A 144,179-nucleotide genomic window follows, 5' to 3' on the forward strand; every position below is an offset into this window, starting at 1 on the left:
GAATATATCCAAGAACCTTACGTTCCAACAAAGTTAAAAAAGCAACCCCAACTATAACAAAAATAACTAATAAAATAAAAATAATAAATAAACCAAAAACCTCCTTAAACATAAATACTATCTATAGAATAAATCTATATTCAAAGTTTCTAAATCCATTGCACTTATCTGCCAAAATAGTAAAAAATTAATAATAATCATAAAACAAGTTATAAATTCCAAGAAACAAGTTATGGAGAACTGTATCATACTTAATTTACCATTGCACATGCATCAATCCAAACATTATATCATGGCAGCTCTGTTTGTTATATGTCGAAAGAAATTTTGTTGCCCATAATACTTATACCGCCATTTTTGCATACTTTTAAATTCAATTATTTAACGATAGTGTATCAATTGCTACGTTATTTTGTATTAATGGTACTGATGATACAGAAATCATATTTCAGTAAGAGAAATCTGATGATTCGCCATGAGATTACCTGACATTTGCCTTACATTTGGAAAGACCGTCAGAAATAATCCAAGTATTCAGAGCAGATGGGCTCTAACCCACATTCAAGTGCAGCCTCAGGGCAAGAGTGTCGCACAATTTTTGCAATAAACCACACCAGCAGACTTTCTCCCTGTTCACGTTAAGTCTTACTTGATGCAGTCAGCATGAAACACAAAATTCCACCTGGCAGAAATATTGGTAACAAATGTAAATCAGTCTTCACCATTCAAATGACCCGAAATTATAATTCCGAGAAAAATAATTTTAGCATATTGTCATTTTCAATTAAGGTGAGTACTGTAAATCACTGCTCAGAGAACTGAATTCTGTGAAAAAAACACAACTTATATACTCTTCAATCATACATTTATTTTATAAATTTAGTGCACTGAACACAGAATATATTCATAAATATAATTTCGTTCCAATCCACAGTAACTTTCAATCTTAGAGAATTTTTTATGTAAAACGTACCTTCAATACCAATAAAATAAAAATTATTGGTATTAGTTAATCATAATTACACACTTTTACATAAAGTTTTTTTTTTTTTTTCGTTTGACGACTGTTGAGCATTTGAAGAAAAACATATTTTCTTTTTTGTTATTTAAATATTCCACAAATGAACAAGAAATATTTTCATCGCAAATGAAAACATGTCACGTTTAAATTTTCTTGATAGGATATACAAACAGTAAACTCCCAATTACCTGAGGTAATAAAGGTCATAAGTTACACGAATTTTCGAGATAAAAAGAAGATAATTCTGGGAAGATGCGTTAAAACACATCCATTTAATTCAATGCTTCATGAAAAAACCAGACTTTTTCGGAAATTATTACACAGGTGACAGTAATTATTTTCTGTTCATTTTTTTACACCATATATTTTCAGGTTCAAAGGCTGTTATTCTTTTCTTCAGTTTTACGATTTGAAGGGACACCCCAATTATTACAATTCCATACAAATCCTCCAGTTCCGCCTTGTTTTCCTTGATATCGTCGAGAATTTATACCCCTATTCCAAAATCCACCATCAGATTAGTATATGATTATTAACTTTCCAACCTCGGAATTACAATGAATATGGAATTATAAGTAAATTGTTACAATGAATATGCAATTATAAATAAATTGTTATAGAAACCTGTCATGAGCTGAACACAGAAGGCGCATCATATCCTCACAAGAGCAGTTTGCATTCCAAGCTAAAAAAAAATGCATTAATAACCCGAAAATTGAATAATTTGCTCACAAATAATTGGGTGATTCCCGTAGCAATATCACAATTAATAACTTGAAAAGAGTATTACTCAAAGCAGATACGCATTAAAAATTCACACGTCATTTTGGAATCAAGAAAAACACATTCATAAATGCATTATGTAAACTTCAAATCAACTTAGAGCACATGTAATATAAAATTAGAAGTATTACATTTAATCATTATGCAGTAAAATATAAATTCTTCATCAACTAACTTTTATAATACTTGTGTTATCATTCTTTCTTTGGCAATGTAAAGAAATATATACTTTGGTAGCCAGTTACCACAGCTGGAAGAGCAACTGCCTATGGACTGGAAGGTCCGAAATTCAAATCGTGGGTTGTTGTGGGATTTTTGTCATTGCCAAAACTTCCAGAATGACACTCAGTCTCATGTTTGAGTACAGGATCTATCATGGGGGTAAAAATGGTCAGTGTGATGCCAGTACCACCATCCCATTCTAATGCTGAGGTTCTTAAAATATGCTGCTCTACCTCCACATCCCCATGCACCTTCATAGCGTCTAAAGGGACACATATACCTTACTTTACTTATTACATTCAAAATTAAGTATTGTAAGACATCAACACAACGTTATCTATAATAATTAACGAGAGTTAGCCTTCTCTAATAAATATCTACTTTGATATATCTTTAACTACAGCAGTCTTGGTCATCTTCTTGGCATGTACCATAGAATGTTTCATCAACTTCCATCGCTGAGCAAATCTCTTTCCGCAAAGTTCACAAGCGTGAGGTTTCTCTCCAGTGTGTACCACCATATGTACATTTAAGTCTCCTCTTTTAATAAATCCTTTCCCACATACACCACACACGTGCGGTTTTAAACCCGTGTGTATTAATTTGTGAGTTTTTAGGTCGCCATGTTGGTAAAAGCCTTGCCCACAAGTCTCGCATATGTGCCTCTTTTTTTCTCCCGTGTGTATGTATTCATGTGCCTTCAAATTGTGTAGTGACGTGTAAGCTTTACCACATACTCCACATACATGTGGTTTTTCCCCGGTATGAACTATAGTGTGCGTCTTTAGATTACTGAGCTGCGTGAAACCCTTTCCGCACTCGGAACACACGTGAGGTTTAATTCCCGTATGAACCAACATGTGCTGCTTTAAATTGCTCCTCAAAAGAAATCCTTTGCCACAGACGTCACACACGTGTGGTTTGTCACTGTGGTGAGACAGTGGAATTGCTGATGGTCCAGGGCTTGGAGACTCTGTGGCCTGAGTAGTTTGATCAAATCTAGAAACGAAGTAAATATTTCACTTTTACATTAATCAACACTTTCATGATATTATCAATAAAACACATGCAAATAATGTTCTTACGTTACACAGAGTGAACAGAACTGTACTGTATCGTTTTTTGATCCGAATAAAAGTAACTTTTCGTTCTGCAAAGGAATTCAAAATGTTACATTTGTTCGGATCAAATTCCTGCACATTTCAAGGACAAAATTAAAATTATTTCAATCATTTGCTAACATAATACACTGCTCTCTGAAACTGACAGAACATATTGGTAATTAAGTCAATTGGCTTTCCCAAAATAAAATATGAAATGTTTCACATAAAGTAATTTTTTTCACGAAAAGGAACCAAAAATAAGCAAAATTGTATTAAACTTATTTGTTTGAAATATCTCAAAGAATAATCCACTGAAATTAATGATATTACTTACGGTTCATGCGTACGTTTTACATACACATACATACATACATACTTTTATTTAATTTTTAGTTCGTTAATTAATGATGCTATATGAAGGGTTCAGAACCATAGTGGCCCAAGCGCCATTTACTAAAACCGTAGAAAACAATGGTTAAAATGAAGTTATTACCATAATTCAATGGAAACGTATAGCAAGTAATATAAAGTATACACATTAAAACTAAATGATATGTCAATCTTCATTAAACTATAGTATTCACTTAACTTTAACCCTTCCTTTCTCCGTGTTTAATAAATGGCACTTGGCCCACTATGGCTCTGAACACTTCATATCAACTACTTGGCTATTGAACACAATGAAATTGGTGCCAGTGGGACAAGGCCTAGAATTCACCATAGATTACCTGACATGCTCCTTACAGTTAGGGAAAATATTGGAAAAAATTATCTCAAGCGGGAATTGAACCCACAACTCCGGATCAGTTACCAAATGAGCCTGCCACCTGTACTATACGAGTAACGCGCGCGCGCGAGCGCGTGTTTTTAATTGGTTACTTTACTATGCTTTATCAAGTGCTATGGTTATCTAGCATCTGAGTGAAATGAAGGTGATAATGCCAAGGAAATAAGTTCAGGGTCCAGCGCCGAAAATTACCCAGCATTTGCTCTTAATGTGTTGAGGGAAAACCCCGGAAAACCTCAACCAGGTAACTTGTCCCAAGTAGGGTTTGAACCCAGACCCGTTCATTTCACAGTCTGGCATGCTGTTACTCCACGCCAGTGGACTCACACAGTTATTAATTAACCTTGATTCATTCTTTATTTTATACTTCACACAAGAATCTGCTAACTAGTTTGAGAGAAAATTAAACCTATTTTGTTACCCAAAATCATATCGTTTTTATTTCTTCTGCTAACAGTACACAGACCTACTTTCGTAAGAGTGCTAAAAAAATTTAATTACAGTACAACCTCGATTATCCATTATAATGAAGGGGACAAGAGGAACAGTTAATCGAAAAAAACTTATAATCCGTTCTATTTGTTCTCACGTTATTTTTATGTTCTTTTAAATAAGTCTGTCACTTTTTTCTGAACTTCACTGCCAGCAATTTTTTTCCGATCTCCGTTATAATTCTCCAAAGTAAAAGAATGTGCGGTAATGAAGTGTCATCATATTGCTCCAAAAAACTCATGAGAGTATCAGCTGATTCAAGTGCAATTTGCATTGGAACAAGCGATTCAGGCACTATTTCTTCTTCTCCTCCACTGTCGTCATTGTCACATTTGTAACCTCACATGCAGGGTCAGCAATAATGTTATCATCACTTTTTATTTCGTGTCTGGGAAGCACAAAATCTATATCCTGTCACTGATTAATGTTTTCTTCAACCATATCAAGAACTGGTTATTTTGCTTCACCAACTTTTTAATGTTTCCATTAATATTCTTCCACTGTTGGCATTATCTTCAAACCCTTGAACTTCATCTACAAGTTCCTTAATGCCAAAGTCATTTCCCTTGTATTGGAATGTGAGGTGAGTGAGGATGTGAACTGCTTGAATGGTAACAGAGTGCGCTAAAGGAAATAGTAGTTGTACATGCTTCAATTTGAACTCCTTCCCCCCGGCGTGGCTAATACCACGTTTACCATTCTATGAATGGGTTATTTATGAAAGGGCCTAAGTCTTGAATACTAAATTGTTAGCAGTTTAAGAAAAACTGCTTACTGGCCGAAATTTTTAAATTAAGGCTGAAATAAAAATTGTATCATAAATTCTACTAAGCATTATAGAGTGTGAAACTTAGTCCTCTTCATATCTAAATCGATGTACCTACACCCAAAGAGCAGTATTACATTACAAACCCATTTTCACAAAATTAGTGACTTAGGCACTTTCATAAATAACCCATTCATATAGTAGTCTCGTCTCTTGCTAGACCCTTGATATTCAAACGTGCAGATAGAAATTTAGTGGGGTTTTCGTGATTAATTAGAGAGGAAAATGCAGGAATACCTTCAGATAATCCAAAGATCGGTTAATTGGGAGAGAGATAATCGAGATTCTACTGTACACTAGCATGCTAAAATCTACTATATTTAGGATAAAAACGAAAGAACATAACACTAACTTTGGTATTCCAACATTGGTACGATGATTGCTGATATTGTGACTAGCTGCTTCAGCTTTCATTTCACCTTTTGAATTTATAAATTGAAAAGTATTATCACTTCTATTGCTTTGACTCGATATTTCATCAGCTTCCTCCTAAAAGAAAAATGTAATAAATAACTTACAAGCTATAATGCGTACTTTCTAGATTGGATGTATTGTTAAATTATACAACAAACTTTAGATTTAACATCTTAAAACAATTATGTTACTGGTTATACGAAATGTTATAATTTCTTATGCATGGCAAATTTTAAAATATAATTCCTTTAGCAGAAAAGTTAGGTGCACGGTATGTTTGGAAAATCTCGTCCAAGAACAGAACTTGCATGAGAGAAGACATAATTCCACTTAGTTCAAATATAGAAATCAACACTCCATGATCACTTGTTATAGGGATATCGTGTTAGTCTCGGTCAAATAGTGTGCATTGTCGAAAAACATGAGAAATTGTTAATAATATATGGCATTATTTGTCTATTGCAGTGTGCAGGACATCTGTCTACATAGTCTCACAGTGATACTGAAATGGCTAAATTAAATGCTTGTCACAGTACTCTGCTATACACCACTTCATCATGATGCTACTGCTTAAAATGAACTTGTGTTAAAAACTGCAAATGCTTTAATACAAATTGCGAGTTAGTGGGTAGGTTCCTTATTCTCATTCTATATTATATCTTTTTCCATTATATCACATCTTATTCTTCTTGGATGATATTTTTCAAACATTCTATACCATGTAAGTTTCATTCAGTTCTGCTTTTAAATACGTAATTATTCTTAAAAAATTTATTTAAGAAAACGTTTTTATGAAACGAAGACAGACCAAATATATTTAGAACAAGAAATAAAAAATAACAGGATGTCTCGTGTTCATTTCTTATAAATATGTGTTATATTTTGTAATTTCTAAGATCATTATTTTTCACTACAGTGTAACTGCTGCAGTTCAGAATATAGTACGATCATGTTAAATGTAAATTGTGTATTGTAAATAAAATATTTCAAGAGATGTAGTGCATAGGTTTTACTGGACTTTCTAAAAAAATTATAGGTAATATAAAAAATGCTCTAATTTTCAGATATCTAAGGAATGAAGTACAAGGATACCTAAGGAATGAAGTGAAATTTTGTACCTCTACCTACGTCGATTTTCACACAATTATCGCAAATACTATCTCTTGCAATGATATACTACATACTATAAATTAATTTCTTACTTCAAAATTTATCCTGATATATTGACTTATTTTTTTATGTAATTAATTTTTCAATAATTCGTACAATTTAAAGTGCAACTAATGCAACTTAACTCCTTATTAAAATTTTCGCAAATCGAAGCACAATTGTAATTTCCAACTTTTACACACTGAAAGGACTAAAGTCACCCATTTTTATGCTTACTATTTGCTTATAAAGAGACATAGTACCGGTATATTAAATTCTAATTAAAATTAGAACTAGAGTACCAATATTATAAGAGAAACTAATTATGTAAGGAAATATTTATTTTTGTCGTAATTCATACAGTGGTCACAAATGACATTGAGAACTCAATTAATAGTGAACATGGTCATGTTCAAAAACTGATAAAGTATTCCTTTAAATTTAGTTCTCTTTTCCTACTTTAGGCTAACTCAAAACTGTGTTACTTGTGACAATGTCAAGTAGAATATCACAATCAAATTATGTGTTAATGTAAATTAAGTTGTGAACCATTGTTAGTGATATGAATGTGATGGCAGTTACGGTTTTAATTCTGTTAATTTTAGTGGGACATGATTTCATGTGTTAAAATATTGACATTGCTTGTAGCAACTATTAACTTGCAACAATACCTCAATAATCATGGAAGACAAGCTTTTAAATTAAGGATACCAGAATTTTTGCCTGAAATCCAGGGACACTAGTCAGCATCTACGATCATTACAATACTGTTACTGTTATTGTTTGTGCTCGTATTGTTGTTCTCGCTATTATTATTATTATTAATTATTATTATTATTATTATTATTATTATCAAATTACATTAAATTACAATAAGATTGAAACACAACAATATAGCTGTTGTAACATAATATCACATACATTTTTCTGATAAGTGAATCCTTTTTAATAATTATGTCTTGTCTAGAAGCAAGCTTTGTTGTAAATTCCTGACGCGTCATGGGAAAGTTTGTGATGACAATCAACATGGATTCGATTGTTTTTACACATATTCATAGCTGAGAAAACCAATTGCTTCCAATTTCGTCCAGGAACACGTGAACTTTGGTTCACAGAACTTCTTCACTAGGCCAGATGTGCAGTCCATGGACTTGAAACTCTGATGGTGTTAGGGTACGGAATGCAAAACTACATTCTTGTAGTGCAACTGTCATGTAAGTCTTATCTGGAATAACACTTTTGAAATAAGTGGACAATTTAGAGCGCAGCTTTTTATATATATTTTATATCTTTTTGTTGCCACGTATTCGATAATAGAATTCTTCTGCCACTGATGACATTTTTAACATTACATACACAAAGGTTACACAGTAGAAAACTCGCCTTGTTTAGTGTGCGTAATAATGATATAAATCACTCTTAATGTCTCTGATGTTAACAATTTAATAATAATGCAACAAAATCACGTTTGAATGCAAGAATACTTTGGAAGTTTATTTAAAACTGGGGACATTCTGGGGACAGATTTCAGCCGGGGACAAAAGTATGAATTCGGGGAAGTCCCTAGGAAATAGAGACGTCTGATAACCTTACTTTAAGTGTCACTGCAAGAATAATCAATCATAACTATTGGTCGACATGATCACTGAATGGGTTCTTTACATCCAAAGCCACCTTTAGAGGACACACCATGTTCAAGCCTTGCATTTTATCTTCCGCATCATGCAATTTTATCTTGCAACTCGCAATATTTTCCTTCAAGTGAATTGAGTAACTTTACCTTTGTAAGTAACATTGCCATCTGTTATGGTATTGAGTATCAGAGCTAAGAATACGTCATCAAGTATGATAATAGCGTAATAAGTAAAAAAAAAAAAAAAAAATCATGAAAATGTAGCCATCAATGCCAGGCTGGTTTAAACTGCTAGTGTGAATGAGATCATACATATTGTTCATGAAAAGTATATTGATTTTAGGTCCATAGGTGACTGTCGTCAAAAACACCATTTTATTAATAAAGAAGTGCTTCATCTTCCAATAGAATGTTGTGTGCAGCCCATACGCACATAAATCAATATTGATAGCTTAAAACAGTCTGCACTACATGAGAAGTGGTTGAGTACAATTCAAGACTGTCACGTACTTGTGCAACTCTCATTTTTTGTGATCAACATGATCTTCCCAATGTTTCCTACTGCTGGTGTTCACACACGCCATGGATTACTTGCAATGATGTAAGCTATAGTCATTATACTCCATTTTTGGAATATAATAATTCGGTCAGCATGAACATTAACACTTGAATGATAATGTTCAGAAGCGTGAACCACACAATGTTTGTGTTCATCACAAGCTTCACTGTGACAGATACCCAGAGTTAATAATACAGAGTGGGTACTAAATCCCTCCTGCGAACACCAAGACGTGATAATAGTACATTATGCAACGAGCCTATAATGGTAGTAATTAAGACGCGAGTATGTTTGTTTATGAAACGAGCACCAGCGAGTTTCATAATTTTCATACGAGCATCTTAATTACCATTATAGGCAAGTTTCATACGACTTTTTATGCTCGACCATATTTCAAACTTGAAATTATTCATAAGTATTCATGTTATGGTTATGTAAGTGAGGAGCGGAACTGACCTGAATTGTGAGATGTGCGCAGACGCGAAAGTATTGATTTTTTCCGAGGCACGAATGTCATTGACCTTGATAAAATCTAGAGAATAACATGAAGATTAGTCTTTCTATAACCTGGAAATTGATTTAGAATTGAAAAAACAAGATAACGAATTGAATTTATTTGAATATTATTTACAATTAACGCTAATTATTATAGTAACAGAATATAATCTTCTGCGATAGCATTGGATTTCCAGCCTCCATGACTTTTTGCTAATTGTCTTTCGATTGCATATCCGAGAATAATAGATACTTGCGGTTTTATAATGGTACAATGGTGATTTCTCATTGGCTGAACAACTGAATTTTAATGAATAGGTGTACTTTAATGAGGTGCATTAAAGGGCTACTATCAGGTGTATAATTACTACATTTCGGCATGGTCGAGCATAAAATATATAAACGTAGCGGTCATGAAATTGAAGATACGAAATATCATACTAGTATTAATATTTATGAAGACAATGAGATCAATGTCCAGCAGGTGAGTATCATCCAGAGCAGAATGCAACAGAATGATCTAGTGAAACATGCAACAACACAGGTACTCTACATGCAAAAATGAAATGCAATATGGTAAGCTATCAAAATGCTCACCCTTCATCTCCAGATATGTTCTGAACCCACACATAATGCTTGGTGGGACGAAAGAGGAATTTTGAAGATCAGTAATGTCAATAAAGACATTGGGATGTAAAACTAAAGCTTAAGCTGTGGAAATGGCAATGTTACTTACAAAAGTAAAAATTGCTCGATTTACTTGAAGAAAAAATGTTGCAAATTGAGAGGTAAAATCCTACATTACTTGCACATGAAATGACATGGTTCATTATGTCATGATGTCTGTAGGCGGTATTTAGTATCAATTCGCAATATTTCTAAGGCATGTATTTATGATTATTACTGACTTATCACATCAAACACATTAAAATATCATCATTAATATAACAAATGAGAAACTTATTTCTCCATTAGATTAAAAAATTAACATCACAGTATATATTATCTTGCATATGTTTTCTATTACTTATTAGGATAATTATTTTTATTTTTGGAATAAATATTTTCACTTCACTTCACGACCAAATTTGTAATGCAATTGAGTTTAACTAATAACATACGTCCATCAGAAAATCAGAACAGTATTAATATCCCTTTCGCCAACTTCAATGTTTACGCCATAATTTGTAGAGCCTATACTATATTTCACTGCACAGTCTGACAAGCGGACTAAAGCAGAGTCCTGACATTTTATAATTCCACACCGATTTTAATCCGTTTTATTTAGAAGTTATTTTTCCTTCCTTGTTATATCAACGTTAAAAACATGCAATGCAATGTTTAATTTATAGCTTGGCACGTGCATTGCTGCAAATTTTTTATCTGGTATTTATTTCTTATAACTTAAGAAGAACTATTACATTCATGGTCGGCCTGGGTAGCGTAGTCAGTATAGCGCTGGTCTTCTGTGCTCGGGGTTGTGGGTTCGATCCCGGCCCAGGTCGATGGCATTTAAGTGTGCTTAAATATGACAGGCTCATGTCAGTAGATTTACTGGCATGTAAAAGAACTCCTGTGGGACAAAATTCCGGCACACTGGCGACACTGATATAACCTCGGCAGTTGCGAGCGTCGTTAAATAAACCATATTAATTCATATTATGAAATTACAATATAATTAAGAGGTTCAATTATGAAAAATTGACACTGGAAAAATTGGTTCTGATTAATTTTCTCTGCCATATTCCGCAGTTTACAGATGTCAATTCCCATTTTTTTTACAACAAGGGTTGTAAATACTGCCCATAATTTTATCCAGGTAAACCGCTAATTAGAATTCAATTTATATTAGCTGACTTGCTCACTTTGGACATCGTAAAAATTAATGTACTTATTTTTGCTCCACTCTAAAGTAAAAGCGAATCAAGTCCTCATTTTACTCTACACATCAGCATATTTTGGTTTCCATATTTTCTTTTCGCAATGTTTTATTCTTTGCAACATTCACTAGTCCATTCAAATAAGTTACAGTCGCAAGTTAGTCAAACTGCGTCCAATGCCATGGTAATATGACCATTCTTCATTTGAATACAGTCGCCAGTTAGTCAAACTGCATCCACAGCCATGGTAATATGACCATTCTTCATTTGAACAATGTTGAAAAATTAGTGACAAAAATGCTGTAACTCACCATCACTTGTGACCATTGTACTAGGTAACTCCCCATACCCATGCACCTCAACTCTATGTTCATTACATAACGAGCTAAAACTGTACTGGTACTTGAAATTTATACGTAGAGTAGTGTTTCCTTCCTACCCCACCTTCAATCCACAGATTCACTGATTGTGAACATGCAATACATGCATATGATCCCACTGCCTCATTTCCAATAAACAGATGCTAGAAGCTATCAATAATTACTGAACTTAAATTTATAATCTACAGAAAGAAGAAAATCAAATGCAGACATATTATTCCATGTCACCAGGTTTCTCTCTGAACTGTTAAATATAAATCTTAGAAACTACAAAAATAAAATAAAAATTCAATTACAAACCTGGGTGAACTAGGCCTAATGCTGGTCTCTGGTTGGGAACCAAGGAATTTATTTAATCTCGTCTAGATCAGTCTAGATGATGGAGCATTAATATTTTAAATTTTGGGCCCTCTGCTGGGAACAGAAATCAACACTGATAATAATGTTCTAGGAAAAAATTAAAGTTATTCAACAGAAATCTGACTCAACCAAACAATTAAGCACAGCAACATACACGGTTTTCTTTTTAATTCCAAATGCTTTGAACACAAAAATCCAAAATAACCAATAATTAATTGATGTATTACTATTATAACATAATGCACTGTTGTGTCAATAATTGTGGCTAAAATTCAAGATAGCTGTGATGGTCACATGAAACAGGACTTAAGACTCACACAAAATACCAAATCCATATGCTAAACATTCAGTGAGTTATTTCACAGCAATAAGACAAGAGCATTAACAACCATGCAAATGGTAATTGCGATATATTTAATTAGCTAAGCGAGGCTGATGCAGGAATATTAGATTGTTTAACAGCTGACAGTGGTTATTACAAAGGTAATCATCCTCGGTGGTCTAGCAATATCATAGTTTTCACTGGATCCAATGTTCACAGGTTCATATGTAGTATTGGACAGTGACAAAAATCTTCAGTACTGCTTCCTTTCATTCAATTGGGAAATACAGCCACGCACCCAGTGTCATTGGTTTATAACATTAAAGAGAATTCTGTTTCTGAATGAAGAAGTTTTCTGGCAAATTTATCAGTAGCCATTTCTCGTTCAAATATTACACTTTGCATTGGAAGTTGTTTCTTCATTCTCCCAGTGTTCGAATAAGAAAAACGGAAATCAGACATAGCATTATAACAAAGGTTCTAAAGATTTCTACAATATGTTACAAATTTTCGGGAAATGAGAAAGTGTGCTAATGTTGTTAGGCATTCTTGAAGCCAATAGGGTGGGTGACATACCCCTTTATCTAAAAGTTACGAAGTTCAGTAAGAGCAGTTTCAGATAACAACCACACACTGGTATTCATTCATCACCAACTGATTGAGGTTGTGTGCACCTCTCTCTCAAAAAAATACTTTCAGAAAGGTGACACATGCTTCCCATTATTCAATTTAAGTACCATTCAGCAGGGTGCGAATGATATTACCACAGATAGTTTACTCTAATTATTATTCAAAAGACATATCTAAATAGAATCATTTAATACAGAGCAAACAGGGATGCCAGGTTTCCCGTATTTTATGGGTTCTCCTGTATTTTACCCACCAGTCTCCCGTCTCACATATTTGATAATATTTTCTCCCATAATTTCTTCTTCTTCTTCTTCCCATCACGTATTAAGTCTGGTGGCCTGTTACAGTCTCACTCCATCGTTTCAGCAGACTTTATTTATTTATCTATTTATTTATTTAAGTGGTAAATATGAATAGTGCTATAACTGCTATGAAAGTTACTCTAATTACTAATTTTTAAGTGTAATCTACAATGACAAATTCTCATTAATTTTCAACCTGTTTTGTTAAGGAAAATTTCAATTGTAAAAGTTTCTGAATGAATACAAAGCAAGTGGTAAGTATTAATAGTGCTATGAGATTCATTTTAAATTACTTTTGAGTACAGTTATACTGTATTTAACATTCTCTTAAAGGTAAAACATGTCGATAATGTCTTGAAGGAACGATTTTGGCAATTATTTCCAAAATATCCCGTATTTTCACTTTGAAAAAATGGCAACCCTAGAACCAAATAAGATGAATTTTCATTTTATACATTGCACACAAACAACATTCTCTATATCCCAAAATTAATACGTCTGAACTTCTCTTAAAATTTACATGGTTTAAGTAGGCTTTTAGTAGCAATTTGCTACAGGAGTAACATTTGCTACATAAAATAGCTATATCTACAAAAACTGCATTTAAAATGAGTGAATGTTAAAATATACTACTCTGCTTTGATACACTCATTAGTAACAAATGGATTTATGATAAGAGATGCTAATTCTATAGCAATGAGAAGTTCTTTGCTAAAGGTAATGAATATGTGTGGCTTAACCTGGAAATTATTTAGACTAAGTACTGTATTTTTCCACATTGTCCCACACCATGGCATCATGGTCTAAGGCATCTTTTCTAGGACTCGTGTTACGAAATGCACGCTGGTTCGAATCCTCATGGGGGAAGACATTTTTTCACGAAATTTCGGCCAGTGTATGGGACCAGTGCTCACCCAGCATTGTCATGTACTTGAGGAGCTACAATAGGAAGCGAAATCCGGTTGCAAAAGCCAGCTCTAATGGCTTGGGGGATCATCGTGCTAACCACATGATACCTCCATTCTGGTTGGAAGATCATCAACCTCTGTTTCGGCATGTGAACGTGAGGCCAGAAGCCGCCTGGTTGGTCTGGGCCCTTCAAGGGCTGTGGTGCCACGGATTATTATTATTATTATTATTATTATTATTATTATTATTATTATTATTACTATTTTCCCAAATTAAATTATAAATTCCTTTGTCCAATGGCAAGACCATTAACTTTGCCGTTAATCACTCTGACTCTACAAGTGTGCTCACAGATGTTGCTAGTGCCAAGAAGAATAGATCACTTAGTTCGTCAGAGACTATCCAGAGTTCACCACAGGCAGTGGGTCTATGTTGTACTCGTAATGAATGATAATCAGTCTGCGGATTTTGCATATTTGCATCCTCATCTATAAGCAATGCACTGAAGCTGTAGTTCATTTTACAGTCATAGGCCTTGCTGTCAGAGTACTAGGGGAAAGAAACTACGTAACACCACACAATAATGACGATAAGCAATGGTGGGACCAGTAGGGGAAACAAATCTGCCACCCAGAAAACTACCAGCAAGCACTGTCTTTGTCCATCATAAATTGCATTTGCAGCAGCCGGGATTCGAACTTGAGTTTCCAGCGTGGAAAAGTATGATCGGGGAAAAAAAAAAAAAAAAATTGTAGAAAATTGTAAAAATTGTAGAAAATTACTAAATTGTAAAACTATAAAAATTTGTAAAAATTGTAATTGTAATATTGTAAAATGTTGACATGTTCCACATCTTAAAGCTTCATTGCTCATGTAAGATCTATGGAATAAAATAAATGAATGAATGAATGAATGAAACTTGCTGGCACTTCTGATGTGCCGTGTCTCTGACTCAAGAGCTAAGGTTAGTCTCCCATCCGGGCAGCCCTGGTTGAATTCCTGGCCAGGTCGTGATGTAATTTGTGGTGGACAAAGCAGACTTGACAGAGAATTTTCTATAATTTCACCAACACACTCCATCTCCCACTCAGTTGATCTATAACTTGCAGCAGTTAAAAACAGTCAGTCTTGAGGGTAGTATGTGTTTCCAATGCTGATACAGGAAAAAGTTTGGGGCTCTGAACCCCGAGAATCATCAGGTACTCATTCAAGAATAGGACCTGGTTCTCTCAGGGCTTAGGCAGGATGGTCCACCTGTCAGCATTGGATTCATGAATGCCACCCCTACTACCTGTCAGACTTGGAAAATCATCACTTGCACAGGACGCACAATGGGCCAATACAAGTCTAAGTGCAAGGATCCGCCCTAGGTCCAGACCTCAAATAACCAAGCCAAGCCACTTCTGATCCAACTCCCTTTGCAATATAGCACAAGTGAAATGTGTAGGGGCTCAAATGTGCTGCAGCCACATTATTCTCATTTTCACAAGGGGTATACATTCTCGAACAGTGGTTCCAAAAACACCTGATAAAATCCGCCAATGATATGGGGTGGTAACAAGATCCAATTACACTGTTGTTAACAATACCCACTCAAATGTCTATACTGAAGTGCTTCTGATAACTATGAACAAAACTGGCATGTGAGTTTTCTCTGGATCACACATAAGTACTGTAACTACTGAAAATACCTTCCTGCTTGAAGACGACCTTATCTGTGAACAGAATCACTGTGGGAAATGCAGGTTCTGTCATGCAAGGATTAAAAAATAATTCGGTAAATTCCACACAACAAAGGTAAATAATTTGATTATGGTAAGGGTGACAGTCTTCACATTATGTACTATAAGGCATTCCAATCATGACATCGATATCAATAATTGTCTTATTTTTTTATACTTTGTATGCCTCATTTATTTTTGACCTGCTGTTCACATTTTATTATGCTTTTTTCTTTCTTTCTCTATGTTATATATTATGTCTGATTTCTTCTTACTTGTTGTTTACATTTTATTATTATTATCTTATTCAGTTTTGTGTGTAAAATTGTAGTGTACTTTGTAAATTTGTAGTGTTTTTGTAACGCAGTTTTTACTCCTGGTTGAGTGTTAGAGAAGGCCGTATGGCCTTAACTCTGCCAGGTTAAATAAATCATTATTATTATTAATATTATTATTATTATTATTATTATTATTATTATTATTATTATTATTATTATTATTGATATCCTGCTCGCATATGAAAATGCACGTACTTATTAGTTGACGGATTATTTTGGAAATGACACAATTTAAATTCTTTTCCAAGTTCACTTATCCATATGGAGCAACCTCGACCTCTTTCTTTCGGCTTATCTAACACATTAGTTTCGAGGAATACAAACTTGATGTTGCTCTGCTGGATTATAATAATGCGTCAGCTGTTTAAAAGACTGTTAGCACTCAACTGCACCACAGCGAATATATACGCAAAAATGCTTATCTATCCAGATACATGACATTCGAATATTTCTGTAACATATATCTGCACATTAATAAAGTGTGAAAAAGAAACTAAATAATCTGTTAACAAATTACATACGGCATAACTAAACAACAAATTCGCAGTTATAATAATTTTAAAAATATAAAAGTCTAACATTTACAACTACAACAGTACTTACCTCGTGCTTTACAGTGAGAATAACTTCTGGTTCTAGTGGTAATTCATTTTTAATATTATCTCCCATTATAGTCACATAACATATATGCATTGATGTACTATCATTATTAATTGGCCTGCGAAATTAAAGAGACATTGAAAATATATATTAATATATAAAAGATGCACTGAAGTAAGTAGAATCAAAAATTTGAATAGCAAAAAGTTGATTAGTCATTGGATACTGAACTTATCCAATTTTGCAGTGTAGGCTTTCACGGCCAGAGTCTATAGATCTAGATTCATTTTCCGGGCTGAGAGGCCGTGATCTATTGGTTGATTTTATACCAGACGTTTCGTCTGCAACTGCGGCAGACATCTTCAGTTGAGTGATATCCGAGGTCGCAAGACTCTTCTCGGCGTACCTGAGGCAACTGATCCTGTGGCTGGTTGTGCGGGCATATTTATAGTGCGACTAGCGGGTCGAGGCCTGTTGTCGCTGTGGTCCGCTCCGCTTTGTTCGCTGCTCCTGTTCTGGGTTCCGTCCTTTTGTTGTAGTGGCTTCTTATCTGTTCTGTTTAGGACCGGGTACCAACACTTGTTTAGCTTTACGCCTTCTTCCTTGCGATTGAAGTTGTTGTTATGTTTATATATTTCGATCGCCTCTCTATGTAGACGCGGGAAGAAGTGCGTCGTCGTGCTCAAGATGTCCGTGTCCTTGAATCGTATGTTGTGATCGCCCTCTTGATGGGCATGTGCTGCCACAACAGGCCTCGGCCCGCTAGTTGCACTATAAATATGCCCGCACAACCAGCCACAGGCTCAGTTGCCTCAGGTACGCCGAGAAGAGTCTTGCGACCTCGGATACCACTCCACTGAAGATGTCTGCCGCAGTTGCAGACGAAACGTCTGGTATAAAACCAACCAATAGACCACGGCCTCTCAGCCCGGAAAATGAATCTATATCTTTATCCAATTTTGTTAAGAATTAGACAACCAGGTTCAAAAATACATACACCAACTGCTGTAAAATAAAAAGATACGGATTTCACTCAGGAAATTAAGACTTGCTTCATTGGCAGTCGGTCACACTTAACCCAAATAATTTATTTCCTACTTTTTCGACAAATAGCAACCCACTCATAATTTTCCTATTCTTAAATTTAAATTATATTTTCGGAATTAAAAGAAATTTCAAATTTGAATTTCTTATACTTGGACACATTTAACAGTATACGATGTACAAACTCGTTTCAGAAAAGTGCTGCTCATTTTAAATATTGGTCAAAAAGGAATGTTAAATTGGAACAAATTCAAGCACATTTTGTTTCTAAGCAAGGTGTCCTTACCACTAAAAATCCAACATCACCTCAAATTTCTCTTTTAACAAAATTTCGCTATTATCTAATTACCGGGACACGCTTCTAATAATTATCTCAGTACAGTACAAGAAATTATTTTCTTTGCTCATTTTTCTATCTTAATTTCCAGTTCAAACTAGTCCAAGTCCTCAGCAATAATTTTATCGTTAGGTTAATCTCCAAATTACTTATGTTCCTTTTTTTTTAAATTTTATTGCATTTCTCCTCTTCATTTGCCTCCATTTTTTCAATTTGCTTCCTAAGAAGTTATATCGTTGAAATCCACACATAATCATTTCTTTCCTTGAATCAATTTATGTTCTAAAATTGTTTTTTTTCATTACTACATTAGCAAACTTCATCTAATATGACTTCACTATAGATATTGGCACTTCTTTTTTTTTTTTCAACAATTCTGATAGGGCCTAGTTCATTTCATTTTACTGACCTCTATTGTAAATATCACAACAATAATATTCCCACTTTTTTTTTTTCAAAGTATCACATAGACGTCAGAGAGGAATAGTCAAGGCAGTGGTACAGTAACCAAACTTTTTCAAATAGCTTGAAAAATCTGAAACTTCCTCTCAGTTAAACATTTTCTCCAAATACATAGTACAAATATAACATACGTATATATAAACACACGGGTGTCCAATTTATCATGACCATCCAAAATAACTTTATATGCAAGCACCAAATGAAAAATTGCTTCATGCAAAAAAGGTGTACAACTGAAAGGGGGAAATAATACTGATGGGGAGGCAACCTTGTAGCGTTATTTATTAATGAGTTTCGAGTACTAACTTCTTTTTTAAATGACACATTGTGTTTATTATTCAATATTTCAATTAAGCTCGCCAATGGGTATCTGCAATGTAAAAAAATGTTATGTTTTATTTAACGACGCTCGCAACTGCAGACGTTATATCAGCGTCGCCGGATGTGCCGGAATTTTGTCCCGCAGGAGTTCTTTTACATGCCAGTAAATCTACTGACATGAGCCTGTCGCATTTAAGCACACTTAAATGCCATCGACCTGGCCCGGGATCGAACCCACTACCTTGGGCATAGAAAGCCAGCGCTATACCAACTTGCCAACCAGATCGACTCTGCAATGTACTACATATTGTTTGCACCAACTTAAAATTAAACCACTTCCTTTGTACTATGCACAGGAATCATGCCGTCAAGACCCTGGATATCTCCAATATAGCCCTACTATTTATTGTTTACCCAACCACTTCCTCTGTACGTACTATACACTGGTACTTATCATTAGGGCATCAAATAACGTTCCATTTATTAACATTCTGTTTATTAGAATGGCCCAATGTGATACATTTTTGAATAGGTCTTGACGAGCTTACCGGAAATATTGAATAATAAATACAAAGTTCCATTTAAAGAAACGATGTTAGTACTCGTATCTCATAAATAAATAAGGTTACAAGGTTGTCTCCAAATCAGTAAGTATTATTTCCCCCTTTCAGTTGTAGTACACATTTTGTATGAAGCAGTTTCTGATTTGGTGCTTCAGTACAAAATTATTTCAGGTGGTCAAGATAAATGGGACACCCTGTATATTATATATATATATATATATATAAAGCTATAAAATTATGAAGTTCCTAAAACAAACAGATTTGGCAGAAGAAGCATTCCTAGAAACATATAAATTGTGTTGTTTTGTTTCAACAATTCCAATGAGTACATCTACAGTAGAGTGTACCTTCCCTTGCTTGTAATATATAAGGACATTTGTTCGTAACACCCAATGTGAGAATAGACTTTCCACACTTTCCCTGGAAACAATTTCGATTTCGCAACAGACTGGCGAGGATGTGCAGAGTCATATTGATAGAATTCGAGTTTACATGAATCACAATCCAAACTGAACTCCCGTCTATATGGACGAACTCAATAAGGTACTGGTACATTATTTAAATTTACTTGAAAGTAAAAGTTGTAACTTTGATTCTCAAGCAAAATTCTCCTGCAGATATGAATTAAGTTAATAAATCATGTTCAAAACATGACACCAGGTTAGGGTATGCATTAGACAAGAAGAGTCTGAATAATTAAGTAAAAATAAGAATAGTATTTTTATGTAAACCGTTGTTTCATTTTGCAAGCATCCATGTGACAAGATATATGCTACATTGCAGACAAACTTCCGGTATGGCCTCTTGTACCTTCAGGTGGAGATTATTTACGATCAGAAAGTCAGGACAGATAAGAAATAAATGTTTTGTTTATGACAGAATTATACAGCTCATATTTTCCTTGATTCAGAAGAAACGGTTCCACTTCTGACTTGAACTCATACAACATAATACGTTTCCCTTATAATTAACCAAAGAATTCTGTATGGAACAGAATGATCTTGTGATAACCACTCAGATAATTCCAAAGAAATGCCAACGTGCGGGTATGTTAGGCACCTGATTTCACATTATTTACAACGTTAATAGTAACATTAGATGCATTATTGAGCTCTTTGTTGAAGTTTTTAAGCTCAAAGCATCCCTGTGAATGATGAAATGAATGACACGACAGAGAAACATCAGTTGGGTCATCACACTACAATGACAAGAAAGGAAAGCTCTTATAAGGAAACATTCTCATGGGGGAAGATAAAAAAGTTATTTTCTTTTCTTACACCATGTTAATAAAGTCAAAACAAGTGCTTGTACAAATTTTGGCCACTCGAGCACAATTACGAGCGCCATAAAAAATAAGTTTCCCTGGGACCGTTTACAGGAAGAAAACAAAATTTCATAGGAAAAATTTATTTGAATAGAAACAACAACTCTTGAGCTATCTTTCACCATATTCCTCACTGGAATTGAGACATTTGTCATACCATGGGATTGACAGAGAGGTGCAGATAGATGTCACACACTGGCTTCGATCCCAGGCGGCAGACACAGGGATAAAAAAGTTGATCCAAGGTATGAAAAATATGTCAATTCTGGTGGGGAATATGTTGAAGAATAGCTCAACAATTATTATATCTGTTCCAATAAATTTTTCCATGAAATTATGTTGTCTTTCTGTAGCCTAAACAGCCCAGAGAAACTTATTTTTTTACGGCCATCGTAATTGCGCTCGAGTGGCCAAAATTTGTTTAAGCACTTGTTTTGACAATGTTAACATGATGGAAGAAAAAAATATAACTTTTTTTATCTGCCCCCATGAGAATGTTTGCGTGTTAGACTTCCAACAGTTGCTTCTTCAAATTATATGCTATGTCATGAACTCGCCAACTTCGGAGTGTTATCTGCTAGTGGAATTTTGGCAAACATTTGACGACTCTTATCTCCGGGTTATAGACCCTATGCAATCAGTATGCTCAATACAAGGGATCCATTAATCATATATGATTTCATTTTTTTTTTCCCTGTTCAAAAAGGCCATTTCATAGAACGTTTCGATTATAATTATCTTCAAGCTACAAGCTTGATGGAAACTGGCAGCAATATCTATTTTCAAGCTTTTCTGTGAATTAAGATTAATAAAAAAATCTTTAGACTTGTCTTTAAGAGATGTGTGACGTAGTAACATGACATTGCAGGCTAACAGGACTAACTGCATTGTTACTTAAAACAGCATAGCATGCATTGAACTAAACGTCATTTTTACATTAAAATTGAAACTATACCTGATTAAATCTTCAGCATACAGACACTTTCGGAGCAGGCATTTTCAACACACACAGACATCCGAGTAATGCACCAAGTACTTAAGTGGGAAAGCACGCCATATTCGTAGACAGTCAACAATGGAAAATGAGTAAAGTCTTCTAGTTCTCAGTATTGCCATGAATGGAAATTTACACTAACAAAATATAGCATCTGTATGTAAATAAAACACTCGACACATTAAAGTGACAATTTCATTGTTAATTTTTCTGTTTCCTTAACTCGTCCAAACCCCCACCAGAAATGTTCTACACCCCACTAGGAGCGCGTCCCCCAGCTTGGGAAGCTAGATATCTGATTTTTTTTAGGTCTGTACGATTAATTTTGTATGTGATATGAAAAAAGAAATTTAGTTTTATTTTGATGCACAATAAATGAGTTTGTATATTTCTTATACCTTAAATAATAAAAAGGGCAAATTTGGGTGCGTTTGTCGAATGCGCATTATCATGCTTACGAAAAGTCACCTTTCAGTGCCAATAATTTATTTTGTGTGCACAAGGATGGAATTTTGAAGTAAGAGGCAAATGAAGGAATCCGTGTTCTGAAATTTATCCTTTATAATCAATCAATAAACATAATACATAAGTTATACAAAATTAATTGTACCCTATATCGAAGTCAACAAAAATTTAAAAATTAAATTGTTGTACATATAGCTACTCTCCTCGTAATTATTATACATGAGATTATATTGTTAACCTACCTACCATTTGCGGAAACTCAATTTAAACTATAACAGGTTACATTTTTCGCATTTATTTATCCACTATATTAGGAATTTGAACAACGTGAGTTACATTTGTCAAAAATGTAGGTATGTGGAGGAAAATCATTGTTTCACTGCCTACTGTGTGATTAAACATACGTAACACACACTGGAGCCATATACAAATCAGGATCAGGAACTGACGTTTAGTAATATGGCTAGGCCCGGACATAGAGACCCCAGTCAGTTAACAAAGTCGAACCCCCTTTCTGTTAATTTAGCAAAAAACAAACTTTACTTTTAATTTTTATTTATTTAATGTATTTTGACTTTAAACGTACCAATAAATACTACTATTAATTATTATTATCGGCTAAACTAGCGCTGAAGTAGTTCCCTTCGTACTCCACTTATACACCTTGCATAACTTATACGAACAGGTTAGGTTTGGTTAGTTTAGGCTTTTGTTATGTCTTGCATATACGATCAACTGCATCTTCACAAAAAAAAAAAAATCCTTATAAATTCAATGATTTTCACTTCCGAAGTCACCGGAACTATCTAAGCGTTAGTTTCACCTTATTATCTTTCAAGTTAGACCATTCACCTTATCATTATCATTATTTTCCCTGGCTGGGGTGCTTTCCGAGGTTGGGGACCTAGGCAAATGTTCACTGCTGAATATGATTTACCAGTATGTTATTTCATGAGTTTTTATGATTCTAAATTAAATAATATTGTATAATTGGGCTACTATTGCCTACTTTCCCTGCAATGCTAAAATATTCAGCATACCGATTTGGCCTCGACTGTCTCAATGTTCAAGAAAAAATAAATAAATAAAATAAGCTCAGCCTACCTAGTTTAAATCTGTTTATGTTACAGAAGGTGAAATGAGGAAGGAAGAGTGACTTTTCCTTTGGAATTACCAATTACTTCAGAAAAAAAAAAAAAAAAAAAAGCACTCAGAAATATTTCTTGCCGAAATAGAAACGAAATTCAAGCCTATCAAAAAGTGGCGAGTGATTTGGAAGAAAATGAGTTCCTCCCCACCAACTGTAAGTTGAATGTCAAGTAATCCCATGGCAAATTCGCAGACCTATCTCGCTATCACATATTCCATTAACGTCCAATAACATCAATGTCGCGACAGTGTTAAATGGATCGATGGACAAAACACACCAATTTCCTTCAAGTTGTAGAAACTAACTGTATAGAGTAATAAAAAAAGAACAATACATAGGCAACTGCGTTAAATATAACTACTATCCGGATAAGAAAAAAATCCAGGTAATATGGAGGGTGAGAGTGCTATGTGGTTTCTGATTTTGTAATTTTAAAGGGACAAAGGTCGGCCCAAGTAATTTAGAAAGATAATTACTCATATGTACATAAATGAACGAATTTTTATTCATAATACAATACAGTATGTAACTGACTTTAAGAGACATTTTTATTGTTCAGTACTGTACGTGTACTGTACATACTACGCGACCAAGGCAGGACCCGTCGTGGCAGAATGAGGAACTCCGTGCTCACTGCGTATGTTTACTGCTGGAGTATCGTCACATCCAACGCCTAGTGTTTCAATCTGGTCGTAATGCCGCATGTAGGAAGACGTGTGTTTCGTAGCCAAGCGCGGAGCGTTGTAATGCCATAAAGTTTTGTGATGAAGAAAAGACAACTGGTTTATTCCTACCTCTGTCGAAGGCAACAGAGCGTGCTGCAGCTATTGTGAAGACAAAATAAATAAGGAAACAATTAGTAGTCCACATCTGTGGAGTAACGGTTAGCGCATCTGGCCGCGAAACCAGGGTTCGATTCCCGGTCGGGGCAAGTTACCTGGTTGAGGTTTTTCCGGGGTTTTCCCTCGACCCAATATGAGCAAATGCTGGGTAACTATCGGTGCTGGACCCCAGACTGATTTCACCGGCATTATCAACTTTATCTCATTCAGATGCTAAATAACCTAATCTTGATAAAGTGTTGTAAAATAACCTAATAAAAACAATTAGTAGGATTAGAAAGGAAGGTAAAGAATGAGAAATGCTAAGATAAGAAATGCATATCAAATGCAATACCATATAAAATACGGTAGCTACTTAGTTTACGTTACTTTCGATTCATGTTCTCTCCTTTACGAACACCGATGTTGTGGTCTGTTTTCTGAATAGATTTCTATGTGTTTAAGCATATGATAAATAAAACTAAACAAACTATAAATTATACACTTATACGAACATATAATATATAAAGCGTATTAATAATAACGAAACAAGAGAACAGTTCAGCATGTGCTTCATTTTGCATCTGATGCGGACTTTACAGCATGACCTGTGTTGTGAAGCGAATCGCAGCGCCACCAAACAAAACGGTTCCCGCCTTGGTCACGTAGTACATACATATATACATATACAGTACGTAATTTAAAAAAAAAAAGTGATCCAGTTAACACAAGGCCAGATAATCGGGACTCTACTGTATATGGAATGCATGGTATTAATGATCTGACATACCAAAGTGGGGACATAAAATTAGCTACTAATGCTTATTTGGATGATAAACAGAATAATGAAATAATTAATTTATTGCTTAAAAATGTGAAACTTCACAACATGTACGCCTAAATCAATTGATCTGCTTTGTAAATAAAGTCAGACTATCTCTCCTGGAATTCAATGTGGTCTGTGGCAAGTTAGTTGAAGCTTGGTAATGACAACAGTTGCTTTTAATTCGAACACTTTGCAAGTAAATAATGCCAGCCTTCTTTCACTATATTTGCGTAAGTTTCTTCATTCTTTTCAAGGTATAGAAGTACTGTTCTGCTTCTCCTGTGGTCACTGGAATGTTCACTATGACATGACAATGCTGGTAAAACATTCACAAACATGTTTTCATAAATACAGTTTAGTAAATATTATGTGCCTGATACATTAGCAAAATTCGTCCAGTTGTACAACTCATTAAATTCATGACAATTTCTGAGAGCTCAGTTGAAACAAGTCCACATCTGATTTGAATTCAATTTTAAGGAAAAGAGAAAAGAACAATGCAACATTCCAGTGAAATCTTTCAGAAACATATAGTAGAGGGAGTGCCCAAAAAATTGAGAAGAGGGTATGCAAAAGCGACAGTCAAAGAACAAGTCCATTTCATAAGCAGTGACAACTTCCTACTCAGCCTGCTAGACCTATTCTGCAAGGCTCGTCAATGCTACTACACATCTCAAAACATCTTAACATTCTGTAGTCTTATCAAAAATTTCAAACACTTTTACCAATACTGCCGACTGTGGAAAGCAAAAATTAATGAAAGCTACGGATCCAAAATAATAATAAAAATATCTTCCAATTTGTTTACAGAGATGATTCTGCCTCAAAATCTTCATTTACGAGCCACAGGTGGATATGAGGAATAAGGTTATTGAACTTTATGGGTGGATTTGCAGCCCCAGAAATACCACAGAAATAGGAGAAGCTGTTCTAAAGCAGATCATCTCTCACCACCTGTGACGTTCCTTGGTAGTCATGGCTGTATATAGTTGATATCTAATGATATAACTGAGGCTCACATGGAATCCTGTGACACATTTTTAATTAAATTAAATAATTAGAGGTCCGAGGATTAGCAGGATGAAAGGGACCTGTTGATGGAATAAATGCTCTAAAGTTGAGGAAAAAACATTTTTCTCTGATCCTGTCTACCTCAAGCATCACTACAGCAAGTCCCATGGGCAAAACCAGAGTTTTGGAGTAAGTCCACACACTAGACCGAGTCTGATTTACTGGATGAAGTGAGTCCTGTATGCTTAAAAAGGCCCCCAAAAATGCTAGGTAAATTCTGAAGCAGTCAACTGAAAACCTTAATTCTGTACTGAGTCCAAAACCTTAAGTTTGAATTTTAATGCTGAGACATATAATAACATGGATAACGTTTCAAAAACCAATTTTGTAAATATTATACAGTCTAAAAATACTTTCTAAATAGTGACCATACAGGCCTACATGCAGTCCAACATTCTGTTATATTGCTGTGTAATTATAACTGCCTGCTATGAAATATGCATCAGTATAAATCCTATTTCCAGACCCAGATAAAGGTGAGGGTTAGGACATTCAGTTCAAGTAACAAGCTATGAATCACATATTTGAATAGAGTGCAATAACGTTAACATCTACGATTCTTTTCAAAAATAAATACACTTTCACTAGAAGTTCTGTTACTTCAGGGCGCACTTCAGACATACAATATATACTTTTCTAATGTGCAGTAGCTTCGTTGCATTGGTTGAAGATGGACGTTCCTATTCCAGCTCCCGCCGCGTGAAGTGCGGTCAGTGATAAAGTTTTTGAATGCACAGGGCATAGCGCCGATTGAAATTGATCGTCAGTTGTGCCAGGTCTCTGGGCAAGCAGATGGTGCATTGCTGCTGTAGACATTTTTCAGCAGAACGCCAAAATGTACATGATGAGCGCAGTGGGAGGCCAACCATCATCACAGACGACCTTGTGGAGCAACGCATCATCTGCTTGCTCATGAAGTTAGGACCATAGACCTGGCACGGCTGACAATCAATTTCAATCGACGCTATGCCCTGTGCATTCAAAAACTTTATCACTGACCGCACTTCAGACGGCGGGAACTGGAATAGGAATGTCCATCTTCAACCAATGCAACGAAGCTATTGAGAGCACTCGGGAAGTTCTGCTAGCGTATGCATCATGCCAGGACATTACTCTTTCCCGTACACGCAGTCACTTCGCTCAACATATGGTTTGCTAGCTGTGGGACGAGTGGGAAAGTTACTTTATGGACGCGCCTCGTATTATTATTATTATTATTATTATTATTATTATTATCATCATTATTATTACCGGTATTATTACTGTTTATGGACTTTCAAATTATACAATTTTCGTAATAGTAAATTCTGTTAAAAGAATATCTTTATATAAGAGTAAAATGTGAGGGTAGACTGAAGTACGATTAAATGGGAGTATTTGAGTCAGTGTCTCAACTACGGTACAATTAAAAAATAATTTAACTGCGTGTTGCAACATCACTTTAAGTATTTGATTCAATTCTTCCATGACAAAGAGTAGCCATAAGTAAGGCAAAGGTTCTTTTGAACATACAGGAACTTCCCCCCGCCCTCTTATCATGCAAATGAGGTTGCAGGTTTTCAGAAAACAATGAAACTCCATAATCCAAGTTTGGGATTTGAAACATCCATGCTGATGGTTAGCTGCAGCTTTTGGCCAATAGGAAAAAATTATTAAATCTGTAATGCCATACACCATAAAGCCATTTAGATAATGGCACACAAGAGAAACACGAGGAATCTTTGGATAGATAAAAGTTGAAATTCTTGTGACCTGCATACCTTTACTAATTGCAGAAGAAACTTTTCCATTATTTATTAAATCTCATTGGTTCTGCTTACTATGTATTACATATTTATGTATATTTTTTTTATTATTCCTCATCGCAAAGCTAAAATTGCTTACCTAAGATCCATGCAATGCAATACAATAAATAAAATGAACGTGAAAAGGCAAATTGGTAGAATGTATCAGGATGTACCGTACAATTAATAATGTACAGTTATAATGTCCAATGCAGAAAAATGTATAAACGCCCATGGCTTGAGATACTTAATTGGCACTTCCCCATGTGATGGATAAGGGAATGGCTTTTCCTGTAAGGAGAAGGTTAGTAATTGCTAGATGTGGCGATTTGTATGTGATAAATTCCCTGGTATGGAACTCACATCAATTATTTTTATTTCTTCAGTGGAGTTACTTGGAATTATTGCAGTATTTTATATTACAATTAAGAACAATTTTCCAAGTTTCTAAAATGGCAATTTTCCAAATATGTACATTCACTGAAACAAATAACTTATATGCGTACCCCTGAAACAATTCGATAAAATCCAGTACCAGTTCAGTATTGTGGCACCACTTCTAGTAACAAAATATAACAATGCATATCACCTCTTGCACGGAGATTTACTATCAACATACAAAATAAAAAAGAGAGAACAAAATAACCCTCCTTTAATTACGAGATTGAATTCATTATGGTCTAGGGCGCAAAAACAAGGCAGAATCCTTTACAATGGTCATAAAATCCGACATTTATCGTATTTTTAATATTGTGTCACTTAATCTAAAGCATACATTTGTCGAAAGATTGTCATAGTTATACAATAGTGAAATAAAGAAGACGAATAAAACAGTGCTGCATAAATGGTAACAAGCAAGTAATGGATGTCCAGGTACTGAACTAATACCGAAAATTTGTACATACAGTTGCTTGAAGACACACACAAACATTTAAAATCGGGCAAACAAAAGCGACACAGGCTATACATACGAGGCGTGTTCTTAAAGTAAGTTCCAAAAGGGTGTAGAAAGTAAACGGGAAAATATTTATAAACCATTTTTGTAGCATTGTATTCCCCACACTTCAATTATTTCTCACCATAATCTCCACCATTATTGAGGCATTTATCGAGTCGTGGCACAAGTCTTTCTATCCCCTCATTGTAGAATTCACCTGCCTGCGAACCACTCCGCAACATTTGTGGAAAATTCAAGGAAAGCGAAGAAATTGTGAACCTCCTGTCCTCATGAATTTTTTCATCGACAGCACGCACCAAATCGTCATTGATCAAAGATGGCCGACCGGTATGCACAGAGATGCGGCCCTCGTTGAACTTTCTAACCCATCTCCTGACCATTCCATCACTAATGGCAACATCACCATACACCTCACAAAGTTGATGATGAATGTCAGCTGGTTTGATGTTTCTCGCATTCAAAAAACGGATAACAGACCGCATCTCACAGTCAGCGGGGTGCTCGATCACTTTAATCATTTCAACTGATCACAACTAACCACACACACGGACTGAAGCTCTGAAACTGCATGCACTGCTTGCCTGAGGACTGAAGAAGAAAACACGTATGCGCAAAATAACGATTGCAGCGATGCGACAGCTATAATTAAAAATGGAACTTACTTTAAGAACACGCCTCGTATTTCTTGTTCCAAGCACAACATTCATACACAGGCCACCGACATAGTTCAGTCAGCTGAGTGCATGCCTGTCGATTTGAAGTTGCGCTCTGGCATGGGTTTGATTTCCGCTTGGGCTGATTACCTGGTTGGTTTTTCTGAGGTCTTCCCCAACCGAAAGGCGAATGTCAGGTAATCTATGCCAAATCCTCGGCCTCATCTCACCAAATACCATCTCACTATCACCAATCCATCGGCGCTAAATAATTAATACAATGTTGTTAAATAAACTAAAAAAACCATTCATACAACTTTGTCAACAATGTGTTTAGCAGTATGTCTCGTAAGTTGATGTTTCAAACCAAATGTTTTACCACAAAGATTACAAGAAAACGGTTTCTCCCCTGTGTGTATTATCACATGCCTATTAAGTGCACCTATATTACCAAACTTTTTACCACACTCCTCACAAGCATGTGGTTTTTCACCGGTATGTATAACTGTATGAATTTTTAAACCTGCCAGTTGGTTAAACCCTTTGCCGCACTCACCACACTCATACGGTTTTTTTTCAGAGTGGATAACAGCATGATTGATAAGGTTCCACCTACGAGCAAAAGTCTTTCCACATACGTCACATTCGAAAGGTCTCTCTTTGCTGTGCACAACCATGTGAATATTCAGATCTCCTCTTTTGATGAAACCTTTGCCACACTCACTGCAGACGTGAGGCTTATAGCCCGTATGTATTAACTTATGAGTTTTGAGGTCACCGTGTTGGTAAAATCCCTGACCACAAGTCTCACATATATGTCTCTTTTTCTCTCCGGTATGTACATATTCATGCGCCTTTAGATTATGCAATGAAGTATATGCTTTACCGCACACTCCACAGACATGAGGCTTCTCGCCAGTGTGAACAATTGAGTGAGTTTTCAGATTGCTGAGTTGCGTGAAACCCTTTCCACATTCCGAACACACGTGAGGTTTAATTCCAGTATGCACCAGCATGTGCTGTTTAAGATTGCTTCGCAACATGAATCCCTTGCCACACACATCACATTCGTGAGGTTTGTCATTTGGATGATGTCCCTCAACTTGCGATGAAAGAGAAGATCCTGCGTTGTCAACTGACTGAGAGAAACTGGAAAGACTGGAGCACCATTTCAATATTACCATGAGCAGTTACACAAACAAAAGAAAAGTTGGCACATTTCAGCAATAAGCAAATAGTTACACAGAAAAACTATAGAACATATTCATATGAGTACGACATTGAAATTATTCTCTACTTGAAACAGGACCCTGGGAAAGTCAAGCAGCGAAGATAATAAAATCTCTCGATTATTGCTGTTTAGTCTACAGGTTTCAACCTTAAGACATCAATTAGGCATCACTCGTGAGGCAACTAAGCCAGGAGATAATTATATCTCTATTTTGAGATTTTAGTGGAAGCGTAAGTTTTCAGCATCTCTGATGCCACAAAAGAGATTCTGGGCACGCTATATGTCAGCCAGTCCATTCGAGTACACCAATTTCTCATATCAGACGGATTTTGTTCTTATTTAGTAACCACGAGTCAATTTATTCGAAAATGTAGGCCTACATGAAATAAAATTTTTAATTAAATGTTCACTAGTCTGTATTCCAAATCGAAAACACAGAAGAATGTTCATGAACTCGAAATTCGTTCAAAAGATTTTTTTGTTATTTTTCATGTATTAGATCAGGGCTGGGCACCAAGAGCGAATTCTACCCTCTCACGGGGAGCCATATGACTTCTCTTTAACCCCTTTCTTTCCCGCCAAACACTGTGCAGCATTGATGCTGTGACGGGATGGATGAATATTAAGCGTCCCCGTTTAGAGTTTGGATTCACTCCCGGTGCCCAGCCCTGCATCAGATGAACGAATACATTAAAGTAGCTGCCTAATATCTTCTAATTCTTCTGCAGTATCTTTCAGGTAACTTTATTATACGCAGAAAAAATTTCATTATCGCTGCGAATTCTCACAGTCCAGCAAGTCCCGAAGTCCAGTAGACACTCCCACTCCACTTATTGAAGACAACCTCATAAATACAAATATTACGTGCTGAATGGCCCAAATCCTAAAATATTTTAATTATCAGCTTTCAAATGGTGACTTTTGTAAAAATTTTTATAATTTTTTTTCATGTAAATTTGTATAAAAGTAATTACATATGTTTACTTAAATAGTAAAATGTATACATGAAATGTATACATGGAAGAGGGGTCCAAAGGCTAGCATTGCTGCTTTGTGAAGTTCAAAAAGATTCTTTTCTTGTTAATATTATGACTCAGCTACTTGGTGTCATCTGTCGATTCAGCCATGTTCCAACGACATCCCATTAGCGTGTCCTTTCGCACCCCCAAAAGTATACTACACCTCCTCAGACTGTTGTCATCTGTACACCAGTCAATAATACATCATGTTGACACTGGTTAATGCTGTTATAATGATGATAAAGAATATTGAAATGGTGAGTGATGATATATCATTGAAGGGAAACAGAAGAATCCTGAGAAAAACTTTCAGGAACTATGGTTTTGTTCACCACATATCCTGTACAACTGCGCCATCACTAGGATTCGAACCTGAGTCCGCAGTCTTTGTAAGGCAATTCTCTGCCAACTGAGCTACCAAGAAAAGTACGTAACTTTAACTTAAAAAAATAGAACTCCTAATTTAAAATTGTTGCACAGGAAATAAAGTTCGTTTAAGATTTAGTTCCTTATTGAACAGCATTTTTAATTATTGCTCACATTACCCAGCATCAGTGAGAAAATATGAGGAAACTGAACCAATTTTAGAATCAGACTAGCAAGGAAAATTATTAAGTACAGTAAAATGAGGTGAATAGGAACGAATTTTTACTATTTTTTATTTCTTTGTGACAAATAATAAATATAACAATGAGTGTTTATGTTTTTATTCATAACGAGTGAACAAATAAACACTCTTATTATTATATTTACGTTTTGACACAAAGAAATAAAGTAAAAATTCGTCCCTATTCACCCCATTTTCCGGTACTTGAAAAAAATTGTCCCTAAATCATCTTTATTCACCATAAATCTCGCATTATTTTAACTAAGCGACATATGGAAAATCATGACATATTACATTGTTAATTTTCGAATTAATTAATGGGTTATTAGATTGTAGATAAAACGCAAACAGCAATCCAGGCTCCAACTATGCAGGGATCGTGTCATCAGTGATATGCAGTGAAGTATCAGTATTTCGACACATCACAAGCTATGAATGTAAAATATTACCGAAAACAAGCAGTTAAAGTACCGGTATCATTCATTCACCCAAATTAAGAAATAAGTTGCTGAAACTGTCTTCTTGTTCAAAATATTTGTCACAACTGCCTCAGAAATAACACATAAATACTGCAGTTTTCTTTGAGAATTGGAGGTGATGTTTTTCAGGATGACATTTTTTAATATTCTTCCCGAACATGTGGATTATTTTTCTACACACTATTATGCCAATTTCCCCACAGATAAAAGTCACAAAAGTTAGACCGTGGGATCGACTAAGTACACGATAATAGAACACATACCTACAAAGAAATAAAATGAAGGATAGCCTTCAGGAAAACATCTCCTCGATTTCCCAATAAAATTTTTAATACAAAAAGACAGTTTCTGCAACTCCTTTCTTAATTTGAGTGAGTGAATAATGTTTCAACTGCTTAGAGTAAGTGAGATATAAGGCTGTGATTGTCACTGTGCAGACGAACTCACATGAGTGGAGGCTCGGCATTATCTTGCCCAATAACAATTCATGACCCCCTTATATCAACTCTTGGTCATGAATTGCGATTGAGGTAACGGCAAGCCTCCTCAAATGTGAGTTTGCCTACGCAGTGTCAAACACAAACTTATTTATCTCCCACTACAATCTTACACAATCATTTGGAAACATTGGAAATTATATATTGCTACTGAATGCCTGACACTGTAGGCAGTATGCAAAGCTCTTCTCCCTTGTGAATTGCCTCAGTATTCGGTTTAACGAATGGTCGATCTGTTTCGCTCTCTTTGTAGGTAGACATCTCTAAGAAATAAAAGGCAGATCACTTTGAGCCATCCAGGATTACAATTGGGTATCATCAAAAGCAACAACATGAAGTGTAAAACTACAACTATTAGAATTTCGAAAATACTATCTTCTTAAAAATTACATTGTTAAAAATAACAATCTATACTCTTGAAAATGAATTCTTAATGAAATAATAATGCATCTGCTTAGAGCAACTAAAAAGCATTATATATGAACAACTATCACTTCTACCATTTTCTCCAAAATCTTTGAAAATGTAATGTATAAGAGATTATATCATCATCTTGAAAGATACAACATTTTAGTTCCAGAACAGTTTGGATTTAGTAAAAATAAATCCACGGAAAATGCAACAACCGACAAAATTCTGGAGGTAATCAATAAAAAAATTCCAAGTTGAGGGATTTTCTATGGTTTATCCAAAGCATTTGACTGTATAAATCATAAAATGCTGCTAGACAAGTTAGATTATTATGGAATTAAAGGTGTTGCACACCAATGGTTTCACTCATATCTCATAGGTAGGAAACAAAAAGTCGAAATCAATACCACTGTGAAATCTGCCTCGACATGTGGAACTATTAATAACGAAAATCCACGAGGATCAATTTTAATCCCCTAACTTACTTTTTCTAGTGTTCATAAATAATCCAGCCCCTTAATATGTAGGTTATTCCACATTATTTGCAGATGACACAAATATAGTAATTACAGCCAATAACTCCAACACATTCCAATCTTCAACAGAGGTAATTCTCCTCAAAATATGTCATAATTTGAAATTTCAAAATTGTTCCCAGTCGCTTAACTCTTGATGTCCCAATGTCACCTACAGGTGACGCTCCCTAACAACTGTCCAAAATTACCAGTAAATATATTCAAACATAAACCGCCGTCGACAATGCCTTATTAGACATCTGGTAACTGAATTTCAACCATTTTTGGGGACTAGCTCGTAAATCTGCAGCAGTAGAGAAGAAAACATCAGCGTGGATGCAGAAGAATCTCAACTTTGTGCGCACTTCACATAATGGCTTGTGAAAATAGTACTAAGAGTTAAATAGTTTTATTTTAGTTTCCATATATACATTACTAAACTATTGATATTTTATATGCAATTTTCAAAAACAAGTAAAAAAGTTGCATATAGTGTATATAGGGACTACAAAGTGACATGTCACCTCCAGGTGACATTGGTCAGATACATTAAACGTCCGATCTCATGATATTAGTATAGTTATGTTACTTATTTTTCTTCTATAGTCTGACTGTGTATGAAATACTGGAGATGATGGACGAAGATACAGTTGGAGCTTCGTCTGTTATTGATATTACCATATTTCCACCGGCTGATGGACCAGTTATCGATGAGGAAAGTGGTGACGAAACAACCAGTGACATCAACCATCTTCCAGAAAGAATACTCAGACCTACATTTGAAGTCAACGTTACTTCTGCCAATGACGTACTAATAGATAATGATGAAGGAAGTAACCCGAGACTATCAACAATTGACTAGATAACAATGTCCAATTCTTATATTGAGGAAGTAAACACTGAAGTTTCAACAGATAAAAACAAACTACCGAAATCAGATATGAATATACATGGAAGAAATAATTATGGTCTACGAAAGAACACAGTGTTATTCTAACATTTCTCGCGATGAAAGACAATCTATTTCTAGTATTAGACTTCAGCCGAGAAAAAAAATAATCTACTTCTAATATTTCTTTTCGTAATCTAACAAAGAGTGGTCTGACAAAGAAGAAATATTTACTTGTAAATCTGGAAGAGGCGACGTAGATGAAACATTTACAGATTATAATGAATCAAAACTTACTCTTGTCTAATGTTTCGAGCTCCTGTTCAGTGAAGAAATACTCGCTGTCATGTGTAAAATGTCAAAATTGTATGCCCTCCAAAGGAATCATTCTATTGAATTGAACAAAAATGATATAAAAAGTTTACATTGCCATTCTCTTACTGACGGGCTACATGTCTCCCCAAAGCATAACAATGTTTTACGAAACAAAATCAGATGTACACAATGAACTTGTATCCCATACCATGAGGAGAAGTAAGTTTACAGAAATCCATAAGTATTTACATCTTTCGGACAATTTCAATCTTCCTCCTAATGATGAATTTGGTAAAGTCCGAAGATACTTCGAGATTCTAAATGGCAATTTTGGCCAACAGTTTGAAAAGATATGGTGGAGTCACAAATCTATTCATGAAACAATGGCTCCCTATTATGGGAGACATAGTGACAATCAGCATATTCATATTGGATATAAAATATGGTCAGCAGCTACACATCTTGGCTACCTCGCTAAGCACATGAAAAAGCGCAATCGTTGTGCAATATCTTTCGCTGTGACACAGGATGATGCTGTTGTTCGATGGCATGATAATAATATTGTCACTCTTGCTTCAAACTGACACAATGTGACTCCAATTTTGAAAGCAGATCGAGTCAGTGCTATTGCAGGGAAACGAAGCAAAATTCAAGTGGATTGCCCTTCCGTTATTGAATAGTACATCAAATACATTGGAAGGAGTAGATAGATTTGACGAAAATGTTCATTCTTTGAAAGTAAGCTTTCATGGAACGAAATGGTGGTACCCAATTTTGCATTTGATCTCGATGCAGCCTGTCATAATGCGTGGTTAGTATCAAGAAGAGATGCAATATAAAAAGACTTGACATATTGTGAATTCCGGCAATATATCGTGCAAGTATGTTGTGGTCTTTATGGGAAAGCTCCATACAGACATTCAGCCAGCGATTCAGTCCCATCCAGTAGTATTATTACATATATGCTATCTTAAATATTATCCACTGAATAAAATATGATATTGCAGTCATTAAATGTGACAATAAGATTTATTGCCCAATGTCACCTACAGGTGACACCCCTACAGTCCGTTTGTAAATATGATTTTCCATGAGTTCTCAATAAACTATACTTCTATAGGCTATAATAAACATTATTTAATCATTTATAAACAATTTGTACATCTGTAATCAGTTTGGGCTAAGACGGGTTAAGGTATATCTTTGGATAGGACTTTTAAAAAGAAACAACTTTTACAAAAACTATTTTTTGTAACTTTCATTCTTTATTCACAATCGAAGAAAAAAGAAAACTAAATCGTAAACAAGGTATTTCTATTTTGGTTATGAGTCATGCAGTGATAACAGAAGTCTCCACTGTTCACAGTATATATATATATATATATATATATATATATATATATATGGGTCACTGCCATTCATTCAGTAGTCTGCTTCTGAGTCAAAGCATATGGCAAAGTAGCATACCACCACAATTACTCAGAACTAGTAGAGTACAGGTACTGCAGTGTAGAAAGCAAGTCAATTGAAATTTGATAAGTCAATTTCGACCGTATTTTATTTTATGTTGTAACAGTCAACCCTTCTTTTTTTCAACCATCAACAGTCTTCTACATATGGTTGTGTGTGTTTTTTTTTTGGAAAAGCCTTTTACAAAGAAGAATCATTCGACATGCTGATGATAGAGAATGCACAGCAGCCACGCATGTTAACGCAGAGAGATATCCACAATGCGTCAATCACTCTTACAATGTTTTCCAACGTCTTGCAAATCGTGTGCGCACAACGGGGCTGGTGCAGCTGAAACACAACAAGGGTTATTATATCAGACGACCTGTAAGGGATGAAAAAGCTGCTGACGTCCTTGTTACGGTGGTGGTTATCCCATGATTCTGCAAACACTGCCTGTTACTCTAGATTGTACCACAGTACAGTGTGAAGAATTCTCAATGAGAATCATTTCCATCCATACCATATCCATCTGCATCAAGAAATTGGGGGAAATGACTTCCAGGATAGCCATGATTTCTGCCACTGGTTCGTAAATAAGCATGGTGTTTTGCAATGCAGCATTCTGTGAACTGACGAGCCACTTTCAAAAGTAATGGGGAGGTAACATTCATAATGATCTGCGGTTAATCCATACCGACTACTTTAACAGAATAACCACATGTTGTACCAACTGCTTGGTGTGCACCTTCCACTCTAAGATTAACAATGTGGCTCCAACATGATGGATGTCCAGCTCACTTTTCACTCATGCCTCGACAAATTGCCGACCAGTTATTCTCCAGATGGTAGATTGGACAAAGAGGACTGGTGGCTTGGCAGGCCCACTCTCCTGACTTCTCTCCAAGTGACTTCTTTCTGTGTGTCTGAATTAACTAAATTGTCTACCAGGTGCGTCCAACAACAAGGGAAGCCATGAAAGGAAGAATTAAAGCAGCCTGTGGGGCTCTTAGCAGTGCTAAATCCTGCAAGCAACCCAGGACATGAGGAGATCACGGTATTATTTGGCAATGGGTAGTGGACATTTTCAGCAGTTATGAAGAGTGTCATGTGAGAATGATTTTTTCCAATATCACAATAATTTATTTTTCTTTATCATAGCATGTCTCATAACCAAAATGAAGATACCGTATTTACAATTATTTTTTTCTTTTTTCTTTGATTGTGAATAAATAATGAAAGATACAAAAAAGTTTTAGTAAAAGTTGTTTCTTTTTAAAAGTTCTATCCAAAGATACCTTATAATATCTAAGTATCAATTTGAAAATTCGAAGTTGACTCCAGTTATCTCTATCTCTGGTTTGTTCCGAAAAATGGAAGTATTACCAATTGATTCTGTATTTATGTTCTGGTTATGGATTTTATTTCACGAACACCAAGTATCATGTCGCTTTTGAAGAAAAAAAAAAGGTACTTTGAAGCAGCCGGTATATAGTAATATTTTACATTAACTTATGGTGTGTCAAATTAACGATACTGTGCCGCATATCACTGAAAATACACACAATGTATAACTGAAGCCTGCAAGCACCTCAGCCTAGAGAGAGCCAGTTTGATGCACTGCAGTATCTATAATCTATTCACTCAGTGAAGGTAAAGGTAAGCATTAGTAACAGTAGGGATGTCATTCCTACGAGCATGCCACTTATATCTCAAAGAAACTACTCTTGGTATTTGTTTCTATTAGAGTCTGAGTAAACTTCAGGGCGATGCGACCCTAATTGTACGAACATGTTGATGCCTAGCTTTAAGTCTAGCCATCTTCACTATCAGTGTTTTGAAACACAAAGAAGCTTGATGTGCACAAGGTAGAGATTGATTATAGCTAAGGTTCTTTAATTGCACCTAGCAGCCGAAAATGATTTCTCACTCTGTTAAACATTATCATGTCGTAGCTCCTACAATTGTCAATAAATTGCTCTGTAATTTTTTTGGTTAATAGGAGGTCAATGTCTAAGGAAAACATAAAAAAAAACTCGAAATCAAAATCTTTTCTTAAAAGTAAGAAAAAAAATACTAACTTCGAAGTGATCTATTCAAAACAGACATTTACATCTTCAAAAGTTGATAAGCAGCGAACTTTTTTATTTTTCATATTAGATGTGAGTCAAAGCAAGAGAAATGTTGAGAAAGAATGACAATTACTTTTGAAAGTTATCACTGCTCAAAATCTTTAATGGCTTCTGAGTTACAGCAAATTAAGAGTCAAGACTCGACCAAATGTGTGTAGTTTAAAATAAAACACAAAGTTGTATACCGGTAATTTAAAAACCACGAATACTTCAGTTAACTTACAAATAATTAATAAAAGTCGTCCCTATTAATTACAAAAGACGCCACTGATATCTGGTCAACGGACCACCCACAATCACCTCTCCAACGTTACTGTACAACAAACCAAGACTTGTGCTGCAAGCTGGAAAGAATGACGGACATCATTCACGGAGCTTACTGCTCGCTGATGAATCAACATGTGTGGTGTCATATAATTCTATTGATTCATTTCCCCAACAAAACTCTCTGCTACTGTCCCAGCCAGTCTTCCATGCTCAACGTGTTCGTACTCTAAAAATTAAATAAATGAAGAAAATTCATAACCTCAATGGAAATCAAACCCGCGACCTTCTGGATTACAGCATAATGACACTTTCATGTGCCTCCATTCACCCATTACCTCTTAATATTACATTATTTTCCTTGTATGATATGATCTTTTAACAAAACTTCAGATATTCAAAATAATATGTATTTCCATGTCTTATATTTGTGAGTGTGACAGTATTTGTGTTTTTGTTCTTGTGGAAATTGGGGGAAGGAAGTAATACGTGTAGGCCTAAATCGGACCACTGGCATTCTTTTGGAAATTCAGAATATTAATCCTCTCAATATCTGAATGAAAGATAAACATGAGCTCTGAATGATAGATTTTGTCAATTGCAACATATAATACGGTATGTCTATTTTTTCAATGAGTTATGCAATATATACGAGTAGAATTTCCAACCACAATATTTTATGTTTCATTCTTTAATATAATAACAATAAAAGAAGCAACTTCAACAAGAATTATTACTAATGTCTAAAATGTAACTGTTACACTTATTTACTTGATGCTTAGCAACACCACAGGTCATGCTCATCCTGTTTACGCTGAATTGTTAAGAAAGACGAGCATAAAGAACACGCATTTAAGACGCAGAAATTATGTTACATTTATATAATTTCTTTAAAATTGACCAACGGCCATGTTGAGCAGATGTCAAACTCTAGGTTACCTAGACGAGCAATGTATGGACACCCAGGTGCAACAAGACGAAGAGGAAGGCCCACGCTTAGGTGGTTGCAAGATGTGGAGGATAATTTAAGGAAGCTTGGAGTTAGGAGGTGGCGGAGACTGGCACAGGACAGAATGGCTACAAATATTGGAGGAGGTCTGGGCCCTTAATTGGCTGTAGCGCCAGTTATGAATGAACGAATGAATAATTTACCAACTGACTACAGACTAACAAGGAGAGTTTGTCTTATCAGTCTGAGATTTGCACTGAAAACTTTTGGTGGAGGTACATGAAATAATACAAGGACAGCTCTCCCTCTCATAGATTCAACAATATATGGCCTACCTCTAATAGAAACATCAACAACCAAATTTCTTGGTTTGCATATTAATAATACAATAAATTGGAAAATCATATGAAAGAAATAACCCCCAAACTTAGCTCAGCATGCTTCACAATTAGGTCGTTACAACAATTTCTAAACAGCAGTATCTTAAAGACAATATATCTTGCCTATTTTCATTCCATTATGTCCTACGGAATAATATTTTGGGGAAATTCTGCAGATAGTAAAAATATATTCTTATTACAAAAAAGAGCCATTAGAATAATAGTTGGAGCAAAGGCTAGAGAATCATGTAGATTATTTTTTAAAAAATTAGAATTCTAACCTTAACAAATCAATACATATACTCTATAATAAATTTCCTCTTATGTAATAAAGAAAATTTTCCAACTAATTCAGCCATACATAGTATAAATACCCGCAGAAAGAATGATTTTCATACGCCATCATCAAATTTATCATGCTATCAATGGGGAGTATGTTACATGGCGATAGAAATGTTCAATAGTCTTCCTGAAGACATTAAGAATCATAGCCAAAACCCTGCATTATTTAAGGTAAAACTAAAAAATTACTTAATATCTCACACTTTTTATTCTGTATATGAATTCTTGACATTTCACAGTACTGTGTAAATATTTTAGTACTATTAAATGGTAAACATATTACATTGTATAAAATATTATTGTTATTAAGGTATTAATTCTGTACATATTTCATATTTGCATTTTATATGTATTGCATTTATATTTAAACGTAAGAATTGGACATGTTCTTTATCCTATGCTATAAAGCAAATGTAAGAATACTATGGAACGAATAAATCTATCTACCTATCTACCTACCTACCTATCCGTCCGTCCGTCCGTCCGTCCGTCCGTCCATCCATCCATCCATCCATCCACCCACCCACCCACCCACCCACCCACCCACCCACCCACCCACCCATCTATCTATCTATCTATCTATCTATCTATCTATCTATCTATCTATCTATCTATCTATCTATCTATCTATCTATCTATCTATCTATCTATCTAAATTGCTAATAAAAGCATGAAATATATCAGATTTCCATTGCACTTCAGCCTGTGTTGCATGCACCACTGTCAACATAGTTAACAGTAGCTACAGCAGGCCACTTGTGCTGCTTCTCTTCCAGCTTCGTTTTCACAGCTGGATTCATTGTTCTGGAGGTAATGTGTGAGATATATGTGAAAACACTTGCGAAGTTTGAGAGTTGTATTAGAGCAATCAAGTGAATCAGAATTCGAATCTGGCATTAATAAAGTACGTTTAGTGTTAAAGAAGGTTTTACTTGTGATACTGTATTTACTGAAGCATGGAAGTGAGAAGGATGGTACTAAATCATAGCTAGATATTCCGACAAGCATGGAATCTCTCAACAACAATAACGCAGATGTTAGTGGAGATTTATGGTATTTTCAATGTAATAAAATTTTATTGCTTTTTTTTTTTTTGTCTTAAAACTTAAGTCTTAATTATAAAGGTCTTTAGTTCCACAATAATATAATATTTCATATATATTTGAAAGAAATAATTTTAAATTGAAAATAAAAAACTGGTTCAATTTCACACATCCCCTCTATTAAAGAACAAGTGTCCAAATTTTGCATGTTTTTAATTGATTTTACGACAATTTATCAACTGCTATGGTTATCTAGCATCTGAATAAAATGAAGGCGATTATGCCTTTGGGTTCAGTGCCAAAGTTACTCAACATTTCCAAGATTTGAATCCAGGATCGCTTGTTTCATGGTCAGACATGCTAACTGTTACTCTACAGCAGTGGACAATTTTTCATTTTTAGTTGGTTATTTTACGACGCTGTATCAACTGCTCTGGTTATCTAGCATCTGAATAAGATGAAGGTAATAATACTAGCAAGATGAGTCCGGGGTCCAGTGCCGAAAGTTACTCGGCATTTGCTATTAATGGGTTGAGGGAAAACCCCATGAAAAACCCCAACCAGGTACGGTAACTTGTCCTAACCAGGATTTGTACCTGGACCAGCTCGTTTCGTGGTCAGGCAGGTTAACCATTACTCCACAGAGGTAGACACAATTTTGCATCTTAGTAGAAACTTTAGACCATATAACGTAACCTTTAAAATATTCAAATCCTACTTATTTTAGGTTTTGAAATGGAATTGTTTTCTCTCATGTTAAACAGATCTTCGTAACTATTAATGCAACCAACAACAGCCAACAAAAGTATTCTCTCTTAGTACTTCGTAAGATAAACACAATTTACGATGGACAAACAAAACTCCTAAAAACTATTTCTTTAAATATGTTTGCTTAATGATTCAGATGAGTCAACTCACCTCTGTTTGTTTCTAATTTGTGATGCAGAGTTCTGCACAATTTCTGCTGAAATTTCACCTTCAGACTCCATCTTAGGTGTCATGTGTTCGTTGGTATGTTTGCAGTTAATGGTTAAGGGATTTAAACAATAGTCTATTTCTTCCTGCAACACCATGAAATACAGTTTGCAATTAAAAACCCTTTTTGATTATAAATATAGTGTTCAAAATGTAAGTTATAACATATTAGCTCAGGTGAAGATGAAATGAGACTCCAAAGACTGTCAATTCTGTCTATCAGTACCAGTACTCCAAGATAATCTAGACTGACAATCACCCAATGGAAACAGTTCAACTTCAGTTTGATACCGTGTTCACAGTGTCTGTTGCAGTAGCGAATATATTCTTACTTATGATTTGAAGTGCGAAATGAAACAAAGATCGATGAAAGAGTTTCCTTTTACAATACATTTACAAAATGTTTCCACGGAGAGAGTGTTGAAAAAAATCTTGCAGAATTTATTTTCAATTCAACAATGCCATGTAACTCAACAACTCACAATTTAGAACATTTCTTATGGAGTCAATTTGAAACCACAAAAATTCCGGAAGTGACAGGATCTAAAGAAAGAAAAAAACCGTTCCATATTAGCTATTGACTCGAAACTAACCCTGAAGTAATTCCACTATTGGCTACTCATGTAGTATAGCAATACAAACTGTCCACATAGCCACACTTTTCCAGAGGTAAAAGTCGGTATAACTGTGGTGGTGAATACACCACGTCATTCTAATGCCAAAGACATGAAAGCATGGAGCTCTACCTCCATGCCGCCTATGCGCCTCCATGCCATGTAAAGGGGATAACTATATCTAGTATTCAAAAGACATAACTAACACATATGAAATCATTTAATATAGATCTAAATAAAAAGAGAATTTTTTTTTTCTCCGGACCAGTGGTTCCCAAATTTCTGAAGATGCGACCCACATTTGACAAGATTTTTGTTTGCGACCCCTGCCCCCTCACCATACCGATTCTTGACCCCTATTCGAAAAATAAAAATCCCTGTAAAATTGCAAATAATTATAATTTTACTCAAAACCAGTGGACACCAAGTAAAGTATGATTTTAAACAGTTTTTTTTTTACTGTTTTTCGGAAGAAACTCAAAACAATTACTACAGTCACAGATGAATACTGAATCTCTTTTAGGCCAAAATAAAAAAAAAACTCACTGAAATGTGTCTATTGACAGAATGTGTTCGAACTAGACCTTCATCCCCCCCTCCCGTACAGTATAGACCAGTTTTGTACCAAAAGAATTCCTTGAGCTTGCAAAAGAAACTCTTAAATTTTTATACCATTTGCTACCTCGTATTTATGCAAAATAAGTTTCTCGTCTATGACTGTCATCAAAACAAAAGCGAGATATTTCCTTGAACTTGAAAATGACATCCCAGAGAGTGTGTATCGAATACAGAGTCCAGATTTGAGAAGCTACTTTCTGAACAACAGGTACCGTAGATTTATCACATTAATTATTTTTACTTTAAGGGGAGAGGATGGTATTTTTTAGTGACAAATGAGTAAATTAAAAAAAAAATTCTTTAAAATACTCTGTGATATATGTGGAATGCATAGCATAACATTGTGTGGGTATTTGTGCCCTTATCGGATGTTGAGTCGCCATTTTTAAACTTCCTGCGTTATGGATTTTTAAATCATTCGCCCACTTTTATTGTTGTTTCCGGTAAATTAAATTTTCAAGAAAAATTATTTTTTCTTTACTATACCCTTTGAATATGTGGAATGAATTGCATAACATTTTGTGGGTATTTGTGTGCCTTATCGGATGTTGAGACGTCATTTTTAAACTTCCTGCGCTATGGATTTTTAAATCACACGCCCGCTTTTATCGGTTTCCAGTAACTTCATTTCTTTTTTGCTACATTGCCAGACAAAAATGGATATAATTTCTGAATTAAAGATGCATGCATGAAATTTAGAACACACATTCTTTAGACTATTAGGAAACTTTTCTCTGTAACAGAATTTTGTTAATTGATTTCATTTTAAAAATACGTCCGTTTGTTTCCAAGAAAGAAAATCAGAAAATTGTTATTAAATTTTAATTGTTTAGTTTACAAACGTAGGGACTAATATCAAAATTAAGTTACAGATATTTTGTAGAACATGCTTTTGCAAATACATTGCAAAAACCTGTTTCAATCTATCTTTAAAAACGGTTTAGTTATATCGGTTTTAGTACAACCCTGCATTGGGTGTATTTTTTTCAAATTTGGGCCCCCAAATAATTTTTTTCAAAATATTTTTATTCGGTTGAGTTGCCACAGCTATGAGCTCTCTACATACAAAAGATTAACATTTTACACCAAATAGGAAAAAAGTTAAAAAAAATACCATCCTCTCCCCTTAAACTACTAAAACACTTTTTTGTGTTAAACGTTGTTTATGTTTCTCCATATAAAATAAATGTATTTTAACAAGACTTTTTTTTAATCATCTCGCGACCCTCCCTTAGCTCCTTACACTTTGAGAACCACTGCTCTGGACTATACATGAACGGCATTCTATATTACCAAAATTAAGACCTCTGGTCTTCATTTAATTACAAGTTTTAAGTAGATACACGTATGAAATTTCTCACAAATTTACATAAATTAGTTATGAGAATATTTTAATCATTTTATCATTTCTAATATTCATTCCTGATTCACAAATTTTTAACACTTGCATATCACTTCTTTTAAAACTGTAAGTTTCTTACTGTGTTAGGGTCCCTTCAGACGAGGCCACTTTACCTTCCTATTAAAAACAGCTTGACGGGGAAACTCTATGGACATAGACCACAAGGAAAACCCAAAATCAGATGGAGAATGGACAAAACCAAGTCCTCTTTAACCTGAACGGTGCAGGGGGGGGGGGGGGGGAATGGAGAGAGAGCACAGGATAAAGTAGAATGGAAGATGGTTGTGAATGAGGCCAAAACCTCCTTCAGTTTTAAGCACCACAGAAGTATGTAATATTGTTATTTGCTATATTACAAGACATATTCTGTTATGATATTGCACGTAGCAGCGAAGCTGCATTAAAGTTGCCTGAAAATAAGTTATGCTTTCCCATTACATACATAAATTAAAATCCACCAGTGTGTAAAATTTCGCAGTGTTCCCAAGAAAATCTGTTTGCTGAAGTGTGTAATGTACTAATTTTTTTTGACAATTGTAAAGTTTGATAGTCTTTCTTGCATATAGTTATACTGTGTTGCGATGTTGACTGATGCCAACACTGACTAAGTGCTGTTTTTATGCTATGTATGATGTGTTCTTTCAACCAGCAACGAGAAAATATATTTTACCACATAAGCAGTTGAATAAATGCTGTTTCTTAAAACTCGATTAAAATACAATGTGAAGCGAAAAAAAAAAAAAAAAAAAAAAAAACCAGGCCACTTGAAAATTCTACATCATCATTTTAGGATTAGTTCATGATGCATGAATTTCTCTTTATATCACAATGCAACAATTAATTTCTTCGGAATATGTATGATAAGAACTTTGTGTTAAATTTTAACGTACCTAGTTAACATGTTTCGACCTATTTTCGGTCATCTTCGGAACTGGTCGTTGTTGGTCTTGGCACCTCTTGTTTCCTGTGTGGGTGCGTTCGTAGTGTAGAGTCAAAGAGTGTATGTGTTTTGAAACTGAGTTGTGTGTTGAGAATATCGTTGGGGCGTGTTTTCGTGTGTCTGTTATATGTCATATTGTTCTAGTGTGTTGAGTTTCTGGCTTTTTGGTTGGATGTGCAATATTTCCATGTCTGTATTGATGTCTCTGTAGGTGTGGTTGGCATTTGTGTTGTGTTGTGCATATGTGGAGGTGTTTTGTAATTTTGTTATGGCTGTGATGTGTTCTTTGTAACATGTTTGAAATGATCTGCCTGTCTGTCCTATGTAGAAGTTGTTGCAGATGTTACATTTGAGTTTGTATACGCCTGTGTGGTATGTTAAAATTTAACACAAGAAAGTTCTTATCATACGTATTCCGAAGTGATACAGTGTTAAAAGTTGTGTAATCAGGATGTATAATTAATTTCTCATATCATGATTGAACAAATGAAATTTTTGACAATGTTCAATGCAGAAAAAAACACTATGGTTTCATTGTCTAAACCACAAGAATATCCTTGTGATAACTTTTGAAAGTTTCACAAACAAAGGAAGCATTTCGCTCAGAATTTCAAGCCTGACAAAGTGTAACTGCACTGCTTCTCGTGTAAAATCCCATGGTGTCACTAACACAGCAAGACTAATCATGTTAATCGAAGATTGGAGAAGTCAGTGTTGTGTGTCTACAGTTCTCCAGATTTTTCGCATTACAATACAAAATGTGGTCCAACGTCATAGAGAGACTGGGATGTATTATAGAAAATCTGAATCGGGGAGAAAACATTCAATATCAGCTCAGGATGACAGTTTTATTTTCTTACAAACATTAAGAAACTGGCACATTACAACTGTTGAGATACGAACTCAGCTGTAGGATGTAAGAAAGTAAATTTAAGCTTGAGGACTGTAAAAAGAAGACTGAGTGAGTATGGTTTGAAAAACGTAGCCAACTAAAAGGCCCTGAATTAGACCCAAAACATAGTATAGCACATTCGCTCTTTGCACATAATCATGCCAATTGGACCCAAGCAGAGTGGAGATGTCATGTTTACCAATGAATCAAGATTCTGACTACGATCACCAGACGGTCGTGAAAGAATATGTAGATGACCAGGAAAACAGAACTCCTCCTGCACTTCAGTTTCCGGGTCAGTTTCCAAGGTGGGTGTGGGGAGGCACTGTGTACTAAGTTCCTACAAAACTTGTGTGCGTCAAGGGAGGTTCTTTGAATGGACAATGATACTCGTGTATCAAGGAGATCCTGGATAAACATATAGTCCCATATGCACGATTTATTGACGAGGATTTCATGTTCATGCACAACAATGCTCGTCTTCATGCTGCAAGATGTGTGTTAATGAATACCTTGAGCAGGTCAGAATGAAATGGCCTGCTTAAAGTCCAGATACGAATTCGATGAAGCATATATGAGATACACTAGGTAAGAGTGTCAAAAGTCGCATCCCTTCCCTGCTGAACTCCAAAATACCCTGAAAGAGGAATGGGGGAAACGTCGATTTTATTTTTTATTTTATTGGGTTATTTTACGATGCTGTATCAACATCTCAGGTTATTTAGCGTCTGAATGAAATGAAGGTGATAATGCCGGTGAAATGAGTCCGGGGTCCAGCACCGAAAGTTACCCAGCATTTGCTCGAATTGGGTTGAGGGAAAACCCCGGAAAAATCCTCAACCAGGTAACTTACCCCGACCGGGAATCGAACCCGGGCCACCTGGTTTCACGGCCAGATGCGCTGACCGTTACTCCACAGGTGTGGACGGAAACGTCAATCAGGGCACCATCGAGCCTCTCATCAATGGAAAGAATCATCGAATAGTAGCTGTTATCAACACAAGGTGTAGTAAACACATTTGGAGCAGTAGCTGTTATCCATGCAAGGGGTGATAACATACATTATTAGGAACAATTTAAAAGCAAAAGAAACACCAATGTTCTGTATATCTTCCCTACATACAGGATTATAAAAAAACATGTCCTTTTATCTTCCACGTCTGCTAAGCATTATAACAATGGAAATTTTAAAAATTAAGAAATATGGCTTAAAATTATGTTTTTCAGTGTCCTGTGTCATATAAGTTGTGGTATTGATGTAAAATTCTCAAGTGGCCAGGTTGTTGCCTCTCAGTTTATAACCACTTACTTACTCTCTTCACATCCTCGATTAAATACTCCTTTTAAATCCTTTTAGTTTAAAATTGTTAATTAATAACAAGCTGAATGTAACAGCAGATTAGCTACAAAAGACATCTGTTGAAGTAACGCATTTCCATTGTTAGCACAGACATACTGTTCTCGAATATATTATAAAATATAGCCACTACATCTTTGCATGGTGGTTCTGGAATCATTGCTCTATTGTTAATATGAACTACTCCAAAAAGTTCGGCCAGTTTTCGACAACTAAATATGCCATTAACTACTGTAGATGCAAGACAGAGATATTTTAAGGAGAGATCCTCCAAATTGTAAAATTGTAGTGTGTGATACGACAATGACATTAATTAAACAAATTTCCCCCTCTGACGTGTGGTGATGTCCATAATATAGGCCTAAAGGAATATCACTCAAAAGTGGATCCTTTCTCCATAGCCAACATATCTAATTTATGTTGGCACATCACTAAGCATAATTCACATCTGTCAGTGTCACTCAAGAATCTGCCAAGTGTCGAGAATTGGGAGTTTTGGGAGAGGGGGGGAAACAACAGTAATTCTTTACAATTGTTTTACCACGTTAAAGTACAAATGTATTTACTCATTTGGCTTTTAATCGAGTCATATGTATACTATAAACTAAAGAAAAATTGAATGCGGATACCGATTTTGCAACGAAATATGGATGGAAAGTTGCTGTGAAAGTGGGAGGTGGTGGAGAAGTGCGCGCAGACAGGATCAATCCGTCGAGGTGGAAGGAATAGGTGGCAGAAAGGGGCAGTACATACATATCATTTCCGTGAGTTTCCTTAGTGATCACCGAGAAAAAGCGAGGTTTCGTAAGGTCGAATCAGTAACAGGTTAGTTTAGACTTTTGGTATGCCTTGCAAGAAAGGACAAATTCTTAGACTACTGTGAGTATATGCAATGACATGTATCAGTAATCAAGACAACAATCACTTTAATTGTGGTGTTATTAAAACAGTGTTTTTTTTTAATATAACCACCAGAGAACTACTGTATACCCCTAAGCGCTTTGTCGGTCAACAATCAGATTACAACACTGCTACAACCTCCTGCAAAACAGAAGTAACGGCTCCATCACTGGCAACAATAGCATCACTGTTTATTTTCAAGGAAAGGGAGGTGTCTTCCCCTTACCACCTGTTCTATCCTTTCTCAGTCTTATTCTAGTTTAGGTTAGGTTATACTGCATTACATGAAGGGATAATAATATTAAATCGGAAATTACCGAATCATTGTTATTACTGATTATTAACACTTAGTTATAAAATTATTACCTGCTTCAAATGAAAATTTTCAGAACAAAAAAATACAAATTAAATTTTTCGCTTAAAAGTTTCCGCTATCACTATCCGTCATCTTATTAGATTTCGACCAAAAATCTGAAGTATTTAAATAAATAAGTTAATGGTACACCCTTATGAGCTGTGTTAATTATATGGCATATGTTATGCGACCAATATTGTAGATAGGTCAATGTATCAGTACCGCGTAAGTTTAAATCACCCACGCTTTAAAATGCACATTAAAAATGGAGAACTGAAATTGCAATACATATGCAAGAATTTGCAAATTATTCTCAAAAAACACAGTAGTTCTGAAATGAAAGTGACAGAAAAGAAAATTTCCCCGTGAACAATCCATTTATACAAGCCTTCTGAAAAACCACGACTCCGTGACGGAGGTCCATATCAACATTCACATATTCAAATAAATTGCACTTACATATCTAAATAAAAAAGGAACATTAAATTCGCACTTACTTAAATGCTTACATCTTCGTTCCTTCATTTTATTCTTCCATATGCACACCTTTTTTGGTATGGTGATGTCTGTCATATATTTCTAAATGCAATGCTTGATCAGTATTGCACAAAAATCGAAAGTTGATAGAAGTGGCGATTTATGAACTTTGATGAACTCAGATACTTATTTGTATTTTAATCTGTATTCAGGTCGTTGAACTCAAAAGCTAGTGATATACCGGTAGCCTACTATGAAGTTCCTATTTTATACTGATCCTCGTTTTCTTCCTCCCGTTGTCCGTCTTCCTTTTATTTATGAATGCATATTTTAGCCTTTGGTCTCATAGATTTTCTTTCCTTGAAAAATGAATTTTGTATGAACGTGCAAGAAATTTCACATATTAAATAGCATATAAACCTATAATAAATTATTATAAGAACCGATATGTAGGTAGTTAAATTCTGATCATTTAAAACCTTTCCCATCCACATCCGCAATCCACCGAAGTGGAGGCCGAAATGAATCGGTTTTCAGTTACAATATTAAAACAAAGAAAAATTACTTTTCCACATGTAGGCCTAAGTAAAGAAAGTGTTTACCATTCGTTAGGCAATATCAAAAGTCAAGCGACATTCACTCATGTTTTCGAAAGTTTTTAATAAAATTAGCTATCGCACTAGTAGAAGGGTAGCGATGTATGTATGTAAATTGTACTGCAATTAGTAGGCTACAAAAGAACAAAAATATCTCCTTCGAAAATACGTTGTTTGTTACAGTTTTGTCATATTTCTGCTAAAAATTTAACCGCTCCATCCTGACAGTGATCACGCATACTATGGAAAGACTTAAATAACGCGCGCTTTTTCTGTACTACTGAGGTAATGGTTTCATTAACGACCGACGGTAGAGCTGAGTGTTGCTTTTTGCCTCATATATTCTCTTCAGTATGGGATCAAGATAAATGCAAACAAGACGAAGAGCATCGTTATCGGAAGAAAAATAAAGACTGCCGTACAACAAATGAAGAGCTTCAAATACTTGGGTTGTTCTTCTGCGGACCTCTGGAAAATGAACTAAGGAAGAGACTATTGAAGTGCTTTTGTGGAGTGTGGCACTGTACGTGACAGAAACATGGACATTACGACTAGAAGCATTTGAAATGCGGATATGGAGAAGAATGGAGCGTGTAAAATGGACAAAGTAAGAAAAAACCTGTGTTAAAAGGAGAGTGGGTGAAGAAAAAATAATAATGCCGAAACTGATCAAGGAGAGAAAAAGCAACTGGCTGGGTCACTGACTAAAAGAGAACTGTCTACTGAAAGATGAACTGGAAGGAATGGTGAATGGGAGAAAAGTTCGGGGCAGAAGAAGATATCACAATCAGATTATAGACAACATTAAGATATACCGGTATGGATCGTATGTGGAAACTAAGAGGAAGTGGAGAATAGGGAATATTGGAGAATGTTGAGTTTGCAGTAAAAGACCTACTCCTGAGCAGAAAAATATGAATGAATTATTTGCTTTCGTCCAGTGGAAGGTTCCTAGTAGAGATGAACAACGATCGAGAAAGCAAGATTAACAGCGCCCGCAAAGCCGAAAACCCGCACGACAATGTTGTATACGTCGCGTCGTAGACGTAGAGACTACTTGTGAGTGTTTCGAGACGCCGAGATTGATCACTCCCGAAGTCCCGAACGTCAAGCGCCTTGAATCGCCACAATTGTTTATACCTGACTGAACTTTTATCTACTTTTGCAACTGTTATATATGTATAAACAATCAAGTAGCCTATTTGGAACATCATCTCTACCTTTCAGTGTATAATAATCCGTTCCTCAGTCTTTATTTAATTACTAGGTCCTTATTAAAAGGCTAGGAATTTTCTTTTCATATGTTTGAATTCAAATGTGCAATCTCAAGTAGCCTAAGAAGATATTAACGTTATTTTTTTATGTTTCTTAGAAATGCAAATTTATTTGAGAATTGCATTTTTTCTATTTATATAACCATAGGCAATATCATATAATAGAACCAGGACATTTTGATAACTAAGATACTGTTCTGTTTTGTCTTTTTGTCTCATTTAAACATTTATAATGTTATTTATTTCAATGATGTATGTTATTCAAAGTTACGAAATCTTTCCACGCCGACCAAATGCTATTTCGAGAACGATGAGACTCGAAGCGCACGAGAATGACGAGACTAACATAACCATATATCAAAAACTTCAATTTCACTTTTTGATTCCTTAAAAAAAAAAATAATAATTAATTAAAAATCATTCTATTTCTTCAGAATGCCATATATTTTCTAAAAATTACTCAATTTTGAAATTTCTTTCTCTGAGTTATTGCTGTTTATGCGTACAATGCTCTGCACTAGGTATACTAGGTATACCTTAAGGTATGTATTAACGTTTGAAATGGCGTTTTTTTTTTTACTAAAATTTTCTTTGTAATAATGTTAGCTGCAAAATCCTAGTACAGAGCATTGTACGCATAAACAGCAATAACTCAGAGAAAGAAATTTCAAAACTGAGTAATTTTTAGAAAATATATGGCATTTTGAAGAAATAGAATAATTTTTAATTAACTATTTTTTTTAAGGAATCAAAAAGTGAAATTGAGGTTTCTGATATATGGTTATGTTAATCTACTTTCATATATTGTCTGATAAATATCTTAAAAAGGTTGGTTAAAAAATGTAGATTTTCCTCCAAAACGTTCATACATACCTTAATGCAACAAACACAGCGAGCGAGAGCGGCAGTTAGTTTTGTTCATCTCTAGTTCCTAGGATAATAAGTTATAGTTGGTTGCGTTCTTACCAATGCTTAAAGGGAGAGGGTATGCGCCGAATACGTATACGAAATCTAGAAAACAAAACGCTACTGGTATGGCATACCACTAATAAAATTGATAAAATGTGAAGTTAATGTACCTTTAAGGTATGTATTAACGTTTGAAATGGCGTTTTTTTGACTAAAATTTTCTTTGTAATAATGTTAGCTGCAAAATCCTAGTACAGAGCATTGTACGCATAAACAGCAATAACTCAGTGAAAGAAATTTCAAAATTGAGTAATTTTTAGAAAATATATGGCATTTTGAAGAAATAGAATAATTTTTAATTAATTATTTTTTTTAAGGAATCAAAAAGTGAAATTGAAGTTTCTGATATATGGTTATGTTAGTCTACTTTCATATGTTGTCTGATAAATATCTTAAAAAGGTTGGTTAAAAAATGTACATTTTCCTCCGAAACGTTAATACATACCTTAAGGTTAACACCCATCCCAAAGAGATTAATTTCTTTCATTTGTATTTAATTGCATATTATTAATATGATGAAAGCACCTTTACATAGGTATAATTTTCATGAAACTGTTACAAATTTCCATACAAAAGGTCAACAATTTCTATTAGGACGCCTCACAAGTAATGCCATATTTTTAAGTTTGGTGTTTTGAAATATTTTAATGATTTTCTTAATTTGCCAATGAAATTTACAGAATGTTATAGGCCCTAAAGCTAGTTATTATCACGTATTGTGAGCATGTGGTGGTCTTCATCTGTTGATACAAAGGATATAAAATGGAGGTTATAAGGTTTGAGATTATAGTCCATCTAAAGTATCCACCACCGGAAACAACATTATAAAGCTGCTGCCGCAGATCGAAGAATATATGAAGTCAAGGGTGAAGGTATCACTAGTGCAAGCGTAGCACAACGATGGTCCCAGTGTTCCCGTAGTGGAGTAGAAGACATTAAAGGTTTGCAAAGTCATGAAAGACCTAATGTAAGCAATATTGAGAAATCACGCAGAGCTTTGAAAAAAAAAAACAAAAACAAACAAAAAAAGTACTCACAAGTGGTCAGAAGAACTTGGTGCATCAAATCGCCACAATAAGAACTTTAGAAAAAAGTTGTATATCTGTACCTCATGAATTGACACCTGAACAAGCTCAACGCAAGAGGATATCTGTTGTTAGCTTATTGCTAATCCCACGGATTATACAGCGCCTTCAACTTAAGAGCTGCTGAAAGGTTATTCCAATGTATTGTTTTCTAACTTGTAATGATGGTCGCACCCAACATTTTCGTTTACAAGGCCTACTACTTCCTGCCAGAATCACACAAGGAGCAGCAGCAAGAACTACATCCTCTGCACTCGACGCCATTTTCAAACGTGAAATTTATTTAATTTATCGAGTTGTATAATTTGTTACAAAAATATTATTTTGATACCAACACAAATATAACATATAGCAAGTTAAAGAAACATGTTGCGTATAAAGTTTGTTATATAACGTGTTTTGTTATATACTGTGGACCCAGCTTTGGCTACGCTTCCTCCGTACGCCAAGGGACGTAACGTCCTGTCGTTGTATAGGGAACAAAAATCCTCTGTTTATAACTGAGCCTCTCTTTGACTAATATCCTAGATCCCAGATTGCTCAGCCTTATAGGCTTTGACGGTAACAAAGTCCACTCCTGTGGAGTAACGGTTAGCACGTCTAGCCGCGAAACCAGGTGGCCCAGGTTCGATTCCCGGTTGGGACAAGTTACCTGGTTGAGGTTTTTCCGGGGGTTTCCCTCAACCCAATATGAGCAAATGCTGGGTAACTTACGGTGTTGGACCCCGGACTCATTTCACCGGCATTATCACCTTCATCTCATTCAGACGCTAAATAACCAAAGCTGTTGATAAAGCGTCGTAAAATAACCTACTAAAATAAAAATTGACGGTAACAACTTTTGTCAGGTTTACTATGCTGCCATCTAGTTATATAAGGAGTCACGTCATAACTGCCATTTAAATTGCATTAGCGACTGTATACTGCCATCTCGTGGTTATTTACGATGGACGGGTGGCGATCCTGGCGCTTCTTCTCTTCAAAGTGCTACCGATTTTAACATAGGGATGAGCATTCTGTTATGTATGTAATCTGTGCTAATATCCACGAGCCGCTACTGGATATAGTTTAGCAACGAGATAGAAAGAGAAGACTCTTTCTAACTCGTTGTAGTTTAGTAATATAAATGAAATATAATATATCGATAGTGCGTACTACTACAAATTTTCGCACCTCGCAATAGATGGCAGAACATTTCCTTCATTCACAGTGAGCTCTACAGAGATCACCGTTTGTTAGAGCTCACTGACACTGTTCGTTCAGCTGGCATTTGGCAATGAAAACAAGTATGGAAGAAGATACGAGGTATTTCGAAGGTTGTGGTCATGAAGGACCTGTAAGATGTATATTTTTGTGTGAATTTCATCCAATAGCAGGTCCTAAAATAACATGTCAGGTAAGTGGTTTTCAAGTTACACTATATAAATTCTTAATCTTCTGACAAAACCGTTTTATTATGCCGGTAACCGCATGTATAATTACTTAGTATTATGGGTTTATATAATATAAATTATTTTCGTAACATATTAGTTAATATTAAACATAGTGGTTAGTATTCTGCGTAAGTTTCTGATATCAAATGCAACAATTGTTGAAGAAAATTCCTCTTTTGATTTTAAGTCATGATATTAAAAATGAACGGAGGAATATAATGAATCTGACATTCACTTGTGCCACTTTTGCGTGAAGTACTTGTCACTATTCTTGAGTCTAGGGTTGCCAGATTGGACGAAAAGTCGCCGATTGGGCTATTCCGAGGCCTTGTTTGCGACTAATTTTTTACTCCAGGCGATTTGCGAATTTTTGGGCTACTAGAAATTCTGAAGAGTGAAATTTGGACGGATGGCAATTCCTTTCCCTTTTTAAATATCCTATCTTTTTCATGCCTTTTTCTTTGGGTTCTATTTGGTATCACATGGGTTTTCGAATCCTGAATCACTGATTACCTTCTAACAACTTACAGTCTACGATAATTGAAACCCACGTGAATCTCCTCCAGGGACGTCGCTAGTGGAGTGTGAAAGGGTGCGCAAGCACCCCATAAAAAATCGGAGCAACCCTTTCCGCACCCCAAAGGGCAATTTATTAAAAAAAAATACAACAATTTCTTGGATGTGAAAAAACTACGTCCCTTAGTGTATCATTATGGATGTGATGAACAATACTACTACTACTACTACTACTACTACTACTAATAATAATAATAATAATAATAATAATAATAATAATAATAATATTATTATTATTATTATTATTATTAATAAACAGTGTATAGTATGCGCGTAAGTGCATAAGAGAAGATTTGGATCTTTTATGTACTACATTTTTACAGCTCGCACCCCATCTGCACCCCCCTTGCTCTGATCCTGGCGACGTCACTGATCTCCTCATGTTAAACCATTGTGTCAGTCCACGTGTAGGCCTATTCGAAAGATCTTTTCCATACTCACTCTGTCACTTGTGAAGAACTATTATAAGTTATTTATTCTTTTTTATTGTGTTTAAATATTCATAAGATACGATGGCTACTTTTAACTGTGTGAAGTTAAATTACAGCATATTCTTTTCTATTTTTTTTTATCGTGAGGTCAACTAGATGAAATAATCCAAGATTGGAGCAGATTAGCGTTGCTCTGGAACTGGAGAAAGTATCATTAGAGAATTTTGCAGGAAAACAGAGTGGGTTTGGAATTTAACGTGTTACATCAGCTGCTTGTTTATGAGGATGACGAGAATATGTTAGGAGAAAATTCACAAACTATTAGGGAAAACACGGGAATTTTACTTGAAGCAAGTAAGGAGATAGGTTGGGAAGTAAATCCTGAAAAAAAAAATATATATATAATTATGTCTCGTGAACAGAACATAGTACGAAATGGAAATATAAAAATTGGAAATTTATCAGGTGGAAAAATTCAAGTACCTTGGAGCAACAGTAACAAATGTAAATGACACTCGAGAGGAAATTAAATGTAGAATAAATACGGGAAATGGCTGTTATTATTCGATTGAGAAGCTTTTATCATCCAGTCCGCTTTCAAAAAAGCAGTCATATTATTGGTGGTTGTGTATGGTTGTGAAACTTGGTCTCTCACGTTGTTAAGGATGTTCGAGAATAAGGGGCTTAGGAAAATATTTCGGGCTAAGAGGAATGAATTTACAGGAGAATGGAGAAAGTTACACAAGGCAGAACTGCATTCATTGTATTTTTCACCTAACATAATTAGGAACATTAAATCCAGACGTTTGAGATGGTCAGGGTATATAGCACATATAGGTGAATCCAGAAATGTATATGGAGTGTTAGTTGGAAGATCTGAGTGGAAAAGACCTTTGGAGGGGGGGGGGCAAGACGATGTAGATGGAAGGATAATATTAAAGTGGATTTGAGGGAGATGGGATATGATAGTAGGGGCTGGATTAATCTTGCTCAGGATAGAGACAGATGGTGGGTTTATGTGAAGGTGGCAATGAACCTCCAGGTTCCTTGAAAACCATTTGTGAGTAAGTAATATAAACCAGACTTTTTTTACACTACTTAAATTTCAGTGTTTCTCATGACATTCTGCACCTGGCAAGTATGTGCAAATGTTTCTATGCAAGATGTAACATACGACGGGAATACCACTCCAAACTATCTTATGAACTGAAGGCGAGTAAAGTGCTCAATAATGTGCTGATTTAGTATAGGACTACCGGTGACAGGTCCAGCATTTCGAACTCGTAAGGAAAAATGTATAATTGGACAAATACACTATATTCATGGTACAGCTTAGTGTTCTGTTACATGATGTGCAACTCTTTGTAAGGACGTATATGAAACAGTATGTTTTTTTTTTTTTTTTTTTTGTTTACTGAATAAGATTTAGTTAATGGAAACTTTAAATTTTGCCATTGACAATCATATTTTTGTGGATCCATATCAATTCCAGCACTACAGTATTTATGCTGCCACCACCACCATCGGTGCAATAAATTTAGGTGAAACTTCGGTATCCCTCCACACTACATACAGGTGAGAAAATGTACTTAAATAATTTTCACATTTGTCGGCCTCATATCACTTAAATTATCCCCTCAACTAACCCACTAACCTTGTCACATACCTCGGCTTAATGTCACTTAGCTGTCTCCTAATTTAACTCATAAAGAAACTTAAATCAGACATCAGTCCCATGTGTGGTATGGGGCGATATCGAAGATTGGCCTAAATTTATATAGGTCATTCATTATATAGTGAAACTTAGTTGCACGTAAGGGGAAGAAAAAAGTGGATTGAGATGTATTCCTCCCAAGCTATGCTTCCACTTGCAGCTAGCTAGCTAGTTCACTTACCCCCACCATAAGTTCTTACTCTGAGCTACGACGCACGCATTCATTTGGTTCCACGAGATAACGAATGACCTATAGCTTCTATGTTTTTTTGACTTAAATGCACAATACCGGAGTGGTCGTATGGTAATTGTGTAGAAGACGCCAGCTGTTCACATATGCCACTTTTGAATTACCGGTACTCTTACATCTCGTAGGCATTAATGTTGACACACTGATACTTGTATCTATTATTAAATTATGGTTTATTTAACGACGCTCGCAACTGCAGAGGTTATATCAACGTCACTGGTGTGCCGGAATTTTGTCCTGCAGGAGTTCTTTTACATGCCAGTAAATCTACTGACATGAGCCTGTCGCAATTAAACACACTTAATTGTCATCGACCTGAGCCGGGATCGAACCCGTAACATCGAGCATAAAAGGCCAGCGCTATACCAAGTACGCTACCGAGGCTGACTCGTATCTATGTTTCTTATGGATTATGTTGGTTTTTGCATAATATAGAAGACGCTGGGGATACCGAGGAGCTGGCCCCTGTTCTAAGTCTCAACTGTATTGTATATTCAATGAATATGGTCTTTGCAGGTAGAGGAAGCATTAATATACAAATATATAATGTCATTTTAGTACTCACCTTATGTCTAATTCGCTGTCTTCATTCGTACTGTTGAATTGTCAATGTGATGTTTTGAAGTAATAAAAGACTAATAACCTATACGGATATTGTTCGTAAAATTTAAACTGAAATCATTTCCGAATTACATGAATCGATAAATGTTATCGACAATTGAAATTGGTTGAAATATTTTATCGCAGGTATGTAGTGTAAAGAATTTTGAGATCGAATTTTTCAGTGGTGTTGTGGTCCAATGATCAGATGAGAGACTACTAACCAGAAAGTTTCTGATAAATTCCCGTTGGTTCCAATGTGGAAAGTACAGAGCGTTCGTGTCACGCTTGATCTGAAGAACGCGGGCGGAAGTGCCCAACTGAGGCTTTCGGCAGAGCCGCTATAACGTTGTAGTTGCTGTCAAGGACGTAGCCGCGTTGACCGAAGGCAGCCGAATGATTCTCACCAGCGCGAGGGTAGGGGAAGACTGCGAACGCGCGATATTGAAAGACTAGTCAGCTCTGTATCAACAAGCGATTATTATTATTATTATTATTATTATTATTATTATTATTATTATTATTATTATTATTATTATTTCATGAATGAATTCATGTGAGAGAAATTCAATGAGTGTTTTCCGTTGGAGGGAAAAATGCTTATTGGAATAATAAACGTACTTCTTTGCGTCAAATATATTTATTTACATCTTACATTTTGGAGGAACAAACAAACTACTTTCATAGAAAGCTAACAACGCGTTCTTTTCATAACAAGTTCACGAATATTTACGTTAATTTCTTTACTCGTCGTTAACCGAAAATAATTATGCAAGTATTTATCCGACATTCTGCTACGAATATGAGACTTTGTTAATTTCATTAATTAAAATGCGGCTTCACAAATATAAGTCGTCGCGAACAGTGAAAACGTATTTGTAACAAAAGCACCTAACGTAGAAAATCGTTCTTGCCTGAAAACTGCGCCTTGATTCTTTTATGCGAAGGATGATCGTTATTAGGGTCTACGCTCTTCACTCATAATTTTTTTAATTTAAGATGTTAAACGTAAAGAATACACTATTAATCGCGGTTCAACTTAACGACATTCACCTAAAATGTACGCAAGAGTAATAGCATAAAATAAATACAGAATGGTCATATCAACTCTACTCCGTTGAACACAATGAATGCGCTTTGTTTATATTTCTCTGCTTATATATTGCTTCTAGGCAATAGAAGGGGTTGCGTTTAGTTTGTAATCTCCTTCACCGCTTATTCCTACCCATGAATCCCATGTTTTCGCGTAATCTTCTGTCCGAACCCCGTAGCTTGTTTTTAGATTCGTCTTCACAGAGCAGCGCCGCTCGCATTTACATGGTCCGCGCTCTGTTCGCTACAAGAACCGAAGATACCTCGCCTTTCGGTACGCGGCTCCTGGGAGAGCCTCGAATCTGACTGTCGGAACCTCTAACACCGAAAAAGCCTGTCCGGCACCCCTGCTGTAGAGCGCGAGATAAAACGCGGTATTTTAGATCCGTAATTTCCGTCGTATTGCACTCATAACTTTCATTAATTAATGGCATACACACAAGCGTCATTTCATTTCACTAGCCTGTGTTACAATAGTGCTGAAAGCGGTGTCCATTAGCATTCAGACATTCCCGACATATTTTGATGAAAGTTCACACCTGTGGAGTAACGATTAGCGCGTCTGGCTGCAAAACCAGGTGGCCCGAGTTCGAATCCCGGTCGGGACAAGTTACCTGGTTGAGGTTTTTTTCCGGGGTTTTCCCTCAACCCAATTTGAGCAAATGCTGGGTAAGTTTCGGTGCTGGACTCCAGACTCATTTCACCGGCATTATCACCTCCACCTCATTCAGACGCTAAATAACCTGAGATGTTGATACAGCGTCGTAAAATAACCTACTTAAATAAATTTTGATGAAATTTGTATTCACACGCAAAAGTTCTTCTTTCGTTATCTTTCTAATTTCTCTTCTTATATTGTCTTTGAATTCATTGATGATGTGTGGGTTATTTGTATAGACTGTATTTTTAGGGTTCCACACAATCGCACGCTGTAAGATCTGGGGAACGTACGGGCCATAAACCTGTAGAAATAATTCTGTCATCAAAACCTCCCTTATAGCCTCCAAAGAAACGTCTGCAGTATGGGCTGTGGCAGAATTTTGTAGAGTATGCATGTTGTCTGTAATTATCGGATAACTGTTAAAAAAAACCATGTATTTGCATATGATACCTCTCTGAATTTACAATACAGTACCGTACCTTAAAAAAAATTTGGTCCTATTACTCGATTTGCTGTTACGGTACACCACACACCAATCTTTTAATTATGCAGGGGGAACCAAGTGAATTAATCGCGGATTTTCTGTGCACCAGAATCTTTTGTTTTGTGAACATACATAACCACGTAAATGAAACCATGCCTCATCAGAGAAAATGATTAAATGTGGATTAACAGTATCATCAACAATGTTTTGTAAACCCCAGTTACAGATATTCACTTGACTGTCGTTGTTATGTAGCCGTAATTTTTGGACTACAATAATACTGTAAGGTCTCAATTTTTAAAGTTTAGTAGCCATATGGGCTGAAGTTTTCGATACACCTACTTCTTGTGCAACACGACATAAAGATTTATTAAGATAACATTCAAGTTATGCACCAACATAATCAAGTTTTGCCTCTGTTTGAACCCTTCATTTTGGCCTACAAATTTTAGAGTTCAGTGATCCTGTTTCTCTTACTCTAATGACAAGGTTTCAAACTGTACCTCTATTTGGAGGTCGAATATCGGATAATTTCTCTACAAATTGCCTACACACTTGTTGGCATGAATCTGCTTTGACACAAGTTTTGTACATAAATATTCGCTGTTGTAGAGTAAACTTTTCTGTCGGTATTTCACTTATTTAAACAACTAATTTAATGTGCAGCACAAACACTTAAAACGTATTTAAAATAAGTACACAAGTACATATGTCATCTATCACTAACATCTCCAACTGTACTAAGTTGTGGCAATGACCAGTAACATACAGGCGCATGCAGCCTTGAAGCATGAACCAAGCAGTGTTTGGGATCTTTCTGCTTTCTTCAGATCAAGCGAACGCACTGTATAATTAATATATATATATATATATGTATGTATGTAAAAATTAAATTATGGTTTATTTAACAATGCTCGCAACTACAGATGTTATATCAGCGTTGCCGGTGTGCCGGAATTTTGTCCCGCAGGATTTCTTTTACATTCCAGTAAATCTATTGACATAAGTCTGTCGCATTTAAACACACTTAAATGCCATCGACCTGGGCCGGGATCGAACCCGCAACCTCGAAAACAGAAGGCCAGCACTATACTGACTATGCTACCCAGGCCGACTGTATGTATGTAATGTATGTATGTATGTATGTATGTTGACATAAAATGCAGGAAAGGTAGTAGAGAGTAGTAGAAAGTGAGAAGAAATGGAGAAAAAGAGAAGAAAAAGGTAGATTAAAGAGAAAATAGAAGAGATATTTATTCCCCACCCCCTTTACTTTCACAATTCCTTAAGACAGTTGAGGTCATGCATATGTGAAAATCTGGCGGCTCTGGTATTGTGCACTTGTTTCGTTTTTCCTTTGTACTGCGTAATACTAGATAAAATTTGTTTTCTAGTCAGCAAATTTAGGGTTTGATTTTTGGCTACAGTCTTGTTAGACTTTATAAAATTTTTCGAAGTGGTTCTGCTGTGATATGAAATTATATTTTATCAATTTAAAAATGTTAACTTGGCACCTGTGTTGGCCTATTATTTAAAAAATATTCCCAGAGAGAATGGGGTGGTCAATATTTTATACAGGAATTTTCAATTAAACTAATTTTAATTTAAGTATTTTAGCAGTATAATATAATATTGGGTTATATGTACTTTCTGAGCATGACTTCATACTTGCAGGTTCCAGAAGAGTATGTTTCAAAAGAAATATTTGATGCTGTTAGTGTTTACATTATTCCAAAACCACAACTGCAGAGGAGTATTCTTACTGTGTGAGTATTTGTTTTTATAACCTTCCTTCTTTGATCAGGCACATAACGTGATTCTTCAGATTGTGTTAATGTTCGTTAATATGCAGGTGAAATGCACCAGTATGTGTTAAGGCAAAATTTCGACGACATTAAAATTTAATGGTATTTGAGATATCAAACAATTTTAGTAGAAATTATGATTGCCGAAGTTTACGATAATCAAAGCTCTACAATAAAATATTTTTAGGAAAAAAAAGTTAGTACAGCTTATTGACTGACTCCCTTGCAAATTTCTTGCTGAATCCAATTAACTCCAAAACCCTGTGAAATAAATTTGGTGTAGCAAGTAGTTTATAATAATTATATGCTGTCTGAATTAGTTTGTACTTTACTGCTTATATAAATGTAAAACGTATGAAATTAATAGTGACTGGGGAGGGGAAAGAGGGAGACAGAGGTGGAAGTTAGAGTGCATGTGCATGTATGTGTGTGGTTTTTTACACACTAGATTTCTGTATTTAAACCTCTTGAGAAGGAATTCATGTTAAGAATGTTTAATATCTTCAAGACTCATACATTAAGCCAGGTTCCACCTATTGGTAAATATCACAGTACTCCACATTACTGGTACCTTAGGTTATTGATACAGAAACATTTACTTGGGTAATGTCTGGATAAGTAATACAGTTGGCATTGAAACCTCTCATTTTGTTAATACACGTTTGTGTGCTCTTAATAAAGTGTTATTCTGTATTTGTGGTAGCAATTTTTGGGTAATTATGCAGTATTCATCATGATCATTGGCTCGACAACCCATTGAGGGTTCTAGCCTTCCTCAGTATTTTATTCCAGCCGTCTCTACTTCTGGCCTTGACTGTCCACATTCGTGCACCAATAAAGTTGGCATCTTCGTATACATTATCCTCCCATCTGCTCCTTGGTCTTCCTTTGGATCTGCTTCCTCCAGGATTGGATGTAAAGGCTCTTTTAGCGGGTCTAGTATCGTCCATTCTTACCAGGTGTCCAGCCCATTGCAATCGACCAATTTTAATAACTGTTATAATATCTGGCTCCTTAAATAGATCGTATATTTCTTTATTATATCTAATTCTCCATTCATTATTTATTTTGACAGGTCCATAAATTGCTCTCAGAATTTTCCTCTTGAAGATACTAAGTCTTCTGGTGTCCTGTTTGTTCATAGTCCAAGTTCCCGAGGCATACGTCAACACCGGCCTAATAAGCGTCTTATATATTCTTATTTTAGTTGAGTTGGTTAAGAATTTTGATTTAATATATTTCAGTAATCCAAAGTAACATTTATTATTATGCAGTATTATGGAGGAAAATGTCTCTTCATAATGCAGTGTGTAACTCAAAATCTCCAACCCCATTTCATCTATTGTGAAAACCACAGATCTCATTATTGATTGTTTGTTTTCAGTAATGTTCTAGGTTATAAGATCACAGGATTTCCTGTGAGGATAGACAATACGAAGTATGCTCGAAATGCATACTATTTCAATTTGTGCTTTGTGTGTGATGCTTGGGCTCGAACTGTGCAGTATGAACCAGTCGTTAAGAAGTTGTCAGAATATCTGGTGAGTATATTTTTGGGTTAATGTTGTTAAACTTATTATAGCTATATTTTACACTAAATGTGTTTAAATTTTGCTTAATATTTCTACAATTATTGTTCATTTTTCTTTACCGAGTAAAGTACCACATTTTCGCTTTAATATTAATTAGGATTTTCTCTGTTTTCACTGAACTCTCACATTAAAAAATTCACCTAACAATCATGTCTTAAATTAAAATTCGCGACTGCAATACTCCATTGCACGAAAAGATGGGTGTACTTCATGAGTAGTCATGTCTTTCAGTATCACTTTATGAACTTGGAAAATGTTTCTTCAAAACTAAGAAGAGTAAAAAGTAATTGACAAGTGTAATTACAATCCTTTTGTTTCATTAGGTAGCTGAGTTAACAAGCACAGTGTAATGAGCAACGACTAAACCAAAATTTCTGCATAATTGAATCTTGGAAGATCTGAAGGATGAACCGTATTTATGACTTTAATTACATGCGTAATATTTATTGATTTCAACTGGCATAGTCCCAAGGTAATGAGGACGAGTCATGATCCAGAATTGCTGTCAGGCATGGATTTGAATCAATTACATGGTTACTTCGGAATATGTATTATATGACTTGAGAATTCTCAACACACTACTCAATTTCAGAACACACACACTCTTTGACTCCACACTACACCACACAAACACACCCTCACAGGAAACAAAACAAGAGGCGCCAAGACCAACAACGACCAGTTCTGAGGATGACCCATAATAGGACGAAACATGTAATCCAGATACGATAGAATTTAACACAAGAAAGTCATATAATACATATTCTGAAGTGATACAGTGTTAAAAGTTGTGTAATCAAGATGTATATACATGGTTACGTTTTTCTGAGGTTTTTCCACTGTAAGGCAAATGTCAGGTATTCCTATGATGAATCCACGAACCAAATACTATTTCACTGTTACAATTCTCACTGATGCTAGACAGCTGTATAGTTGATACAGCACTGTTAAATGTAGAATTCAAAATATTTAATTTAATTTTTATAAAAAAAGTAAATATGTTACAGAAATATTCCATTTCTCGCGTTTATGGCTTAAAGAGCTTGTCACATAAATCGTTTAAATAGGGTACTTCTCTACTCTGTGAATGTTTTCGCTGTTATTATGAGGAAAAGGGAACATGGCTCTTCCTATCATAATAAAATTCATAGGCTATGATCTAATATAAAAACAGAAAAATGACACAGTTTTTTGGAGCTTTGTGTCTGTAGAATCTTAGTCACCAAATATCAGTGATTGACTCATTTAATATAATGAAAATAAATCTAAATGCTTACAGAATATTAGTTTGAAAACTTAAGAGAAAGAGACTGTGAGGAAAAGTAAAACAGAGATAATATGAGAATGCCATTTAGTTGATTCAGAGGGTCTTATTGTATTTAATTGGATCAACTCTTTGATGTTACGATTTAGCCTAATTAATTTATGTGAAATGACAATACTGAACCTCTTGAGAGGGAAACTGTTAGTGTTCTATATAAAGATATAGGCCTAATTCTTGCTGGAAAATATTTCTTAACTTCTTATACTTTTTAAACTTAAAGTTTGTCATTTCTCTCTTCCAGATGACAATGGAACAGGAATCTGGTTTCCTATCCAAAGAGAACAAAACAGAAAGTGAAAAAACCAGGCTCCCAACTATGCTAAAGCAAATTCTAGAAGACTTAAATTCTCACAGAATGAGCACGGTCATTGGTGAGTTATAACTTGCTTGTAATTAATTATCAAGTTTTGAAAACGTGGTAGGATAATTCATGAAGCCAAGCTGCACAGTATTTTGTAGTCACATGAATAAAAATATTCCACATGCCAAAATCTGGGCTGCTGAATTTTTGGACCCTCTATTAGAACAGCACATTGGTTTTCACTTCTGAAATTAAGTACCATGTATTATTGTTGTTGTTATTATTAATTATTATTATTATTATTATTATTATTATTATTATTATTTTACCAATAATTTTAAAGACATAATAGATGCATTTCAAGTTGCTTAACAATTTAATTTCCACTTTACTTGCAATCACTTTGGTACAGTTATAGTGTTTTGAATTAACTTTACAGAAGGTACCACAACAATGCACCTAAAAGTTGTGAAAGTTGCGTCAGACCCACCCCATGTATCGGATCATCATGTTCCCATTTTCATCGTGGACCAGAATCTGTACCGGGAACATCAGTGGGACCTCACAACGCAGCAGGTTTACACATTTTATTGATTTTAAGTGTGTAAAAGATATGTAAATAATTTTAATTTCTATTATTAAATATATCCTTAATTCTTCTTTATCACTTTAATTTTCAAATTTTACAGATAAGCAGTCATAGTTGGAATGAAAGATAATTTCTGTTTTATCTATATTAAAATTGATGAAACTAAATTAAGAACTGAGTAATTGTGTATTCAGTTTCTTCCTAAATGTGTGGTGAAACTCTAAATTTAACAAAAAAAAAAAAAAAAGCAGAGCAGAGTATACTTGAGTCATTAAAAATGTACTACTATACCGACTGTGCTACCCAGGCCGACTGGTTCATTTTAAATGTAGCTCAAAGTGACATCTGATAATGAAATGTACAAAATAATAAAGCATTTATTATACTGTGAAGGTGAACATATGTCAGTAATATAGGCCTACTGTGTAATAGAATGTTCATGTAAGTTAATAGAAAAATAAATTATTTCTTATTTCGTTTAGGTACTTCCCTACATAAATGGTTTCAACCACGTTGCAAAAATTGCAGCTGAGGCTGATGTGGAGAACAATCTGGTTAAAGCTTGTGTTCAGAATCTCGTGTAAGTAATCTATGCTTTAGCTGATAGCTTTGTTCTTAATAGTAGAAATAAAACTTCTCTTATTATACAATACCTCCATATGTTCGCAGAGGCAAAATTACACATCTTTGTTACTTATTATTTCACGATGTTGCTATAACATTTATTTGAACGTGGTTTCACCAATCAATAGGAATACATAAGAATGGACACTTGAGCGAAATTTTCGGCTATGTTTTTTTTGTGCACATGCGCTATGTTAGCATTTGATTTCACTTTCAAATGCTACAGGTCAGTATAGTCGAATACCCGCTATTGGTGGAAAGGCAATTTCTATTCACTGGCAAGTTTACTAAAAGTATTTCTGCTGTCCATTTGCTGATGTGATATCAGCACCAACTTAGAAAAATGGGCAGAACTTCACTCTGATGTAGGTGCAGTCAGTTTGAAAATCATTGAAATAAGTCACTGCTACATCAAAGGTACTAACGCACGTATCCATTCTTATAATTACCTATATCGTCGGCTTAGAGTGTAAACCTGCTAACCGCCAAAAAGAAAATTTTACAAGAGAAGCATAAAACTGAGTTTAAATTAACTCTGAAACTTTAGGACCAAATCCAAAGTACAGATGGGTGAATATTCTGAAATGGGCAAATATGAATAACAAAACTGGAAAAAATATATTGTATTAAATTGTGTACTTTTTTCTCACATTGGTTACATTTGCTCCTATTATTGAAGATTCTGGTATCAGTTGAGCTTAAAAAAATTTTTATGTGAGATTTTCTAATTTAAAAAAAAAAAAACCAAGGGATTGGTGTTATCTTTCCCTTACAGCCCATTGTTTAAGGTATCTTCTAAACCTCTGTACTTCAGATTTCACTTGTCTTCAAACATTTCTTTTTTCACGATCAGTCATATCTGCTATTGTCTTTCTTTTTTTTATATTCTTTGCCATAGTCCCTTTTTTTCTGCAACTCCTCTTCAGTCATATTTGCCCTCTGCCTACGTATCTTCTCCCTTTCATATTTCCTATTTTCATCATCAGACTTTTTTTCTTTCCTATAAACAATGACATGAAATAATATTCGAAGTTACTTTATCCACCAGTATTTAATAATTGCATGTTAAATGAAACCTCAGTCCCACAATAAAGGGACCGACGTTACAGGGACCGTTGTTACAAATTAGTATAATTTCCGCAATAGTTCTGACAAAATAAATCGTTAAAAATATCATGGAGGTTAGATTTTTTTAGTCGACAAACATTGTAATGTTTTGCATATACTACGAAAGTTTAATACAATATACAAACTATATTTAATGCCACCTGGGACCTGTGTTACCAATAGAAAACATAACATTCAGTCATCAGTGATGATTTTTGTATTTTTCAATAAAATAAATTCCGACAATGGACGAAAAGTTTTTTAATTGCTGCCATGTTGACCTCTCATCACTACAGACCGTTAAAATTTACCACATGAAGCAAAATTGTCTTTTGTGTAGCTTTCGAGGGACCGGCGTTACGAAATTTTTGGGGACAAACTTTATGTTAAAGTTGTGTCCTTTCAGAATTAAACAACAATTCCTGTCTTTCATAAGTATTTTAACTATTTATTTTTATAATCTTGGCCGAGGAAATCAAATCAAATCGAAACATTCCGAGAAAACCTTAGTAAAACAGAGTAAAATGTAGTTTGGGACATAGGGACCGTAGTTACATTTTGACATTTGGACGTTATTTTTTAATTATAAATTTTAAAATTAATTCTTTTATGCTTTGTTTCCAACTAAAACATGTGAGAGTTAGTTAATTAAACGCAAAAGTAATCAGTTAACATTGTCAAGAAACTCCTTAAATCAGCCGGGACATACATTTACCCATTTCAGAATATTCACCCAGATACAAATGCCAACTGTACTGTGGATTTGGTCCTAAAGTTTCAGAGTTAATTTAAACTCAATTTTTTGCTTCCCTTGTAAAATTTTCTGTTTGGCAGTTAGCAGGTTTACACTCTAAGCCAATGATATGCTGGTTTCATTGTAATTAATTTTGTCTCAGGACACTAAACTTGTATGTTTTAATCATAAGTTAGAATTTATAATTAATATTGTATTGTTTACAATTGTTTCATTGTTCAATTAATTGGCACACTTTTAAATATGAGAAGCTGATCGTATATGAGGGAATAAAAGTAATGACTTACTTGTAGTTAACCTGTTACTCCAACATCTACAAGTAAACTGTGAATGACCATTAAAATCTGAATCAGGATTGCGGCTTGTGGGGTCCAGTTTGTAAGATTCAAGAGAAGTTGAATACTTCAGACAGTATACCAATTTGTTGTAGTCTTGAAGTGCATAGGTTTGATCAGGAGAAGAGACAAGTGCCTCTTCCTTTTATCACACCTTTCAGAATGGCACTCAGCATCCTGTGAAACAAAAAGAGAACATTTTCTACTTCAGGGAAATGACATCAGATAGTAATAGTGATCATTCATCTCCTGATGTCCGGATTATGAAATCATAATTACTTTCTCTTTAATATGCGAAGGTTATCAGAGATAATTACTTACTTACTTACTGGCTTTTAAGGAACCCGGAGGTTCATTGCTGCCCTCACATAAGCCCGCCATTGGTCCCTATCCTGAGCAAGATTAATCCAGTCTCTACCATCATATCCTACCTCCCTCAAATCCATTTTAATATTATCTTCCCATCTACGTCTCGGCCTCCCCAAAGGTCTTTTGCCCTCCGGCCTCCCAACTAACACTCTATATGCATTTCTGGATTCACCCATACGTGCTGCATGTCCTGCCTATCTCAAACGTCTGGATTTTATGGTCCTAATTATGTCAGGTGAAGTATACAATGCGTGCAGCTCTGTGTTGTGTAACTTTCTCCATTCTCCTGTAACTTCATCCCTCTTAGCCCCAAATATTTTCTTAAGAACCTTATTCTCAAACACCCTTAATCTCTGTTCCTCTCTCAAAGTGAGAGTCCAAGTTTCACAACCATACAGAACAACCGGTAATATAACTGTTTTATAAATTCTAACTTTCAGATTTTTTGACAGCAGACTGGATGACAAAAGCTTCTCAACATAATAATAAGAGGCATTTCCCATATTTATTCTGCGTTTAATTTCCTCCCGAGTGTCTATCAGAGATAATTACTTAAAATAAAAGTTCAGATATGTTCTCAAGAAAAAATGTTGAAGATTGTTGTGGTGTGAGCAACAATTGATGTAATATTTATCTATTGGAATCCGTAAAGGGTGTTTGTCATAGATATAAGCCTGATCCTATGTCAACCACTTAAAGAGAAAATTAAAATCAGATTTTTATTATGTAGTGTAGATTTTGTCTCAATATAATGGTATGTTTCGATCCACTATCAACTTATACCACACTCACATCTGTATATTCAGTAATTATTTAATACAGATTTTGTCTGAATTTTGTGACGTGTTGCTGTTGACTGTATTTATAAAACATTAACCCTTAGAAGCCGGAAGACATACCACTATTGCACGCAAATGTCTAACTGTTAACCAGGGATTCGTATACCTGCATAATCTGGTAAATTCGTGTTGGGTTTGTTAGCCGAGCGGTTTAAGGCACACAAGATATGTCCGGCCAGCATATCGTGCTTAAGATCACAGGTTCACATCCCAGCCACTGCAGTCAATTGAGCCTGTGGTAGAGGATAGTGAGGGCCCATGTAAAACAATCGGTGTAATGGTATGCATGGAAGCTGATGGGGTTTCAGTTGACTGTAGTTGAAATGATTTTGGTCCTTTTTTTAAGAAAAAAAAAACAGAAAACAAAAAAATTATATTGTTTTAATCAAGTGCAATATCCTTAATGTTATATAAAATTAAAGAATATCAACGTATTTTATATATAACACACAATTTATAACATATTATATCACATCATGACCATAATACTAGATTAGACAGCATTTCGGAAGGCGGTTATCTGCTATATGCTGTAGCATATGTGACATCACAAGCTTGTACAGTAGAACCAATCGGAATCAGTCTATAACAAGTACTTCCCGAGTATGTTTGTTCACATGTGACTGTTTCAATACACTGAATAAATAAAACTAACATTTACTGCATGTGTGTAAGATAAATAAATGGAAGAAGAGACTGTAAAAAGACAAATATTGCAAGGCAGATGCGGAAAATAGTGTTTAAGATGTGTAATTATTTAAAAAACGCTGACGAGCAGAATGCTGCCGATCATCTTGATGCTGGTTGCAACGTTGCCAATGCGCAAGAAAAGACTTCAGAAGCATGTGGTGTGGGATTGAGAATCGTGCTAAGAATATTGTTGGTGAAGGAAAGAGGGTTTGTTTGGTGTCATGCTTACAGTAATCAACGGCTAAGATAATTATTATCTTTTGATAATTTAAATTCTCTCCTGCGCTATTTGTATTGCACTTGGTGTGAAGTACGATGTGGCAATGTTGTACGCTGCCTTGCTCTCTCTATCTGTCTCTCTCGACGCAAACGCTAGCAGACTACCGCCTTTCGAATTGCTGTCGACTCTAGCTGGCCACTATGTATGTATGTATTTATTTACACTGCAAGTGGGCAAGCACCCGGTGGCAGTGGTATATACAATATTAACAATACACAGTTAAAATGATAAGCAGTACACAATAAAATTTACAATACATAATACAATTTACAACACATATACAATTTTATACACAATATAATAAGAATACACAATACAATTTAACACAATAATAATAAAACATAAAATAAAACACTTACTTTTACAACACAACCTACATAATTATGTATAGGTCTTACATAAGTTTCAATAGTCTTTCACTTTACTCTCATCTCATTTCCTGTAGTGGCACTATGACGCATTTCACTGACACTTTAGCACACATTTCACTGACACTCTGTAACACATTTCACTGACACTATAGAACACATTTCATTGACGCTATAAATTATCACTGATCGGAACTGTTCCCTGCACTGTAAAACCATAACTTCACTGACTCACCTCGCTTCACTGATACAACAGTTCGAATAAGTCAAATAATTGCATTCTTATGCATACTTATAAACAGAACTACATTTAAACTAAACATTTCTAGTCTAAGGCCCTCTTACACGCTATTTTTAAATAATTTACAATTCAAACCAAGGAAGTAAACTCGTAAGGCTAGATAAATACATGTCACCTTAAAAAAATTAAATGTTGAATGTCACCTTAATTTTAATTTTGACTTTATACACAACTCTTTAAATTATTTTTGAATCTCCTTAAGGAAGGACAGCCCTCAAAGACCGCTGCAGGTAGGTCATTCCAATCATTTATAGTTCTGTTTAAAAATGAGAATTTACCTACATCCGTTTTCTGTTTCCTACATTTGATTTTAAAATCATGATCGTTCCTACCATAGTACGTTGGCTTTTCTAACCGAGCCGTTATGTCTACCCATGCTTTCTGACCTAGATGTGCTCTATACAGTGATGTTATTCTAGTTTTCCTACGTCTGTTTTCCAAAGTTTCCCATTTAAGTTCTTTTATCGTATCGTTCCCATCTTCTCTTTTACCTTTAACAAATTTAGCTGCCCTATACTGGATTCTTTCTAAGGAATTTATCTGATATATTCTATAGGGATCCCAACACGTAGTTCCGTATTCCATTAACTGTCGCACTAATGTTAGATATGCTATTTCCCTCGATTTGGGGCTAGCCTTTCTCAAGATTCTCATAATAAAGTGAAGTGCCCTCCATGCTTTGCCTGTAACATTATCAACATGCTCTCCCCAAGAAAGTTTGGAGTTTAAATACACTCCTAGGTATTTACAACATTGTTCTTGCGGAATTACAACACCACTGAATTCGTAATTAAGACTAGTTTCCTCTCGGGTTTTACAAAATGTTATAGATTTACTTTTAGAACCATTTATTTTCATCCTATGCTTTAACGCCCAGTTGTAAATGTTATTCAAGTCAAATAAATGTTATTCAAGTTATTATATAATGGATGCATGGCTCCTAAGGGTTAAACACTATGAATTGTAATTCTAAAATTGTTTGAAGTATTGAGTCCCAAAATTTATTTAAATGTAATTGCCATTTTTTATTGCATATGTGTAAAAAATAAATTTGATGAAAGTTATGTAATTTATTAGGTTAGGTAGGAACTCTTATGAGGTGTCTTATTAGGCGAGCTCTCATCAGAGATTGGTGGCTTTTCCCATGTTAACTACATATCTGTCTCTTAAGGGAGTAGTGGCTTGTCCATAGGACTATAGGATTAGACAGAACTTTGCTGTGCTAAGGGTAACCTGCCAGGAGTAAGGTTAGCAGCCTAATTGAGATATAAAACAGACACAATGAGCATTAAAGAAGAAGATACGAAAATGAGAAAAAATTAATTTATAATGGTATTTGTAATGTAGGTTGTTTGTGTAATAAATATTACAAAATAACAGGACTGAAAGGAAATCTGTGGAAACATATACTGTTAAATTTTTTAATATTTAATTTAATGATGCTATTTCAATTGCACAGTTATCTATAGTATGGAACACAAGAACGTGTGCTTGAAGTTCTACCAGTTCCCCGCACCACTCTACACCCCATCACCTGGCAGTGTTGTCACATTATGCATCATGCCTTTAGTTGCCTACTTCGTCTCGAAGCGAGAAGGTGTTGTTCTTTATAATCGTGATTTTATTAAGTTGTGATCTATGGATTACTATGAGTGAGAGAAGATAGTTCAGATAATTCTTCCGATTATGCATCTGACTCCTGCGACGAGTAAACTACTCATGCTCTGTGTTGTACTTGTGTTTTTTAATTGCTTACATTACAGAGTATTAATATGCAAATTATTTATTATGTAGGTTAGATTAGATTTTCAGAATATGAAAGCACTGTTCTGAAATTAGCCTTCAATTGTATGTTGAAAGAAAACAAAATATATTTGAATAAAGTCACATTTGAAAATTTATTCTTTCTGATTTCTATTATATATCGGTACATAACATTCCAATGGCTAATAAAATCAGATTAGATTAGATGAAAACTAGGCTATCTACTTATCATAACCTTCATAACAGGCTCCTTTGATGAATAAATTACTGAAACTCAGTGTTGTGCTTACTGTTTTTTTAATTGTTTGCATTATGAAATAATAATACTCAGATTATTTAATATATTTAATATGTATGTAATAAAATTAATATAGAATAAATTTTCAAATGTAACTTTATTCAAATATATTTCGTTTCCTTTCAACAAACAATTGAAAGCTAATTTAAGATCAGTGCTTTCAAATTCTTAAAACTAGGCTATTTATCTAAATAACCGTCATAACGTAAGTGACACGAAATACACACTTTTAAAGAATAAAGAGCACATTGGCTACACATGACTTCAGACTCATATTCTTGTGTCCCTTAGTATAGTGTCTGTGGAATCGACAGATGAGTTGTAGGATTTGCCCTGGGACTACCTGACATTCTCCTTACTAAGAAATCAGCCCAAGAAGATTCGAACCCAAGCCCAAACATCTTAGAGCACAAGTTCCATTTGCCACTCAAAACCATGCTGGTGGCTACTGTTACTTAAAAAGAACAGAAAGGGATGGTTAGGGCCTACATATCTTGGTTTTACTTTAGTACTTTAACAACACAGCTTTACTTTCCTACCAGAGGATTTTATCGCCCTTTAAAATCTGTGGTTTGGACCTGCAAAATGAGTTTCCAGTCGCTTGCATGGTAACTGCTACACCACTGAAGACGACTATCACATAAACATTGTAGAATTTCAAAATCATTTCCACAGAACTCATCTTTTTCAAAGTGATTTAAACTTGCAGTTTAATTCTGTTTCTTTTCTTTTTCTAATCGGTTATTTAACAACGCTGTATCAGCTGTGCAGTTTTATAGCTCCAGTGGGATTGGTGATAGCAAAATGATATTTAGCAAGATGAGTCCGAGGAATCGTCTTGGGATTACCAGACATTCGCCTTACAGTTATGGAAGAAAAATCCAAACAGGTAATCGATCCAAGTGGGATTCGAACTCGTGTCCAAGTGCAACCTCGGATCATGTGACATGCTCATTACTCCAAGACTATGCCAGTGCCTGTTTCTTTTTTAGATAAATGAACGTGAATATCCTGCTCTAGTATTCTTGAATTAACTTCACTAGATTTACGCAACCAGACGTGTCTTGAAGTTTTATGTTTTACCCATCATACACAAATAGAAGTCTTGCACTACTTGTCCACCTATGAGTAACTATAATGGTTTTCAAGTGACTTAGTTCATATGTTCCATCATCTTCATGGCGAGAATATTTTGTCTGAGTACATGTAATATTTAACTTACCATAATCAACAGTGACTGAGTCTTAATATTACAACTAGACAAGGTTGCTTAAGGGTGAATAGCTCGTGTTGTTTTGGGTGGCCCAAAAGCCAGAGAATCCATGAACCAAAGTCGCATGAAAATGGGTATAGTACTGGTTAACTAAAGAACCACTCGTAAGAGTTGTACCAGATTTAAGTCACATTTTTATTGTTTTAATACCATAATTACTATGTCAAAAATGAGGCTATTAGATGCAAAACTCGTCATCCAAAATTTAAAAAAAAACTGAGTTAGGCACAGTATCACATATTTGATGATGTTCATTACCGTATGGAATTTGTTTCTACATCGAAACTTGCCAATTTGCAGTTTTATGAGATCTGGAAAATCGTTATAAAATACTTAACTCGCTTAGTTCATTATAAAATTTGATAAAAGTTAAAGAGAAGTGGTGAATGTGATGGAAGAGACGAAATTTGATAGTGATAAGGAAGACAAAAGAGTGAAGAAAGTACAAGCTACGAAGAAGGGGGGCAGTAGTCAGTGAAAGAGGTAGAGATCACTGCTGGTAACGACCTGTTTGACTATGAAAAAAAATGACTAGTGAATAATGAATATTTTTAGAGTAATGAGTGACCAATATTAGTGAACTAGTAAAAGATCAAGAAAAGAGTAGTAGGAACTATCTAGTGCAGAGGTCGTCAGCACTTGCTGAAATGGGTAAAGGGTATTCGGTGCAACATAATATGCTCCATTGTGCAGCAGGCAGAGAGGGAGAGAGCATACCTGCCAGCAGCTACGGATGCACCATAGTGCAGTCTCTTATCCGCGGGTAAAAGACGCTAGCCCGAGGATTTTCTATGCTGATGACTGCTGGTCTAGTGGTACTGAATTAGATTAATATCAAGCGTGGAAAAGCTAAAATAAAAAAAGCTTTGTGTCTTAATTTATTGATTTATCCCCACTTTTCAGCAACCCTTATATTTGTTACCCATATTGATGGAAGAAATTCGTGCTATAATTTAAAAAAAAAACTTTAAAGAAAAGCATGTGTATTTCAACCATAAAAGAGCTGGATGAACTCTTAATTGTGGAAAACTTCACTACTGTCAGCAATGTACATGATTTGTATACAGTCTTATATCTTTTGCTAACTCTATCAGTCACTAAATTATTACCCAAACGCTTATTCAGAAATTTGAAACTAGTATGAATGTTAGCAAGATTTGAGTGGGGGCCATTGTTAATTTTTGTGGTATGGGGGACCATGGATTTTTATTTATGCCACTGTTTATCACATTGTCTCTTCTATGACTTTTGTAACTTTTAAGAGCACTTATCATAAGTAAATACACCTGTCTACCAAATTTTTTATATTACAACTTACATTGAAATTTACATAATACTTTTCCTGTATCAATGTTGGATTAACAGATGTGCTTTTATTGAAAGATATAACATTGTTAAACATTCGAGAGATGTCAAGAAATTGAGTCAAAAGCAATCAGTAATGTATACAGTACCTATATTTGCCACAGGCAGATCATGACTGAAATTTGCCTCATACGTTACAAACTTAAATTGCATTATGTCAGAATTTTTTACCCCGACTTACGTAATTCCATACATAAAATTTTGACAGAATTCACTCTTATGGATAACCAAATTATGAAGGCTATCTACCTCGTGTGGCATATAATCTGATTTGTAAGCACAAGTGCACCCCATTTGAAACATACCACAATGTAAGGATGAGATGCATTATAGATGATATACAAATTATTTTACCCCATTAATAAACAGTATATAATGATTTTTAATTTTATTTCAGATATTATGGAGCTGTGAAATTGATTCCAATATTTCAGTATTGTAATGTGTATGCTGCAACACCAGAACTCAAGCATCTTGCCAGTAGAAAAAAGTTCCAAGAAGAATGTTTGCTTTATGTCTCCAAAGTAGGTTAGTGGTAACCATATGGTAAAATTTAATATTACTGTAGTTCTATAATTTCTAAGAAATAAAATAATTTGAGGCTGATTTATCACTCTTTGGTTTCTAGTGCCAATAACAAAGCGCTTATTTCTGTAAATTTTTAATGATTAAAGTTTGAAAAATCTGTAGTGTGCATGGAGCTGGAGGGAGATTATGGTTCAGATTAAGAGAACTGTAAAGTTTTCTGAGTAGATATTGTTGTGAAATTTTATGTTTCATTAGTTCGAGTATGTATTATTGGAAAAGGGTAACAATGCAAGTTTGAAGTGTAGAGGAACAATGATTGATATATAATTAGTAACCTTACTGTGAAAACAATGAGGGTAGAGAAATAATCTTAATTACTATAAACATAGTGAAATATAGAACACACTTAGAATAACAGTAGTGAATACCAAAATGTGAATTAATATTTAAAGAATGGAACTCTGCAGAAACTGTGAATCCATTCAATTCATTCATTGACTTTACTGACCAGTAGTCAGAATTAATGAAGGATGGTATTGAAAACTAGTAGCAATAGAAATGTCGGTATCATAATTAACACGTCAGTACATTTGTATTTTAAGAATGTATCTCTTCTACAACTTCTATCTCTCTGTTTTTCATAGTTTAGCATCTGACTGCAATCGCATTTGTTAATTTCAGTAACATACTTTATATTATACTTAATTCATTAGTATATTTTGTCATTAGTATATGAAATGCATGATAAGTTTGGAATTAAAATTAAAACTTATGAAAAAATAAATGTAAAAACTCTGCCGGTTAATCATCAGTTGTTTAATTAAATAATGGCTTTTCCACTGCATAAGTTGCACTTTTTAATAGCAGATCTGTCAGAAGTGTTTAATATCAGTATAAATAGTTGCAGTAATGTTAGACATTAATTTTTTTAGTTGGTTATTTAACAATGCTGTATTAACTACTGGGTTATTTAGTGTTGATGGGATTGGTGATAGCAAAATTGTATTTGGCGAGATGAGGCCGAGAATTCGCCATAGATTACCTGACATTCGCCTTACAGTATTCTCTGAGATTCTGACTGATATGTAGGCTACATCTGTTATCAGGCAGTACATCTTACTTGACGATATGTGTCAGAGGACACCCACCATGGGTGGAAACACAACAATCTTGCTGTTTACACATGGGTACAATATTGAGGAGAAATTGTAGACAGTCATACATGGTACAGTCATTAAGTTCTAAGACTTGACGCCTGGAGGGTAGGCTCCCACAAGAATCTGGATCTATCACAAGATGCCACATAACACGGCGTACATTTAAACAGAACTACATCCTCCCTCAAAATAGTCTCTGTTGGCCGTTATGCACGTTTGCCAACGTTGGTATAGCTGCTGGAAGCACCGTTGAAAGATGTTGGCAGGAAGGTCCCGTATGGCTTCTCTTGTGGCAGTCATGACCTCTTCGGAAGAATGAAATCTACGCCCACGTAGGGTTGCTTTCATGCGAGGAAAGAGAAAAAAATCGCATGGTGCAAGATCAGGTGAGTACGGAGGGTGTGGAAGAACTGTCACCTGTTGTCTTGTAAGTTCCTCTTGGACAAGGACAGAGCGATGTGTAGGGGCGTTGTCATGTAGCAACAGCCAATTCTTTGTACGCCATAGCTCAGGTCGCTTACGGCGAATTGAATCTCGTAAAACGGCCAAGGATCTCTTTGTAGCGGGTTTTGTTCACAGTTGCACCTTCTGGGATGAATTCCATGTGAACAATTCCATTTGAATCAAAAAACAGTTCAAGCATCACCTTGCCTTTTGACCTGTCTTGTCGCGGTTTTTTCTGTCGTGGTGATAACGGCGTTTTCCAGGTGGCGGATTGTCGTTTCAGTTGCGGATCGTAAAGGAAACACCAAGTTTCGTCTCCAGTTATTATCCAGTTGAGAAACGTCGGATCATCGTCAGCACTACTGATGAGGTCAGCACAAATCGTCATGCAATCATCACGTTGGTCTTGCGACAGGATTTGTGGCACACTGTGCTGGGTAACACGAGACATGTTCAGGTCATCAGACAGAATTTTGTAGCAAGTACCATGGCTGACCCCTACTGTTGCTGCGATATCGTCTACCGATTGGGAGCGGTTAGCACGCACCAACGTTGCAACTTCTTGGATCTTGCGTTCAGTTCGAATTGTTTGTGGCCGACCAGTATGCACATCATCTTCCAAACTGTCTCTTCCTTGCAAAAAACGTCGGTGCCACCTAAACACAACACTGCGACTCACTGCGTCCTCACCGTAAACTTGCTGCATCATTTGAAACGTTTCGGCAGCAGTTTTGCCTAATTTCTGGCAGAACTTGATGTTTGCCCGTTGCTCAAACTGTGACATCTCGGGTTCCGATGTGCGCATTCAAATCACCGCCACAACAAAGGCCGTAGTTCTGCTTACAGTGCATGCACTCAACTGTCTCTTGTTGGGTCGAGAGACTAACTGACAAGGTATCATACCATGGCGCCACCTATGCGCTATAGTGCACCACAACGCCACTATGTGCTCAGTATTAGAACTTAATGACTGTACCACGTAAAGCACTGCATGTTAACAGTAAAAAACACGTTATACTGTTTAAGGCAGTCTGCAAATTGTTATTTTTTATATTTTACTTAAGTATTTAAACATCTTTTATGCATTACGGTACTATTTATCATTTTTAACATTGTGAAGAACATCATGATGAGTGTCTACTTGTTCCAGTCTTGTCTCACCATCTTTCGCTTGTGGCAAAGAGGAGTTAGTGTCTAATAAATACTTATAATCTTCAGATGATGGTATAGAATATGGACAAATTCATGGTCCTACAACAGAGCAGTAGTGTAGAATATTGTACGATATATAGATCATTAGCAGCTATTACTGTCAAATATTATATGAAATAGTATTACTACCATAAAGTAGGTAGTATTATAATTGTCAGAATTTTGGGAAGTGAAAATAATTTTAGGGAAATGGATATCGAAGCTCTCTCTTGCTGTAAAGTTACGGTTTCATATTCCCAACATCTGTGCTGATACTGGTTCCTTCTTTTTAAATGTTGTCTTAGAAACTATAATGGAGAGGACCAAGACAATGTTCAAATAATATCTGAAAGAGAACTCTCTTTTTGACCATGATGTTAGAAGTATAAAAATAATAACAATTTAGCCTACATAATAAGGAATTAGTGTAACAGTGATGAAATATATCTAAGAAGAAGATATGTGGAATACAATATTATTCTAGTGAGACCAAAAATATAATTTTGAACTGTTCACGGTAAAATATCAAAACAGATTTATTACCCATAAATCAAAATGCAGAGTTTTTTTTTTTTTTTTAATTATGGCAACATGCACACTGCTTGTTCCACTTAGTACAGAGAATACAACAATTTGAACTGCTGCAAGCAAAAATGTACCTCTGAGCAGGCGATATTAAGTGGAATAAAAGTTTTGATATGAGTTTAATCCTGGAAGTTCTGTAATTTCTCAGAAATATTTTCCAATTAAAAATATTAATGAGTGATGATACATTGAGTATGTGTTTTGATTTCAGAAGGTAATCCTCCAAATCTTCGAGATGTATTCATGATGTATTGCAACATGACTCATGGAACAACACTCCGAGACCTGTGTATCAGGTTCAATCCTCAAGCACTGAGAATTGACGAAAGAAAATTAGTGCAGTTTGGATTGCTGCATAAATTAATTCGTCGAGTTCATAAGGTAATGAATCTTACATTGCACACATGTTACAATGTACAGTTTGTGAGCTGTGCTGCTTATACAGTGTGCCCGTTTTATTTCTTTACTGCTAAACAGCACTTTTACTGTCCACAGCTGTACCATCAGCCTGGAAGATAGTCGCAAAAGAATTTCTTTGACAGTAACTCTTCATTACCATTAATTACAGTAGCATGCAAATTAATCCGAACAACGTAATTACTTATGCAAAAACACTCAAATGGGATAAAAAAAAGGATCTAAGACATACCTCAGTAATCTATGTGGCCTCCCTTGTTCCTAATAACTGCTCTGAGACGATTTGGCATGGATTCCACTAATTTCCCACAAATATTCTTCATTTCTTCATCACAAAACCATACACCAATGAGGGCAGAAATCATCTTCTCCTTTGTAGAACGATCCATTTTTTTGCATTCTTCTTTTGCAAATTGACCACAAGTTCTCAATGGGGTTGATGTCGGGTGAGTTGCCTGGCCAGGGGAGTACCTGAATATTCTTCTTGTTGAAGAATTCTGTAGTTTTTCGAGACGTATGGCATGGTGCCAGGTCTTATTGGAACACACCTCTGCCATCTGGAAATGATTTTTGCAGCTGGGGTACGATTCTAGTTTCCAATAAGTGAATATATTTGTCAGAATTCATCATTCCCTTGATAGGTATTAATGCTCCAGGCCCTTCATGTGTAAAACAACCCCAAAACATTACTTTGGGGGGGGTATCTGGGACCTTGTTGGAGATGAGCTGCTGTTACTTTTTCGGATCCTTTCCGTACATAAGAAACACGGTGGCCGTGGACCTCGAAATGAGACTCATCGGAAAAAAGTACATTCTTCCAGTCATTCACTGTCCAGTGTTGATGTAATTTTGCCCACATTAAGCGTTTTTTGCACATAACAGGGGTTAGCAGTTGCTTCTTAATAGGCTTATGAGCCCTTTGTCCAGCTTCCAAAAGTCTACGCCGCACTGTTGTGACGTGAATATTCGCCCCAGTGGTAGCCATTAACTCGCGGGTTAAGTCGACAGCAGTTAGTCTAGGATTTAATTTACAAACGATCATCTGCAGGTGAAGTCTTCCTTTTCCGGCCACAGTTTCCTTTTTTCTGGGGTGTGATGGATCCAGTCTCCCTGTATCGTTTTATGATCGAATTAACAGTAGCCAAACCGATGTGACATTCTGCAGCAATTTGCCTCTGTGTCATAGAAGAATGCTATGCTAATGTTATAATTTTAGACCGTTTTCGTGGAGTTGTATCCATTTGTGAAGATGATAGAATGTACACAGGATTGCAGTATTAAGTCTTCAACACAACTGAAATGCTTATAAGTACAAAACGACAGGCAAAATGTCACATATTATAAAAAAAATAACGACAGACCTTCAACAATGGAATTACACGTACTACAGGCCAACAATGACAGAAAATGTAAAAATATGTCGTGTTCAGATTAATTTGCACGCTACTGTAATTTATATAACTTCTTAAGTCCTCACATTGTACCTCTATTTTTTTAATGTGTTTTGATGGATACTTTCTTGTCATGTCTTGCAATCCTTCCTTTTCTGTTTTTTTTTTTTCAGCAATATGCATATTGTAATATTTTGAAATAATTGTAGCTAATTGAGGTTCTGACTGATATGTACATCTATTATGAGGCAGTACATCTCATTTGACGATATGTGTCAAAGGAAGAACAATTGTTTGTATACATCTGAAGCCTGATTAGTGTAATATGTACCGTAACTAGTCAGCAATGTATGTACTGGAATGGGAAAGTAACTACCCCATTATCTCCTGGCGTAGTTGCCTCATGAGTGGTGACTTATTGATGTCACTTATGAGGTTCAAACCTGTCCTCGGACAGTTGACTAAACAACAACATGCATAGTACTGTTCTTCGTTAATTTTTTAATGTCTCTGTTAAAAAAATTATTTTATTTTTTTTTACTATAAATGGAGGCTGATGATTCTTGATTCTTGTTCCTTAATTTTAGGTTATTTTCGATAATATATTTATGCTCGACCATGCGGAAATGTAGTAATTATACACCTGGCAGTAGCCCTTTAATGCACCTCATTAAATTACACCTATTCATTAAAGTTCAGGTGTTCAGCCAATGACAAGTCACCTTTGTACCATTATAAAACCGCAAGTATCGACTATTCTCGGATATGCAATCGAAAGACAATTAGCGAAAAGTCACAGAGGCTGGAAATCCAATACTGTCGCAGAAGGTTATGTTCTGTTACTATAATAATTAGCGTTAATTGTAAATAATATTCAAATAAATTCAAATTGTCATCTCGTTTTTCAATTCTAAATCAAGGTTATATCAGACTAATGTTCATGTTATTCTCTATCAAGGTCAATGACATTCGGCCTCGGAAAAAATCAATACTTTCGCGTCTGCGCACATCTCACAATTCAGGTCAGTTCGCACAAAACCATAACATGACCTAATTTTGAATAATTTCAAGTTAGAAATATGGTCGAGCATAAAAAGTCGTATGAAACTTGCCTATAATGGTAATTAAGACGCTCGTATGAAAATTATGAAACTTGCTTGTGCTCGTTTCATAAACAAACATACTTGCGTCTTAGTTACTACCATTATAGGCTCGTTGCATAATGTACTATTGTAATATACTCAAAATCATACCTTTTATCATAGATCTTTGATAAAATATTTTATCATATTCTTTGTCAAAGAACTTTGATAGTGTAGTAGCAGCCTAAAATTGTTTGTGAGAAGTCATACTTTTTATCCTCTAGGTAAATTGTAGTTGTACATTCACTAGATTATCTGTTATCAAACTGAGAGTCGACATAAACATTTTATTAGATCTGTGCATGCAGAATTTGAGTCTGGTTATTAAGAGAATCACACGCAAGTCACTATTTTCTGACTATGACAGCATCATAATTTGCACTCTTATTTTCAGTATCCAGTATTTGTGGAAGGTAACAACCACTTGAGTCCCACAACTTCACTCGAGAGAGCTTTCACGGGATTAGCTTCATCAGATGAAATCTGTTGTATCACAGGTTTGAGCAGTCAACAACTGGAAGAGCAGATTGAATGTGATCCTGGAGTCACTGTTATTTGGAAGTGACTACATTATTCAAGACCAAGCTATCAGTATTATTAGTATTTATTGAATATGTAGTAATCCTGTGACATGACAGCCCATGAAGGGCCAAGGCTAACCAGCCGACTGCTGGCCTCACATCCACGTGCCTCAGCAGACTTGAAATCGAATATGTAGCCTAATATGTTAATTCAGGGTTATTAATTTATTTCATAAAGTAAAAAACTTTCAATAGTCTCAAAAAACAGGTTTAACACGAAATGATTTTAACTTAAAACTCTTAGAAACTCAGTTCCATTGCCAGACAAATTTTAACATATTTTTGTTTCGAAAGTTTTGGAGTCAGCTGAACCAGTATTTAGAATGCAGTATTATTTATAGTCACGCATTATATTATCATGAGTCATATAAATTAGTAATTTCTTAGTTAATTATCAGGACTCTTAAAAAAAAAAAACAGAGGTTGTATTGTAGGGCCATGTTTAGTAGCTACTTCTGAGAGTGGAGAAGTGGGGCTAGGGGAAGTTAACCTCGTGACCTATGCATGCTATATGTCGACCTGAGATAACATGCTGTATCATCCGCTCAAAAACAATACCGCTCCATAGTCTGTACAGATCTTTTATTAAATCTCTTCCTCTGTGCGACGTCACAGTCTGCGTTTAGAGGAAAGAGAAATAGCAAAATGTTGTAATGTTTTCTTTAATATTATACTAAAAAGCATAAAGTTTCTGCAGAAAATATTACAGGATCAAAGACTCATTCGAGAACGACTGAACATTATAGATTGGCATTGCAGGAATATCACTAAAGTTAAATGCTTTAGACCAGAACAAAGACAAATTATCTCTAGGAGTCTTTGATAGACACCGATTTGACTTCCCAAAAATGGTGGCAGAAAAGAAAATATGTCAGAAGGAAACCAGTCCAAAAGGCTTATAATAGTGGAGTGTGGAATTGTATGTAACAGAAACATGGGCAATACGACGAAGTGAAGAGAAGAGACTAGAAACATTTGAAATACGTATATGGAGAACAATGGAGTGTGTGAAATGGACATACAGAATAATAAATGAAGCTGTGCTGGAAAGACTGGGTGAAGAAAGAATAATGCTGAAACTGATCAGGAAGAGAAAATGGAATTGGTTGGGTCACTGACTAAGAAGAAACTGCCTATATATATATAGAAACACACACACAGTATATATAATGTAAATTTTTTACTGAACAACAATGTAATTTTATTATCTCAACAATAACTCTTCACTTTCTACAATTTAATTCCACTCCCGTCAACAATGGGATTTGCTCTCCACACAGCAATGCAGTATTCGTTAGTGCACTCCACAGACGACAATGACAATTTACTTGGACTATTACGAACAACATTGAACTGTTAATCTTAACTAATATTCACAAAGCACTATTTACAACACAGAACTGTCAGTTCTCAGTTCACAGCTCGTTTGTCTTGGCTAGTTCTTCTGACTCAGTCACTCGCGTTCACAGAATCTCGAACCCCAGACCTTCAGAGACGATCTGCTGAACTTCGAACTCAGGTCCCCCAACTGCTATCCACTGCACTCGAAGTCCGGGCTTCAGGCTCCACAGTTACGGACACAACTCAAGTCACGCTCTGGTCTCGAAGCTGGCTTCACTGCTACACAAGACTAACTCACTTACTGTCCAAATCTGCTTGTAACAACACTGGCTTACTGACTGACTGACTGACTTTCACTTGCGTCTTGTATTTATAACTAAACCATAGTTTCTGGAGAGTTCGCGAAAGATTCCACTCTCGAATCATCCAGATTTCTCTCCTTTCTGCCGCGGTCGCTCTCTCCCCACTCCACTCCACTCCCCGCCATAGCACATGCCCCAGGAAGCAGATGCGCGCGCAACCCGCCCAAAACACGGCCGACTTAGCCCTGCCTCCGTCGGTCGTGAGATCGAACCTCATGTGGCTGTCACAATAATTTAAAAATGGCATTTAACTGCTAATTCACACAGTATTCAACTTGGATATTCTATGTCTACATTTCTATTTTACATTGCTTAAAATTCAATAACATCGTAAGGAAGTGTGCAATACACAACACTTGGCAATGAGAATATAATCATAAATAAAGACTTGCCACTATATCCATAGAGCGTAGTCTTGTTCTCCTTATCAGGATTCTAATATACTTGTGCTGCAGATACAGAGCAAATGTTTTTTGTACGCTAGTACAATGTTGTGAATACATCTCGCTTATCGTGATTACGTCATAATCAGGACTATGGAGTCCAGCTCGCTACTAATCGCGGCCCTACAATAGCTATACATTGTTATCTATGTAATTCTAAACGTGATACTTTCCTTATTTTCCTTACTTGAGGTGTTTCTTCTTCTTTAAAGGAGAGCTATAACATTTGGATTTATTGCAGCATTTCATATAATGTTTTTGAGACCATTGTACTTATGTGAACAATTTGGAGACGTCAGCAGAATATTTAATAAAAATGCCTACTTTTCAATATCTAATAATGATAGACTTTGCACTTTGCACGATGTGATTACTTATTCATTAATACAAAGGGAATAGAACATGTAGGAGTGTAGAGTAGAAGCTGAGGGAGATTACAATATATCCATTTTATGTTTCTTTATGTAGTGAATATCAGAGTAATATAGCATATATTTTATTATTTTACAACTAAATTATGTGTCTTTTTTATATTCGGTTATTTAACGATACTATATAGCTACTAGGTTACTTAGCATCGATGAAATTAGTGATAACGAGATGGAATTTGGCAAAATGACGTCGTGGATTCGCCATGGATTACCTGACATTCGCCTTACAGTTTGGGAAAACTTTGGAAAAACTCCACCATTAATCAGTGCAAGCAGGAATCGAACCTACGTCTGAGTGCAGCAGAACAGCAGGCAAATACACTACCACTTGAGCTAAGCAGTCCCTACATTTGTGTCACATAAATGATTTGTTATTTCTGTTTGAAAATGTACACGATGATTTTATATTACATAATACAGTTTGAAAACTTAAATTTGAAAATTGAAAAAGTTTATATATTCTGTGCAATATAAAATAATATATTTATTGGTATAAAGTTTGAAGTACGTTGCAAATAAATAATAAAAAATTTAGCATATTACGATAAAAGAAAATAATACGTGCATCAAGAATAACAGTTGTGAATATTTGAATGTACCTTGACGCGACCAAATAAAGATAAATTTCCTTCTTTCAAGAGCCTCCATCACCTCACAAGAGTATGTACCGGTATGTCAAGATGGCAATAAGAAAGCCATAAGTAATTATTATTATTATTATTATTATTATTATTATATATCAACTACTAGGCTGTTTAACGTCAATGGAATTGGTGATGGCAAGATGAGGCCGAGAATTCCCAATGCGATTACCTGACATTAGCCTTGCAGTTGGGGAAAACCTCGGAAAAATCATAAACAGATAATCAGCCCAAACGAATACCGAACCCACGCCTGATGACAGCTTTGGATCAGCAGGAAAATGTGCCAACTGCCTGAAATGTGCTGGTGGCTACTTTAATTTTGTGATCGATTTTATTCACCAAAGTTACAAGGAAATTTCTGCATATTACTACCATGTGAAACATCTGCATGAATTTGTAGATTAAGATGTACAACAAAACACAAAAGGAATTAGTGTCTCTTTTTAACAAAAGAAAGAAGGTGTGGGTAATTGAAGAAATTTATCTTCCGTCCATAGGACTGCTCTTGTGATTGTCCTGTGATGTCTCTGCTGTGGCCCTGTGCTTTCTAATCACATGACCAGGGAGGTCCGCACTTGTGAAGTGTCGTAGTGTTTGCAAATCTAGTCTTTCAGGTAAGGCTCCCTGTAAAGCAGATTTGAATAATTTCAAGGGAAAAATTGTTCCAGGGCCAACTGAGCTACCCAGGAACTCCACCCGACACCTGACAATGTCTAGTGTTTGGTTCAGTGATTCTCCCTCCCCTACCCACAATGGCATGTAACATGGAAAAGGGGGAGGTTAAACTGACAAAGAAAGAAAGAAAAGCATTCACAGCATGATGATATCAACACAAGTGTTGTACTTCATGGTAAATATTATTATACTGTAATTTCTCCTTCTTGTGATACTGACTGTTCATACTAACGAGGATCTGGGGACCAAGTCACGGCAGTATAACTGTTCCAACTTATAAGGAGGAAATGCCTTATAGTAGCCTGTCCAGAAGGCTATAAGGTAGCAGCCCTACCACTAAACTATCTAGCGACATGCTTGTAACTTGTCCTAGGGAATTTTAATTACATTCAAGTCTCTACAATCAAACAACCAGACTGCTAATTCTGTTGAGGAACGAACATGTTGCCAGGATGCCCTCCAACCACTTGCCAAAACTGATCTTACACTATACTCCAAGAGGCCGAAGAAACTTGGGAAGACCGAAAAAGCACTGGATAAAGACCGTAACAGAACCCTATGGTTAATACGTGAAATGGTTGTGATGATAATACTGTAATTTCTTTTATCCACGCAATCACCTGTTTTATTATTTCTATTTTTCCGGACTTTTGATAATCCAGACAACTCTAACCTGAATTGGTCCGGATTAATGGGGTTTTATTGGAAAAGAGCTTCACTCGAATATGGTTTGCCATTTCTTATTTCTTATAAATTAATATAAAGCACTGTATTTACATATAAAATTATAATTTTATGGTATACAGCCAAAAAACACACATACTCACAGATTAATTCATCTTGTGTAGGTGTATGTGAATTGAAAAGACTGAATAAAAATTGTACATGAATCTTTATAAAGTACGGTATTTAATACACTCTTAATTCATACAAGCATAGACAGTGTCACAAATTTTGAGTGAAACAAAATGTAGCCGGAAGTTCAAAAAATTAAAAAAATACATTTTACTGAAATTATGTAAGGTAAAATGTCACCTCTTATTCACACAAATTCTTTGGATTTATATTATGAAGCACTTTTAAAAAGTGAAAAATTAAGATGTCGACAATTACAATTCTATGTGAGAAATACAGTATTAGCAGCCACTGAATGTGAAAGAGTCTATTTGGTTAACCTTGTAGTTACATATCTTTGGTATATAAACAGTTTGTAGTGAAGTGTTTTGGTAATGTATGATAGATAATGGCTGATTGTCTTTGCAGGTTCATCTGTTTATTTATTGTAAATTTTCAAACTGCTTATTCAGAACAAACTTCCTTTTAATGTTGTAATTTGAGGCTGGAGCTACAGAAAAGAATTACTTAAACTACTCCTAGCGAAATGGCTTCATTTTAAATAGCAAACATGTATTTTTATATTAGCTAATATTTGAAATAGCTATATAGTGAGAGATAATGGCTGCATTCAGCTGGGACAGCGCTGAAATAGTGACAGCATTGAATGTCTTGCTGACTGACAGCGCTGAAGTAGTGACAGCATTGAATGTCTTGCTGACTGACAGTGCTGAAATAGTGACAGCATTGAATGTCTTGCTGACTGACAGCGCTGAAATAGTGACAGCATTGAATGTCTTGCTGACTGACAGCGCTGAAATAGTGACAGCATTGAATGTCTTGCTGACTGACAGCATTGAATGTCTTGCTGACTGACAGTGCTGAAATAGTGACAGCATTGAATGTCTTGCTGACTGACAGCGCTGAAATAGTGACAGTATTGAATGTCTTGCTGACTGACAGCGCTGAAATAGTGACAGCATTGAATGTCTTGCTGACTGACAGCACTGAAATAGTGACAGCATTGAATGTCTTGCTGACTGACAGCACTGAAATAGTGACAGCATTGAATGTCTTGCTGACTGACAGCACTGAAATAGTGACAGCATTGAATGTCTTGCTGACTGACAGCACTGAAATAGTGACAGCATTGAATGTCTTGCTGACTGACAGCACTGAAATAGTGACAGCATTGAATGTCTTGCTGACTGACAGCGCTGAAATAGTGACAGCATTGAATGTATTGCTGACTGACAGCACTGAAATAGTGACAGCATTGAATGTCTTGCTGACTGACAGCGCTGAAATAGTGACAGCATTGAATGTCTTGCTGACTGACAGCACTGAAATAGTGACAGCATTGAATGTCTTGCTGACTGACAGCACTGAAATAGTGACAGCATTGAATGTCTTGCTGACTGACAGCGCTGAAATAGTGACAGCATTGAATGTCTTGCTGACTGACAGCACTGAAATAGTGACAGCATTGAATGTCTTGCTGACTGACAGCACTGAAATAGTGACAGCATTGAATGTCTTGCTGACTGACAGCACTGAAATAGTGACAGCATTGAATGTCTTGCTGACTGACAGCGCTGAAATAGTGGCCACCATTTTTCGTAGCAAAATTTTTTTTGCTGCAAGTGGAGTGGGTAGGCAACAACCAACGGTGTCATATATTCCGAAATAAACGGAAAAATGGCGTGTTTCTTTGTAAACACAGTGGACATTTTGCAATCTGGTCGTTCAGCAACTCACAGCTGCTGTAACTCAGCAAAAATGAATAGCTGAATTAGTGCTGTCCCGGCTGAACGTAGCCAATGGTACATGTACGAATGTGAAACAGAGTGCAGAAATGTATGTCAGTATAAAGTGAAAAAGTATTAGTAAGCATGAAATGTTTGGTACTTAATTTAGGATTTTTTTTATATACGGTGAATAAAAAGTCTCCATACACCAATCGTAAATATGTTCTTTATCATATAATGTGGACTTACGCAGTAAGTATAAAATTTTGTGTTATTATTGGACACACGTCTGTAGATTATGTACGTGAAAGAGGAGGCTAAGTTTATTTATTTATTTTTAAACATGTCATAAGTTTTAAATGATCTTTAGATAATCGTGAGTTGGTCAAAAATGTGTCTGTAATGTGTAACTGTAAAGTCATTTTTTAAATAATAACTTGAGAGCATAACTCTATAAAGTTAGTATTAACTTGTCTGTGGCTGTAGTATAATGTACTGTTTGCACATAATGGAAACACCATAATGTGTTCAATTTTTAATTATGAAGTTGAGAAAAGGGGGAGGGGGCAGTCCATTAGAAAAATAGCCGATACTGTAAAAAAAAAACTACTTTCTTCTGTCCCAAATGACAGTACTCGGCACATAGATATAATTGTGTTTAAATCAAACTACAAATTCGGAGTAATCCTGGACCCTGCTGTCCGGTTTGATTCTCATAGTGGCCAGTCAGAAGAGGTCAATTTTAAGAAAAGCTCTATATATGACCCCACAATCTATTATTACAAATTAAAATACAATCTAAACAATTTGACGATAACGGGGTTGATAATTGGAGGATGGGGAAACATTCAAAAAATTTTTGCTGATTTCTGGACATCAATGGGATTAGATAAAGTACTTCCCTTTGATTGGCCATTACCGCTATTAAGAGTTCTGTTCCAATTTTGAGAAATCATCTTTACGAATTGATTTAAGATTGTGATATGTGCAATTTAAAAAATTGTAAACCTCATATTTTAGTTTGTAAATGAAACATTTTACATTTACTAAATTTAATTATTTATAACACTTTGTTCTTGTGGCAACCCTTTAATAAGGGAAGTTTATATAAAGAGCATGCTGAAAATTGCTTTCAGTGTATGTTTTGAAAGATGTGTACTGGTACGGAGAATTTTTTTGCCATTTATTGTGTTATTATTTCTGTTATCTGGAACTTAGAACTTTATTTTCACTATTTTAAAAATGTGGTATGAAAATATGTTAGTGTAAATTATGATTAATATACAGTAATAAAATATAACATTTGCAAACAACTCTGAGTATTATATTAAAGGGAAGACATTATGAGGCAAGGCACAAGACCTTTTTACTCTTTGTACATCTTTTAAATTATAAGTTCAGTTGTTTTCCCTTAAAAAAAAAAAGATCCCTTGTGGTATCTAGTCTTTATAGGAACTAGTGTTTACAAGACAAAAAAACGACATGCATTGTTATAAATTAACACAAGATTCAAATATCGTGATAAAATCTGTATCAGTGAAAAATATATTTAAATTTACAACTTCTCTTGTTCCTGAGTTATTTGTGGATGTAATGCTTATGTCGTTAGAACCAGAATCATTTCTTTTTAATATGCAATCATCATGTATGCCATTATCAATCTTTTCACATTTCACATATTACATTTCTTGTTCATATCTAATTACAGTATATATATATTTATTTTGATGTACCGAAGTACATATGATATTTCCATGCAGATATTCTGCGTCATCAGCACGTAGAGCTGAAAACCCGGGTTCAAATCCCGGCGCCTGAGAGAATTTTTCTCCGTTCCATCAATCTTTCATCATAATTACAGTATGTTAATATAATATTCGTTTTTTTAATACTGTGTGAAATCAAATAATGTTCCTTCTCACGAACAACTTTGAAAAATAGCACTTGAGTTCAGTTTTCAGCTGTAATGAATTAATACAGGTATATGTATAATTAATAAGTATTATGTGTTAAAAATAATATGGTAATTATTGTGTACAGGTGATAATATTGCTAATTTTTATTACTGTAATTTACTGACAAAATCTGATGAGTATTAATTGTATTGCATATTCTATCATCTAATAAAAATTAATACTTGCAAGTAAAATTTTTAACAATTTTGCATCCTTTTACTGTAGTATAACAAACAATTAGAGTGATCCATGTTTTACATGAGACAAATTTATTACATCAGATACAAAAGAGTAAATACTAATGTTAGAGTATTAGTGCTGGGTTGCAGATTAATTTAATCAACTGTTAAAATTAGAGTTTAGTTAGAATACATAAGTGAATAGTGATGATACTAATGACTAAGAAGATGAGGATAGAAATGTATGAAATCTTGAGAAAGTGTACTAAAAATATAATAGACAAATATGAAATGAAGTAAGCGATGATGTGAAGGAAAGAAAGTTTAAAGTTGCTGGTATAGTAATGTTAGAAAAGAACGTTCATTATTATTATTATTATTATTATTATTATTATTATTATTATTATTATTATTAAAGTGTTTTTATTGTTATTTTTCGACGCTTTTTCAATTGCTATGGTTATATAGCTTCTGAATGAGATGAAAGTGATAATGCCAGGGAAATAAATCCAGGGTCCAACATCGAATGTTACCCAGTATTTGCTCTTATTGGGCTAAGGGGAAAACTCAACCAGGTAACTTGCCCCAACCAGGATTTGAACCTGGGCCCACTCATTTCACGGTCAGGCATCCTAACCATCACTCCACAGCAGTGGACTATTAATATGAAATGCATGGAAATATAATAATGCAGGTAAAAGGAAAAAGCTATAATAGTTGAGATGATAATTATGATGAAGGCAAATGACAATAATTCTGAGGAGGAATTAATATAAAAATCAATGTTTACGTAAATGTTATGTTTATAATAAAGACATTCATTATGTGATTTAACTTTTTATAACATGGGTAGGAATAAAGAATCGGATAAGTGACGCCTTATTGGTGTCATGAGAGTCCAACCTGTTTTTGGACAGTTGACTAATAACAATCAAGTTAATTGGGTTCAATTTGATTACTGTATGTTGGTGTTTTCTGTAGCGAACGGTGGGCAGTCACATATTAAAGATTATTTGAAGAGTGGTAAACATAAACCTAGTTTGTCAGCAATGGCAAATTGCTCATTCTTTTCTTATTTCAAAAACAATGATAACGACGATAATGATAATGACGATGACAGACAGGTGCGAATAAGTGTTCAAAAATACACCCAAAATAATACATTGTAAGTCACAGTTTACTCCAGAATTTCGTGATATCACTGCACAGCAACAATTAAGTATAGAGTACAACAGTAAATAGCAATGTAAAAAGAAAAATTAAGAATTTTGTAACATGCCTCATAAGTGCTCAATATAGCCGGCACTTATGATACTGCAATATCTATCTAATTTAGTCCATACACATTTGTCGTACGTCGATCTCCTTTGTCGTTCCCTCTCTGACATGCAGTCGAGGTGAGGAGGAGAAACGGGAGTGACGGGACAAGATGGCGGTAGCTGGTGGGTGGGGTGATGATACAAAACTATGGTGAAGTTTAAGGAAAGACGGTTTTAAGGGAAGACTCCACTGAAAATCATGAAAATTTTTTTAGCTATTTCACTTATTCAGAATTTATATTTTCATACCCCAAATGGATTCAGCTCAATTCTGATTACAAATACTCGTATGTTTACACTTTTTAAATTAAGGCTGGAAGGGGGCGTGGAATTTAAAGAGCTGTCAAAATTGTTTTTCATCAAAGAATTCTTTTTTAAAATTTCTGATTACAAATCTAGTAACTTTTTGTTGGCTCCCTGAAGTTACTAGATGAATGCAGCGGAGGAGAATATTAATTCACATAAATATTCATTTTATTTTAAAATCTATTTTTCTGTGTTCATTTTTGTTGATTCAACACCAACTTTCTTATGCCAAATATTAATCAATCTGGATGAAATTTTTACTGCAAGGATTTATGAGGTAGCTGCATGTTTCTATGCATTTATTTTGTGAGAAATGCTGCTAGTTTATTTTATTAATATTTTTCTTAATAAAATAAATTAGCAGCCGAGGCATGAACTGTTAAGGGCAGGGAAAATAAGAAAGCGGAGGTCAGTAGTGAGATAAGAGGAAAGAAAAACAATAGAGTACGAAAAAGGTGAGAGAGATTGAGCGAAGTAGGAAGAGCACAGGAGACAGGGGCGCAGATGGGCTCTCTGTTCCCGAGTGGAGGACGTGTTAGAGCTACCTCTTTGCCATCTAGTGAACGAGTCTGGACTCGTGGCCAAGCTGTATTTATACCCCTCTCGGAACCATGGTGTTGGAGACGCAGTTGACGTCACCTGTGCCTGGGGGGATTTCCACTGCTAGCTTGGCGCGCGAAACTTCGCTTTCTCCCTCACAAGGGAGAAAAGTGAGTCAATCTGCTTTCTGAGAGAGAGAAGAAACAGCAACTGGTGTTTGAGCGGGTAAGTTTGAATCGTTTAAAGTAGGACACACGGTCATCGAAAATTGATATGCACAACACATTGCCATACTGGCATATCTATCTTCGGTGTTTCAATATGTTTATAATTAGTTAAAAATATTCATCACTGCAAAGTTAGTGGATTGGCTTTTGAGTAGTGTACTATTCTCTCAAGACCAGTTACTTGACCCGATGTATCACTTGCTGCATATGTTTAAACCCTGATCACATATAACAGATTGATCAGTCTAATGGACTTAGAAGACAACATATCAGTTTCGCGTCGACCTGGTTGGCGAGTTGGTATAGTGCTGGCCTTCTATGCCCAAGGTTGCGGGTTCGATCCCGGGCCAGGTCGATGGCATTTAAGTGTGCTTCAATGCGACAGGCTCATGTCAGTAATTTACTGGCATGTAAAAGAACTCCTTCAGGACAAAATTCCGGCACATCCGGTGATGCTGATATAACCTCTGCAGTTGCAAGCGTCGTTAAATAAAACATAACATATCAGTTTCGCTATGCTGCCATCTAGCGACTGTAAAATAAGTCACGTTATAACCCTTATGGAATTGAATAGAGTAATACCTTGCAACTGTACTTCCATCTAGCGGTCGTTACTAAAAAAAAAATGACGTTTCGACAGTGAAGACTCTGGTGGTTGTTCTCTTTTTATGTTGCCATTTCATAACATGGGAATGGCCAATCTGATATGTAATCAGGAGTTTAACCAAAAAACTTTGCTATTAAATCGGAGTTGTTTACGATTTTAACAACTTGATCACACAATTTTACGTCACTTTTAGGTATAGATGAGGAGGAGAGACCTACATGTGAGCTGTGCGAGAGGGGAAAGAATGAGCCATCAGAAAGAGAGTTTGTTTCATGATGGTTAATATTATATGAATCTACCAACATGGAAGTTCATTTCAAACTAAAATCTATCTTCCCATCCATACCCATTGGTGATATAGTCATGGCACATGAAAAGGTCACAGGACAGGTCTTGCCTCCTCTATTGTACACTTACACAAAAAGGGGGGGGGGGAGGAGAACCGAACATTTGGTTTTTCTTTTATCATTTACATATCTAAAACAATGATTAGGAAAATTTCTTTTTAGAGTTAAAATTAGATGGAAAGAGAAGGTCAAAGCTCTGAGTGAAATGGAATTATAGATGTTGAGTATTTGGACCCAATATGAAGCTATGAAAAGTATATATAATTAATATAACAAAATAATCTTTAAGTAGATTGAATATTATAGAAAAGAAAAAATTAATGGTTTCAAATCTAAGGGTTCACTAATTATTTTTATTATTATTATTGTTATTATTATTATACGTTTATGATCATTTATATAAATTAGTTAGAAAAATAAATTATATTAAATTAGCAAACTTAGAAGTATTAGTTCTATACTGTATTATTAATAAAAATAATAATAATAATAAACAAAATGTTAAACAGATACTTAATATATACTTATATGTCGCCATATATATTGTTAATTTCTAATCATAGTGGGTGATAGTGGATTAAGAACTGGAATACATCTAGTAGCGAAGCGTGACAAAAATTTGGGTAAGCTGGGCTGAAGGCATGGTTCGGAAGTAATGATCTAGGCCGTGCTTTACGTCGCTAAAAGGTAAATGAAACGCAAAAACGCTCTTGTTTTTAATTAACTAAATTCTAAATTGATCTTGTCCCTTCTTCGAAAATGTTTGGGGAAGCTCAGCTTACTCTGCCTACCCTGAAGCTTTGCCACTGAATACATCTAATCCACACGACATGAATGCAGAATGATGTAATGAATAAATAAATATCTAAGACACAATAGGCAGTTGTGACTTCTTAGTAGTATATGTTGTCTCGTCAAAAGAAAAGAAACAAAGAGAATGAGTGATTTCCTCTTCTGCAGTATGTCTAAGGGTATGTACAAGTTGGAGCGATGATAAATGATAAAAGAAGCAGCGATGCTATATTAGAGAGAATTGAAGCATGCATTGTCATTGAGGTGTGCATATTGGAGTAACGATAAAAGCGAAGATACACGATAAAAGCGACGAAAAAGAAAAGTTCCATTTTCTTCGCTCTTGTCGTTCATATGATCTCTGATTAAGATAATATTAATCTGTATAATTACCAGTGGTTATCAATATATCCGAATATTAATCGATTTATTATTATTTCGGCATATTAAATTAATTTTTGTAGAAATTGGCAAATTGATCAGTTGTGTATTTATTCGTCATATGTTATGTGATCACAAGAACCAGTCACAACACAACGAATTTATACTATCTTTGGGATGAGAAACGGGTTCAATTTTGTACGTATTTAAGTTATATTAACCTTGAACTTAGCAGCTGATATTTCCTATATATCTTCTTTCATTAAGTGGATGCATAGAATATCTTCTACTGATAAATCAAAATGTTAGCTTCCCGCGTCCTCGTTTCTCCGATATGAACACTTGATTCTTTGATAATACCAAAGTGTCACTAGATCGTTTCTTTTATCGTTTATCGTTGCTCCAACGTGTTCAAGCCCTAAGTCAGATTCAACATCTCTAAAATGGCAGATTTTGTCATGCTGAGTAACAAACACACTCAATTACACTCAAAATCTCTCTGTTCTGCACCACTGCTTCATTCTGAAACCTAAAAGATATAACTCATTTAAGATCTACATTTTACTTACTTAAAAATAGCTCTTGAGGAACCTGCAGGTTCATTGCCGCCCTCAGATAAACCTGCCATCGGTCCCTATCCTGTGCAAGATTTTTTTTTATTTTATTGGGTTATTTTACGATGCTGTATCAACATCTAGGTTATTTAGCGTCTGAATGATATGAAGGTGATAATGCTGGTGAAATGAGTCCAGGGTCCAGCACCGAAAGTTACCCAGCATGTGAAAGATTAATCTACTCTCTATCCTCATATCCCACCTCCTTCAAATCCATTTTAATATTATCCTCCCATTTACGTCTCCCCAAAGGTATTTTTCCCTTCGGTCTCCCATAAGATCTACACTTAAATATAAATAATTAAACCTGCATAACTTGCTCAAGTTAATGTAATTAACTTGTATCCACACGTAAGTTCTATCAACATCAAATAAGTCATGGTCAATGATAAACCCTCTGTTTAAGTTCATAACTCACTGACCTGAGAATAAAAACGTTAATATTGTCGTTCTCGTTCCTTATGTCTAAATATGAGGGATTGTAAGGAAGGATGGAGTTTACTCTTATAAATACTCTGTTATTTCTCGAGAAATAACACTAAACGCGCTAAGACTGATAAAAAATTTTAGTTTATTTAACAGATTTATATAACAGATCAACATTCACAACAATTAAGAACACGTCACTACTGCATGTAAGCTCTGAGTTTAGACTACTGGGTGTTCATTTCAAAGTGTGTCATGACGTCACTGTTGTGAGTCAGTGATTTGAAGCGAGTTCCAGCTATTACATCAGAGAAGTTGCTTATTAATCAAGGCATTCAATCTGAACTTGAGAATGTGTACGGTATAACTTGAACGTCGTAGCAACAGATGGCGGTCTGTACTGTGTGCTACCATAACTTCTTTCGAACTGTGTTTTGCGCCGCCAAGTCGTACGAAGGGTATTTGTTATCGGTTGCATACGGCAACATTCCACAATACAAATCAAATGCTCCTTGTCCATGTTGTACGTCGAAGTTAATGTCAACAAATACATAAGTAATCGTCTTAAACCTCTCCCCATATCCCACCGGTAAGAAAAAAACCCACCTCAGTACATGTTTCCAAACAGTTCACATTCCTGCCACTACCGGCGTTACCGTACATATCGGTAAGTACTCTTCAGAATGAACGCCGCACTTGCTAGGCAACTTCTCTGACACATAGGTTATACACCTCTGCGGAAGTGTAGGAAGATTGAATTCTCTAGGCTCATCGACTAGCCATATGACGGCATACAGCGAGCCATAACACACTTTGAACTGAACACCCAGTATTGCATACCCAAAGAGTTGCTTTTATTTTTGACTGGAGGAGAGAGATGATAGTGAAGGAATGTGTTTGCAACATAAAATTGTACCTCACTGTAACCTTAGTCTAAAGAGAACACATCAGTGTCACTTTACTATGCATGGCCAGCTAAAAATCAGGATTCTATGAAGAGAATGTGCAATTCAAGTTTTTTTTTTTTTTTTTCAGTCAGCTCACTATCCACTGATATTGTCATACACAGTAACATAGTAAAGACACACAGAGGTTTTATTGGAATTAATTGACAGAGAAAAACTTAACGGGTAAATGGTACATACCTAGAATAAATTAAGAAACTGCTGCAAACTTTCTAAGATTGAAATTTTCACTATCACTGGTGGTTTTTGTGACTTTTTTCTATTCTATTTACTCTTTAAGTTACACGATGTATATAATTGCACATATCAATATAGGTTTTCCTTACTAAAAGGCACATTGTTTAGTGAATTTTAGTATATAGATTCTTCACAACAACAGTGTTAACAATGGTGATAAACTTGTAATAATTTATCAACTAATAAGATTTTTAACAGTATATTTTGGCATAGAATACGTCTCCCCTGCTCAGCAGAGTATGGACAACCATTCCTTGATCCGTGGTGAAACAAAAAGTGGCAGAATTTCAAATGCTTCTTGCAAAAAGACTACGAATCACAGCTGAATGCTGTTATTAGGCATGAAACAATGTAACTTGTGTGTCCGAACGGTATAGGCATGAGGGCACCAAAGTTAAGTAAAAAAATATCCATGTCACATGGTCTCTCTCAGTAATATCTCAGTATCGAAAGCAGCTACAGACCTGTGTGAACACTCGTTTGATATATTAATCACTATCCGCAGTATGAGGAACCCGAATCACACAAAGTGAAGTGGATAGGCATTAGACACACACACACACATATTAATCACTATTATTACTTCTCTTAACATAGATCCATACACTCCATTTGCAAACTGAAACAAAAATAAAACATTCAAAACAACGTAGCTGTAGTTTCATTCCCAAAACTGGATGACATATTCTACATGCCAGTGTATCCCTGATGCAGTGCAAAATTCTTTTTATGATAGTGACAACAGAGAGGCTCAGGATGAAACCGCCAAACAAAACCAAATTTCAACTTTTATTGTGATAAACTGTAATATGATGCTCACACTCAGAGTATCTGTATGTTTCAATCCTGACGGCACTTAGTTTGAATGGTCCCAGAGTCCAAGCCACATCACTCATAATTTTATTGCGAACACATCCTCGCAGTCATCCAAGAAACCACTTAGGAATGATAAATATTGTCAATTGTTTAGTGTAAGTATTTTCTACTTACTGTTTACGGCAGATTCTACAAAAATCCGAGCTAAATATCACATAGTCTCAAGGAGACTGAAAATTTGAAGTATAGATATCTCCGTATCTGCCACTTTTCCACACACATCAAAAGATAACGTGTACAAATGTGACAATTTAATTTCTGGACCGACCATGTAGCATCACGCATTTTTCAAGTTGAGCAGAAGCATGTTGCTAGACTTCTTTGGACGTGTTTCTGCTACTGTGTACAAAAATTGCAGGCAAACAGTCCTGTTTCTTACTGAGTAGTAGGGGTAGAAAGATATATCTGTGTTCTAGTGTTGGCGGAAAAGTAAGTAATAAGAATTTCGAATAGTGCATTTAAAGGGTACAAAATGAGTTATGCATGTAGTGTGGAGTAGGATTCCATGCAGTTTAATCCTGTGAATGAAGCACTGTGATAATGTGAACGACCTAAATGCTATGACAGATTTTAGGTTCGACATACGAGGAAAGAATATGCTACACACAAGACTTTAAATTGCTCTCCTGAACAGTATGTTAAAGTGGACAAAGCTCGTTCTTTTCCTGTACCCTTCATTTGATATCAAGTTGTGTGGCAAAAACGCTAGTGAAATGTAAGAATTGTTAACAGTGGTATAAGAATGCTTCGAAAAAATCTAGTGTTTCTAAATGGCACAAGAGGTTAAAAGAGGAGTGAAAAGATGTGAATGTCGATGCCAGAAGTAGACAGCCAAAAACGCAAAAGACAGACGGGAATGTGTAAATTGAGAACTCTGGAGTACGCAATTAATGGTTGAAAAATTAAATGTGGTAAGAAAAAAAAGTGATATGGGCTATTCCATCTCAAATCGACCGAAATACAGAGAAAATTGACCTTGCAATTTTTAATACAATGAAACTTTTTCTGTCGGTTGACAACTGTGATACAATGCTTTGTGCAAAGTTTGAGGCATCAGAACTTCATAGTGTTTAAATTAAAAATATTTAAATTTATCGTATTTTCATAAAATTAGCAAATTTAAACTGTTGTGGCTCCGAAAGCCTTTCACCCAATGATCAAAATCATGGTTTATTTTGATGCTGAGAAATTAAAGTTTATATTCACATGTAAACAGTTTTTCTTACTTTTTATGGAAATGGAGAAATTTAGATTTTTCTTCATTAAGACGCCTTTGCCCACGACAAAATATTTTTAAAATATATGGTTAGATTCCGCATTGAAAGTACAAATAAACACATATTTTTTTACTGGTGCACCATTAAGAAAATATGAAAATATCAAATAAAGAAAATAAATAGTACGCGCGTGAAATAACCAGCTGACTGTGAGGCGGGATTTAGCCCAGACAAGCAAGGCCAGGAGACAAACACGTGATGTTTCGTCTAGTAGCGCATAGCTGGGCTAGCTTTATCACAAGTTTTCATAAACACAGGAGTAAAATGACGCCCAACACTCGCTTATCTTCAGCTCTCGGGCAGTGCTTCCTGTACTGGGCCGTTCAAGTCCAGGCGTGTGAAAATAATTTATTTAAAACCCTCGAAACTTATTGCCGAGTCACTAAGCAAACAATGAAGAAATCCCTCTTAATAATGCAAGTTTTTTTCTTTTTTTTTTCCCACATTTTTACAAATGGGCAAAAGGCCTAAAAGTAAGTAAAATCAAATTATCTGTCTCTCTATATAAAATAAAAATAAGGATTACTTCTTATCATAACCTACCAAATGTCAGCTTCAAAATGAGCTCCCGTTCAATGTTCTGCAGTAAATGGTTCCAGAGTTCTGAGCGCTGAAAGAGGCTTGTTTTTATAAAATATGCTAAATTTGTTGCTCAATAGTACGAAAACTGTGACTTTCGATAGTATATTTTTGAAAATGCACTGTCCTAAGCACCTTGTATAAATAGGGAAAAAATTGGAGTATTAAAAAAATGCGAGGTTTTTTACTGATCGATTTCATATGGAATAGCCCATATAGAGTTTAACAAAGAATTGGAAACGCGGAAAATTTCTGCAAAGATCATGAAAATGCTGCAGCACATAATGTATTCAGTGTCCGCACATTCTGATAAAGACCACCTTCCTTAGCCTCTGGTGGTTTTTTCTTCTTTTCGTAATTAAAAATTTTCTCGAAAGGACGAAGGTTTGCAGACATTTCTCATATCCAGCATCATGTGACTAGAGAACTGAAATGCATTGCAGAAAAGAGCTCCAAAAATATTTTCAGCAACAGCAACACCATCTCAGTGTAGAACTTCAGAAGGGGATCATAGCTGACAGTGAGAAGGTAGCAAATATTTCTAGCGATACATTCCAGGAATTAATTTGTCACACCTTATACTTCTGATATGCAGTGTTTGTTAAATTAATGTAAAACTGTTGGATATTAATATCGAGTTAAGTTGAGAACAGTGTTCAATATTGAGGAATATCTTACTTGTTTCACGTTCAGGAAAAGACAGACACCTTACATGAATCACGTACAGAAAAGCCTTTTAAACAATGGGAATAGCACGCAGGCAGAGGGGTGGTAAAAATACATACAACTTCGTAAAAACCAAATAAAATTGCAATAATCTGGTACCAAATATTCATAAATATGAAATACTGGTAGTTTTGTCCATTATATCAGTTTATCACTGAATGATCTTGGCAAATTAAGCAGTTTTCTTTATTGTGATTAAAAAATGAACAAAATTTCATACACCACATGCTACATTCATGTACATATTAATCTTTTATTCGACGAAATTCTACCTAAAAATGCTTTAAGCAATTCTAACGAAGTTACGCATTAACATGCCCGATCAACAGTGGAGGGAAACAAAAGATCTTCTTAAGGGAACTGGGTAATCTGAGCGTATGGCTGTTATGTATAAGTGAAGAAATTTTGCTATTACCTTTCAACTTTTGAATATATTGACTTACAACTTTTCCAGCATACACACAATATTTGTAGGTATATTTTGGTCTTTAGATTATGTTTCTACATCATATACTTGATTTTATGAAAAATTTTAAACCTGAAAAATATTAATTAAATTTAAGTTAAAAAAATAGGTATTTTGGAACATTTTTCTCAGAAACTCTGCACTACAAGTTCCTAAAAATTCAAGCATATTTCTAATACAGTTGACTATATTTGCTGCCATTTTCATTACGATACGAATATTCGTTCAATAGGAGAAAAAATTTTTTCCATCCTGAAAAAGAAAAAAAAAATTTTAAATAGTCATACTTGTTCATACTTTTCTGGCTGTAAAATCCATAATAGTTTTAATAACTGTATGAAAATGGTCATACTTCTTTACTACCATGTGAAATAGAAATATGCAAAATTTCAGCTTCCTAGCTCCAGTAGTTCCTGAGAAAAAAGTTCCTAAAATACCCATGTTTTTAATTGAAATTTATTAATATTTATAAGGCTTAAAATTTTTCATAAAATCAAGTATAGGAGGTAAAAAGATAATCTAAAAACCAAAATATACACAGGTTGTAACTTTAATAATGGCAACTATTTATTTATTACGAATATACATCTGTGAAACTTCTACAGTCCTTCAATATGGTAACCAGCATTGTCTACAACTTGTTGCCTACGATATGAATATTTGTTCAATAGGAGAAAGAATTTTCTCCATCCTGAAAAAAAAATAAATAAAAATAAAAATAAAAATAGTCATATTTGTTCATACTTTTCTGGCTGTAAATTCCATAATAGTTTTAATAACTATGAAAATGGTCATGCTTCTTTACTACCATGTGAAATAGAAGTATGCAAAATTTCAGCCTCCTAGCTCCAGTAGTTCCTGAGAAAAAAGTTCCTAAAATACCCATGTTTTTAATTGAAATTTATTAATATTTATCAGGCTTAAAATTTTTCATAAAATCAAGTATAGGAGGTAAAAAGATAATCTAAAAACCAAAATATACACAGGTTGTAACTTTAATAATGGCAACTATTTATTTATTACGAATATACATCTGTGAAACTTCTACAGTCCTTCAATGTAGTAACCAGCATTGTCTACAGCAATGTGGAAGTCGTCGTATCCCTGTAGCAGCTGTAACTAACAGGAGACTAACGCTGTGAGTCAGAAGAAAGAGTCCTTTTAGGGAGGGGGGGAGGGCAGACATAGACTAATATGTGGTAGAAGTGACAACAATTAATTCCATCTCGTTTCGCTTTTACAGCAGTGTTGCCACTATTAAAGTTACACCCCACATACCTGCAAATATTATGTTTATGGTGTAAAAATTGTAATTTGATAGATTCAAAATTTGAAGAGTACTTACTTACTTACTTACTTACTTACTTACTTACTTACTGGCTTTTAAGGAACCCGGAGGTTCATTGCAGCCATCACATAAGCCCACCATTGGTCCCTATCCTGAGCAAGATTAATCCAGTCTCTATCATCATACCCCACCTCCCTCAAATCCATTTTAATATTATCTTCCCATCTACGTCTCAGCCTCCCCTAAGGTCTTTTCCCCTCTGGCCTCCCAACTAACACTCTATATGCATTTCTGGATTCGCCCATATGTGCTACATGTCCTGCCCATCTCAAATGTCTGGATTTTATGTTCCTAATTATGTCAGGTGAAGGATACAATGCGTGCAGCTCTGCGTTGTGTAACTTTCTCCATTCTCCTGTAACTTCATCCCTTTTCGCCCCAAATATTTTCCTAAGAACCTTATTCTCAAAAACCCTCAATCTCTGTTCCTCTCTCAAAGTGAGAGTCCAAGTTTCACAGCCATACAGAACAACCGGTAATATAATTGTTTTATAAATTCTAACTTTCAGATTTTTTGACAGCAGATTGGATGACAAAAGCTTCTCAACCGAATAATAACAGGCATTGTGCCGGAGAATCAGTCCCATTCCGAGGCTTATTGTTAGGTTTCGTAACAAGCTGTTTTTTACGGTGATGGGGTGTTAGCCCTTCGCCCAACCCCCAAGCTGGAGGACCACCTCTTATCGGCTGTCCACGACTGTTTATTCAATATATTCGCAGCTACCCTCCATATCTGGAGGCTGTCTCCTAGAGTATTATCAAAATTTCTTCACTTAGACACAACAGACATACGTTCAGACTATCCAGTTCCCTTAAGAAAAATGAGAAACTAAACGAGTGCCACTCATTTTTAAGATATTATGCATGAAATTGTTCATTGAAAGTTTAGATCCAAACACAAATAAAAGATCCACGGAGGAAAGACTATGCTAAGTCATTTTTTATAATTTTTTCAGAATCTTTTTTTTTTTTACTTTAAAACATTACCAAGCCTCTATTGATTAAAATATCATTATTCTTAACATACTATATCGCAAAGAAACATGTTGCAAATAAACAATTTATTTCTGATTAAGTTATTTTAAACAATTTTGCTATGATTAAACATACGCTATCCTAATGTCAACAAAGAAAGGGAAAGAATATGCTGTCTTGACTTGTTTCTCTCCACTTGGAAGTTCAAGAGAAAAAATCAATTGTTATAATAACGTTCTTTCGTTAATTATTCTATCACAGATAAATTAAAACATCCAGACAAGAAAAATGAAGGCTCAGCGACAATATTCTTCTTTCTCTCTCCTTGAGCTAGGTACCGATGGGGTAGACTGGCGAAAAAATTTTGTACCTTAAGACTGTAGAAACATTTTAACGCCCGCAAATTTTGACACTTCACTTTAGGCATTGGCAATGGTCCTGTTTGGAATGAATAACACACAATTATTATATTATTTTCCTATTATGTGCACCACCAGAGAATATGATAAAATATTAAATTTCATAAAAGGATACAATGAAAATTATTATTGTACCTTCAGAATTCACATCCAGCATTAGGAACTCATTCCTTGCAATACAGTAATATATAATAGTAAGAAACAGTGTCTCTAATTCATTATAAAATACATATTTACTTATGTGTATTTCACATAACTCTCAATGCATGATAAATTGTAAAGGTAAAAGTAAAGGTAAAGGTATCCCCGTAACATGCCATGAAGGCACTTGGGGGGCATGGAGGTAGAGCCCCATGCTTTCCATGACCTCGGCACTAGAATAAGGTGGTGTATGATAAATTGTATGCCATATAAAATATTTAGAAAAATTTTTTAAATATTTCACCTATAGTTTGGCAGTGACATAACTACCACACATTATCACTGGAATTAAATTTTGACTGAAAAATTAATTTTGGACTTTCATGGGTTTAAAAAATTTCATATTAATCACCTCTTAAATGTCATACATATCAAAAGGTTTCGTATGTTTATATACATGTATAAAATTATTTCTCTGCATATCAAATATAGAAGAAATGAATTTTTCACATTTCCACCTTACAGTGAGAACGTAAAAATTATATATTTTACCATGATATTTTGAGTTCATGGTATGTAACAGCAATAGTTATTGCAGAACTTGCAATTCAAGATACAGATGAATAATGCTTACTAAATAGGTGTAGTACAAACACTCAAAAGTAATACCAATCAAAACTTTCGAAAAAAGGATTATTATAAGAGTTCAACATTCATTGTTACATCGACCTGGTTGGCGAGTTGGTATAGCGCTGGCCTTCTATGCCCAAGGTTGCGGGTTCGATCCCGGGCCAGGTCGATGGCATTTAAGTGCTTAAATGCGACAGGCTCATGTCAGTAGATTTACTGGCATGTAAAAGAACTCCTGCGAGACAAAATTCCAGCACATCTGGCAATGTTGATATAACCTCTGCAGTTGTGAGCGTCGTTAAATAATAGTACATTATGCAACGAGCCTATAATGATAGTAATTAAGAATCGAGTATGGATATTTATGAAACGAGCACAAGCAAGTTTCATAATTTTCATACGAGCTTCTTAATTACCATTATAGGCGAGTTTCATACGACTTTTTATGCTCGACCATATTTCTAACTTGAAATTACCGGTATTCAGATGTATACATTTTATTTGTATCTGACAAGATCGGAAGTGACCTTGTTCTAGGTCGTGAATTGTGAGATGTGCGCAGACGCGAAAGTATTGATTTTTTCCGAGGAGCAATAATGTCATTAACCTTGATGTAGTCCCGTTAAACTTGATAATATTATAATATTATAACCTTGATGATTGAATTCGACATTGAAAAATGAGATGACAAATTGAATTTATTTGAATATTATTTACAATTAACGCTAATTATTATAGTAGCAGAACAGAACCTTCTGCGACAGTATTGGATTTCCAGCCTCCGTGACTTTTCGCTAATTCTCTTTCGATTGCATATCCGAGAATAATCGATACTTGCAGTTTTATAATGGTACAAAGCTGACTTGTCATTGGCTGAACACATGTAAGCTGAGCTATCATTGGCTGAAGACCTGTACTTTAATGAGTAGGTGTAATTTAATGACATGCATTAAAGGACTGCTACCAGGTGTATAATTACTACATTTCGGCATGGTCGAGCACAAAATATATTTAAAAAAAAATTTTTTTTTTTTTCATTGTTACTATATTCATTTCATCTCTAATTAAATTTCCGCAGCCTACTGTTGTATTTTATACAGCAGATATAACAATGCAATATAAGATTAAATCAGTGAAGTTGACAATGTGTCATACACTATGGATCAGAGGGAATTTTCATAGCAATAAACAGAACTTGTATTTGTCGAGATAAATTACCTGAAAACAGTACATCTGTAGCTTTTTATACCAGATATTCTTAAAGTAAACCCATATACTCAAAGGAAACACTGTATGGTGTATCTTAGTTGGAAGACATGTTGTAGTTAGCCAACAGTTTTACATCAAATAACCACTGCTTTGTTTTTTTCTCAATTCTAAAACAAAAAGTATAAAATGAAATTCTAAAGTAATTTCTCTTTGGAAAAAAATCTGAAGTACTCGACAGCTGACAGGCTCTAGCAATGAGGTAAGATACTGTTAACAGCCTGTGAAAGGATGTCTGTTGAGTTGACATCTTCAGACCCTTCACTTGCATTGTACATGTTCTGTGAAGAGCCATCATGAACACAATTGCAGCAGGACGAAGCTTGACTATGATGTGACATAGGTGTAAGGGGAGTATGTGTCTGGTTCAAGTCATCATCTGCCTCCATAGCATCGATAATACGTTCCTGTGTGAGCAGAGACTGAATCTTTACTTGTGTCTTCAGTGCTCCAGCCAATGAGAATTTCTTCAACTGAGCAGCAACACTCCTTCCAAAGGCATCGAACTCATCTTCATTCTTACTGGAATTGGTTGAATTATATTGACTTACTGATGGTATTTTCTTTTTCTTTATACATGGTGCTATCTGTGCAGGGGGGTTTGGAAGGTTCCGTTTCATGGGTTTTCTCTCAGATTGAAGTTCTGCAGTATCTGTAGTTGTGGAATGCTGAGAGTGAGAAGGTGAATTTGCTTGCGGATTTCCCTCTAGAGTGTCTTCATTTTCCTCAATTACACTGCTAACATCAACTTCCTGAAATAATGCGCAAAAATACTCAACCTTTAAACACACAAATACATACATTTAACTAAAGCCCGGTTCAGACGGTGCGTGTTTCTGTGATGGATTCCAAGGTGGCTGCGCTGATGGGTCACCTGCGTGCTCACTAGCCGGAAGTGATGCGCTCTGGTGGCTTCGTGGATGGCTAGCTTGCTGGATTTCGAGGGTAGGTCCCTTGCTATTTTTCGTGATGGTTCGCAGGCTGGATCCAAAGACGATCATATTGTGACGGCCACGTGAGGTTCGATCTCACGACCAAGGGAGGAAGGGTTAAGTCGGCCGTGTTTTGGGCGGGTTGCGCGCACATCTGCTTCCTGGGGCATGTGCTACGCGTGGTGAAGGAGGGGAAAGTAAAGCAGCTGGTGACTGAGGAGAAAGATCCAGAGAAGTCTGGATATCCGTTATCTTCTAGGCATCTGTCAACCGACCGCGAACTCTCCAGAAACTATGGCTTAGTTATAAATACAAAGTGCAAGTGAACGCGAGTCAGTCAGCCCGTCAGTAAGCCAGTGTTGTTACAGGCAGATTAGGACAGTAAGCGAGTTAGTCTTGTGTAGCAGTGAAGCCAGCTTCGAGACCAGAGCGCAACTTGAGTTGTGTCCGTAACTGTGGAGCCTGAAGCCCGGAGTTCGAGTGTAGTGGACCGCAGTTGGGGGACCTGAGTTCGAAGTGCAGCAGATCATCTCTCAAGGTCTGGGGTTCGAGATTCTGTGAACGCGAGTGACTGAGCTAGAAGAACTAGCCAAGACAAACGAGCTGTGACCTGAGAACTGATAGTTCTGTGTTGTAAATAGTGCTTTGTGAATATTAGTTAAGAGTAACAGTTCATTGTTGTTCGTAATAGTCCAAGTAAATTGTCATTGTCGTTTGTGGAGTGCAATAATGAACGCTGTGTTACTGTGTGGAGAGCAAACCCCATTGTTGACGGGAGTGAAATTAAATTGTAGAGAGTGAAGAGTTATTGTTGAGATAATAACATTACATTGTTGTTCAGTATAAAAATTTACAATATAATATCACCACTGAAACCATGTCGCCATGTTCGTTGTTTTCCAACTAAACCTGTTTTTTTCTATATTCTTTAGTTTCTAAGAAACAACAATTAAATATCGGAATTTAGCTGTTTTGCGCTTATGGCATAATTACTTTATTGCGACATTTCCTACTGTTAATGTAGGACTTTAGTTCTTTCCACTCACGGTTTAGTTTCTTTTTGACCATGAGTGTTGGCAACAGATGAAACAGCAGATGATTTTCCAATTTGAACTGTGAAAAGAGCCAGCTCCGTGTGAACAACTACCATCACCGTAGGCAACACGGGAGCCGCCAAGTGAGCACGCAGGGCACCCATCAGCGCAGCCACCTTGGAATCAATCACAGAAACTAGCACCGTCTGAACCAGGCTTAAGTTAAGGCTCATATAAGGCAGAGGACAGAAATAAGTACCACACCAAATCTCGTAAGATAGACGTGGTTAACTGAGTGTAATCAAACCTGAGATTCATACCTGCGGTACCTGATGACAGTTTACCGCCATATCAAAATAACCTTCTGACACCTAAACTACAGTCTCATTTTAATAGCCAACTGCAAATAATAATTCCACCTTACAGAAATAGAATTGTATTAACACCATCAGGAGAAAAAAATTTAAAAAATTAAAAACTCCATGCATACATTAGTAATCAACGATGTGAAAATTTACATCCACGAAAACTGAAAAAGGAAAATTCAAAAGTATTTTGTATGACTGAGTTGAACATAAAACTTATTAAAACAAATGAAGTCCACTTTTCGTGTATCAGTAAAACTCTGATTTTATGGATTTGAAATACAAGTAGCACTCTGTACAAAAATTAGTAGTGTTAAACTACCCATTACTATGCTAATGTACCTTTATGGAAAAATTACTGAGGCACTCTAAGTAATTAATTCGAGATTTTTTAAGAAAATATACTTCACTGGTTTATTTTTACTGCTCTCATTAAAAAAGTGTACCTTCGTGAGAGGTTATTCCAAACTACTTACCAAGAGAAGAAAATATGCAATAACATTATATACTGTACATCAACTCTAAAACCAATTTAAAAACGAAACCACTTGCCTAATGGTAACAAATGGTTTTGCTAAACAGGGAGTTAAGGAAAAATTTGAACACAGAAAGTTTATTAGCAAGAAACACACGACACACGAAACAAATCTAATAAAAACTTACAACCAACCCAAATATACAACTTAGAATAAATGCCCTATGTTCGTGCACTACGTTTTTACATATTGCCTTGTGACAGTGAAACTTAATTTTTATTTTTATAACTTTAAAATTAAGCTACATTCATCCTTCTATACATGCTGAGATTTTTTTTTTTTTTATGTTTTAAAATATCACAAAACTGACAGAACTTTCCCAAATTAAGTAAAAAGTGAGTTTCTTATAGCTTTATGTATATGTAAGATATGATAAAAATTTAGGACCACTGGGATCAGTAGTAGTTTATCAGAAATTTGTACCTATGTGATCTTAAATTTCAGTGTATTTGCTATTTGTTGCAACAATTAAACAAATTATTTAGGACAGATTAATAATCTAAATTAAGCGAACTGTATGTCATTCAATTCTGCTTTCTTTCGAGATTCAGTGATAAAAATTTATGTATGTCTGTCATAAGAATTGTGGGAGATATTGTCAAAAATGTCAGTGCATGTTTTGCCATAATTTTTGTATGTGTTCATATCCCACTGCTCCTAAATACAACAAAACTCAAATTTTAACTGCAAAAAGAGGGATGGAAGGAGGAGAGAGAGGAGGAGAAGGGTTAAAAGAGAGAAGAGGGGATGAAAGAAAGACGAGGAAGCCTCAAAAAACACGTCCATATTATCACGGATTGAAACAAGGGAAATCATTCATTCAACACATACACCATCCAAACAATTGCACATTTACACCAAGAGTTCTAATCTTCAAAGGAATACGAATAATGTACACATGCAAGAGTGGGGAAACAAAATTAATTCTCCTTTTACACACTACTAAAGGTACGGTCACACATTGCTACTTTCGCAGCGCTGCAGTACAAAAAACTGCGCAACTCTTGTACTGCAACGTGTGAACAATGGTGCAACCCAAAAAATTGCGGCTGCCGAACCTGCTGCCCACTACTTTTCCATGCTGCGCGCAGCTTAGAAGTAGCGACGTGTGAACAGGGTTCTCAGGATTGCAGCCCCAGAATTTTTGATATCAGTTTTGTTGAAACTTTTGCTGCGGTTGCGACCAGTGTTGCCACCCAAATGTGCCAATGATACTTTTATTGTTTGGATATATTTTAATGTTAGATGTGATGAAAATAAATTATTTGTAACAGTTATTAAATGCATAACACAGTCTGAGCATATTTGCTGACGATATAATTCATTTTTTTAATTTTCTGTAGCGTAGTTTCAAACAGGAGGGTTGCCAACATTGATTATGTGAATATGCTGTTGGTTATCATTTAGTAGTAGTAGGTTTATTTTGCCTGGCAGAGTTAAGGCCATGAGGCCTTCTCTTCCACTCAACCAGGTTTCAATAATATACATGAGATACAAAATTTGATTACAAAACAACACATTTAAGTAAATAGGCGTTTTTAAAAGCTTTATAGTAAAAATAATGCCAATTTCTGAATACTAGTTAGAACAGAAAAGCAAATAATAGATAAGTAAGCTTTCACATGAGTTTCTTAATAATGCGAACATAACCACAAAATGTATATTGAGAAGTCAACACGGAGATGGAAACCTGCAGCATGACTGCGGCTGCAAAAGTAGCGCCTTGTGTGTGAACAGACTTGCAACCTCCAGTTGCAACTTTTGCAGCACTTGGGTTGTGCAGCACAGTACAAAAGTTGTGCAGCAAAAGTAGCGACGTGTGACCGTACCTTTAGTTGTAACTATACACTATAGAGCCTTTGGTGATAATGGTTTAACAATACGGTAGTGCACTAAAGCAACTCAGCTATAACCAACAATTCATTATATTATAGTAATTTTGACGCAGCATAGTGTCACAAGTCAAGCTAGCAAATTTATCTGGCCACCTGCTCCTTATCTTCAATACTAAAAAATGAAAGACATTACCAATAATATCAATTTGAGCCATCCTTTGAAGCTATAATACAAAGCCCGTGTTCCTCACTATGGCTTCATAGGCAGTGGAACATCAGACCAACAAGAAATTGAAGCACTGAAATTCTGCAGACATTCCCATGAAGTGTCTCTTATACATCTGCATCACTCCTTATACATCAGAAAACTAAAAAAATAAATATTTAACTGTACATTGAACATATAAGAGATAAATTATTTACCATTCTTGGCAGTTCCTGCAGGAAAGCTGTTGCTCTGTATGTGTCATTTCTCTCATCTTATAATAATCCATGTTTTATAGAGTGACTCAAACCTAACGGACCAGAACCCCTACTGTCCCTCAGCACTACAGTCTAGCAAGCAGATCACCAGCATTCGCAGATGATATTCTTGCCATTTTACGACACTATAATCTGGCAAATAATCCTTCACTTGAAATAATGAATTACTTATTTCCATTATTTAAACCCTAACTCTCTGCCGCCTGAAGTCAAGGGCTGTCGAACATTGAAGTTTTTCAAATCCAAGTTAGAAAATTATCTTATGACGAGTTGCCAAACTAACTTACTATTATGACAAGTGTTGTATTGCATGTTTCCACGTATTCACATTTTTTTCTTTTTATGTTCTAGTGATATTTAACTTATTTTATATTTTTGTTTTCATATTTTCCGATAATGGTATATCTAGGCCTATAATGTGATAAGTTGAACTATATATAATCATAATTTTCCTTACTGTGTGTACTTAAAAATATTGCATTCATTGTCTGCTTTGTACTGCACTATTTTATTACTATTATTATTATTATCATTATTATTATCATCATCATCATCATCATCAATAATTGTCTTATTTTTTTATAATTTGTATGTCTCATTTATTTTGACCTGCTGTTCACATTTTATTATGCTTTTTTCTTTCTTTCTGTATGTTATATATTGTCTGATTTCTACTTACTTGTTGTTTACATTTTATTACTATTATCTTCTTTAGTTTTGTGTGTAAAATTGTAGCGTACTTTGTAAATTTGTAGTGTTTTTTTGTTACACAGTTTTACTCCTGGTTGAGTGTTAGAGAAGGCCGTATGGCCTTAACTCTGCCAGGTTAAATAAATCATTATTATTATTATCATTATTATTATTATTATTATTATTATTATTATTATTATTATTATTATAACCGGATGCAATGGTTTGTTCTAGGAGACAACTTTCACCTAAGGTGCACAAGTCTCTTCCAGCACTGTATACTGTGACTGAATTTTTCTGCACACACCAGACTCAAGTCTTGTAGCAGCAAACTATAGTAATTAAAAACATTACGATTATGAAAATGAACCAGAGTGTTTTAAGGTTAAAATTTAGCAGAATAGTTTCATTCACAGTAGAATTTCGAGGTACTATTTTCAACCTCAAAACGATAAAGGTTGACAATGCCGGTCTCTCTCTTTTTCACTTTTCTTACCATGTGAAACAACAGGGCCAGAGACAGCATAGCTGTACTATAATTTGGGACAAGTGATTGCAAGTATTATGGAATTGTCGATTAAAGGACAGATTCCTCTAAACCAGTGGTCATCAGCACTTGCTGAAATGGGTAATGGGTAAGAAGTGTATTGCAATATGCACCATTGCGCAGAAGAGAGAGGGAAGAAGTATATCTGCCAGCAGCCATGGATGCACGCCAATGCAATGTCTTATCCGCAGGTAAGAGATGCTAGCCCGAGGGTGCACTGTGCTGATGACCGCTGCTCTAAACAAACTAAAATACCACCAAATTCTCTAAGTTACAAAATCTTATCCCCCATGCTGATCATCTTTATTCTTTTTATTTATAATACTACTACTAGAGGTCTAGGCTGGTCATCGATTTCCTCACTGTCATCAAATTCGAAATTTTCCCATTCTTCCCTGTCATTGTACAGATACAAAATTAAAATTTGAAGCAAGTCTTGATGGGAGTCCACCTGTATGTAGACAACAATTTCGCACGACTGCCCACAAGTAGCATACACACAGGGGCTCTTGTTTACTGCACATGCACAGTGTGTTGTAAGTGAAACTTATACAAGAAAGGAGCTACAAATTTTATTTCCATATTTGTATGTGGATGTGTACTGTGCATGAAGTTTAAGTTGGCTTGTTAATTTGAAAGAGAAAGAGCTACTTGCCATCTCACTCTATCCCAGGGAATCCTCTCTATGATGATGTTAAGACAGGCATCCCCACAGGCTACCCTTTTCAATAGTGGTGTTTAAGGTGTGGACAAGTAAATGTCGTAAGAGAAGAATCCATGTTTCTACACTCACAAGGAGAGGACACGCTCTATATATCACCACAGTCTACTATATACAGTCGCGAAGCTTGAGGTGATTTTTTGCAAATCTCGTGATAAAGTGCTCCAAGCGGTTAGCAACTAGAAACAATAGACTGTCCACTGTCGACTTTGGACTGAATCGTATTTCCATCGAGTGCTAGCTCGTTGCATATTTCACATTGATGCTTGTGAAATGTTCGTTATTGGTTGTAATGAAAATGTTAATGGCTAAAATACAATAATTGGAATAATAATATTTTACTAGAGACGTAGAAAAATTAAGTTTGTTTTAATGAAATTTATTGATCACGTTTTATTTTCAATTCTGGTGGGATTATTATTGCTTAGGCCTACTTTTTTTTTTTTTCAAAGGATATGTTTTTAATTATAGCTGTTAATTTTGTTGTTATTTTTATTTGTTACTTTATTAGAGACGTAGAAAAAGTCTGTTACAATAAAATTTATTAATCACGTTTTATTTCCAATTCTGGTGTGATTATTATTGCTTAACCTCAACTACGTAAGCCTACACTACAAGTACCGGTACACGTACATAAGTTAATCCATTAATTCATATTTCCATTATTATTGTTGTAAAGGGAAATGCAAATTAATATTTATTGGTTTCATAGTTAATTATCGCTATAATCTTGAATGAGTGAAGCGATTATAGTAAATTTCAGTTCGTTTTGCACAAACAAAAATAATATTAACCTATTTCTTGCAGGTATCTTCGAGTTTATGGTGGAATTTAATATACTTCATTAAAATAATAAATTAACTTTATGCATTTAATATTTCAATAATGGAAGGAAGGTGTTAATTTTCCCAAAAGAACACAACGAAAGTGTAACATATTTTGTCGGCTGCTAGGAGAGAGATCTGCGATGATGAGGCGATAGTAGCGATCCTAGTGGTGGGCAACTACCCATGTTTGCATTTTTACTACATATTGAGCTTCGCGACTGTATATAGTAGACTGTGATATCACCGAATTAAATAAGATTGTGTGAGATGAAAGTACAAGAAGTACTGTTTAAAGTCATACCTGATATGGGTGGCCAATGACCCCTCGTTTTGAAAATTTGGCTATTGTCTGTGACATACTTCCGTTAGGTGCTCAACAGGGAAGGATTAGACTGTGTAATAGCGTAGCCCATATGGTTGGATGCTGAGTTGTTATCCAGGCAACTTGAGTTCGAATCTTAACTGGTCCTATATTTTTTTCTTTTAATAATGATTAATATTGTGATCACAGTTATCTATTTACATACCTATATCATATTTCTCAATGTATTGAATGCTTCATCATGTTTTAAACAAATTACTAATTAACTAACATTGTATTGTAAAGGATAAACAATGAAATACTGCTCACGTAGGAAGGTAAGATGTGTCACTGGTGTTTGTTCTATTTGTGTAGCAGCTATTCCATTTCATTTCGTACCCGATTCATTATGATGTCATAAAAACACACAAAACATACATATTTCCTGCACCATGGACAGCAAATGAAAGAACATTGTCCAGAGTCATACACATTTTTCCGCACTTCAGCTGCGAAACAGATATCCTTCACATTCACAAACACTTCTCGTTCGTTTATCAATTTTGATGCATACCACGCATATTTCAACATGGCTTTGAATATAGGAACTGACAACTGAAAGTGAATTAAAATAATAATAATAATAATAATAATAATAATAATAATAATAATAATAATAATAATATCAAGTTTTAAAATATGAGAAGGCATTAGGTTTCGAACTCGAGTTGCCTGGATGACAACTCAGCATCCAACCATATGAGGTACGCTGTTACACAGTCTAATGCTTCCCTATTAGGCACCTAACGGAAGTATGTCACAAACAATAGCCAATATTTCCAAAACGAGGAGTCATTGGCCACCCATATCAGGTATGACTGTAAACAGTGTGTCTTGTACTTTCATGTCACAAAATCTGATATAATTCGGTGATATACAGAGTATGTCCTCTCCTTGTCAGTGTCAGTATAGTCTGCAGGTTGAAAGGTGGTCTAATAAATTCAGACTGCAAGAATAATTTTCATGTATAAGGCTCTGTTAGCCGACAATTTTGAAAAATTACGTGAGGTAATTATTGTATACTGTAACCAAATAAGTTAAAAATGCGAATTAACGAACAATAAATGATAGAAATTCATCCAATAATTCTATAACATTGTTCACGATGATTATTGTTCAATGTAAGTGTTACCTGTAACTTTCTGCACTTGAAATGTGGAGAAATTATGAGATATCAAGGGAAATGGAAACCATCTCCAGAAAACCTGTACTGAATAACTAGTCTGCATTCATATTTATTATTTTAATGTACCGAAGTACATATATTTCCATGCAGATATTCTGCGTCATCATACGATGAAAGAGTAATGGAATGGAGAAAAATTCTCTCCGGCGCAAGGATTTGAACCCAGGTTTTCAGCTCTACGTGCTGATGCTTTATCCACTAAGCCACACTGGATACCCACCCCGGCGTCGGACAGAATCGTCTCAGTTTAAGTTCCAACTCTTGGGTTCCCTCTAGTGTCTAGTGACCGCCCTCTGCACTACGTCATAGATGTCCATGAACGTAGGACTGAAGTCCACACATGTGCTGAGGTGCACTCGTTATGAGTGACTAGTTGGCCGGGATCCGACAGAATAAGCGCCGTCTTAAATCACGAAGTGATTTACGCATATCATCTATATTATTTTAATGTACCGAAGTACATATGATATTTCCATGCAGATATTCTGCATCATCATACGATGAAAGAGTAATGGAACGGAGAAAAATTCCCTCTGGCACCGGGATTTGAACCCGGGTTTTCAGCTCTACGTGCTGATGCTTTATCCACTAAGCCACACCAGATACCCACCCCGGCGTCAGACAGAATCGTCTAAGTTTAAGTTCCAACTCTTGGGTTCCCTCTAGTGGCCGCCCTCTGCACTATGTCACAGATGTCTATGAACGTAGGACTGAAGTCCACACATGTGCTGAGGTGCACTCGTGATATGCGTAAATCACTTCGTGATTTAAGACAGCGCTTATTCCGTCGGATCCCAGCCAACTAGTCACTCATAACGAGTGCACCTCAGCACATGTGTGGACTTCAGTCCTACATTCATAGACATCTATGACGTAGTGAAGAAGGCGGCCACTAGAGGGAACTCGAGAGGTGGAACTTAAACTGAGACGATTCTCTCCGACGCTCGGGTGGGTATCCGGTGTGGCTTAGTGGATAAAGCATCAGCACGTAGAGATGAAAACCCAGGTTCAAATCCCGGCGCGAGAGAGAACTTTTCTCCATTCCATTACTCTTGCATCGTAGTCTGCATTCACCAAGATATGAACTTCGGCCGGAAATTTGCAGAGCTAGGCATATTTCTAACATGTACAAACAGGAAAATTCTGAGAACTTTTCGCCATTATATTATCCTTTTCTACTTACTGCTGCTGCTTGTGTATCCCTGCTTGCAATTACAGGTCCAAGGAAGGCATCGATTTCTTTGTACCATATTAGCGACGGTTGATACACTTCATCACAAAATACTTTTTTGGATTGCTTCACTTTTTTCAATTCCTGACTGTACGTTGACCTTAAGTTTTTGATTTTGTTTTTTGCTTCCTGAACAGTGAAGCCAGGTAATTTGGAGCATTCAGCAAGCTGCATATATGCTGCATCACGTGCAGCCTTGTTTCTGTACAAAAGGAAAAGCATTTTAATCATTAGAGTAAAATTCTCAATTAAGAACATTTCAACTATTTGATATTGGTGTGTATGTGTCCCAAAATTCGCGCTCACTATATCATGTGAATCCTGGATGGAAATGGAGACGAAAATGTTACTGACAAAATTTCGTCCAAAAAATCAATTACAAAATGTGGCAACACTGTATTTTGCAAATATTCGTTACTCCTGTGATCATACTACAAAAGCTATCTGTATGCTGCATTAAAACTAAATGTTCATGGTTAGAAAACTCTCTCCCTCCCTCCTCTCTCTCTCTCTCTCTCTCTCTCTCTCTCTCTCTCTCTCTCTCTCTCCTCCCCCTCCCTCCCCCTCTGTGCGTGTGTTTATTTATCAACATTACAATTGGGTATACACTCGGTGGCAGTGATATATAATATATAATAATAATATTATATTCTTTCATAGCTTCATAATAAAATATTTCTTCTTGTGAATTTATTGCTTGTTTGTTACAATGACTATTACACTTTTACTACGTCACACTACTTTTGACCAATAAAACGGTACAAAAGGACGTATTTCAACCAATCATGGCTGCTTATCGCACAATTTTATCGCGTCCCTAGCATTTGTTTAATTTTATCCTATTTACAAATAAATGAAGAGCACCATTCGGAAATCCTGAATAAGTTGAGGAATACACCATGTACATCAACGAGTTTCACTTCTTTTACGCACATGTCTAATATAAAACACTAACACCAATCACTAAAACATTCAATAATTGTTTCTTTTAAAATTATTCATGTTTATTTTTTATGTCATCATCGTTAATTAAAACTTTTCTTGTTTATTTCATCATCCCTAATTGAAACTTTTAATTAAAACACTTGTTTATATTATTTAGGTTATGTTATAGCTTCTGCTATATGATATTATGGATAGTCACGTATCAGTGTGTGTTTAATACTAAGATTTATTGAAAATCATCTGTAAAGTGACGTTGATTACTGAGATCCGGATAATTGAAGTGGAATGCAACTGTTTTAATAAAAATGAAATTGAATCAACAAAGCCTTCATGAGTAGTAACCATCTACAGAGTTCAATGACGATTCCATAGTTGGCACACCTGATAACATCACATAATTATAACACACCACTGCCATTTAGCATGCATCTAGCATAATATTTGTAATGTTCAGATTGTACAATAATACATTAATTGAAGACAGTTGTATTTTCGTAAGTAAATTAATATTTTATTGTATTGGAGTACTTCATTACTTATAATCTTTATATACTTTCTTCTAATCGTGTAATAGTCAATTAAATCCCACTCGAGTTTTGATTTTCTCTAGATAAATCAAAGCTTCAAGTGAGATTACTGTTGATAAATACAGTAAGCATTACACTATAGTAGGCCACAAGACATCCTATGTTGTGCAGTTACCCAATTGTGCAATTAAAAATTCTTCAGGCGAAATTTTGTCACCAACATTTTCGTTTCCTTTTTCATCCAGATTCACACAATGTAGCCTGTGTGCGCGAATTTCGGAACAACTCGCGCGTGTGCGCTTGCAAGCACAGATACAGACATATATTTACTTCTGTTGCAATTTCTTCTCAATGCAAAATTGCATAATACAAAATTTATACCTTCAATTTATTGAATATTTTTGTAAATATAGGAGAATCATAACTCATCTTATCGTTGCTACATTTGCTGTTCTGTTTACAGCTTCCCAAAGATAACTTTAATGCAATAAGATAGAGAAAATGAAAGAAACCACTGTGAAATTAGAAAAATGAAAGGACATGTACAAGGTAGGGCATGGGAACCAAGTGTTTTTGGAATGGTTTGTACTCGGTCATTATGAAAGGGAGAGACATGCGGCATGTGACATTCCATTCCGTGGCTCATAGCATTTCACCTGCAGTGGGCATCATGGAGCAGTGGACACATGTTTTCATATGATTCTTTTGTTACGAATGGTGAGTTGGTGACCATGATACAGCGTGAGTTTTGCTACAGATTCAATATTAATCGCAATGATTCAGTTTCCATGCGTGACACAATCTTATGTTGAGTTAACAATCTTTGAAGAAAAGGTGCAATACTGAATAAATAACTGCCCAGCCACAAACACAGAGTGTGTACTCCAGAAAATGTTGAAAGAGTCAGACAAGCGATACTGCGCGGCCCAGAACGCTCTGCTCGAAGACATTCAACTGCACTTGGAATCAGCAATCGTACGACAGGTTTTGCATGACGATTTGCATTTACACGCATACAAGTGGGTGGCTGTTTAGAAATTCAATGTAAGGGATTACCCCAACGATGAATTTCGCACAGGAAATGCTTGCACTCCACGAGCAGTCTGGAAACATGAAGATTGCAATGAGTGATGAAGCCCATTTCCACCTTAATGTAGCTGTTAACAGACGAAATTTTCGGTATTGGGTGCTGAATTAAAGGAAGCGATACGTCAACATAACACTCAAATCAACAGAGATCTCCTGGAAAGAGTAGAGGTCAATTTTCGTCAGCACCTTGAACACTGCGTCAGAGTAGATGGACATCACTTGCCAGATGTAATTTTCAGCTCATAATTGAAATGGTATGTTCTCACAAATGTTGTTCTACCAATAAATTGTGTTGAAAACAAAAACTAATTATTTTATGATTATTTTAAAAACACTTGGTTCCTATGCCCCACCCTGTACAAGAAAATGGATAAGTAAGGCGACATTTGTAATCCATGAAAGTTCTCGATTAGTGAGTATTACTTAAAATAAATGTTATAAAGTGACAGAAACTCATAAACTGGTAAGGAACAGAAACCCTTAAAAGTCACAAATTCGTAGGAAGTACTGATTCATTTCTCAGAATGGTCCTGCGGTCCACTCAGCCTACTATCAAATTAAGTACTGGCCCAGTGCTGACAATAAACGCAGCGCAGTTGAAGAGTGGTATCGACAACACCACTTAATTCTAGTGCTGAGGTCATGAAAGCACTGGGCTCTATCTCCATGCTCCCCATGCATCTTCATGGCATGTAAAGATGATAGCATTACCATTACTGGTTTCTGTGTCCATCTAAAACATTAAACGAGCATCCTCCTCTTACAAATCTGGTATAGGGTCATTCAACAGCAACTCAAGTTACATTCAGTTATATTTATCAACTCATTATATTATACTACAACAAAAAATAAAGATTTATGTAACCTGAGTTACAACAACTACGAGGCGCATCCAGAAAGTAAGTTTCCCTATTTTTTTAAAAAAAAAAGAACACACACTTTCAGGAAAACATTTATTGGCAACAGGTACAGCAATGTTTCAGCTATTTTTCAACATGGCCACCATCAGAATTGAGACACCTGTCGTATCGTGGGATCAACTTTTGTATCCCTCTGTCGTAGAACTCTGCCGCCTGTGAATGGAACCAGTGTGTGACAGATGTTTCAGCTCTTCGTCGTTGCCAAAACACTCACCGGAGGACAAGAATTTCTTGAGGTGCAAGAAAACGTGAAAATCGCTGGCAGCAAGATCAGGACTGTAGGGTGGGTGATCAAACAACTCCCAGCCAAATTCCGTCAAAACAGCTGCTGTGCGCCGAGCCGTATATGGACGAGCATTGTCATGGAGCACAACACCTGCAGTAAGCATTCCACGCCTCTTGTTTTGAATGGCATGTCGCAATTTTCGCAGTGTTCCACAGTAACGGTCAGCGTTCACTGTTTCACCTCTTGGAAGGAAGTCAATGAGCAGAATGTCCTTCCTATCCCAGAACACCGTGCACATCACTTTCCGTACCAACAGCGTCTGTTTGAATTTCGTCCTGACCGGAGATCCACTATGCCACCAATGCATTGACTGCTGCTTGGTTTTCGGGGTGAAGTGCGAAATCCAAGTCTCAATGCCCGTGACGATCCTGTCGAGGAACTCGTCGCAGTCATCGTGATACCGTTGCAGAAATGTCAGTGCTGCTCCTAAACATTGCATTTTATGTTCGGGTGTCAGGTTTTTCGGCACCCACCTGGCACACACTTTTTTGAACAGCAGGTGCTTAGTGACAATCTCATGCAACAAGGATCGCGATATCTGCGGAAAATGGCTGCTCAGTTCCGTAATCGTGAAATGATGGTTCTCCATGATGCACTGCCATACCAGCTCAACACAATCATCATTGATGAGGGACGGTCGCCCACTGCGCTCTTCATCATGGACACTTTGACGACCTCCGGAAAACTGCCTACATCAGCGACGCACCATCTGCTTACTCATGATGTTCGGCCCATAGACCTGACAGAGCTGCCGATGAATTTCAATTGGCGCAATGCTTTGTGCATTAAAGAACTTTATCACCGACCAAACCTCGCAGGCGGCAGGAGAAGGAATAAGAGCTTCCATTTCGGACCACTGCTGCCACGCTACTGGCATCAGACGGGATCTGTCTGGCTGGCATATGATTGATACATCATAGATCTGTTATGCATGCGCAATTGACACGGCTAATTACGTTTACTTTCAAGGGGAAAAAATCGGGAAACTTACTTTCTGAATGCGCCTCGTATTTCATCAATAAATCATAAATAATTAATTATATTCCCGACTACTGGTTGCTGCCATGAAGAGTATTCCTAAATGCAATAAATAAGCCAAAAAAACTTTATTTTTGTTTTAGTACATCTAATAAGTTCAGAAATGTGTCTGAATGTAACGTAAGTTACTATGGAATCACCTTATATAAACACACGACGCAAACATCATACCCTATATGAAAGAAGTTTAATGTGAACTATAACCCAAAGATACTACACAGTTTTTAAATGTTAATACTAAACTGTCAAAATTTCAGGTTTGAAGTTTACAGTACAATGTTCACAATTAGGCAAGACAACAATGTCAGAAGAAAATTAATTTGGGTATTTGTTACATTAAATAAGATATTAAGGAATAATGAAATATTAATAAAAACCTGTATGATGGTGATTTAACATCCCACAGACATTCCAACTGTCGGTACTCTTTCACAAACTTGAGAGTTGTCTCTTCTGACCACTTGCTTGTTGTTTTCCGTTCTGGACGTATACTACAAAACATTACATTTAGTAAGTATTAACAGTACTGTCACTCAAATAAAACAGTTCATAAACAAATGTTTTTAAAATACATCAAAATCATGAAGCCCATCAATTTCATCAGGTCTAAAAGCAACATACAGTAGCGTGCAAATTAATCCGAACGCGACATATTTTTACATTTTCTGTCATTGTTGGCCTCACAGCTTCTCATAGCACTTTAATTGACATCTGTAGTACGTGTAATTCCATTGTTAAAGGTCTGTCATTATTTTTTTTTATAATATGTGACATTTTGCCTGTCGTTTTGTACTTATAAGCATTTCAGTTGTGTTGAAGACTTAATACTGCAATCCTATGTACATTCTATCGTCTTCACAAATGGATACAACTCCATGAAAACGGTCTAAAATTATAACATTAGCAGAGCATTCTTCTATGACACAGAGGCAAATTGCTGCAGTATGTCACATCAGTTTGGCTACTGTTAATTCGATCATAAAACGATACAGGGAGACTGGATCCATCACACCCCAGAGAAAAGGAAACTGTGGCCGGAAAAGGAAGACTTCACCTGCAGATGATAGTTTAATTGTCTGGAAAAGTAAATTAAATCCTACACTAACTGCTGTCGACTAAACCCGCGAGTTAATGGCTACCACTGGCGCAAATATTCACGTCACAACAGTGCTGCATAGGCTTTTGGAAGCTGGACGAAGGGCTCGTAAGCCTATTAAGAAGCAACTGCTAACCCCTGTTATGTGCAAAAAACGCTTAATGTGGGCAAAATTACATCAACACTGGACAGTGAATGTACTTTTTTCCAACGAGTCTCATTTCGAGGTCCACGGCCACCGTGTTTCTTATGTACAGAAAGGATCCGAAAAAGTAACAGCAGCTCATCTCCAACAAGCACCCAAATACCCCCCCCCCCCCTAAAGTAATGTTTTGGGGTTGTTTTACACATGAAGGGCCTGGAGCATTAATACCTAGCAAGGGAATGATGAATTCTGACAAATATATTCACTTATTGGAAACCAGAATCGTACCCCAGCTGCAAAAATCATTTCCGGATGGCAGAGGTGTGTTCCAACAAGACCTGGCACCATGCCATACGTCTCGAAAAACTACGGAATTCAACAAGAAGAATATTCAGGTACTCCCCCTGGCCAGGCAACTCACCCGACATCAACCCCATTGAGAACTTGTGGTCAATTTGCAAAAGAAGAATGCAAAAAATGGATTGTTCTACAAAGGAGAAGATGAGTTCTGCCCTCATTGGTGTATGGTTTCACGATGAAGAAATGAAGAATATTTGTGGGAAATTAGTGGAAGCCATGCCAAATCGTCTGAGCTGTTATTAGGAACAAGGGAGGCCACATAGATTACTGAGGTATGCCTTAGATCCTTTTTTTATCCCGTTTGAGTGTTTTTGCATAAGTGATTACGTTGTTCGGATTAATTTGCACGCTACTGTATTTCCAAGAGTGATGAGAAGTTAAAACTTTCTGTAGGCCTACTTGTTTGTACAGTATTTAACTTTATTTTTTTTTTTTTCCACAAAATTTCCAGAACTCGGCCATGTAAGCCAAACATGTCTTCATTCTCAACTCCACAACCGTTTCAGTTTGTCAGTGACAAATATCGTAACATGCTAAGCACCTACAATACCTCTGTGGTGGCTGAATGGTCAGACCTTCGGACTGTCATGCAGGTGGCCCGGGTTCGATTCCCGGTCAGCTCTGGGATTTTTTCAATGGATTTTTTTCATTGAAATAATCCATAGTGACACTTATGGCAAACAAGGTCGCAGTTGGGGTTTTTCCTGGGGTTCTTCGGGTTTTCCCCAAATTACGTATTTACAACATTCCACCACTATTTCTCCACTTCATTATCGTTTCATAGTGTACCCCAAATTCCGGCCGGCAACGCATGGAGGGGGTTGGCCTAGGGACGAGTGGGGTTGCCTGCTCGAAACCTGGACCAGAGAACCTTAGTTTGGTCAGGTCAGGACCTCCTATATTACCAGACCCGACACTGGCATCCAAGATGGCGGCCGGAAGAGGGATTTCGTAGATTGCAATGAGTTAAAATAAATACGGCATCGATAAGATTATTTTAACAAAATTCTCAATGAAACAATAAATAATAAATAATAAAGTTCCTTACCTACATAAATGAACATAGTACATTCAGTAACATAAAAATATGCCTACATATTCACCAATAATAAAAGAAAACAAGTGATTAAAAGCTTCAATATGTTATTATTTTAGGCCTAGGCCTATATGTTTTTATATATGAATACTGGCAATTGCCCAATTAACTCTTGTAAAATTCAGATTTGTTAGGAAATAGAAGGCAGTAATACAATACTGAATAGCTGCTACTTCTGGATTTAGGAAATCTTACCTTGATTATAGAAATAGATTTCATCAGCAACTGGAAATTATATAATATGGAGTCCTGTCTTCCTAGTCACTAAACTTTGTCACTGATTCACTGAGATTGGTTGAAAATAAAACTAACTATTCATTACGTACAGTTTAACACTGTGCCCACTGATATTGATTTATAATGAAATGGCACTATTCACTGTAGTTTCTCACTGTATCCACTGGTGTTCGATTCAGAATGAAATGACACTATTCACTGTAGTTTCTCACTGTATCCACTGGTGTTGATTCAGAATGAAATGACACTATTCACTGTAGTTTCTCACTATATCCACTGATGTTGATTCAGAATGAAGTGACACTATTCACTGTAGTTTCTCACTGTATCCACTGGTGTTGATTCAGAATGAAATGACACTATTCACTGTAGTTTCTCACTATATCCACTGATGTTGATTCAGAATGAAGTGACACTATTCACCATAGCTTATCGTTGTAATATCCACTTATACATAGGCCTACACAAGGGATTAGATAGGCTGTACAACTAAAAATGATGAATTCACAGCTTGGAGAGCACAGCACTGTAATTTCTCACTGTATCCAGTAATGTTGATTCAGAATGAAATGACACTATTCACTATAACTTATCACTGTAATATCCACTTATACATACACAAGGGATTAGATAGGCTGTACAACTAAAAACGATGAAGAATTCACAGCTTGGAGAGCACAGCAGCCTATTTTTTGAACTTGGAACAGTTTCAGTGGGTTTTATTTTTGTCTTTCAATGCCTGCTTTTCATTTTGGACCATGCAGTAATTATTAATAAATATGTTGGCCAATACCTTGCTGCATTTCGCTGCTAGTTTTCTTACACTGAGTTGTTTGTTGGGGTAAAATGTTCACGATGAATGCTTCTTATCCACTTATCCCTTAAATCTTTATCTTTTAGAAACAAAAATACATGTACAAACGGACTTTCTTTATTGTAATTCGATTTGCAACCTGGGACACTACATGTGCGAGACATTTTAAGATTAACAACATAACAACACTTTCAAGCTTTGTTCTCTACGAAAACAATTTACATTAACCCATTTATGCCCAAGACTTTTTTGTTGTTGAATATTTTCACAATTTTTGCACCGCCACATGAAACTGAAATGGAAGTTAATTATTGTGCTGCAGGCTCCTTTGATTCTTCTAGTATACACAGCAATGAAATAAAAGTTAATTTTGTAATTCATTCCTTTGCATTTTTTCAGAAAAGTAGTTAACGCAGACTGTTGCGAAAACGCAACACTAGGCAGATATGGGTTAATTATGTCACAATTCTATTAATATATAGTACTAACTTATAAACCCTTCAACGATTAAACTAGAGGCAAATGATACAAGAAACACAATAAACATTCACATGAAGTACGTATACTTTCACAGGTGCGTTAACCACTCTATTGTCCACCATGTTTGTTTACAGTGTCAGGTCCGGTAATATAGGAGGTCCTGGTCAGGTGGTGTGGGTTTGGGAATCTGTCACCAGAGGGCTAGCGCAATAGAGCTGAACAAGGTCGCAGTGCTGGGCCATAGTGCCTCCCTCCGTTAAATTCAATTCAAAGCATCTACAGTGAAACCTTACTGTTACATTCCTGTTATATACACCATTTGTTTTCTGTCCCAATGTTCTCTAAATTTACACCTCTTTCTGTTTCTCTTAAAAGTGCGAAAGAGGTGTTCGATTGTATTTACAATGAACTTATCTTGTTACTTCTGTTCAAAGCTTAAAATAATAACTGGCAAATATTTGTTTTCTCACAACAGTAACATTTCATCATAATATATAATATGTAATTCTATACACCATTAAATGCAGTGTGAATGATTCAAAGATGCAGAGACAGAGTTAGTTAAAAAATTACATTAAGTTGTCAATTTTTAAAGTAACAGGTAGAGAGCAAATCATCCAGATGATAGCTGTATTTAAAGGATTCAACTTAATTCTCTCCTGGAAAATGGTGTTATTCACACAACGAAATGATTTTAAATTCATCTTACCAGCAGAGCAATGAATTAAAGCAACTTGGAAATATCTGAGCATCAATATTTTCTGACTAACTGTACATAGACAGCTGGCACAGAGAGGGAGAGTGATGGAGGGGGGAGGGAGGGAGGGAGGAAGAGGGAGGCAGGGGGAGGGTGGAGAGACGAGGGAAGAGAGGGAAGAGGGGAAAGAGGGAGAGGGGCAGAGAGAGGGAGAGAGAGAGAGAGGGGGAGGGAGAGAGAGTGTGTGTTTGTGTGTGTGTGTGTGTGTGTGTGTGTGTGTGTGTGTGTGTGTGTGTGTGTGTGTATATTTTTTCATAGTTATTTTTTTACAGGCTTTTTTTCACTCTTCAGCAGTTTTCCTCTATTCCTCTTTCCTCTCGACAGAGTAGAACATACTCAGTCAGTTGTGATATTTGTCTAATACACGGTTTGCCTGTCGCAGAAGGTGAGAAAACCACAACAAAATGATGTTATGAAGGATTGTAGATTTGGGAAGGAAGTGGGTCATGATCCTTGTCATTGGTACTATCTCAGCTCTAGCTAAAACTACGAAAAACCCAAGTCAGGATACTCTGCTTCTGGGAGCAAAGACCAGAACTGCCGAATATAAGGTGGATGTATTAACCACTACACCACCATCCTCGGTACTCTTTAAGTTATAAAAAAAGGGGGAAGATGAGGCCAAGGATTCTTTTTTTGATGGCACATTTCATACCTCCATTTTGTCAACAAATGAATGCAGCTGTGTATTGAAATTGATATAAATTATAAAAGCAAAACATTTTTATGCAGAAAATACCATTCCTATATTGTTTAATATCTTCAGACAAGATCATAAAGCTTTCAAATACCCTAATTTTAAAATAACAACCAAATTGGAAATAATACCGAAATAATGAAATTTCTAAATGAACTTTCCTTAAAATATAAAACCACTCTCGGAGGACTCTACCTATCTTAAATCGACTATACTGACCACAAATTGCACATGATACAGAAAAAACATAATTCGATCTTCTTCAGTGTAAACCTATATTTCAGTTTGTTTTCTAGTTCTTGGTAAGGAGCGAAGAAGAATTGAACTGAGTGAACTGGGCATTATTTCCTATTTCGAAATCAACATCATCCTCAGTGTTTTCACCTGTCCATTCTCCAGAAAGTAAACTCTAATAAATTATATACTTTCTGTTCGCTAAATCAGTGATTTCAGTTGACAAGTAGGCAGCAGACTGTAATAACAGTACCACCACATGATCTTCAAAGTAAAAAACATAACAACAGTGGCGGCTATTGAAGGGGGGCTCTAAGGCATTGCCCTCCTGTGAAAATTAGGAAACATATTCTACAGTATTTGCACTTGCCTAACAACTCTATAGTCCCGTCGCTCATTTCTGGCAGCCAATCACGTTGCAGGCTACATTTAAACGTGTACGTTTTGTGATTCGCTAATGATGATGTTATGCATTTCCTATGGCTCGATAAATACTTAATCGTCCGCCATTTTGGTTCTTTCGTTGGCGTTCGCAGAAAGCACATGAGGACGTTATTTGCCGCTCAATTATTTGCTGAATTATAGTGTGTTTGATTTATTATCATAGGAGCTACAGCATGATAATGTTTAACAGTGTGGCAAATAGATTCCTCGTCTGGTAGCTTGGCAAAGAAAGAACAAAAATGGCGAACGATACTACCTACCTAGACTTTATAAGGCCTTCACTTCCTCAGACATAAGCAAAGAGGAGGAGTCACGCTGGGAATAACAGCATCGTGACTATAATTTGATAATTTTAGTATCCAAGTTACGTTTCTACAAGTTCAGCATATGTAGCGGAAATGAGGCAGTAATGCATGGACTCAGAAACTCATTGTCTGAACATTTTTCGACCTGTGATGTCACGTTGCCATGACAACTACAACAATACCCCTCCCCCATCCCATCCAAAATGATGCTAGCGAACACTCAATTCGAGTGAATCCATCATGACGAATATTTTGGAGTGGTAGTATAAAATTACGACTTCTTTCTTTACGGGAGTTATTTGAGTACATGTGTCCAAATTCCTTTCATTCAGAAAGTAAATTATTGGATGTTCTGTACATTTTAATGAGAGAAAAATTATCTCAAGTCGAATATATATCTCTCTAAGTAAATAAGATCTTAAAACACAAGGAGAATACCAAAGTAATCAAATCGTGAATATTCCACCCCATATATTCCATGTAATTTCAACGACATCAACTCGGCAGTGCAGTCAACACTGCTGGTGAAAAACACAAACTATTAGTTACATTGCCAATGACCAGTTCAGAAACTGAGAGGTGTTTCTCTTACCTTAAAAGTGATAAGTGCATTATAACGTATTTAAAGAATCGCATGGGAGAGGATAGATTAAATCAGCTCAGAATGTTGTTAATAGAAAACACAATGGTACCTTAAATTACCGACTTTGATAAACTAGTAATTGATAAGTTCTGTTAGAAGAAACGCCATATGGAATTTCACTTTGAGTAAGTAAGGTAAGGGCACATTCTAATTGTTTCTCATTTGAAAATGCAATAAAATTGACAACTACTTTTATAACTGAACCCCTTCATGACTAATACACGAGCCACCACTGCACAGTAGAAATTATTTACGTAGATACGTTTATATGAAATTTTGGGAACAATACCATCACTGTTATCCCCTCACTTCAAGTACTGCTCGGCAAATTTACCTATACTTGCAGAACGATGGACATTGTTCATAAATAATGAGAAGTAGGTATAGCATTAAAAATTTTCGACAGTAAAATTACTTCAAGATCCGACGAAAAATAACATAAATGTAGTTACATGGAACTTAGAGTAATAACATCTATTTTTATTTTGTAAATAAATGACAGATTTGATAAAAAAAATATTCACTTATCAAACAATATTTTCTACAAAATAATTCTATTGCTTTTCACTATAACTTTCTGTTGGACAGACCAGGACAAAATAAATATATTTCTTTTCAATATGACATTTAGAAATGTGAAATACCTAATGTTAAAGGAAAAAAATGTAAGAACATACTTATAATACCTGCGTTCATCATTGCTCTCCTGCAGAATATTCGTGTCGTAGTGTGTAAATGATTCTTGCATTTCGAATTCAACTGGCGTCAATTCAAAAAACTTTTTGTTTTTGTCTTCGAGGGATGTAGTATCAGAAAAATTAATATCTTCATCCTGCAACTTGAAACAATATATCAAATTACAAATTACTTTTTCTTGATTTTTATAAATTTTGATTAATATATTATTTGTAATAAAAGTTGATTAATAAAAACAAAAAATAATAATAATTACTAAATATTTAGGCTTAATATATGTTTAGTGATTAAATGTATATACCAGTTGCTGAGCACAAGCTTACATTAATAACTCGAATGATATTTTGCACCATCATGTACAATATCCTAGTGATAATAGATGCAGTGATATCTCTCAAAGTAAAACAGTAAGATAATGACATATTTAATTTTTATTATTAGAAGTTTTAGTTAAAAAAATTTGAACCGCTTTTTGTCCAGTTAAAAACTAAAATAATAACAAATTACAACTAGAAACACTTGACTGGATTATTCATCTGATACTGCAAGATATCTAAAAATACATTTAGTCCCAGCTATACTTGTTTTTTTGAAAGATGGGACATGACAGTTAAGCGGCTGAGCTTGGAACTACAGTGCTATGCTGCCAATATAGACTACCATGCTGCCAGCTGATGGAAGCTAGCAATTGATGTTAAGATGGCTGACGTTAAAACACTCATTGACAACTGACGCGAAGGTAAGAAAATAATACAAAAATCGACAGAGAATCAAACACGAAATGTATCAATGCTAACATTGTGTGCACAATAAATGTCGCCACGAGAGCTATCAAACTCTCGCCAAGGGGGGATGGTAAATTTGGCAAGTCAACCGTTGTTACCATGCTATGTGACATTCAGTTGTTTCTCCGATCGCAATGCTCCTGTCATGTCCCATCTTTCAAAAAAACAAGTATAGTTACCAAGTTATTTCAGAAAGTATTGTATACATTGTAAATTTGGCTCAAAGAAATCAGAATGGACTTGAACATTATGATATCCAAATTAATGACAATTACTGTTATTAATTTTACTTTAATCAGTTATTTAAATACATTTTATCAACTGTGAGGTTAACTAGTAGTGGTGGAATTGGTGGTAGCAAAATGGTATTTTTAGATGAGTTCAAGAGTTCGCTATGGAATTACCTGATGTTCAACCTACTATTGAGGAAAACTAGGAAAGAAACTCAACCAGGTAATCAACTCAAGCAGGATTCGAATCCATGTCTGACAAGCAAAGATTCTCATGGGGGCAGATAAAAAAGTTATTTTTTTTTCTTCTACCATGTCAATGTCAAAACAAGTGCTTGTACAAATTTTGGCCACACGAATGCAATTACGAGGGTCGTAAAAAAAATCAGTTTTCCTGGAGCCGTTCACAGAAAGAAAACACAATTTTATTGGAAAAATTTATTGGAACAGATACAACTGTTGAGATACTTTCCAACATATTCCCCACTGAAATTGAGACATCTGTCATACCATGGAATCGACAGAGAGGTGCAGACAGCTGTCACACACTGGTTCTGATCCCAGGTGGCAAACTTCTACAACACAAGGATACAAATGTTGATTCCATGGTATAACAAATGTCTCAATTCTGGTGGAGAATATGTTGAAAAATAGCTCAACAATTCCTGTATCTGTTTCAATAGATGTTTCCTTGAAATTGTTTTTTTTTCTGTAAACGGCCCTAGGGAAACTTAATTTTTTACGACCCTCGGTAATTGTGCTTGAGTGGCCAAAATCTGTATAAGCACTTGTTTTGACATTATTAACATGGTGGAAGGAAAAAAAAAATTTATCTGCCCTCATGAGAATGTTTGCTTATGAGGGCAGCCTCAGATTAAAAGTAAACTCCCTACTGTCACTGTCACCTGGTTATCATGACTGCCACATTATACTTATTAAGATAAATAAACATCACATGTAATACCTACCAAATCTTCTTGTTTAATTGACAACAAGATATCAGAGTCCAACTGTTCGCCATTAGTCACATCTTCAGTTGTATTGCACGTAGTTATTGAGTCCTCCTGGTACATTTCATTGAAATTTGACTCCATCTTTTGTCATAAAACTGTAAACAGAAACACGTAACAGCATTAATAATAATAATAATAATAATAATAATAATAATAATAATAATAATAATAATAATAACAAAAGTAATAATAATGTACATTTGTTTAACTCTTCACCCAAAAGATATATTAAAATCACACTTACAGAAAGTTCGGTCTAGGAGACTGGGCATAATTCATTATTGTTTCCATGAGTAATTTATACACATTTAATGCAAGAAAATACATATTCTTTATCAATAAAGACATATTTTACAATAAATATACTGGTAATTAAAAATATTTAATTCAAGATAATTTATTTTTATCAATAAAGATATTTTACAACAAATATAATTTGTGGGTCCCTATCACCACGGCATGGCATGTCCTCAGGTTGCGGATAGAGGAGACGGCCTCCAGATATGGAGGGTAGCTGTGAATATATTGAATAAGCAGTCGTGGACAGCCGATAAGGCATGGTCCTCCAGCTTGGGGGTTGGGCGAAGGGCTAACAACCCATCACCGTAAAAAAACAGCTTGTTACGAATCCCTACAATAAGCCTCGGAATAGGACTGATTCTATGGCACGACCAAAGCAAAGGAATAAGGTTTTGAGATTTGGCACTTGGAATGTAACTAGACTTTATAGAACAGGAGGGGTAACATTAGTAGCAAAAGAACCAGCTAGATATAGAATAGACTTCGTGGGAGTACAAGAGGTTAGGTTAGATGGGAATGGCATATCACAAATAGGAGATTACTTGTTGTATTATGGGGAAGGAAACAATAATCACGAATTAGGAACAGGATTCTTTGTTCATAAAATCAGCAGTAAAAAAGGTCGAATTTGTAAGTGACAGGTTATCACATTTAGTACTTAAGGGTAGATGGTGCGACATCATAGTTATAAATGCTCATGCCCCTACAGAAGAGAAAGCACTTAGGAATAAAAAGAGAGGTTACTTGAAGGAAAAACTGAATGAGGTAGAAACAAATAGTAAGAATAAAAACATCAGAGATTTATATAAGGGTGTAAAGGAATTTAAGAACGGATATCAGCCAAGGGTAAACGTGATCAAAGATGAGAATGGTGACTTGCTTGCAGACTCTCCATCAATCCTAAACAGATGGAAAAACTATTTTGCGCAACTACTAAATGTACATAGGCCAAATAGAAATGATCAGGACGAAATTGAAATACAAACTGCTGAGCCATTTATACCCGAACCCACGCTTTCAGAAGTCGAAATTGCGATAGAAAATCTGAAGAAGTACAAGTCTCCAAGTATCGATCAAATTCCAGCAGAATTAATACAAGAGGGTGGAAGTGCATTATATAGGGAAATTTATAAACTTGTACTTGCTGTTTGGGAAAAGGAAATTGCACCGGAACAATGGAAGGAGTCCATAATTGTATCTATTTTTAAGAAGGAGGACAAAACCAACTGTGGTAACTTTCGAGGAATATCACTTTTGTTGACGTCATACAAAATTTTGTCCAATATTCTTTTGAGAAGATTAACTCCATACGTAGATGAAATTATTGGGGATCATCAGTGCGGTTTTAGGTGTAATAGATCGACTATTGATCAGATTTTTTGTATTCGACAGATAATGGAGAAAAAATGGGAGTATAAGGGTACAGTGCATCAGTTATTCGTAGATTTCAAAAAGGCATATGACTCGGTTAAGAGGGAAGTATTATATGATATTCTTATTGAATTTGGTATTCCCAAGAAACTAGTACGATTAATTAAAATGTGTCTCAGTGAAACATACAGCAGAGTCCGTATAGGTCAGTTTCTATCAGATGCTTTTCCAATTCACTGCGGGCTAAAGCAGGGAGATGCACTGTCACCTTTACTTTCAAACTTCGCTTTAGAATATGCCATTAGGAAAGTTCAGGATAACAGGCAGAGTTTGGAATTGAACGGGTTACATCAGCTTCTTGTCTATGCGGATGACATGAATATGTTAGGAGAAAATACACAAACGATTAGGGAAAACACGGAAATTTTATTTGAAGCAAGTAAAGCGATCAGTTTGGAAGTAAATCCCGAAAAGACAAAGTATATGATTATGTCTCGTGACCAGAATATTGTACGAAATGGAAATATAAAAATTGGAGATTTATCCTTCGAAGGGGTGGAAAAATTCAAATATCTAGGAGCTACAGTAACAAATATAAATGACACTCGGGAGGAAATTAAACGCAGAATAAATATGGGAAATGTGTGTTATTATTCGGTTGAGAAGCTCTTATCATCTAGTCTGCTGTCAAAAAATCTGAAAGTTAGAATTTATAAAACAGTTATATTACCGATTGTTCCGTATGGTTGTGAAACTTGGACTCTCACTTTGAGAGAGGAACATAGGTTAAGGGTGTTTGAGAATAAGGTGCTTAGGAAAATATTTGGGGCTAAGCGGGATGAAGTTACAGGAGAATGGAGAAAGTTACACAACACAGAACTGCACGCATTGTATTCTTCACCTGACATAATTAGGAACATTAAATCCAGACGTTTGAGATGGGCAGGGCATGTAGCACGTATGGGCCAATCCAGAAATGCATATAGAGTGTTAGTTGGGAGACTGGAGGGAAAAGGACCTTCAGGGAGGCCGAGACGTAGATGGGAGGATAATATTAAAATGGATTTGAGGGAGGTGGGATATGATGATAGAGACTGGATTAATCTTGCACAGGATAGGGACCAATGGCGGGCTTATGTGAGGGCAGCAATGAACCTTCGGGTTCCTTAAAAGCCATTTGTAAGTAAGTAAGTATAATTAAAAATATTTAATTCAAGACAAATATATTTTTATCAATAAAGACATATTTTACAATAAATATAATTAAAAGTATTTAATTCAAGACAATTTACATTTATCAATTCACAAGAAGCAGTTTACAAATGTTTACAGGAGCAGCTGCACTACCGAAGTCTTTAGCAGATGTGGTAATACCAGATAGACCTCGAATAATATTATGTGAAGGCATTTTTCTGGTTTTTCATTGGGGTTGGCTGTGTCATACAAACTTGTCTTCTCCAAGATACACGAGGCGCGTCCATAAAGTAACTTTCCCACTCGTTCCACAGCTAGCAAACCATATGTTGCGCGAAGCGACTGCGTGTACGTGATAGAGTAATGTCCTGGCATGGTGCATGCGCTAGTGGAACTTCCCGAGTGCTCTCAGTAGCTTTGTTGCATTGGTTGGAGATGGACGTTCCTATTCCATCTCCCGCCGCATGAAGTGCTGTCAGTGATAAAGTTTTTTAATGCACAGGGCATAGCGCCGATTGTAATTTATCGTCAGCTCTGCCAGGTCTATTGGTAAGCAGATGGTGCATTGCTGCTGCAGACAATTTTCAGCAGGAATGCCAAAATGTGCATGACGAGGAGCGCAATGCGAGGCCAACCAACATCACAGACGACCTTGTGGAGCAATGCACTATCTGCTTGCTCATGACGTTAGGCCCATTGACCTGGCACAGCTGACGATCAATTTCAATCGCCACTATGCCCTGTGCATTAAAAAAACTTTATCACTGACCGCACTTCATGCGGCGGGAGCTGGAATAGGAACGTCCATCTTCAACCAATGCAACGAAGCTACTGAGAGTACTCGGGAAGTTCCGTTAGCACATGCATCATGCCAGGACATTACTCTATCACGTATACGCAGTCGCTTCACGCAACATATGGTTTGCTAGCTGTGGGACGAGTGGGAAAGTTACTTTATAGACGCGCCTCGTACGTCATTTGTTGGAGAAGTATTACAAGAACGAGGTGGGGCTCTTTCATCTCTATTCTTATCTGACAACTTCATTAGGGATTTGTATGTCTCTTTCTAACAACTCCTCATCTGACTCTGAATCTGATGATTCAGTCTGATTAGCAATAGGGATGACAAAATTATAGTTTGGGCAAAATCATCAAAATGTGGACATTCATCTACTTCATTTTCAACAACTTCATCTTCATCTTCTAGCCATTATTGCATTATTTTCGGAAAATTAGAATCAGTGGGCATAACTGACATGGTGGTATATGTTTGCAATGTGGGATATAATAAAAACTAATTATCGAAAAGAAATTAAACACAAAACATACTTACAACAATAATGAAATTGACGAACTACTATGTAATATGATATACCGGTCTGTGAGACTAGCAAATATATCTAACAATAATTACGGTACATATTTTAATAAGAAACAGTGGCAACAATGCACTGAACAGATTTAAATTACAACCACACTACAGAAAACCTAAAGGAGTAAAAGAAAACATAGTTCAAAGAATAATACATGTTAAGCAGTGTTGCAAATATTCAAGGAAAAACATGCAATACAGGCCTGGTAGACACATATTTCGGGTTAAGGGTTTAATAAAATTTAAATTAAATATTATTGGTTATAACTTAAAAATGCGTGAATAAATTAACAAATAAACTCCACTTTGAGTTAATGTAACATTCTTAAAAACTAATAGTTAAGCCTAATGTAAAATTTCGACTGATAATACAGAATGAAGAGTAATAAATTAATATCCACACAAAATTGGAAAAATGCTTTCCCCACGATGTCCATATGTAAAAGACAACCAGAAAGCCATTCATCTCCTCACAACATGCAGACTTCAGAAAAACAACAGACCTCAGTACCTCAAAAACTTAGATATAACCTTCACAAAGTAATCTCAAAACCAAGGACACTCAAATTCATTTATCACATATATGAGACACTAACTGAAATCTGTAAAATTGTGCCAGACAAAACTAAGTGCAAAGCCTACTGATTAAATATATCACGATACATCCAGAGGGTAGAACATGAGTTTTACTTCAGATCAAATTAAAAAAAAAAACAAACAAAGTGATATTTATACGAAATACATTAAGTAACTGCAATTTTCTTTTGGATTGATTTAAACAACTTTTCTTTCTAACTATACAATTACTTTCTAAATAACACAACAAACAAATTCCTGACATTTAAGTATTCTTTGAAAAATATATCACAATTAAAATGTAAATCATCTTTGTATTGTAGATTTAGATTATAATTTTCCACTGTAGTATTTACACAGTGCAACAATTGGAAAACAGGATTGGTGGTATGAGGTATGGTATTAGCATGTATCAGAAGTGAATGAAGTAGTGTTGCCAGATTTCGAGATGGAAAATAAGGAACACCTTTCATCCACATTCAGTTTCTAAAAAAAAAACATTGAGTGTATAAGAAGATAATTCATTCATTCATAGTTTTCTGACCAAAGCAGGTTATTCACTGCAAACCCAGCAATCTCCAACCTTTTCTATTTCCTGCCTTCCTCTTAGTCTCCAATATGATCCATATATGAAGAGTCCACTGCAAGAATGATGGATGTCATTTGGAATACATTTTGCAGGAGAAGCAATTGAAAGTTTGAAATGCTTAGCACTCAAAGCTTAACTGTCATTTTCCGATCATTACTGGACAATGACTATCAGTGTTAATGCCATATAACTCTCTATGTACATTCTATATGTCTTAAGGTATGCATTGACAGTCTTGGTTCATTTTCGACAAGAAAGTGACATCCATCATTCTTGCAGTGGACTCTTCACATCTTAATGTCATCTATCATCTCATATTTTCTTCTGCTCTGAACTTTTCTCTCATTCACCATTCCTTCAAGTGCATCCTTCAGTAGGCAGTTTTTTCTCAATCAGTAGCCCAACCAATGTATTACGTATTAATTAATACAATTAATCATATTATGACTTATGCATTATAGACCTATACTGTAATTATTTATTATGTCATATTAATTATATTATGAACTTACTCTTTCATTTTATATATTTAACCTGTATTTCCCACTAAAACATGTCTTATTTAACTATTTATTTATACAATAAAATCTTGTTGTATAATTCACTACAGTTTTCATCACTGTTGAATTATACATAAAGTTTATCTTTTATAATATTTGAGTATTCTGTTCTTGTAATCCTTCCAAATAATCGTCGTAAATGGGGAAAAAGCTTAGCAAGAACTTTATTACAAATACATTATTTTTCGGTATTTGTGCACCAGTTTAATCTATAAAATATATCAATTTTTCTGGTACTGTCATACATACATAGGCCTACATATTACTACGCTTCCACCAACTACACTGAAAATGTGATGTAGGTAGGCCTACTGTGTGCTGGATTTAAAATTTGAAAACAGAAAATTTGGCATACGGTTCAAGACTTGCACCATAAGCAGAATGAAAAGAGCCAAAACCTTATTGTTCCAGATAAGATCGTACATCTAGCAAACCTAGAATGAATCCAAAGAAGGATTATTCCTAGAATGCTACACTGAAAGATCGACCTTCTGCTCCAGACTGAAATAAGACTTGCACTGTATGGAGTACAGGACAGCATACAGTATGCCAAGCAGGATAAAATCTATATTTTCTCATGAACTATTGTAGCCACCTTTCTACTTGTTACTAATTACCACCATAACATGCGAGGTAAAGCATAGGCGGAGCAACAAGGGGTGCTGGAGTGAGCCCATGGACCTGTAAAATAGGTCTACATAGATTGTAAATAATGCCTCGAAAATTTACCGAACTCATAAATATTTCGTAAATATGCCTTTCCTTTCTTACCGGTACTCAATATTTGGTTATGCACAAAGGCTAACATGGCTATCAGTATAACGTGTGTGTTTTTGGACAAACTCGGCTTTTCCCCCTCTGCTAAGCCAACTGCTTTCCATCTATCAATGCAAATGAAATCATTCATGAATTCAAGAACATGGTTCCCTTACAGAGGTTTTTTTTTTGTTACAATGACTCTTACTAGTCTACTCTAACCAAATAATTGTCAAGAAGTCTGTTGTTCTTATTTTCTTAGTTTTAATTTCTAAATGTATGTTTATATTGTCAAGGTATCTTTCCAAATAAACTCTCACTTTGAGAGAGGAACAATAGGTTAAGGGTGTTTGAGAATAAGGTGCTTAGGAAAATATTTGGGGCTAAGAGGGATGAAGTTACAGGAGAATGGAGAAAATTACAAAACAGAGAATTGCACGCATTGTATTCTTCACCTGACATAATTAGGAACATTAAATTCAGACGTTTGAGATGGGCAGAGCATGTAGCACGTATAGGCAAATCCAGAAATGCATATAGAGTTTTAGTTTGGAGGCCGGAGGGAAAAAGACCTTTGGGGAGGCCGAATCATAGATGGGAAGATAATATTAAAATTGGATTTGAGGGAGGTGGGATATGATGGTAGAGACTGGATTAATCTTGCTCAGGATAGGGACCAATAGCGGGCTTATGTGAGGACGGCAATGAACCTCCGGGTTCCTTAAAAGCCAGTAAGTAAGTATCTTTCCAAATAATTTAAATAATACAATAGTAATTACAATTTATAAATCAAAAGATAAAGGTAACATGAATAGTTATAGACCCATTTTACTTGCATCAAAATTTGCTATTGAGTAACTTAATTCTAGAAAAATGCATTAAACATAGACTATTTAATAATTATTTAAAAATCATAATATTTTATACAATAAGGTTTTTGGCTTTTCTATAGCACACGACACTGAAACTTCCAACTTGCATTTTTCTAAGTTCTATAGTGCAAGAATCTGTGATAGATTAGGTTATGTTTGATTAGGCCTTGCATATATGAATCAGAGACAGGTTAGGTATTTTCTAATATCTATGTTTTAAAATCAACTAATGTCCTATATGAATTCTTCACATTTCAAACTACCTTTCCCTCTGAACATATACCTTTTTTCCACTTTTTCGTTAAAAAAAAAAACCTTCAGTATCGCGTGCTATAGAAAACCCCAGTTTTCAAAACATTAAAAGCAATAAGTACTATTTTTTTTACGACACTATATCAACTACGAGGTTATTTGGAATCGATGGGATTGGTTATAGCGAGATGATATTTGGCGAGATGAGTCTGAGGATTCGCCATATATTACCTGACAGTTGCCTTTCGGTTGAGGAAAACCTAGGAAAAACCCAACCAGGTAATCAGCCGAAGTGGGAATCGAACCCGCGCCCAAGCGCAACTCCTAATCAGCAGGCAAGCGCCTTAGCCGACTAAGCTACGCCGGTGGCTAAAAGCAGTATTGATGCTCTGCTTCAAGTAATCAAGACAATAATAAATGAACCAGATGCTAGAAAACAAATGCTTAGGTATATTTTCTTTGAAATAGGCCTACTGCAAACAATTTTTTCTTGCAAATCAAGATTTTCAGGTATAACTCCCTGTAAAGTTGATTTGAATAATTTCGAGGGAAAAATTGTTCCGGAGCCGGGTATCGAACCCGGGACCCCTGGTTCAACGCACCAACGCTCCACCACTGAGCCACTCGGGAACTCCAACCGACACCGATCCAATCCTTCCCTCCATATCCACAGACCCCAAAGTGGGCCGACAACCGTCAAGCAACCAACCTCGAGTGCACACCAACTCCGTGTGACTTAAATTGTGGTTTTCTGTCAACGAACAGTGACGTGCATTATGCAAATCAAGATTTTCAGGTATAACTCCCTGTAAAGTTATACCTGAAAATCTTGATTTGCATAATGCACGTCACTGTTCGTTGACAGAAAACCACAATTTAAGTCACACGGAGTTGGTGTGCACTCGAGGTTGGTTGCTTGACGGTTGTCGGCCCACTTTGGGGTCTGTGGATGTGGAGGGAAGGATTGGATCGGTGTCGGTTGGAGTTCCAGAGTGGCTCAGTGGTGGAGCGTTGGTGCGTTGAAGCAGGGGTCCCGGGTTCGATACCCGGCTCCGGAACAATTTTTCCCTCGAAATTATTCATAATTTTTTCTTATTACGAACATATAAATGAACAAATACAAGATGCAATATGTAAGAATACAAGAAATGTTAAATTGTAGACCAGCTGTAATTCCAGGTCACAAAATTTGCGGCACGAGAGGCACCTCCTAATGTAATTCCCTAGCTTCGCCTGAGTCCGAGACGAATTAGGTACCAGTACTAGGGAAATGGTCAGTTTCCCTAGTACCAGTATTGTGTTCTGGACTTCTCCAGTGTTACATATGTAACAAGAGGGAGGGGCTA

At 35.6% G+C, this 144,179-nt stretch overlaps 3 protein-coding genes across 17 annotated transcripts in view; 1 reads left to right on the top strand and 2 right to left on the bottom strand.

Annotated features, from left to right (window-relative positions):
• Positions 1-1,005: 1,005 nt before the first annotated feature.
• LOC138707552 (zinc finger protein 239-like) lies at positions 1,006-51,034 on the bottom strand. 14 transcript variants are annotated; one of them, XR_011334270.1, is made up of 6 exons: positions 50,772-50,990; positions 43,140-43,282; positions 16,930-17,044; positions 12,045-12,155; positions 5,587-5,723; positions 1,006-3,025 (listed from the first exon to the last, which is right to left on the bottom strand). XR_011334270.1 is itself a non-coding variant. In XM_069837106.1 (5 exons), exons 2-5 carry the CDS (start codon positions 43,220-43,222, stop codon positions 2,404-2,406), a joined length of 957 nt encoding a protein of 318 aa, XP_069693207.1. In that variant the 5' UTR covers positions 43,223-43,282; positions 50,772-50,993; the 3' UTR covers positions 1,006-2,403. The 14 variants fall into 14 exon arrangements, 7 of the variants coding, with proteins under 7 accessions (XP_069693207.1, XP_069693208.1, XP_069693212.1 ...); XR_011334269.1 differs by having other exon boundaries at positions 12,045-12,158; positions 50,772-50,988; XR_011334272.1 differs by lacking the exon at positions 5,587-5,723 and having other exon boundaries at positions 12,045-12,158; positions 50,772-50,996.
• A 4,884-nt stretch (positions 51,035-55,918) lies between these two features.
• Positions 55,919-90,919, top strand: LOC138707558 (GATOR complex protein NPRL2-like). Its single transcript, XM_069837122.1, has 9 exons — positions 55,919-56,071; positions 63,591-63,682; positions 65,106-65,262; positions 66,879-67,008; positions 67,378-67,514; positions 68,010-68,107; positions 78,292-78,422; positions 82,011-82,180; positions 85,144-90,919. Exons 1-9 carry the CDS (start codon positions 55,952-55,954, stop codon positions 85,312-85,314), a joined length of 1,206 nt encoding a protein of 401 aa, XP_069693223.1. The 5' UTR covers positions 55,919-55,951; the 3' UTR covers positions 85,315-90,919.
• Positions 90,920-99,623: 8,704 nt separating this feature from the next.
• The window catches only part of LOC138707557 (uncharacterized), a 46,215-nt gene continuing 1,659 nt past the window's right edge, over positions 99,624-144,179 (bottom strand). The window contains exons 2-6 of one of the 2 annotated variants that reach the window (XM_069837121.1): positions 134,947-135,086; positions 132,954-133,105; positions 125,337-125,450; positions 120,107-120,356; positions 99,624-110,158 (exon numbers count right to left, since the gene is read on the bottom strand). In XM_069837121.1, the coding sequence (XP_069693222.1) occupies positions 109,598-110,158; positions 120,107-120,356; positions 125,337-125,450; positions 132,954-133,105; positions 134,947-135,072 (1,203 nt within the window). In that variant the 5' untranslated portion in view covers positions 135,073-135,086 and the 3' untranslated portion in view covers positions 99,624-109,597. Of the gene's footprint in view, positions 110,159-120,106; positions 120,357-125,336; positions 125,451-132,944; positions 133,106-134,946; positions 135,087-144,179 lie in introns of both variants that reach the window. The other variant, XM_069837120.1, reaches the window with a different exon arrangement.

This window comes from Periplaneta americana, chromosome 10 (assembly GCF_040183065.1).
Source record: "Periplaneta americana isolate PAMFEO1 chromosome 10, P.americana_PAMFEO1_priV1, whole genome shotgun sequence".
NCBI lineage: Eukaryota > Metazoa > Arthropoda > Insecta > Blattodea > Blattidae > Periplaneta > Periplaneta americana.

Coding starts and splice junctions, on each gene's coding strand:
- LOC138707552 (XM_069837106.1), bottom strand. CDS start 43,222: ATGACACCTAAGATGGAGTCTGAAGGTGAAATTTCAGCAGAAATTGTG. Junction 5,724..16,929: donor TTCTCACTGTAAAGCACGAG/GTAAGTACTGTT, acceptor TTTTTCTTTTAG/GAGGAAGCTGATGAAATATC. Junction 3,026..5,586: donor ACCAATGTTGGAATACCAAA/GTTAGTGTTATG, acceptor CTTCGTTTCTAG/ATTTGATCAAACTACTCAGG.
- LOC138707558 (XM_069837122.1), top strand. CDS start 55,952: ATGAAAACAAGTATGGAAGAAGATACGAGGTATTTCGAAGGTTGTGGT. Junction 63,683..65,105: donor CAGAGGAGTATTCTTACTGT/GTGAGTATTTGT, acceptor GTTTGTTTTCAG/TAATGTTCTAGGTTATAAGA. Junction 65,263..66,878: donor AGAAGTTGTCAGAATATCTG/GTGAGTATATTT, acceptor TCTCTCTTCCAG/ATGACAATGGAACAGGAATC.